Source organism: Lycorma delicatula, chromosome 4 (genome assembly GCF_047948215.1).
Source record: "Lycorma delicatula isolate Av1 chromosome 4, ASM4794821v1, whole genome shotgun sequence".
In the NCBI taxonomy this organism is placed as follows: Eukaryota; Metazoa; Arthropoda; class Insecta; order Hemiptera; family Fulgoridae; genus Lycorma; species Lycorma delicatula.
In genome coordinates, this window is record NC_134458.1 from 57,639,462 (window position 1) to 57,757,003 (window position 117,542).

Genomic DNA, 117,542 nt, shown 5'->3' on the forward strand with positions numbered 1-117,542 from the left:
AAATTGGGTATCAGAGGGTATATTGCAGTTGATGGATGAACGTAGAAAGTATAAAAATGATAGTGATGAAGAAGGTAAAAGGAACTATCGACAATTAAGAAATACTATAAATAGAAAGTGCAAATTAGCAAAAGAAGAGTGGATTAATGAAGATCACTGGTAACGTAGACGGAGCATACTGGAAAGTTTAGGAGAATTTTGTGATGCATAAATTAAAATCTAATAATGTGTTAAGTAAAGATGATACACAGATTTATAATACGAAAGAAAAGGTCGATAGGTAATGGGTGGAATATATTGAAGAATTATATGGTGGAAATGAATTAGAAAATGGTGTTATAGAGGAAGATGAGGAAGTCGAAGAGGATAAAAGGGGAGAAACAATACTGAAATCTAAATTTAAGAGAGCATTAATAGATTTGATTGGCAGAAAGGGTCCTAGGATAGACGGGATAATTGTAGAATTACTGCGCAGTGCAGGTGAGGAAGCGATTGACAGATTATACAAACTGGTGTGTAATATTTATGAAAATGAGGAAGTTCCATCAGACTTCAAAAAGAGTGTTGTAGTCGTGATACCAAAGAAAGCAGCAGCAGATAAATGTTAAGAATACAGAAAAATCAGCTTAACTACTCACGCATCAAAAATCTTAACTAGAATTAGTACAGAAGAATTGAGAAGAGAGTGGAAGAAGTGTTAGGAGAAGACCAATTTGGTTTCAGAAAAGGTATAGGGACAAGGGAAGCAATTTTAGCAATCAGATTAATAGTAGAAGGACAATTAAAGAAAAAGAAACCAACATACTTGGCACTTATAGATCTAGAAAAGGCATTCGATAACGTAGACTGGAATAAAATGTTCAGCATTTTAAAAAATTTAGGGTTCAAGTATAGTCATAGAAGAACAATTACTAACATTTACAGGAACCAAACTGCAACAGTAATAATCGAAGAACATAAGAAAGAAACCGTAATAAAAAAGAAAGTCCGACAAGGATGTTCCCTATCACCGTTACTTTTTAATCTTTAGGTAGAAATAGCAGTTAATGATATTAAAGAACAATTTAGATCCGAAGTAACAATGTAAGGTGAAAAGATAAAGGTGCTACGATTTACTGATGATATAGTAATTCTTGCTGAGAGTAAAAAAGATTTAGAAAAAATAATGAATGGTATGGATGAAGTCCTACGCAAAAACTACCGCATGAAAATAAACAAGAACAAAACGAAAGTAATGTAATAGAAATAATATAGATGGACCACTGAATATAAAAATAGGAAGAGGAAAGAATATGGAGGTAGAAGAATTTTGTTATTTGGGAAGTAGAATTAATAAAGGGGTATGAAGCAGGAGCGATATAAAATGCCGAATAGCACAATCGAAACGAGCTTTCAGTCAGAAATATAATTTGCTTACATCAAAATTTAATTTAAAAGTCAGGAAAACATTTTTGAAAGTATGTTTTGAGCTTAGCTTTACATGTAAGTGAAACTTGGACGATCGGAGTACCTGAGTAAAAAATATTAGAAGCTTTTGAAATGTGGTGCTGTAGGAGACTGTTAAAAATTAGAAAGGTGGATAAAGTGACAAATAAAGAGGTGTTGCGGCAAATTGGTGAAGAAAGAAGCATTTGGAAAAATATAGTTAAAAGAACAGACTTATAGGACACATATTAAGGCATCCTGGAATAGTCGCTTTGATACTGGAGCGACAGGTTGATGGGAAAAATTGTGCAGGAACTCAACGTTTGGAATAAGTAAAAGAAATTGTTAGGGATGTAGGATATAGGGGGTATACCGAAATGAAACGACTGGCACTAGATAGGGAATGTTGGATAGCTGCATCAAATCAGTCAAATGACTGAAGACAAAAAAAACTACGATGAAAAAAATAAAATGAACAGATTTTCTTTATTATACGGTAAAACAGTTTCTGGTATCCCATGCTTTAAGAAAAATTTCTAGTTTTAATAATAATTTTATTGTAATTTGATTTTGTCTTATATTTGAAACAGAAGTTTTTTTTAGAGTATCTGTCCATGTCAATTTATAAAAGAAAATCTTTATTCCGAAAAAAGGTTTATTAAATTATTACAAATAAATAAGAAAAAATTACAAAAATATAAAGTAAACACAATATAACGTGTATTATTAAACGTAAAATTATGTACAATTTCGAAAAAATCTTAAAAACAGGTTCTTTTTTCATGTCGGGATGACCTACATAGCGTAATTATCAATTTCCGGATTATTTTTCTCGGTTAATCGAAACTCTAATTATAACTAATTATAATGATTTATTTATAAATGATATATTAATGAGAGGAAATACGAAAATTAAAAAAAAATAAAATAAATAAAAACGCCTGTTTATAACATCATTATAATAAATCCTGTAATGACTTTTTCTTTACTCGCTTTAATGTTGATTGAAAGAAAGTACCAGTCAATTTTTTTAATAAAAACAATGCTCAAAGCCAGTGACTGTTAAATGACGGAGAAAACAGATTGTAACACTTTTAATGACCATATAATTTACTGCATAATCGATTTTAAAACCTCAATTAAAATTACGATTTCAATTTAATATAGAGTTAAAAATGAATTAATTATTATAAAATGTTATAAAACTGATTTACGCAAAATTAAAAAGTTTGTAATTAGCTGAGTCTATTTTAGTATTTAAAAAAAATATTTTTATTAAATTTAACAACTAGGTATAATAAAAATATTTTTTCCTTAGTTTATTTGTTTGATAACTAGTTTGAGTGAGTTATTCAGTACATTTATTTATTTATTTATTTATTTTTTTTTTTTTGGGGGCGAAAAACGCCTGTGCGTTATCATCGCCCGGAATTTTCTTTAGTAAAAAGGTAAAATAACACTGAAATAATAAACTAAAGAAGGTTTAAAACTAATATAAATTATACAGTAACAAATTTATTAAAACAAAAGTTAAATAGGTTATATTAGTTTCAAACTAATATCGCAGTCGGAGTCTTTAAAATATAAAATACAAAATAATAGAAAAAGGAAACTATATAAAACTTAACTAATTCCGATAGGGAGTGTAAAAGGCTACTCGGATAATAAAATTAAAGACACAGAACCAAAAAAATCAAAATTGAACGTAAAGGAAAAAAAATTATCAAAAACTCTTCTAGCATAAAATATATATGATAATAATAAATTTTTTGCAGTAATCTAGTACTATGCAAAAACAGAAACTTCCGGTGCAAAATTTCATTATCATTGTACAAGATACCAGGGATGTTTCTGGGTAGATTAAATTCACGACGCAACGCCGCATAACATATGCAGTCTATGAGAATGTGGTGCACAGTCATGCGGCAGTTGCATCGTGTGCATAGGGGTGCGTGTCCTCCTGACATTAGGTACTCGTGTGTGATCCTCGTATGTCCTATCCGTAATCGGCAGAGAACTACTTCTTCACGATGAGTTTTTCTGCAAGAGGAGTTCCATGGCAACACTGAATCTTTAATCTGTCGGAGTTTATTATCGTCAGTAGTCGCCCAGTCACTTTGCCACCTTGCTCTCAGTGATTGTTTTACACGATTAATAAAATCAAAGGTAGTAACTCGGGTGGTGAAAGGAGTTGAATACACGCTTCTTTGGCAGCATAATCTGCTTGTTCATTACCTGGAATCCCTACGTGGCTAGGGACCCACCAAAAACTTACTTTTGTGTTGCGACTACTCAACTCAGCAATTGCACTGTAAATTTCAATGACGACAGGATGTTTGGAATAAAAGTTTTCTAACGCCTGGAGAGCACAACACGAGTCGCTGCAAATAAGAATGTTTCTATATTTCGGGTTAATGATATTTAGAGCCTTATTTAGAGTAGTTCAGCGGTGAACACACTAGTAATACCGGGTAGGCCAAACATACAAGTTCTTTCATTGACAACAAAAGCACAACCAACGGTATCGTCTTGTTTCGATCCATCAGTGTATATCACTGCGTCTGGGTTCGTCTTGGTGAGAACACACTGAAACATTTGCAGGAAAACAGTAGGTGGTGTTGATTGTTTATTGTATGTCGTAAGGTCAAATGTAAAATTTACAAGGTTTATTCTCCACGGAGGATATGAACACGGACATGATGGAACGAACGACGGAGTGTCAACATTTATATGTTGCAGCAGACGTCGGGTACGGACACCTACAGGTGCAGTACAGCGTGGACGGTCCTCATACTTTCTTAAATTAGGATTTCTAAGAACTGGGTCAAAAGCCGGCTGATTTGGCTGTCCTTTGAGACGGGAAAAATAAGATAACAAACGCTGGTCTTGTCTATCCCAAAGTGATGGCTCGCCACAGTCTACAAGTAAGCTTGCGATAGGGTTTGATCTAAACGCACCTATGGCAAGCCGAAGAAGAGCATGATGTACACCATCCAGCATTTTAAGCACGGTTTGATGAGCTGAAGAGTAGGCGACACAACCTAGTAAAAAAGTAACATACATGACCGATCGGCTCCCCAATTGGTGTTACTAAGGACCCGCATTATATCTAAAAGTTTGGAACATTTTGTCCTTAATTCCTTTATATGTTTGACCCAAGTAAAACGGCTATCAAAAAGCAAACCTAGAAACTTGACGTAAGGAGAGATAGCAATAAGCTCTCTGTTCAGAAAAACTTGCGGAATAGAAGGTTTTCGTAGCCGAGAAAAGACTACACATTTCGTTTTGTCGGATGGAAATGTGAAACCAGTAGTCCTGGACCAAGCCTCAAGGCGAAATACAGTGTTCTGTAGTAGTCTCTCTGCAGTGGGCGTTGAACGGCTCGCAATGTAAATAAAAAAATCGTCAACAAATAGAGAACATGAGACAGGAGCCTGTACACAATTGGTAATACTGTTTATTGATACAGAAAATAAGGTGGCACTTATACACTACGTTGAGGTACTCCATTCTCCAAGATGACACTATCTGAAAGTGAATCGTCTACACGAACACGAAACGTTCGGTGATTTTAGAATCCCCGGATAAAAGCAAGCATATTACCCTTGATTCCCCATCTCTTGAGGGTGTTAAGAATACCACGTCGTCATGCTGTCTCGTACGCCTTTTTTATATCGAAGAAGATAGCAACGAGGTGCTGGCGGTTTAGGAAGGCGTTTTGTATGGCTGTTTCCATCGACACTAAATGGTCAATGGAAGATCATTCTTGTCGGAAACCACACTGTTCCGAAGATAGAAAGCCATGTTTCTCCAAGTACCATGTAAGCCCCTTCCGAAGATAGAAAGCTATGTTTCTCCAAGTACCATGTAAGCCTGCGGTACCTTATACTGGAAAAACAAACAACTAGGAGTGTCGGTCGGAAAAGCTGCTCTGCTTTAGGATTTCTAAAAACTTTGATTTTGAAAAAAAAATTATAATCTACATATCGTAAATGATAAATTTATAGTAACTAGCATTTATTATATATGTACATTTACATTAATATAATTGAAAGAAAGGTAACAGCTATTCCCGGTCCTGGGGTAATTTCCTTTCCGTTTCTCAAAATCATAGAGGAAATTCATATTAACGATAATAATAAATGTAATTTATCGTTTGAAAAAATATATATTTAACTGTTCGCAGTTAATTTAATCTTTTTTTCAACTTCGAAGTGTCATTCCTAAAATATATTTCCAGTCAATCCTTTCGTATAATACATATTACGAAGAATATATAGGATTCAATAACGATTTTTAACGTGTAACATGGATCAACAGGTAGTAGATAACATGGATCAGAGCACTCACTGCAGCCGTTTACTTATCCCGTGTGATTTGTAGTAGAATATAGGAAGACTCATTAGTTTTACTGTATAACCCAATAAAAGATGTACAATGCTACCTTAAAAATTCACATAACATCTTATTTGATCTTTTTCTAAGTTAATTGTAACAAAAAATATGAAAAAAAATAATAAAGGTGTAATGAATGGATAAATCTTATTCATATAAAAATCCGTTAAAATTTTAACAAAAAGAGGCAGATTATAAGAATGAAAATCGATACAGCTGACTCTTTTTTATAGAAATAACAATTATAGTAATAAAAAGAAAAAAAGTCAATGGTTTGTGGAAACTTATTATTGGCTAACCGCACAGACACTCCTGCGTCTCGCTTCGCTAACTATTTAGCAATACTTTTACCAGTAAATTACGAGCGATCGTATTCGCTAGAATTTTGTAATTTCTAACTGTAGAATTTAAAGTTAAGCGTTCTATAATATATTTGAATAAATAATCCTGATTCTAAGATACAGCGATCTTTTATATTATTATTAATTTTTGTTGTTTTTGTCCATGAAGGTGATGATATTAATTTGAAATTATAAACTTTTGTCACGAAAAACTGAACAAAACTGTATAATGAAACCTTTATAATAACTTCAAAACATTTTCGATCGTCTTTGTGGCCATCCTCAGTAACTTATGTTCTTTTTCTCACTGTGGTGTCATTTGAGATGTTCCTGCTGATTTTTTCTTTTTTTATAATTATGCGCACAAAAAGTGTTAATTGAATTGCGTTTTTGAACGTTTATGTATTTCATAATGTTCAAGTGTGTTAAGATGTGATCCTTTTTTTTTTTAAAAAAAGTAAAAGTATCTAAATAAACAAGCATGATTTGTATTCAAAACCACTTTTTTAAATAAATGTTGTATACGTTTCTACCTAATTAAAAAAAATATTGCCGAAAGTACCACCGGACGACGTGAGAATACACCGTCGGCTCAAAATATTTTAAAGTAAGCTTTTTTTTTTAAAAAAGATTTATTATAAAATTTAGTTCAGCTTGTTAATGCAAAAGTTTATAGTTTTAAATTATTTATTTACAAAAAAAAGTTTTAGCTCGTGTCCCCTTCTCCCAGGGACTTGCTGCTGATACGCTGAAAATCGCTTTACTTTGAGAATCACTGGTATATTATATACTTTAATAATTTAATGTCACTGAAACTATATATATATATTTTAGTTAATTTTATATTTAGGTGTTGTAAACGGCTCAAATTTTAATCAGAAGGCTTGTTTTGATTCCATTACTGCTGCTGTAGTAGCAAGGAAAGGTGGAAATGAAGACCAAAGGGTGCAGCACTAGTCAAAACGACGGTTTACAAACCAGAGAAAAAGAAATAACTAACGATGAAGGTAAGTATTAATCATAACTAGCGTTTTAGGTTTATAGTAAACCGTATTTTCGTATATATCGTATCTTATAACTTAGTTATATAAAGTCTATTTAAATTTCACAGTTTGTTAGAAAATATTTTAAAGCAACTTATCAAAGTACAATAGCATTAAATTGCTAAGTTCTTTCTAAACATTTAAATGAAAATAAACTTACCTACAAGTACTATAATTGTTTAAAAATATGAAATTTTTCAAGTTTTGTGTCATTCGAAAATCTTTTACTAAAAAACTACTCGGCAACCTTTTGATACAAATACTCAGACAGTGAGAGAGGAACTGAGAGAGAAAGTCGTTATCATCATTAAAAGACAAACTTAACTACTTATAAATTTCCAATTCGTTTTAGAAATAAGAAAAAATTCGATGGGCGTACTACACATAATAAATCAATTAAACCTAGTTGAAATATTGCCTTACTTGAATATTGTCTTTTTTTTAAATAATGAGATCATCTATTATTTAAAACGCAAAGAGTATACCTGAATTACCTGTGTAATCTGGGATCTGAATGTTGCGTGTGAGAGAACAGGATTTAAATAAGCGAAAATAAAACTTATCCTCTGCGATTTTTTTTAGATTTAAAAAATGTAAGATACGAGGAAACCAGATATATATGTGTGTATATATATATAAACCGGAATCCTATGTTTTTTTAACATAAACTAAATATTTATGAAATACTTTAGCTTATTTAAACCAATTTTCAATTATTTTTTTCAAAATAATATATTTTATATTATGTAACTTGAACTTTCTTTCGCTTGAATGAATCTTGTTAGTTCAACATATACGCAATGCACCTTTTCATGAGAAAACTGTATAATGTTAAACAATCAGACCGGTTATACCGTTAAATATTCTTAAATAGTTGATAAGTGTATAACAAAATACTTTAGAAAAAAAAGGTTAATAATAAAAATATTTAACATGTATTTTATTGTGGTCAAGGTACGATGCAATTCTACGGTCGAGTACTGTCGTTGATATTATAATTATCGTATTTTATATGTTTCATAAATGAACTTTCATAGCGATCTATTTTATTTATATTTTCTTTTAATTATAAATTACAAGTTACTAGTAAAAGAATAGTAAACTTAATGACTAAGGACTTAACAGTGTTCGGTTATAACTGATTTAAATGTTCTTTATTTCTTTTTAAATATTGTATTAGAACTTGATCGGTTATAATGAAGTAATTGTGAAGACGATTGCACCGCTGTATTTTCGAAATGGAAATCTCAGAGATTTATTACTTAAACGCCGGGGAGTTAAGCGAATATTCCAAAAATTGCAACCGATGAAAAAGAATTCAGAAACTATAAAATGAAATTTTTTACGCGGTAAAACATGGTATTCCCAATTAATTATTATAAAAATTATAATTTATAGTGCAATAGCTGTAGAACAGAAATTGTTGCACCGAAACTATTGTATACTCGACCGCTTAAGCAAATAAATAATTATAGAAATAATCTCAGTACGTGAGGTATAATTATTTAGATGATATTAATTAGGATTATTATTTCACTTGATATTCATATCAGAATCGTTTATATCAATATTTAATCGACACAAAAAATTTTTCACATAATTCATCATCACAATTTCGCAACGATCGATCTGTAATCAGAAAAAATTTAAATAATGAGATCTTCGATTTCATGTACCGATTCTTGGAAAACGTAAAGAGTGTACCTGAATTACCTGTATAATCTGGGATCTGAATGCTGCATGTGAGAGAACAGGATTTAAATAAACGAAAATAAAACATAACCTCAGAGATTTTTTTTTTAGATTTAACAAATTTAAGATAGGAGAAAAAATATTTGCCGGGGCTATTCAGCGAAAGCTGTAGCGTTTAAGTTATTATTATTTTTTTTTTAATTACTCAGTTAATTAAAAAAAAGTTGGCAGAGTCGTACTGTAGAGTTTCCAGTGTGAGGGTCATAAAAAGCAGAGTTGAAGGAGAGTTTGTTGCATTGTGCAGGTAGGGAGAAATAAAAAGAAAGGAAAAATTAAATAATATATTCTAATTGTGTATATGTGTGTGTGTGTGTGTGTGTGTGTGTGTGTGTGTGTGTGTGTGTGTGTGTGTGTGTGTACGCGCATGCGCATCAAGGCTAATCTTCTGAAAATTCTGTTTAGTTGAATATTAACATCAATTTTATCGACTTTTTGTGTATATCGTAAGTTTTGTAACTTTCCAACCAACCCGAGTTGTTTGCAATTGATAAATTAGTTAAATAAGTTAAATTAGTCTTAGGAATTTGCAAAGATTATCAGTCCAAGTCTTAAAAGTGTAGCCTACAGTGAAGTAAATTAATATCAGTGGTTCACCAGAAGTTTTCTTCACCATAATTCGACACTTTCGGTCGGTTCACGCACCACAAAGACAATTTTCTCTCTTTGTCTTCCGAATGAGAGCGACAGAACCCTCCTTTCTTCATAAATAGGATAATTCATAGCCATGTCTAAATGACTGGTCTGCAGATTATGATTTAATCTATTAGAGACTAATACATAGCAGATCGGCAGGTTTATTCGGCAAATCTAAGGCGGGCATCGATATTCCATTCTAACACAATAGTAAATTAACGACCATCTGAGTTACATTCTCACCATTAAACCTAGTATTTCCCTAATTTCGAGATTATTACATTTACTGTGTTGTTCCAGTTTATCAGTACCAATTATCTGAAAAAATTAACGATTTTTAGCATTAATATTTTCTTTTTTTAGAAAATGAACCTCTTCCGGCTATTTTTATTATCAAATTTTTTATAAAGGAATTTAGGTAGCTTAAACATAGCAATATTCGAGCGACTTACCCCATTCAGTCTCACGTTGGTTTTTTTTGGGCCTCTTAGATAACAAAACAGAATTCTCCAGTTCTTTCAACAACTTTTGTAATTAACCTACCATAAGTTCGGATCCATCTTACAATCAAGGCCAATAATGTACTTATTTAACGGGAGTTTGTCTTCCGAAAAAATATAATATCTAAGAGACGTGCCCAAACACACGAAAACCCAACCTTTATTAAGCTCAGTAAAACGGAAGTGAATGCGTGATACTCATTTTTTTACAGATTCCGATCATCAAAATATTTTGTACAATTAGGAGTTCCTATCTTCGTCCGATCTAAATCCTCCTTATCCATTTTAATTATAAATGATATTAGTTTTATAATGAATTCACATCGCTATTTTGTGTAGATTATTTTTCTTTAAATAAATACTTAAAAGTTACGAATCTTATTGTAGCCGTTCAAGATGATACAGTGAGATCATTTTATCATGAACATCATGATACTATACGCTATAATTCCATTATGGATTAATACAGAGATACTCGCATTTTTTTATTCATGGAATGTAGTTATGCATAACCGGTAATGTCTTACAGCAAGTGTTGGAAATGTCCACCATTTTCCTGAAGGCATATCTGAACCCTTCATACCACATTTTTTTTTGATACCCATTGTAGGACATCGGAACTAATGGATTCATCTCAAAAAATATGGTACAAAAGGTTTGGACATGCCTTCAGGAAAATGATGGACATTTCCAAGGCCTGCTGTAAGACATTACCAGTTGTGCATAACTGTATTTCATGAATCAAATCAAATGTGAGTGTCTCTGAATTACAGTCCACAATGGAATTATAATGTATAGTATCATATTGTGCACAATAAAATGATTGCACTTTATTAATAATAATAATCTTCTTGAGAGAATTGTTATTAATGGATGTTTTTACATGTTTCTAATAGTAACACGAGTGTGTTGTGCTATAGAAATAAGTTATTGAAAAGTATAAATATGTTCATGACATTCCTTTGTTTGGGTGAATCATATTTCATATTTTGGAGTTATATTTGACTTCCAATTGTTTAATCACCACAAAACAAAATGGTCAGCAGAGTAGGTTGTACCCTTCAACTTATATTATATATATTGTAGATGGTATAAAAATACAATCTTATTAGGCTACACTATTGCTCCTTGGTTACGCTCAGGTTTAAATATGCATCAATTATTTGGACTTTATATTCTTAATTTTATAAAAATTACATTGAAATGTTTAAAAAAAAACTCTTCAATAACTGTATTATGAAAAGTTTAATTTTTATTAATTTCAGATTAGCTAAATCGATTTACTTATTTTAGTTACGTTGAACCAAGATGAAGTGCCTATACTATGTTCCCTAGTCTATCTTAGACATGTGACATATGGAGATGGACAATGAAAACACTAATAAAGATTCAATTTAATATAATAATAGCTAGTCCTAGACCACTTCTCTTCTTTATGACAGAACTTCTAGGACCAACTATTCAGATAATTCCCCTGTGAATTATTTGTATGTACAATTTTACATGTACTTATACTGATGTCAGCTTATTTTTTAAACTCGAAAAAGCTTTAGTAATTTGATAATGGCTGTACTTTAACATGTTTATTGATTGGTGTAAATAATGTTTTGTGTTCCTTTAATTTCTTTAAGTAAGTTTTGTAATCATTTTACATGATTCGGAAACAACTAAATAATAAATTTATTTATTGCTATTTACAATAACTGGGCTGTATTATAAGCTGTTATGTGTTATATAAATAGGTCTTGAATTGTTCGTGTGACAGAATAATGTTAGTGTATTACCTTTTTGGTTAATTTAACCAATTTTTTTTTTATTTGAGTCTTGTTCAATCTGCATTTTTTTTATTAATGATGTATTTATGGAAAAGAAAAAAATTTTTACCTGCAAATAATAAAATTTGAAATGAAAGTTCATTTGTATCTGTGGATGTGTTTACAGTATAAAATATTAAAATTAAACTGTTACAGGTTTAATGTTTATTGAATTATATATTATCTATAAATAATTATTGAATTTCTAGCGGAGGATATTTTTGATGTGAAAGAAATTTATACTGTTTTACATGAAATTTATGTTAACTAAGAATGTTAATTAATATTAGAATATTGTTATTTAAGTAAACAAAAGTATAGATTCAATGCAATGATATTATGTAACTTGATAATTATTATTTAAAGTCATAATCATACTTTATATGTATGGGTATTTATGAGATAAAATAATTAATATTACAGGTCCTAGTAATTTACGGGCAATATCTTTAAAATATTATTATAAATCTCTTCATTACAAATTATAACATTATATTTACATATATAATTCAATAATTAAACAATACAATATTATACATATAATTACACAAATTACACAGACATACGTGCCCGCGCGCGCATTTGCGCACACACATTTGGTAGGATGCAACCTGTAATGAACATAGATGTAGCTATGGTATGACTCATTATTATCTGTTAAAAAAATGTATAACCTTTATTTTTACATTATATAAATGTGGCAGATATTTATACCTTAAAAATCGCATTTCAATCCAATTGTTATACTAAAATTGTATAAGCCATTGTTTTAATGTGCATCACTTGGGTTGTCCCTACACAAATTGGCAATGCTAGCTGTTTCATGCAGGAAGGAGAAACTTGGAGGATTAACTGAACCAAATGTATCTCACTGCTAACTGATCCTTTACATTGTCCCTGGCCACCATTCTGTAAAGGCTTCTAATTTACAACACATCCAGGCCCGGCAAATCACAGATGTAACAAATTACAGATTCATTCATTGCATGAACAAGGGATACAACTGCCTGAAGGCCCAGAAACAAGAAAGCTGTACTAGATATCTGGAATATCATAAGGATCAGTCAGTCAACTTAACTAATTATACAAAATACAGAGTCAATTGCTATTATTACAATATTTTTGCAAGTAGTTAGATCATTCTTTTATAACACAATGTGCGACAGCAGTAAGCTGCTTCAAACTAGTAAAAAAATTCTGTATCTTAAGATTAAAATCAAATTTATGGGACTTGACCATACTGAATTTTATTTTTTTGCCAGAAATTTAATTTCATTTAATTCCAGTATTTTTAACATTTATTCAGGTCTTTTAGAGTATATATTTATTAAATTGACAGTTCTTGAAAAATAATAATAATAATGTGAAAAGGCTTGTAAAAGGCCAACACAGTTAATTGTATGCATACTATGACTGGTCCTAAAATAAAGACGTTTCTTCTTTTCAAGGCTGGGAGTTAAATGCTTGGAAACATTCATCTTAATACATTGAAGTTTATTATGAACTACATAAGTAACTGTGACCATTTATTTTTAATTTAAAAACATTAATTTTCTGAGAAGACAAATTATTGTAATTTGATTATACCAGTGAAGTTATTATATTATTATTAATTATAAAATAACTGGTAAAGTGTTATATTATTGGTAAGCACATATACTGTGCAAAGTAACATTTAATATTGCGTTCTACAGGTATCTTTAACAGAAATAATGCCGTCATGTATAGACTCTTGCCTTTGAATCCATGTTTTTGCCAACTACCATATTAATCAAGATATGCTACAATACTTCGTAAAATTAAAAGCCTAGGGAAACTTTAAAATTTTGTTGAGTTCACTTCATGAAAGCAGTAAAATATTCATGACCAATAAAATTTTAAATAAATTAAAATTTTGTTTTCATTTTTGATTAATCAAAATTTTACTTTCTGTTCTCAATAAACCAGAAATTAATTCATGAGTGGAAATAATTTTCAGATGTTTATCAAACTTTCAGATTTTCTACGCTATACCAATTCTTAATTTTAAAGAAATTAAAATTAAAAATTCTTTACCAATTTTAATACTTTTAAAGTCTTTTCTCAAAACTTCATCCTATCATTCCTTACACTGGAGCTTTTGATTGCTACACATTTCCAGATTCTGCATAAAACATGAAAGAAAAATAGATAAGCAAAGATTCTCTTATAGACATATTCTACATAGTTGTGAAAAATGTCCTCCAAAAAAAAGTTACAGATTCTCAAAACATAATTAGCCTATAACTTGCCTCATTTCTTCAATTTAAAAAGTTTAAACCCCGTTTTGATGTCACTAGAACTCATAAATTTCAAGAATGCAAGAACAAAATTGATTTAATACTACCATGGAAATAAACTTCTAAATTTTTTGGTTAATATTTCTTCTTTTAATTCTTTACAGATAAATCATTTTTTCAGCAACCCAATAAATTTATGTTCAATTTAATATTTATAAACTACCAGAAAAATAATAATTAATCTTTAAAAATGTTATTATTCAAATTAAGATGTTAATGAAATTTTAATGAAGAATATTCATTTATTTTGTTAAAATATTTTCTTAACCTTAGTAAAGTTAATACCAGTGTAATCTTTATTCCCTCTATCAGAATAATGCCAAACCCCCTACTGTTTAGAGGTAGTATTAGTAATCCATTATTTCTCTACAAAAAGAGTGCATCAATTTGTTAATTTACACTATTTTTGTAAGATTATATTGTGCCTGTTACATATGTAAAGCGCTTAAGAACAACAGGCACCAATGTACTGATGTGTAAATCATATTGTGTATTTGGCTCATTGAAGAAGGCAACAGGAACCACTTTCAATTTCACTTTCCCTATTATGCCTGGTACCAGGTGCTGGTTATTCTTGAGAATAGCGACATCATTTTTGAGCTTATGTTTCATGTTAGGCCATCAGCAAACATTCATTGCCTATTAGACAGAAAATTGTATAAAAATTGTTTTTTTTTAATAAATTTTACTAAATAGAATATCTTATATTAACCCATTTTTAATAATAATATTCGCTGAAATAAAGTTATTGACAGTGATATTTTAGTAATTTTTAAAAATTTTTTGCTTTAATTGTCATAATCATTATTTTCTTGCTGCAGACATGTACCTTATAATAAAACAGAACATGTTTATTGCTACCATTTTATATCTATTAATTAATAAAAGCTGATAATTAATAACTATTTACACTGGTAGTTAATATAATAAGAAATACATACATACACATAATACAGCACATTTTTATTATTCTGAAATTTTACCCAGATATTCCTGGTTAAAGCACGTAGTATGGACAAATGCCAGGGCACTATGTGAGGTTTATACTTGTATTAAGAAAGTGTTCTAAAATTGAAGCTTTATAATAAATATTAAAGTCATATAATTGTTTTATAGAAACAATTACACAGCTATATATGGCAGCTACAATAAAATTTTAATTTTAAAAATAAAACAGAAAAATCATTACTTTTATCAAGAAATGTTCAAAATGAAATATATCTCATGATATACAAGAAAACAAGATCTTAAATCTTATTTAAATAAAACACACCAAACAGTTATCAAAATAAAACAAGCTCTCATATGATGTTCAGCAATGTAAGGATCCTGCCTGGGTCCTTGGTAGGACAGTAAACTGTACCAGCACTCAAACTGATGGTTCCATAAAATCTGAAACATCTTAGGGTTAGTGTTATGAAAATTAAAGGATGTGAAGTACGGATGAAATGGCTACAGCGGAAATCACATTTATCAAACCAGCTCTCACAAATCACTGATTTTACTTATTAATTTTTAAATGTTTTCACGATTCCCATAGATCACCAGAATTAGAAAAAAATTATTACTTTGCACTAAAGACTAATGATTATTGAATAATACTTAAAAAGAGAAACTAAACACAATAGTAGTGGGATAAAATAATTACATTTAATAAATATATTGCAAAATTTATTAAGTATGACTCATCACAGCCATCTGAGGTGAATACAAACAAATTTCTTTACAAATACATAATTATATAGTAAATAGCTAAAATAAAAAATTAAATTGAATACACCATAAAGCAAGCTAAACAAAATTATGACAGATGATAATAATTACAATTCAAATTAAATTAATGATTGGTAAAATCAAGTCTTTTGCAATAAGAACAATTCGGCAGAACTGATCACAAATCAGATTTATAATAATATCAATTGATGTATTATTTTGTATATTTGGCATTGTATAAAACTAAATAAATCGCTAAAAGCAAAATAAATGAGAGACAAGAAACTATGTGCACACACACACACACACACACACAAATACATGGTGTCAACATTCACTATTATTTTGCTGGAATATATTAGTAATTGTTTTTTTTTTTTTTGTAACTACATAGTTGTTTCTCTTTCTGATAAGCAGGAAAAGTGGTTAATATACAAATGAATTCTCTTATAGAAATTCTCTTCTTTAAAAAGCTATCTTCATAAAGAAAGAGCATTCTATGAAGACGCATAAACGAACTGTATGATAATTTTTATACAAATTATCCTTATAGTTCTTTTTCAGATGGAGTAACAGGAGGGGGAAATCACATTAACAAATCTGAAGCTCCTTATGGGAGAGGGTGATTCATATTGCATGTTGCCAGTAGAGAGAGTAGAGCTAAATTACTTTTGATATTTCAACAGGTACTTCACCACACCTGTTTGTTGAAACTTAATTTTTAAATCACACATCCAGAATGGATTTTATGAAAATTTTAAGGGACAGCATAATTTTGTTTGAAAAGAATTTATGTTATAAACTACAGAAAAAAATACTTTGCAGTCAATTGTTACTGAATTAATTTGATTATTTTGTTTGAATTAAAAAAAAAACTTTAAATGTATGAACCAAAGATTTTAGAAAATGTCTGAAATAAAATCTAGTAAAGCTTTTTTTGTGTAATTTATTTTTTAATAGTGTTTTATTATTTATTTAACTTGTTTATAAAAATTTTAAAACATAACTAACTACCAACAAGAGTGCTTCAATTCTTTATATTCAGATAGAAAAAAAATTAACAATTAAAACTACTTTTAAATTAATTAATGTCATATCAAAACTCACCATTAAAATTTATATAGAAGATAATAAAATTTGCAATTTCTTTAATAAAAAGTTTACAAATGCACCAAACATTGAAATACAAAGTTCAATGATCTAGTTCACCTCCTACTGTAATGATTAAAATCTAGATAAAATTGTGTTATTTGTTGTGTGAATGGTTCAGTTCAAATTAATTTTTAGTCTTAAGACAGAACATAATTTTTTCTTTAATAAAAAATATAGCAGTTTATACTAAGCTATATGTGCTTACCACTAAGAAGAAAAAACTGAATTACTATATATCACCAAAAATTAACTTTAACATAGAGCAACAACTATACACATCCAACATTTAAGCCTACTCAAGTTACTTTCTCCTGTATATATATATACTCACACTTGCATGCATGTGTTTGTTGTGTGTGTGTGTATGTATTATGAATAAAAGAAATAAGACTACAAGTTAAATAAAATTGCCAAACCATTAAAATTAGAATCTGAGTGATACATATGCACAGAAGAAAAATATTCAATTATGCGATAAAATAGTTGATTTATCTTTTGTTATACAGTAAGTTTGAAAAATCACTGTGCAGTATGCTTTAGAATTATCTGGTGCATTCTCTTCTTTTGGCATTAGGTTGGTTGCCCTGTGGGTTTACTGGGAATTGCTCAGTAATAAACCAAGACATCAGTTGTTGAGTTGTGATTGAACACGTTTTGTTATGTTTTGTGTTGTTTAGTTTACTGGAATCAATAGCCATGAGAAATGTAATGGTTCTTTTGGTAAAGAAATGCATTTGAACACATCTTTTGTGAAGTGACATGTATACCGATTTAGTGAAGCACAAGTTTTGTGAAATATTTCCAAACACTCCTGTCCCTCATCGTAATGCACTTTGAACTCTTATAGAAAAACAGGCTCTGTTGAAGATGCTGATTGAAGCAGAAGACCACCTAAACTAAATGATCAGAAGCTACTTGATATTTCGGATATTATGGCCGAAAGTCCATCAAAGTCTATGCATAAGTTAGCACAGCAGGAAGATACTGCTGTAAGATATTGCAACTGCACATAAAGCTGTAAGAAAAGACCTGAAACTTTTCCCCTACAAAGTAATGTGAGTTCAAGAATTGAAACCTACAACCTACAGATCTTACCAAAAGATTAAATCAACTTCAGTGCAGTAGTATAAATGATTTTACACATTTTAAAATACTTCTTACAACATTTATCAGTTTTTAAAAATCCAAATTCTATTTATTTTGCATTACTTTTGAAATGCTGTTAGGAAAGCTTTAGGAGCTGTTAGGACATTGACTGCTAAACTGTTTTGAGGCACAGTAGCCATTTGTAGCACAGACATTTGGTCTTATGCTTTAGGGCGACTGAAAGGGGTGGTGGCGGGAGAAATGCCGAACAAACCAATTACTTTTGAAAAAAAATTGACTAGAATTTCTAATTTCAGATGTTTAAATAAAAGAACTGTTTTATTCTAGTTATGATCTCATGTTTTACATGCCTCAAAGAAGTCCTTTTATCTGTAACAAATGAATGAATATTCATAATCAAATTTTTCAGTCCATATGAATCTCAAATGATCTCATATCAATCTCTAAATAATTGCAGGTATAGTGTTGATTTTCATTTCTGAGCTACAAGGACAACTATGTAAAAAGTATTTTAAATACAAATAAAATAACCACTTATATTGAAATATGAAATATTTACTTTGCATAAAATTACTAAATTTTAATAGTGTCGAAATTAAGTTCTTGAATTATTATAAGAAATTAACAAATACTTGTTTTATATTGTAATTAAAAAAGCATTAAATATTTAAAATTACATATTATTATAAAAATTACTTTAATATTTAAAATTACATTAATTATTTAAGGTTTAGCAGAAAATATATTTATGTGTAAAGTAACATGCTGAGTAAATCTAACAAAGTATAACTCATAATTTTACATATTTTAACATGAAAATGAAAAGAATGAAATGAAGTAGTTTTATTGTAATATAAACTTCAATGAAAAGTTTAGCCTTACAAATATATAACTGTATACAAATTAACATTTGAATACAGATTTTTATAGAACTGGCAATGTATGAAAAACTGAAATGAAATATTTCAAAGGGTAAATATTTTTTTCTGGAAATAGATTTAACTTAGGAATCATCAGGGAAGTATAATTAAAGTATTAAAATATGATCATTGTATACTTGAAACAGGTAATCATTGTTTTTGATACATATTAAGTAATCATTTTAAGAAATAGTCCTAGTCTGACAAACAATTAACATATTCTTTATTGCGGTCAGGTTCTAAAGATATACAATTTTTAAATAAACAACAATGAATTTTTATTGTTTGGTTATAATCGTTTCTCAGACGATTTTTATTAATATTCTTACATTCAAGACCTTATAGCTTATTTTTCATTAATATTCTACTTAATTCAGGATAAATATTCATACATTCTATAAATTTTACAGCTGCAGCAGTATTGACTTTTACCCACAGCACTACTCAAAGCGAACGGTATATGTTAGCAGAAAGCCTTCCAAAAGATAATGAAAAACAATATGAAAAAACCCAATATCCTCTTCGTGATGTACAAAGCTCAAAAAAAGTCAGTTATGGTCAGTGTATGTATCTATGTATACAAATATATTTTTTACTCATCTTTTTTTATATAAAAAAACATGTACTGTGTGCACATAAAAAGAAAGTTGTTTTTTATTATAATTTAACTAATTACGCCATTATAAGTGGACGAGTCCAGGGAAATACAATGATAGAATCAAATAATAAGCTGAGAGAAAAGTTACAAGGTTCTACTACACCTGCAAAGGCAAAGGGAATAATAAAAGTAAGAATAAATGTCCTTTCTAGAGATGTGAATATTCCTTCGGGAATATTCACAGGAAGGAATTTATTTATTTGGAATATTCCCAGAAATATTAGGAATTTTTTTAGGTAAGTTTTTTGGAAGTTGGTCAGCTGCAACCACCTGAAAAAGAACCTGATCAATTGCATCCCTTACAGGAAATTTTACCTGGTCACCTTTCATAACTTCCATGATCGATGCACTACACACAATTTGACAACTCTTATTAACGATTAACTAAATGAGGAATAAATCCCGCAAAATATATAAATACAAGAAGCAGGTGGGGTGGGGTATCGAACCGTTCTTATTATTAGCAGTAACGCGAACGCAATTAACAGGTTTGAAAAAAGGATTTCAGGTATCGGCGGACAGAATTGACCAAGCCTGATTTTTTTTAGTCTAGACACGCATTGATGTCCAGTTCAATAAATTTACTTAGCCACGTACAAGTAAGTATGTCTTTCATTTATGAATTCAGGTTCTACAACCCGCACATAAAAAATACGCCCTGACTATCTAGACAAATGAACGAAAAATAATTGACAAAGAAGAGTGAAAATGGATTTACATTAAAAATAGGGTAGGATTATTGTTTTGAGCCATTCATGCAACAATAGTAACTGATCGACGTACCATCCTGTTAAGTATTCATGTCAGTAAGTATTATTTTCCGAAGCCTGCACCTGTCAGTGTCAACCCCAACCCCTTGTATTATGTACTAGTTAAACGCACTGGTAATGAATGCGATAACCGTGTATCCACACGTTCAGTCATTCATTCATTATTTTATTTTATACATTTTCGTCAATAAATTGAGCTGTCCCCAAAAAGAAACAGCATCTGCAAGATCACAACGATCACCACTTCCAGTATCCCATATTTTCGTTAATTAAAGTCAATGTTGAACTCAGTCTAGCATGTACTATCCTAGATCAGGTCAACCAACCCGCAGTCGACTAGTTACAGTGTACACTCGATCTAATTCAAAATCTCTAATTACACTCGATCTAATTACAGTGGAATGCCCCATTGGATCGTATTGTATTTTATTTTAAATATTTAATGCCCTGAGGTAGATAATCCCCAAGTCCGGAACACAACATCTACGTTCCGCGACCAGGGCGGCAACAGCTGTACTCACGTACATTACATATAGCTGGCTAACGGGGTCCCGAGTGTTGTTCTCGGATACTTTCATTTTCGGCCGATTTTCATCTGCAGGCCGAATCAGAGGACTGGATTTCGCGGCCACCTGCAGGTACGAAACTTTTAACGATTATGGACATCGATTGATACCACCTTTAGAGCTGGCGATGTGGCGGCCACGGTCGAAGTTATTTGCAGGTATAACGGAAGCCTTTCGTTGTCCACATGCCCCCCGCGATGGCAAGCATGTAGTTAAGGTCCCCATGTTTTTCGCGGCATGGGAGCCGGGAGCCCTGAAAACCTCGGTGTGTAGGGGCCTGGAGTCAGTGCAGAGACTGCGCATCTGCTCTCTGCCAAGACATATGTCGGTTCCACCGGAGTACCGGAACGGACCTCCGGGGTGGTAGCCCTGGAGTGGGGGTGTACCCCGGCGACTAGCCTTACTACAGAAGGGATCGTTCTTCAATGCAAGTTGAACAACCAAACGTGGCAGAGGGTTCACGGAAACACCCTCGTCTAGAACCGGCCGTTTCGCCTTAGGCGAAACGCCGAAAGAGTGCAGAATCACGAAGAATAGAAGTTGAGGCTAGAAAAAGCTTGCAGAAAGCTTTTTTCAAGAGCAACATTCCAAAACCGAAATATTTACTTCACTAAGGAAGAAGGTAATTTCTCGAAGGTGAGTCCTTTCCTCATCGCTCGAGAAATAAATAAATGTGCTGGAGGCCCTGTTAAGGAAATTAGAAAAACTTTCACGGGACTTCATGTAGAGACTGTAAATGATATACAGTCTCAGAAGATCCTAGGGCTGAAAAAATAGGAGATTTGGCTGTTCGTATTGATCCCCATGGCACACTCAACACCTCAAGAGGTGTTGTGGTCTGTCGGGATCTTTTAAATTGTTCGGAGCAAGAGATTGTAGAGGAACTGGCAGCACAAGGAGTAATAGAGTGTCGCCGATTGAACATGAGAAGGAATGGCGAAGTCTTTCCCTCAGCATCTCATGTTCTCACATTTAACCGGCCTACTTTGCCGGAAAAAGTAAGAGCGGGAATACATCGGTTGGACGTGCGGGCATTTGTCCCACAGCCAATGAGATGCTTCAAATGCCAACGTTTTGGCCACACCGCTCTCAGATGTGAGAGACCACAAATATGCGTGTGCGGCGATTAGTTGCATGACGGAGAGCCATGCAAAGAACCTCCTACGTGCATCAATTGTAAAGGAACGCATTCTTGTAGATCCAGGAACTGTCCTGTCTACAAAGACGAGGTAGCTGTGCAGGAAGTAAAAACCCTGCAAAAGGTCAGCTACTTCGAAACAAAGAAAATTGTTAACGCCCGCAATCCTAGAGCAACAACTTGGCTGCGGCTGCCGTTCCTGTTCCTACTCCAGTTGCTGTCGATGAAAGTCAACTCATCAGTAAACTTGCTCCGAATTTGGCTAACATGATTGAAAGAATTATTGATAATAAAATGAAACCTTTCAATAGTAAAGATTCTATAAAGCCAAAGATAGTAGTACAGCCACCCGAAGATAAATCAGTTAAAATGAAAGTTGCTCCTGTTGAGAAGAAAACGGACGCCAAAGTAGAATCCCAAGTCCGTCTTAGTGAGATACTTATTGATAAGCAGAAAGTAATAGCTACAGAATCTGTTATGGAGGCTCCCAAGCCTCCTGCAACTGAGGTGGCCTCTAAGCCCCAGAGGCCACAAAAAATCACACAGGGGGGGGTGAGTGTCCCCCATTCCACAGGCGGTGACCGGTGCTACCTCCGTGTCGGGGGGCGGCCAGGTTGCCGCCTCTCAATCGGCGCCTGAAACCGGCGCCGATCCATGTCCGTCGTCATCGGCGGCTTCTCTTGTCTCCGATTCGGAGACTGGAAGCTATACGGGCGACGACGTTCTCCGCGAACACGATGCTGTTCGCAATATGGAGTAAAAAAAGAAAAAAAAGGATGGCCGAAAGGAAAACCTAGGCTATAATATAATTTAAAATCAGCGAGTCGATAGTACAATGGAACATCAATTGATTTTTTTCAAACATCCATGAGCTCCAACGCTTGTTACATGATGTAAACCCGATTTGTATATGTCTGCAAGAAACGCATTTCAGCCGAAATGTAAAAATTTTAAATTAAAAGGATATGATAAATTTCGGCGAGATCAACCGTCAAATATTAGTGTTAGAGGTGGAGTAGCCATACTAACATCGACCAGAGCTACCGCCGAAGCTGTTGATCTAAATACAAACCTGCAAGCGGTCGCCATTAGAATGAAGCGTCCGCTTCAGGTCACTGTTTGCAGCATATACTTGCCGAATTTTGATTGGAATAAGGATGACATAGCAAGATTAATTTCTGAGCTCCCCGCACCTGTTTTCCTGGTCGGTGACTTTAATGCTCATAATTCTCTCTGGGGATCGGATCGAGTAGATCCCCGGAATTTGAAAAGTTCCTAATGAATTCTGAACTTATGCTTTTAAACGATGGGTCAGGAACCTTTTTCAATGCCAGAGATGGATCGACGTCCTGTATAGATCTTGCACTGATAAGCGGATCGTTAGCAACGAGGTACAGCTTCCATGTTTTAGACGATTTGCATGGAAGCGATCATTTCCCGGTGCAAATTGTAACTGATGTTACAAGAAAAATATATCCCATCTCTAAAAGATGGTTGTTTGAAAAGGCAGATTGGATGAGCTTCACAGCTAGAACGATACTCCCTGAAACAATTGGAGTTATCGGGGACGATGTCGACGCTATAACAAATGCGATACTTGAGTCGGCATCGAGATTCATTCCCAAAACATCTGGGAAACTTACGAAACGACCCGTTCTATGGTGGAACGAAGAAATAAGTGAAGCTATTAAAAGAAATAAAGAGCGTATAACGCCTTCAAGAAACGTCCTACCCTACAAAATCTTATTGCCTTTAAAAAATACAGGGCGTATGCAAAACGTCTCATGATTGACTCGAAGAAACGATCCTGGCAGCAATACGTGACATCCATCGACAGAACCACTACTGCATCAGATGTTTGGAGGAAAGTGAAGGCGATTTGTGGGCGTAAAAATTTGCGCCCAAAACTAGCCTTCAAGATGAAGATGGAATTAAGGACACTCCAAACGAAATCGCAGAGCTATTGTCCAATCACTTCGAGAAGGCCAGCAAAACGGCCAACTACGAGGAAGGTTTTCGGACCAAAAAAGAAGAACTCGAAGGTCTACTAAATTTTAGAACTGAGTATAATTACTCATATAATGTACCATTTAAAATGGTAGAATTCGTGAAAGCGTTGGAAAAAGCAGGCAACACAGCTGCTGGTCCGGATGAAATCCATTATAATATGATCAGGTAGCTGAATACCACTGCAAAACGCAGATTATTAGAATTGTATAATCAAATATGGCGGGATGGAATGTACCCGCAGCAGTGGAAAAAAGCTCATGTTGTTCCAGTACCAAAGAAAAATAAAAATTTAACAGTTCCCAATAGCTACCGTGCAATCTCCTTGACGTGCGCTATGGGAAAAATATTCGAAAAAATGATTAATAATCGACTCGTTTGGGTTCTGGAAAAAGAATACCTGATATCACCATATCAAGCAGGTTTTCGGCAATACCATTCTACCACTGATCAAATTATCAACTTAGAGAACGTTATATATAACAGCTTTATTACAAGGAAACATTGTGTCGGAGTCTTTTTTGATCTTCAGAAGGCTTTCGATATGACCTGGCGTCATGGTATAATGCTCCAGATACACGAATGGGGCATTCGTGGCAAACTGCCAATCTTGTTGAGCAACTATAAGAATGACCGTACTTTCCAAGTACGTGTCAACAACGAATATTCATCTATAAAAATCTTGGAAAATGGCATATCACAAGGTTCGCCGTTGAGCGGTACCTTGTTTATGATCGCCATTAATAAACTGATATCAGCCATTCCAATAGAAATCAGCAAAAGCGTCTATGTTGATGATTTGGCAATTGTGTATGCCAGCAACAAGACTGCTATAGTGAAATAGAAATTGCAACAAGCGATCAACGCTCTAAATGAAGTTGCGAGGAATAATGGATTCCAATTTTCACCAAAAAAACGTGCTGTGTACACTTCTGTAGGAAAAGAATTCCTCATCAAAGTCCTACGTTGACAATCGGCAATGATCCAGTACAATATAAAGACAACGTGAGATTTTTAGGACTAGTATTGGATAAATCCCTTACATGGGGATTACACATACAGGACTTGAGTGTTAGATGCAAAAAAGCCCTAAACATTATCAAATGTTTATCGAATGTTAATTGGGGCTCAGATAAAGAGATACTGTTGAGACTGTATAAGACATTGGTTCAATCGAAACTAGACTACGGATGTATTGTGCATTCATCCGCTAGGAAGTCGCATTTAAGAAAGTTAGACGTAATTCATAATAGCGGAATTAGATATGCGACAGGAGCTTTCCGCACAAGTCCGGCGACAACTCTAATGTCCGAAGCCGGAATAATGCCACTACATTATAGAAGAGAGATCCTTTTGTTAAGATATGCAGCAAACGTATGGGCTTTTCCTGCACATATAAATAAACTTTTCATGAATCATCCAATGGCTGCAGTATATGAACGTCGTGCTACCTATTCCAGACCAGCCGGAATTAGGTACCACGAATTAAGAAGAAAATACGAAATTTCTATTCCAGATACAATAGCAATTTCCACAATAGAAATACCGCCATGGCTTTTGCCAGCGGTAAATACAAGGTTGGATCTCTCTCAGGGAGAAATAAAAAAGAAGCCAGCAGTGATCATCCAACAGGAATTTTTGGCAACCGTCAGTAGTTACGAAGAACATATTAGAATTTATACTGACGGTTCTAAAACCGAACATGGTGTTGGATGCTACATATATGTAAATGGAGAAGCCCATTGTTGGAAACTGCCAGATATGGCCAGTGTTTATACGGCAGAACTTACTGTCAGGATACAGTATCATCATAACAATCAGGATACTGATATTGGGTATTGGAATATCTTGAAGTAGTTCCTTCACAATCTTTAATTACATTTTAAGCTAAATAATTAAAATAATTACTTAAGAATAAAGAGAAATTTAATATTACAGTCGAGAATCTGGGCCCACATAGCAACAAGTAATATTGTTAGTAAATAATCAATTTAACATCAACTTTGTAATAAAATTAGATAGTATTTCAAGCACAATTGATCTCTTTGATAAATTATACACTTTCTACCTATTACATAAAAAATACTTTACTATTATAATGTAAAAAAGAAGTATTCCAATTTCTTGGGTTAAAAGAAATCAAGGTGAATGTCAGTATGGAAGGAGTATCAGTGTATGATCTTCATAATACATATTCCTTCATTCATTTTGCATTAGATATAATAAAACATGATATGTCTGATCAGATGGACTAAAGTAATTGCATACAATTACCTTATGCATGTTTTATTATTGTAATGTAATTCCATCATACTACTGTATTTCACCATTCTTAATCTCTTTTGCAGTAAGAGCACAATCCAATTGATAATGTAGTATTTTATTTTATATATAAAACAGTGAACAAAAATTAACTCTATATATAGCACTGAAAGAATAAACAATAAACATATCTATCAAGAAAAAGTAATGTTTGTTGTACTTAAATGTAAAAAATACAAATATGTTAAAAACAAAAATCCTATTATTGAATTTAAGAGTTTATCTTCTGTTAATGAACAAAGAAATTTAATTTTTGCAGATATTGAAATAATAATAAGGATTTGTAGGAAGTAAACTAGTGGTGCATTACCTTATTTTAGGTAGGGTAACAATAGTTTGAAATTCTATTGAATACTCTGACTCCTGAATAAATATTAATAAATGTTTGTATGATAAACATGTATTAATGTTTATGAACATTATTATAAATGGTATAATATAGTTTGTGGATTAGATGTACATAAATGAACATTACTGCTTAGTACTGTATAATAATGTGTGGTCAAATTTGAGGATAAATATGCTGCAAAAGGCTCATCTGATTCTCATGAAGTACACATCAAAATTTAGTTTGTTGATGTTCTGTATTTGTTGATCACTTAAAACGTGTTTAGACGCTTAAATTGAGAGAAAACAAATCTATAAAAGAGCAAATTTTTAAAGCTCTGACTTCAAATGTTTTAAATTGATTGATTATATCTTGCAAAATCCATAACCAGATTGTTTCAAATAATGAACTATTATTCAACATAACACCGATCTCAAATAATTTTTTACATTTTTAATAAAGTCCTCTTTTTTCTTCTTTTTAGCCTTAAAGTTATGATAAGTGCTGTAGGCTTTCTTTATTACATTTTTTTTAAATATATTATAACATGATATAGATAGCAGTAAAACAGTCAACAATAACTCTTTCCCACAGTGTCAAAACATAATAACAGTGACAAAGCACGAAAAGTGTGTGCCTAAATTTCTTTAAAAACATACTTACAAAATGATTTACTTTCTAAACACATGGATCTGTATTACCAAAGATCTTGTTGGAGTTATTATTCAAATAGCATTGTTTTTAATTGTACTACCTCTTCAAGGTCAGGGAAATTTACTGCCTGTATCACCAGTTACGAAGGATTTTCACAAGAATTTCAAAAAGATCTTCTGGAATTACATGTCCATGTATTTTGAAAGTGAGTAATTTTAATTTTATTTTTATAATTTATGAACTTGAAGATTAGTAAGTGACAAAATGAAGTTCAGGAACTTTTTTGTGGTCGGCTAATTGCATATCAGTACAGTAAATATATAATTTATTACAATTTTATAAACATTAAGTAAAATAATTTTTAAATATTACATCATTAAAAGCTTTACTACAAAAATCAAGGATTGTGTATCAATATACTACATTATTCAAACAGATAAAACAGACGTAAAAGTAACATTGATAGACAATAAAATATTTTTTTAATGATTCTCTAAGAGTGATACCATCTCTTGAATTGCTTTTTTGCATACATTACAGATATAATTTTTCTATCACCTTCCGCTTTAAATAAATTATGTTTAAAAAAAAATTAAGGGAAAATATAGTTAACAAAATAGCTATACCTTTCAAACCATCATATATGTTCCAGCTATGTTTTTATAATTTATTTTTTCAAGAATGTCTTTCATCACATCGTATGTCTTTTTCAAATTAATATCATAAGCGATTGGTATCAAAGGATATTTGTTACTGCTGTATAGTAGAACCACTTTTAAACTGTAGTTGGACGAATCTATAAAAAGGCCCCAGTCCTCAAGTATATGAACTTGTCCTAACTGTAACATTGGCTTATCAATATTTGTGCAATAAACCAAATTATTTTCATCAATAAAGTACTGAGAAAGTTCTTTTTGTTGGCTTCAAAAGCCTGAAATTATTGTATTTTTTTGAAGTAAATTCCAACCTTGCAGTTTTGATCCTAACAGTTCAGCTTGATTTTTTTATAAATTTAAATCCTTAACCAAGTCATTTAATTCACCTTGTGATATAAGATGTGGTTTATTGGAAGATAATTCAAAATCAAAATCATTGTTGTCTTCTTCAGTACTGCCTGATTCTTCATTGCTGCTTTCAAAACATACATTCACAGGTGGCTCAGGAACTGGAATAATTTCACTGTGAGGACAGGCCTGATTGCAGATTGCAATGAAGGATATTTTACAGTATGTTTAGATTTTTTAGAAATTCCAGACACACTTGTTAAACAAAAATAACAATCGGTTACATGATCCTTTGGTTCACACCAAACCATAGATACACCAAATGATAAAGCCTTCCGTGTACCTTTGAGCCATCCTCTTAAATATACAGGGCAATTAGTCCATACGCTATGAGAAGTCCACATTTATTCTGATCACCAATTTTACATTGAAAATACAAATGATATGATTTATTATTAAAGGTGTAATGTTTTTTCTATTTGGTTTTACACTAAATTCACCACATACATAACAGAAGGCAAAATCATCATCATTTACACAATTTTGAGGTATTATGACACTGCACTGTTAACAAACTTAAGACACTAATAAGACTGAACAAAATTAATTCATTCCTAAATCCAGTGCTTAATACAAACAACACAGCTGTGTTTTCAGCTACATGTTTTGACCTGCACAGACATGATTAATCTTGTCCATGAAGGCTCACTCTTCAGTATTAGATATGATGTCATAATATGTGACTATGTGACTATGATTTAATTCTTTGTCTAGTATTGTTTATTTGTAACTTACAAATTATGTAAACAAAGTTAAACAAAAAAAAAAAAATGAGATAACAAAGTACAATATAGGAGCTTAAAATGTTAATTATACATTGAAAAATGAAGAAACCTTTAATTAAAATTTAAAAAATTTTCAAAAATTGTGGATGATAGAAAGATTCTGAGTTTATATCCATTTTCATCATCAAAAAACAGATTAAAATCATGTATCGCATGTTAGGAAACAAAAATTATATTTATCAGTGTAATCAATGAAATAAACCCAATACTTTACTGGTATTTCAGGTGGAACTAAGAACAATGTTTCTTTTACAACTGAATACTTCCAAAACATTCCTGGCACACCTTTACCTGAAAGTCATAATTTGGATGATATACATGATGTAACAATTCCAATTAGTGACGATAGAGATGGCAATGAAATTGAAGACAAAGAAACAGAAGATTCTACTGGTGGTATATCAACTTACAACTTAGAAGAAGCATCCAAGGTCACAATAGATTAGTTTATTTCACTCTTAAAAATTATCTTAAATTTTACATTTTTTATCCTCCACATGTAATTTTCAATGTGCTAAATCACCAATTAAAGTAAATAATATCTACTACTGGATATAATATACCTATTATAACACTCTTACAATAATTCCATTATTCTTCTTTTTTTTTTATAATCACTTAAAGCTTTATGATTACTTGGTAATGTGTGTGTGTGTGTTGTTTGGACTTTGTGTGTGTATGGAAACAAGTATTTTTAAGCCGTAACCTTTATTAGGTAACCAGATTTCAAGGTATATTTCTGAATGAATGAACACACAATGACTAGAACTTAAAGCCTTAATAAATTAATTTGAGAAGAATATTAGATAAAAAAAAAGGTTGAACTGCAACAAAAAAATGGTATTGTCCTTTAAATTTTTTTGTAAATTTTCTTTCTCCACTCATCACAAAAGTTCATGTTGTAAAGTCAAATCTAGTTAAAGGTATATCACTTAAAGGAATATTTTGCTTATTGTTATAAAAATCATATCACCAAACAACTATCATAAAAATTATATAGAGAAATGCTGTTTTAGAATATTCCACAGAAGAAAATTCTGTTTATGGAACTATTTGTATCAAATTCTTTTTATTTTTTACCTACAGTAAAGAATTAAGGAATTCAGACATTGCTATTTTTATTAATGTTCTCAGTAAAATTGCCTTTGTGTGTGAAAGAAATAGATATAATACAGTAAAGTATAGCAATGGAACTAAATATAAGAGGTAATGTAGGGAATGATGTACAGAGTTACTATTGTGACTGACTAGAAGTATTTATAATTTCAAAACATAAAAATTAACCACTTTTGGTAAATAAGATCATAGGTAAAGTATATCAACAGGTTTAAAAGTTTCACATTTGTGAAGCTAAAAAAAATTTAATTAAATAAAATATGAATTAAAAAACTGAAACCAAACTATCATTAAAAAGTAGTTTGAATATGAAATCAATCAAACTGAATTTGACTCTACAACAAACATGCTTTAAAAAAATATTTCTTAAGTGATGAGAAACCAAAATAGTTTCCCTTGCTATGATAAGTATTTATTTAACTCAACATATACTTCAGGTCAATGTTTCATAGAACTACTGATCCCGATCTTAGAACCAATAAGAAAACTGTAACTTTATTTTTTTTAAATCTTATTGATCAAGAACATAGCATAACTTTCAATAAAGGGAAGGCCGGGACTCTAATTCTAGAAAAGAGATTTAGTAAAAGTTTTACGTAAATTTGGTCAGTTTGTTAAAAAAAGTCTACAGTTCTATATAGAACAAGCTCAATAAAACTAAACTAAAAAACACTTACAGAAATAGTATCACCTCAAATGATAGTTGACACTGTTATAATTTTGGCAGGTTGTAGGAACAAGTGCTGAGTTTCTATAACATTGGCATGAAAGGATAAAAATCATTGACACTACTTGTAAATTTGATACTGCTTGGTAATTCAATACATTAAATTTAGTTGTACTGAATGTTTCTGAACTAGCAAACTGCCTATATAAACCAAAGATTCAGTCCATTAATTGTACATACGTATTGTATGTAATTAAATATTATTATTGTATTTATTATTCATAAAATGGCCATAAAAGAAACAGGTTATTTCAGTAACCTTCAAATAAGGATATTTTTAACACATTGACTGTGATGAGAAAAATATCTATCCATCCAAGAATGCTAAGGCAAAAATTGCTGAGATGGAAAATAATCCTAATTTTTCTTCAGCTTTCTGTTTCTATTACTGAAATAGTAGCATAAAAATTATTTTTTTTATTTTTTTTTGTGGTAGGTATACTGAGAGATAAAGTTACCTCTTTTAGTACTAGAAAAGACAACACCTGAAATATTTATGCTCACCAAAATTAGAGTATAAAAACTATTTTATCTTTATGCTACAATAAACATATTAAAGTAAGACATAGAAAAAAAAATTATTTAAAATGTTTTTGAATATTTGTTTGCATCATCTTAGACTAAGCAGTAATTTCTATTTTTTCCTTGTGAAAAATCAGCAGTAACCTAACTTCCATTATTACATAAGTTTAGTTAATTAAATTAATCTCGATGAATTTTATTGGGCTATTATTAATTTATTAAAATAACTGTAAAACTCACTGTATAAATTAAATATAACATTAATTCACATGATAAATATGACTACTGACATTTTTCTTGTGACAAGAACTAAATTTAACAACTAAAAGATTCTAAAAATTTGTGTATGTCAAAACTCCTATTTAGAAGAAGATAAAGAATCTGTGCAATTAACACGAAAATGAATAAAGTTGACCACCAGTTGTAGAAATGCATTTATTTAGATGCAAGAGGAAAAACAAGGAGAAAAATATTTTTTGAATTTTCTTTCCATAAGTTTTTTTTGTAACATCTTTGCAAGTGTTAAACCCATTTCCAAAAACTACAATGCTTTTTTTGTAAATAAATATTTAAAACCTTAATGCACATTTATAACACAGAAATACATTCTGATAGTTACACTTTAAGGTTTAAGATAGTTACTTTTAAAGTGAAATAAATTCATCTCTCCCTTGTACTTTTAAGTTTTGTAATCAAGAAATGAACTTATCAATTGTTTGTCTCAGAAATAACACTTTAGATTCATCATGGTAAACTTGTTAAATTATTTCACTTTGAATAATTTTATATATTTCCTTGTAAAGTTTTATTAAAGAATAGCAATAAGTGTTTGCTTTTGTAATAAATAGTGTTTAAAGCTTATCGAATGAAAAAATAATTGTTAAGTAATGTTATAATTGTTATACAGGCACCCGATTCAGAAACATTATTTTTTCGTGATGGTGAAAGAAGAATAGATCTGATTCTGGTTTATGAAGAAGAAGATATTGAAGAAGTCGGTGTATTATCTGAACAAGAAACAATCCAGCAAGAAGCAAGAAAGCAGTTTCATATGAGCCTAGAAAAAGAAGGACTTGAATTAGAACTGGAAGGAAAACATGTACGTTGAAGTAACTTTTCATTAAATCCTTTTTACTATAAAATTAACAGTTGATATAAAACATATTCAATAAAACTAAATACAAAACACTACTGGTGATACTGCACAATTATAAAATTAGTAATATTGTAAATACAACATTAGACACTATGTAGAAAAATAGAATAAATTTTTGCAAATCACCTCAAAGATATAGGACATATACAAAGACATTAGCATGATCGTTTTATATATAGTATATAAAAATCATATCAACACACTTGAACAGTATGAGATACAAACACACTAAATTTGACAAAAATAAAAAATTAAATGAACAAACAAGCATAGATAGAATATATTACTTCATTACATAAAGGGGTTTTGCCACCAGTTTAAGACCGGTGCCATTAATAATCGTGCCTCTTGTAAATTCACTGAAAAAAGTTGCTTGAGAAAAATTATCACTAAAATAATATAATATGAAAGCAAGTCATTCATAATTTTTAATATTTTAGAATAAATAAATAAATATAGAGTGTTACAAGATTATAACATTAAACAGATCTAAACTTTTCATCCTGAACCACACCACTAAAGCAGATTACTAATATTCAATTAAATATTATATGTGGTCGAGTATGAAAATAAATAATATACTTCCAAAATGGATAGTTAAATCTTCAAAAACAGTACATAAAATTTAGCATGTTATACTTTTTAGTGCAGTGAAAATTTTCTTAGATCCTTTTTTGGAGGCTAGTTTTTAATTCAAGTAAAAAAAAATTTTCTTGTAAGTGTTCTAATTCCAAAGGCCTTACATCAGTCAAATATAACTCACAAAATTCATAGTCAGACCATTTCAGAGATTATATACTGTTATAAGTGAGAAAAACCTTCATTCATCCCTAAATGAGTGTGGGAATATGAAATAACTACTATCACATGCAAAAGTTGTGTTTTTTTAATAATTACATAACTATTGTTGTTTACCCAAGTGAAGAGTAAGTAGCCTGTAATTTTCTCACTGAAGTGAAACTGAGGAAGATGATTTCTTTAAAACTTTTTCCTGGTAAACAGTCTCAATTAGAGCAAACTCTGAAGATATATTTTTACAGAACTTTATCTATGCTAAACAGTGATTTTTCAATCATAATTCATAATGTAGGTAAATTAGAGGAGATACAGATTTACAAGTAATTCGTAATATACTTCATATGTGTGGAATATGTATGAAATAAATATATTTGTAGATTAATAGTTACACATAACCTAATCTTATGTGCAATGTATTCTAATTCACTTCATATTTTCTTCACACTTTTAATTATTTTTATAATGTTTCCTTTAAAAAATATTGTACTTTTCTCACTTTTTCAGTCATCTTTTGATCAGAAGACATATTTTCTAAAAATACATGTTCCGTGGCAAGTAATGACACGCATGGCTGAGGCAGTTAATCTTAAACTGCCTACCAAGGTAATATTAATCTAATATTTTTATATTTATAAAACCAGAATTTTTATTTTCGAAGACAATATCTTTGAATGATATAGCTACAATTTTTTTAGGCAACATGTTATGAGATATAAGTTACTCCCAAAAATGATGTAGCCATATCTATCACATACCAGACATGCTTGAATAAGTTAAGAAGAGTACAGCAAACTTCCACTACCTTCTTTACTGAGCCAGATGTACTGTTGTCCATCAGCACATCAAATCAAATTTTAATACAGATAATATTCAGTCCAAGGGATACCTTCATTCTCTTCACTGCAGAACTAAGGTGTACAGCGAGCATCATTACTTTCAAAGCAAGTAACTCCGACAAATGATTTTTGTACCTGAAGTGCTGCACACATATCAAAACCATAATAAAGACATATACATAAGTAGTGTAAACCAACAAAGAATGCAAATATTTTTTTTGTGAAACAATTTTATACATCCCCAATCAGTAAGAGAGTGGAAAACAAATAAATACAACTAACAGTTTTCTGCTAAATTTTAATATGTATAATGCAAATAATTATATACTTTCAAATGAAACAAAAATATTAATAAATAAATTAGCTACAGAAATAAATTAAAAACAGGCAAAATACTGTTGTAGATTTTAACTACAATTTTCTGATTTTTGAATTCTGAACATTAGGTATGTAAAATGCATGCATTTAAAGCATGATATTTTATGTGTTTTAAAAAATACTTAGGATAAAATAGAACAAAAAGCAACACCTATTCTGGTTCATTTTAAAATACTTTTATCAGTTAATTAAATAGTGATGATAAAAGTAGAATGATACACTCCCTGTTCTAAACAAAGAGTTTAGTTTGTTGGTCCTGATGCAAATAGGAATCGCAGGTTTACATATATACAGTCATGAGAAAAAGATGTATGTATTAGAAAATATAAGTTATGAGACTTCTTTGAGGTCATAGACTCCCTCTATGAATCATGAGACCTTGCCATTGGTGAGGGAGCTTGAGTGCTCAGTGATACAGAGTAGCTAGACCGAAGGTGCAACATATTGGAGAGGTATCTGTTGAGAGCCAGACTAAGGAATGATTGAAAGAGGGCTGAAAGAGGGCAGCAGCTCTTTCAGCAGTTGTTAAGGGCGTAGGTCAGGACGACTTAAATGGCCATATTAATATCACTCTGTTCTCTGAGTACTGCGCAACTGAAAGCAATGGAAAACTACAGCTGCTTTTTTTCCAAGAAAATGTAGCTCTCTGCATTTTCATATAGCAATGATGAAGACGCCTTCCTTGGTAAAATATTCCGGAAGTAAACTAGTCCCCCGTTCAGATCTCTGGGTGGGGACTACTAAGGAAGGGGTCACCAGAAAATTAAAAAATAACATTCTACGAGTCGGAGCGTGGAATGTTAGAAGCCTAGAAAAGGTTGGTAGGTTAGAAAATTTAAAGAGGGAAATGGATAGGATAAATGTAGATGTAGTAGGAATTAGCAAGGTTCAGTGGGAAGAAGAAAACGACTTTTGGTCAGGTGATTTTAGAATAATTAACTCAGCTTCAAATAATGAGCATGCAGGAGTAGGTTTTGCAATGAACAAGAAGATAGGGAAGAGAGTAGAGTATTTTTAAATGCATAGCGATAGAATCATTGTAATAAGGATAAAATCGAAACCTAAACCGACAACGATTTTTAACGTCTATATGCCTACAAGCGCTCTTGATGATGATGAGGTAGAGTGTGTATACGAAGAAATTGACAAAGCAATTAAATACATAAAAGGAGATGAAAATTTAATAGTAGTTGGAAATTGGAATGCAAGCATTGGAAATTGCCTTTTCCAAAGGAAGGAAATATTGTGGGTGAATACGGGCTAGGCAAAAGGAATGAAAGAGGGGACTAACTTATAGAGTTTTGCAAGAAGTATAATTTAGTAATTACCAACACCCAGTTTAAAAATCATAATAGAAGAATATACACATGGAAAAAGCGAGATGATACTGCAAGATTTTAGATAGATTAAATCATGGTTAAGCAAAGATTTAGAAATCAACTCATCGACTGCAAAACTTACCCTGGAGCAGATATTGATAGCGACCATAATTTAGTGATAATGAATTGTAGATTGGGGTATAAAAACCTGAAGTAAAGGTGTCAGATGAATTGGTGGAATTTAGAGAAGCTTGATGAAGAGGAGGTAAAGAAGATTTTTGAGGAGGACATCGCAAGAGGTCTGAGTAAAAAAGATAAAGTAAAAAATGTAAAAGCAGAATGGGAGAATGTTAAAAAGGAAATTCTTAAATCAGTAGAAGCAAACTTAGGTGGAACAAAGAGAACTGGTAGATAACCTTGGATCTCAGACGATATATTGCAGCTGATGGATGAACGTAGAAAATATAAGAATGCTAGTGATGAAGAAAGTAAAAGGAACTATAGACAATTAAGAAATACTATAAACAGGAAGTACAAACTAGCAAAAGAAGAGTGAATTAAAGAAAAGTGTTCAGAAGTAGAAAGAGAAATGAACATTGGTAAAATAGACGGAGCATACAGGAAAGTTAAGGAAAATTTTTTGGTACATAAATTAAAATCTAATGTGTTAAACAAAGATGGTACACTGATTTATAAAATGAAAGGCAAAATCGATAGGTGGGTGGAATATATTAAAGAGTTATATGGAGGAAATGAATTAGAAAATGGTGTTATAGAGGAAGAAGAGGAAGTCGAAGAGGATGAAAGGGGAGAAGCAATACTGAGATCTGAATTTAAGAGAGCATTAAAAGATTTGAATGGCAGAAATGCTCCTGGAATAGATTGAATACCTGTAGAATTACTGCGCAGTGCAAGTGAGGAAGTGATTGATAGATTATACAAACTGGTGTGTAATATTTATGAAAATGAGGAAGTTCCATCAGACTAGTCCATCAGACTTTGTAGTCGTGATACCAAAGAAAGCAGGAGCAGCTAAATGTGAAGAATACAGAACAATTAGCTTAACTAGCCATGCATCAAAAATCTTAACTAGAATTCTGTACAGAAGAATTGACAGGAGAGTGGAAGAAGTGTTAGGAGAAGACCAATTTGGTTTCAGAAAAGGTATAGTGACAAGGGAGCAATTTTAGCAATCAGATTAATAGTAGAAGGACAATTAAAGAAAAAGAAACCAACATACTTGGCACTTATAGATCTAGAAAAGGCATTCGATAGCGTAGACTGGAATAAAATGTTCAGCATTTAAAAAAAATTAGGGTTCAAATACAGAGATAGAAGAACAATTGCTAACATTTACAGGAACCAAACAGCAACAGTAATAATTAAAGAACATAAGAAAGAAGCTGTAATAAGAAAGGGAGTCCGACAAGGATGTTCCCTATCACCGTTACTTTTTAATCTTTACATAGAATTAGCAGTTAATGATATTACAGAACAATTTAGATCCAGAGTAACAATGCATGGTGAAAAGATAAAGATACTATGATTTGCTGATGATATAGTAATTGTAGCCAAGAGTAAAAAGGATTTAGAAGAAACAATGAACGGCATGGATGAAGTACTACGCAAGAACTACTACATGAAAATAAACAAGAACAAAACGAAATTAATGAAATGTAGTATAAATAATGAAGATGGACCACTGAATGTGAAAATAGAAAGAGAAAAGATTTTGGAGGTAGAAGAATTTTGTTATTTGGGAAGTAGAATTACTAAAGATGGATGAAGCAGGAGTGATATAAAATGCCAAATAGCACAAGCGAAACGAGCTTTCAGTCAGAAATATAATTTATTTACATAAAAAATTAATTTAAAGTCAGGAAAAGATTTTTGAATGTATATGTTTGAAGCGTCGCTTTATATGGATGTGAAACTTGGACGATCGGAGTACCTGAGAAGAAAAGATTAGAAGCTTTGGAAATGCAGTGCTGTAGGAGAATGTTAAAAATCAGATGGGTGGATAAAGTGACAAATGAAGAGGTCTTCCGGCATATTGGTGAAGAAAGAAGCATTTGGAAAAATATAGTTAAAAGAAGAGTTATAGGCCACATATTAAGGCATCCTGGAATAGTCGCTTTAATATTAAAGGGTCAGGTAGAAGGAAAAAATTGTGCAGGTAGGCAATGTTTGGAATGTAAAACAAATTGTTAGGGATGTAGGATGTAGGGGGTATACCGAAATGAAAAGACTAGCACAAATAGGGAATCTCAGAGAGCTGCATCAAACCAGTCAAATGACTGAAGACAAAAAAAAAGTTATGAGAGAAATGAAAGCTAGTAGTTGTAGAGTGTTTGAGAAACAAGAGGAGTACTATATCTATCAAGAAAAATAAGCTCTCAGGATGTTTGCATATGTGTATGTTGGTGTACACATTGACAACTCTAGGCAAAGGTTATGAAACATGTACTGGTATAAGTGTTCATATTTAAGATACAGTAGATTAATTCATTCCTTTATTACCAGACCGGGAATATCAATGTACTTCTCATTAAAGGTCAGAAACTAAACGCTAATATTTTTCACACTCGCGTTAAATAAACTCGCATTGATGAGCGGGATCAAATAAGATTAAAATATACCTCTTTTGTTTTATTTTTATAAATAGATTTTTAAATATTAATTATTTAATTCTCAAATTAATGAAAAATTTTCTTCCAAAGGATATTTCACAGATAATTAGCAGCATGCTTTCACTGGAATTCTGCTAATTAGTTCTGAAAGTTCTTGAAAAAATAGTTCAATTAATTTGATAATCTGAAAGCAAGCCATTTAACATTTGTTAATTTTAATGTGGAATCACATGTTTTTTAACTAATTTACAAATGATTTTGCTAAGGTTCATTTATATTTACTTTTTTTTATACTTCATTGTTTCCAATAGATTATGCACAATAAAACTGTTAGGCATTAAACAGAATGGCCAAATCATTGGACATTGTTTATTAAACAGAATTTTTAATAAAATCTTTAGTTTCAGCAATTATATAATTTTTTTATCACTTTATGAAAATCATAATGTATAAAACATCTCTAGAGAATATTGATGTTACATTCTGGAATGTGTTCAAGTAAATCATTTTAAAATAAATCTACTGTTTAACTGATGTGTACTCTTATTACACTATCAAACATACCACAAATTACTCATACTTGACTATTAATATGATTGTAATTCAATGTCATATTCATGTTTGATATCTTTAAAATAGAAACAGTGATTAATAATATTACATTCTTAAATTTTTGTATATATTCTGTTACAGAGATTTTTGCCTGTTTCTGTGAAAGCATGGGTAAGTAAATATCTACTAGTATGTAACTTAAAGGTAACAAGACCGGTTCAGTAAATCCTTTCTTAATGTTGAAATTCAATGATATTGATATTTTTATCTATTTTAACAGTTACGCAGTTTAGATATTTTGTATTAGAGGTTATGTATGAGTTATAGATTAAATTATTAAAATAATCAATTACAGAGAAATTTATCTTAATAATTATACCAATAGTTAGCAAATTTCTTATACCTTAACAGCCATGATTCAATATGAATTTGTTTAAACACAGTTAGATTTAAATTTTAAAAAAATGGAAGATTTTACGTTCATTAAATACCCTGCCATACATTACCAGGTTATGTAAGGCAGGTTATGTCATGAGTACATTACTTACGTCATAAGGCCAGGTTATGTCATGAGTACATTTGGCATATGATCATCTTTTTGAGTAAAGATTGAACTTTCAGCTACATGAAACTGATTGTGTAATTCAAGCTGTAAAATTTTGCATTGTAATCTGTTTGAAAATGAAGAATAATTTCTATTTAATAATAACAACAGTAATAATTTTTTTATGTGGAGAAAGGTGGACATACATTTATGCCTGCAGTGTCAGGCTCCCACTGGTTTTATCCAGTGGTCTGGATAAGTCTGCTGCCATCAGTCTGCTGATGGTGGTCTTATCCAGCCACCATCAGCAGACTACCGACTAAGACCACCCCTCCTTCTACCAGAATTCAACCCAGAACCATTTTACACATTATTTCAGGCTAAGTCCTCCTATCCTAGCCGGATAAGGCCACTACCTAATTTTCACCTGGTTCAGGACTATCCAGGTTACCTTTCTTGGTCCTGAGAATACTCCCGATGAATCAGGCCATACTCTCTCAGATGCTCAGGTTACAGAGCATCATTGCAACCATGTTATGAGGCCTCAGTTCTCTGAGATCTGCCTCTAGTGTCCCTCGACCTGTGGCCATCGAGCACATTTGAAAATGGTCATTCTTGATTGCTCAGGAGATAACAAAATGTGTTGGTCGTCTAGTCAAGGAAATACGTATAACTTTTAACGGTTTACACATTGAAACTGTGAATAACAGTCAAACACAAAAAGATCAAGCATTAAAGAAGATCAACGAGTACCCTGTGCTTGTCCAACCTGATAGTAACCTAATTCATTGGAAGGACTAGTCGTTTGCTTTATCTTTGTAATTGTAAAGAAAGATTAGTACAAAAACTGTCAAGTCAAGGCGTGACACAATACCAAAAGTTAACCATGAGAAATGGCAAAGTTCTTCCTTCTGCTTAACATGTTTTAACATTCAACAGTCCTTCTTTGCCCGAGAAAATATGTGCTGGCATACATCGTCTAGATGTCTGAGCATTCATACCGCAACCTATGTGACGTTTTAAGTGCCAGCGTTTCGGTGAGATGTGAAAGGCAAGAAATTTGCATATGTGGCGTGGAAAATTATGAAGGTGATCTGTGCAAAGATCCTCCAATTTATATTAACTGCAAAGGGCATCACAATTGCCGTTCAAGAAACTGTCCAGTTTACAAAATGGAAATCAAAAACAAAATAGAAATGGAAATCAGGAGGTTAAAACACTGCAAAAAGTAAGTTATCCTGAAGCAAGGAAAATTGTCAGCAGTCGAACACCTCAACCGACAAAGAGTTATGCAGAAGCAGCTGCTGCCCCTTCTTCACCAAAAATTAATGTGGAACAATTGCTTTCTACTCTTACATCAAGCCTTGCTGCTATGATTGAAAGAATCATAGATACTAGGATGAAATCTTCTAAGCAAAACGAAGCAGTAAAACCTGCTAAGATGCAGCCACCATTGGACATTGTACATAAGGATGTTAAGGAGACATCCAAATAGGCCAAAAACTGATCAGTCCTTCAACCAGTCATAAAATGAAGGAAGGTGTGGCAAGGGTGCAGAAGTCTGAGCTTGGTGTGATGCAGATCCAAGTTATCATAGAGAAGGCCCTGGATACAGAGATTGTACAACATGCAGCTATGAAGCCTTGAAAAACCCAGAAGACCCTATGAAAAAATCAAGTACTTCAGCTGCTCCAAAAATGTCATTGGGGAGGGCATCAAGTTTGGATTCTAATGCAATGCTGACCACTCTATCTGGATCAGTATCACCTGATGCCGGCTGCAGAACCTCCCCGAATCAAAGATGGAAGAAGATACTATCTTTGAGACCTCATACACCTTGTCGTTAAAGGTGGAAGCCATCAGGAGGCCTCCATCTCCTGACTGCCTCCACTGTCAAGTAAATCTGCGCAATAAACAAATGAGATATTTTTAAATAAATATTTCCTAAGTTTCGAATATTTTATTTTCAAGAATGTTTTAAATTATTGTTAGTTCATATTATCAGGCTGAGAAAGTTATTGTCATTTTTTTGAGTGGAGAAGGGCTAATGATAGAAACAGTTGATGACTATAACTAGAGCTGGATTTACATTTTTGCGCCAATGGGCCCAGACAAAATTGCCACCCCTACATCCCCCCTATATCCCCCCACCTATCCCCTCTCACACTCTCGGCTATCCTCTCCTGGATCCTATTTCTAACCAACACTTTTCCAACTATCCTACTAAATCACCTTTATAAATCATAAAAGTTTGCAATTATTTTCTTTCAAAATTTTAAAACAACATAGACAAGTTATATATCGATACATCCTACTATATACTCGTACCTACTACGTTATCTTTTTATACTTTACTACAGTAATTATAATGGTGAAAATCGACCTTTCAAAACATGGTGTAAAGGTATCAAAAGATAACAACAATTTTCAAATATAATATAGAGGTTTTATTACCTAAAAAGCTAACTTACATACGTGAAATTTCTAACAAGTGAAACTATAGTTTACCAAAATTTCTTAAAAGTCCTTTTAAGAACACTCAACAAAAAATGAAGTTTCTTCAATGTCAGTTGCATAAATTTGCAAAGAAGACACTGCTGTGGTGATTTCCTTGGCATTCAAGCTGCATATATTTGTTAAGAAGGAGAATCTGCTGAGAAACTCAATATAGACAGTGATTCTGTAGCAGGATATTATTCCAACCTCTGTTCGATAGCCATTGTACAAGCCCCTTGTATAAGCAGCATCTGTATAAATCACCTTGCAAAAGATAACTGAAAAATTTAATTTTCTTGTCAATCTCAATAAGGGAACTCCCTCCACGAGTTTTAATCAGTACAGAGTAGTTCCTAATATACCTAAAAACTCTCCAACTACCAAGAAAGTAATTCACCTTTAAAGTGGTGTCAAGAAAAGATTCTCAGGGCATTGTAACACCTATAGTATCCTGTTGTATTGCTACAGACGATATAAAAAATGCAATAGTCTGATTGGAAAGGTTAATCTTCCTGTATTACAGTAACTTGAAAAGAGCTGAACCCTTCTCTCTTAGCTTTGAGCTAGCAGCAAACAATTATCCTTAATCTTAGTAACACCTTTTAGTAACCTTTCTATATCAGAACCTTGACTAGGGTCTTCAAACCATGCCAAAGATAGTGCATTCCTACTAGCTTTGACAAAATGTATGTTAACCATGCTACTGCCCATGATAGGTTTCCTATTTTCATTACTTTCCTTAATCACCCCTGATCTCTTCAACTGCTCAGGGGTTTCATCATTGTCATTTATCAGATTCTTTCTCTGTGAAACATCACTGCTGTAAAAATCAGCAGTTAGAGAAACTTTCTTCTCACTTGATACAGGAACTACCTTACTCTCGCTTTGCTTTCATATTAGCATCTTTAACTTTCTTGTCAACTTTTTTGGTTCACCTAAATAAGTCATTATTACTAAACGAAGCTGGACCCAACTTAACTTGAGGACATAGGGAATTCATATTTTCTATCAATAAGATATTTTCATTCTTTAACTGGTAATGATGAGTTGCGCACCTGCATTAACATTTGACTAATTTGTTTCTGTAAATTAGAGATGAGGTCAAACAACTTGAGAACCAAATTGTCACACATACAGTTAGCCCTAATAATAACATTGTCTTTTCAGCTTCAATATGCTACCTTCAGAAACTCCATTCATATTATTTCTGGTATTGGATGTGAATTATCAGCATCAGCAATTGGTGCATGATCACCATTTGGTATCCTAGAACAGTCATCACAAAAACATTTACTCATATCATTAACAACTAGAAACTTAAAATTTTCATCTATAATATCCACGCATCACAAATGAAACAAAGCTGGTACATGGACCATTGCATGGCAAATGCTTTTGCTTTCCAAAAAATTCTTTCACCTCTTTTTTAGGCTTGCCATTAGACAATGCCATTTTGTTGATAAAATGAAAACTAAACCTAACTTAAAAACTTTGAGTGCTATCAGGGGACATATTTGTTCAAAAAGAAAAAAGAAATACGTATAGAAATTAAATTCAACCTTTGGCCTTAGATGAATGAGAAAGGAACAGCTTCCCTAACCTGCATTAGACCAGAAAGGTTTTGACCTCATGACTTAAATACTGTGACCAGATGTTAATAACAGAAAAACAATGGCACAGAGGAAATTATTAAAAAAATAATAATAAAGGGATGAACAGGTCAAACCTTACGAAATGTTTCTTTTAGCCGTACTACAAAAAAAATCCAACAGGCTACTCCCTCATACAAAATTCAGCACGTTTCTAGAGCCCAGACTGTATCGGGCGGATGGAGGAGATGCGGGCTGAATGGACCAAAGTCTCCTCAAAGAAAGAGTCGCGGGTTGCACTGGAGTTTCGGAAGATGGTCGACTTCTTTTAAAGTGAGTCTAGCTTAATGGTTGCGGGTCTGGCATTAAAATGCGAAAGACTCCATGGCACCAACCTTGCCCTGGACTCAGTCGTTTCGCGGCTGTCAGGGAAGGTCGACCAGGTTGTGAAGGGAGTTCGGGGTTTCAAACCGGTAACGGGTGAGGCTCTGAGCGAACTCCAGAAATCTATTAAACAGGTGGAAGAGAAGGTTAGGAAGCTTGTCTCTTTCGCCTCAGTTGCTCCCGCGCCTGTACCTAAGCGGGTTGGTCCACCGCCGCCAGTTCACGCGTCGGTGGCCAAAATTAAGCGGGCCACAGTCAAGGTGCTCCCGCTTAAACCTGGTCCGGGGGCTTCATCGTATCGATAGAGCTAACCCTTAAAAAGTTTCTGGACCCGAGGAGAGAAAGGATCCAAGTATTCTGGGTCACAAAAAAGAGGGATCATGGCGTGATCTTGAAAGTAGTTAGTGAGCGGCAGGCGAAGCAGCTGCTGGAGGCGGACGTTTTGAAGAAGAACGGGCTGAAGGCTCAGTTGCTGGCCTAGCGGAGGCTTTAGATATTGGTATATGATATCCCAAGGGTGACAGGGGTAGAGGAGCCCGAAATGATCAGGGCCGTGCACGGTCAAAATCCTATTTTGGATATGGCCGTCGTGGACTTTCTTACGGAAACCAGGGTGGTTTGGGGAAGAAGGAAGCCCCAAAACGTCATTAGTTTTTAGAGACCTCTCCTAACATCCGGCAGGTCTTGGCGGTCGGTGGACGTCTGTTTTTCGGGTGGACCTCATGTAGGGTTGTCGACTGTAGAGAAGTCGCCCGATGCTTTAAGTGTCAGGGTTTTGGTCACACCTCTCTCCGCTGGAGAGCGCAGTCGTAGATGTGTAATCACTGTGCTCTTTTGGAGCATAGGGCAGCCAATTGCCCTGCCAAGTATGCGCCTGCCAAGTACCTTGGTGAAAGGCAGCGATGCTGAACACCGGGTCGGGGGTAGGCAGTGTAGGGCGTATGAGATTGCTCGGGCAAGAGCTGTAAAGAATACAGCTTATGGCGAAGCCTGAATTGGGGGAAGTCTTTGAGGCCGGATTCCACCATGTTGAATGCTTGCGCCTGGAGCAGTTAAACCTGCATCATTCCCGGGCGGCCACCAGTGAAGCCATGAGGTTCCTTGAGGAGTAAAACCTCGAAGTCCTCTTGGTTCAGGAGCCATACGCGGTCGGGGATAGGGTGGTCGGTTTCCACGGGGTGAATATTATTCATTCTCGTGCGGGACGGCCGCTCTCCGCGGTCGTGGTTGGCTCAGATTCGTTGGATGTCTTCTGGATGCCCCATTAGTCTGATGAGCAATTCACCGTCGTGCAAATCACAAGGGGTACGCTCGATGTCGTACTAGTGTCGGGAAACTTCCAGCTTGAATGGAGAATCGATGATTTGCTGGCGACGTTGGGCAAGACTCTGTACGGTCTCCCGGGCACCAGAGTGCTGGTTGCTCTGGACGCTAATACCAAGCCTCCCGCTTGGGGTTCACCACTCACTGGCCCCAGAGGCGCTGGTCTCGAACAAAACGTTGAAGCGAGGAACCTCTACTTGATTAACGACGCAGAACAACCGCAACGAGACAGTTCTCTTGCGAACTGGAGAAAAGTTACATTGACGTAACTTTGGTGACGGGAGACCTACTACGAAGTACAAGTAGTTGTCTGGCCCGAGGCCAGTGTGAGCAATCATAGGCGTATGACCTATGAAGTCGTTTACGGAGGCGGTCTAAGAGCTCTAGATTCGGATCGCAATAACCTAAGGGGCCTGGATCAGGACAGGCTGCGACGCGAGTGCGCAGCTGCCTTGCAGGGGTTGTAATGGCGCACGGAGCACAGGGAGGAGGTGGAATTGATGGCTGAACAATTCAGCCGGGCCATCAAGACTGGCTGTTATAGGGTCCTATGGCAGCCTCGGCCATCGGACTTAGTTGGTGGCCAGTCCACTGATCAGAGAGTGCTTGGAGCCGTCATGACCGTTGCTTCCGGAGAGCCGTCTGTTAAACGCAGGGCAAGAGCACTGAAGATGCCATACTAAAGGTGATGGATGTAGCTTCCTCTAGTCCATGTAAATATGTGTTAGGGCTTTTTCTGGACATATTCGGGGCATTTAACAACTAATGGTGGCCCTCTGCCCTGTTTCAGATGCAGAAGCGTAAGTGTACACGAAATGAACTAGAAGTGCTCTCAAGTTATTTCAGCCATCGGACCGTTTCCCTGAGTGATGGCGTTCTCGGAGGTTCGTAATACCTTAACTAAAGGATACCCTCAGGCAGTGTTCTGAGTCCCCTTCTTTGGATCATAGAATACGATTCGATGTAGCGTTTAAGGTTGCCATGTGATTGTCGTGTCATCGCTTATGCTGACGACGCGCTGCTATTCATTGAAGGGGATTCGCGTAACGAGGTAGAATTCCGAGCTGCTCGTGCTTGTGAGACACTCCGACTGTGGAGTCTCCAACATAAGACGATTTTCAGCCCAGAAAACCACCATGATGTTGCTTAAGGGCCGACTGGCTGCTTCTCGACGAATCCGGGATCGGATGGCTGATCTCCCCATTCGGTCGTTCCGACTCAAAAACACCTGGGTGTTATCCTTGATGAGAATTTTTGGTTCAAGGAACATCTACAGCATGTAGCAAAAAAGGCCGTTGCTGCATTTTATGGAATTCGTAGAGTCATTCATCCCGATTGGGGGTTGAATTATCGTATCATGCGTATCCTTTACAAAGGTGTCAGCAAAGCTGTTATGCTGTATGCTGCGCCTGTCTGGGCTCACCGCATGGCTTTTAGGTATTTTCCGGACATTGTGCTGCGGGCCCAGCGACTCCTCTTGGCTGGCTGTTATAGGCAGTCACAGAACAGTCTCGCGGGAGGCAGTCTGTATTATAGTCGGAGTCAAACCAATAGATATCTTGGCTAATGAGCGAAGGAACGCTACATTTCCAAGGTAAATGATCTATTGACGTCAGAACGAAAGCAGGAGATTGAAGACCGGGGCCTTGCGTCTTGGCAGGTAAGGTGGGATGAATCCCCACAGGTCGCTACACGCGTGGTATATTTTCTATAGTGTCTAATTTAGGTGCGATTAGATGGGTCTCCCCCAATCGGTATATCACACAGTTTCTCTCCGGGCATGGTGCCTTTCGGGCGAGTTTGGCTAGGTTTCGTTTGGTGGATTCGAGTCAATGTCCGGATTGCGGGACTGATGATATAGTGGACCACATCCTCTACGTCTGTCCCCGATACGTTGAACGTTCACGAGCTGTTAGGGAACTTGAGAGAATACATTCCTTACTGGATCTCCGTACCAACATGATGATCCGCGAGGAATGGTCTATAATGGCTGGTTTTCTTCGCGCCCTTTCGATGTGTAGGTCTGCAGAGGGAGTTTGATTGAGGTTATCGGTCGTGGTAGGATCCCGGGTAGCTAGGGTTCCGGCTTAGGTATTGGATTTGTTGGAGGTAGGCGCATTGGCATCGTGCCACGGTTATATTGGTATTGTTTGTGGTTCGATTTGGGGCTCCCGCTGGTGGGGGTGGCTGCACTGCCGGGTTATGGTAGCCCGTGCGACCGCGGGCGTGGCTTCCCTCCGCCGGTGACGGTCCTGATCGTGACTTGGTAATGCCATGCGAGACACCATGATGGGACCGGGTGGTGGTGCGGGGTTTGTCCCCGGCTCCTGCGCGGACCGAAATGAGGTTGCGTTCCCCTTGTTAGGGGACCTAAACTGGTCGATTTATTTGGGTGTAGGTCTGAATTTCTACGTTGCGTAAAACACAATTTTGACCGGTATGAGTGTAGCACTGATTTAACTTTTAACTCGTTCGTTTTCTGAAGCATTCACAGTCACGAACGGTGTTGTCAAATATATACTAGTCGTGGGGTTCGCGCTTCTGCGGTTTCGGTTAGTTAGTTTGAGAGAATTATGTTAGGCTGAATGTGAAGATGTCCGTTTGAGGCCTACGTGAAGGCGAAATTTGATATGTATTTACCGATGCAAATTTCGGCTGAGGCATTTACATCGGTGGCATCCTGACCGAGGTCTGGCTGATGTCTGTGAGATGTAATCAGTTAGAGGGTCTAAAGACGACCTCCGGTAAAGCCCCTCAGGGCTCGGAACGGAGGGGGTGGTGTGGCGACCGGTAACGTCACAAGGCGGGTGTCTTCCCCCTACGGGGTTGAGATGTTAAACGCAGGCGAAAACCCGGGAAGAAGTGGTGGTTCTCTGAACTTAGCGTGATGTGCAAGAGATAGGTCCACTAGGAGAGGATACCAGCGTCGCCCCCTAACGGTGATTATCGTTGATGACATGCGCGCTGAGGGTCTGCAGATATACCGGCGCGCTCGGTATGAGTATGTTCATGTCATCAAGGAAGCCAAACTCAAGTTATTGAGAGACTACATGCGCGAGTTGCAGCGCAACCCCTGGCAGTTCGCAAAATCATGTTACCGGCCAAAGCCATTGCACGTGCTGTCCAGTATTCGATGCGGGTTTGGTGGTCGTGACCACACTTTAACATCTGTGGCGACTTACCAAGCGTTCTTGGATACTCTGTTTCCAGATGTTCCGGAGGGTGAAGCAGAAGTCGGCGTCGGGGCGGGTGATATACCATTCCCTGGCATGCGGGCTGTGGATCCCATAGATATAGACCGAGTGGTTTCTCAAATGGCACTGAAACAGGTACCGGGGATTGACCAACTTGACCCGGATATATTTTACCATCTCGAGATGCCTAAGCTGAGGCTGCTTCCCGACTTTTTGGAAAGTGGGTTTGGTGACGGTGCTCTTAAAATCAGGTAAGGATCCGAGAGAGGTCTGCAGTTATCAGCCCATCAGTCTCTTGCCGGTAATCGGCAAGTTGCTTGAAAGGCTGGTTGTGGAACGACTCTGGAAAATCATTGAGGTGAACTGTTTTCTAAATCGAGGCCAGTATGGCTTCACGAAAGGGGTTGGCACTGAAGATTGCATCTTAAATGCTCTTGCCGAGGTGGAAAGCGCCGACTGTAAATATGTTTCGGCAATTTTTATAGGCATAGAGGCAGCATTTTCTTCATTGTGTTGGAGTTCTGTCCTCTATGAGTTGGAACACCTTAATGTTCCCGTAGCCCTGCAGGCCATGGTACGTGACTAGTTATCTAACTGCACGGCTCTGTTTAAGGATGCGCACCTAGTTGTGGTAAAATCCGTTACCAGGGGAAGCCCGCAGGGTTCCGTTCTCGGTCTCCTGCTGTGGAACCTGGTATTCGACGGATTTCTGGGATTGAAATTTCCAGAAGGAGTCACGACCCAGGTTTCGCCGATGACTGTCTCCTTTTAGTTCGTGGTAATTCACGACCACAGCTAGAATACTGAGCGTAGGTGGTCTTGTCAACCGCAGAGGGCTGGGTGGACATTCAAAATTTTAAAATTTCTGTGCCCAAGACGAAGTTTATGCTTCTCAAGGGTGCAGACAAATTATCGTACAGTTGTAACCACCATATTAAATATAAAGGCTGTATAATCAGCCGAGTTAGAGTTCATAAGTACCTAGGTGTTTTGTTTGATGAAAAGTTGCTGTTTAATACCATATTAGGCAAGTAGCGGTGAACGCCGTCTCAGTGATGCACAAACTTAGGAGAATTGCTCGTAAAGACTATGGATTGTCGGGCCATCAAATGTAAATGCTGGTAAATGTAGGTGTCTTCGAAAGCATGACCTCTTACGCGGCGCCCGTTTGGGCGTATAGATTGGATATGAATAAAGCACTTCTTCAAAATTTAAGAAGTGCCCAGCACACAGCCTTAATTGTATGCATTGGTATTTTTAAAACAACCTCCTACGAGGCTACCACCATATTGGGAAAGGCTCTTTCAATCGATTTAGTGGTGAAAGTTCGAGATTGCGAAGAGGCCGGGAGGCCGAGGTATTTGGTATGCGGTTTGAAGCCAGGCCAGTACCGGAGCGGAGCGGTGATCACAATGCACCAGATCTAAATTTTGTTCAGTGCCAATCTCCCACCTGCGGAAGAGGCTGCAGAGCCTCGCGATGGAAGCATGGCAGCTGGAATTGGAGACCACAACTAAGGGAAGATTCTTGCATAAGTTTACAGTATCTGGGGGTATGGTATGCCTCAAGCTCGTTTTTAAGGGCAACAGGTGCCCAGGTTGCCCTTGCTAACTTGAACCAATATCTGTTTCAGTTCTGCCTGGCAGCTGATGAGCTGTGCGTCTGCGGGGAGGTCCAATCAAATGAACTCCTGATATTTGACTGCTCTGCTCTTGGGGAGGTCAGAGACCAGGCCACCCTGGAACTTAGAGGTTAAGGGGAAAATTGGCCACTCACAAGTGGTGAATCAATATGCTGAGAGCCACATTGTCAGACCATGTGGGAGTTCCTAGATGCGGTTGCTTTGTTCAACCGGCATCCGTAGTTTACTTAATGGAAATACTCTTACCGCATTCCCGTGGGAAGCTAACCCTGAGTATGGCTGACCACCAGCCAATTATAATGGTTCCAAGTGCTATAAAATGGTGGACAGGTACTTACTGGCATTCAGCAACCTAGGCATGGCAGCAAATTGCTGCCTACTAGACAAAATAAATTTTATTATGGATATCATATATATTTCTAGTAGTTGATGGAGTGCACCTACCCATTTTAGCAAATATATGACAAGTGAGCGGTTGAGACACGTAACCCGGTGGTGTATGGCACCACGCTTGGTCCGCTCACACTGTTAGGTAAGTTCTAGAAGCAATGTTAGGATACTGGTCGCTAAACTGTTTGAGGCTCAGTTGCCATTTGTGACACAGACATTCAGTCTTATGCTTCAGGGTGATTGAATGGGGTGGTGGCGAAGAAATGCCAAGCAAATCATTGGTTTGGACTCCCCTAAAAAATTTCATGTAGTGAGCAGGAAATAATTTTTTTCTTTTTTGAGCAGAAATAGAACAATTTTCACTAACAGAAATGCTTTTCAACTTATCATCAATATTATTTTGTGTTTAAAAAAACATTGCAACAGCATTATCTGCAATCAGAATAAAGTAAAGCTGTTAAGATCAAAGTTCAGTCATGGCTCATTTTCTAGCAATTAATCCCAATTTAATTAAACAAGTAATTCATGAAAGTAATCAGTGTCTTCTGGTAATTTATGTTAAAAACACTTTTATTTTTATGACTATGATAATAATTATTTGAAATGTGATGTATTCTGTTTCAACTGTACTAGTTAGTAACTGTTATTGCTAATTACTCAAGTGGTTATTACATAGTTCATGATTTTTTTTTGTTTTATGTTTTTTTTTTTTCATATACTGGTAAATAAATATGTATTTGTTAGATAAGGCAACAGAAAAAGATTGTAACCTAATATTATAACATTGACATTACATTATAATAATGATGATAAATAAAGAAGAAATATAAAGTATACTTATTTCTTAATAATAAATTATGAATTGTCAGTAACAATGACTAATAAATAATTGGGTTTTTTCAAAATTAGGATGGACCCATTGTCAAAGAGAAGCAGCAAGACCCAGAAAAAGTTACTTTCCCTCTACAGAGGATTTTTGAACTTGATCCAAATGTAATCCCTAAAGAACCTTCATTTTTAGAAGCCACCCACAGTGACACTCATGATGATCAGTAAGTTTATTTAATTTATTTGTTTAATGATAGTGTGTTCAAAGATTGTTATTATTTCCTCTAAGAAGATAATCAATGATTTACTAATCCAATCCAATATACTCATATTTTTATTGCCTGAATGCAACATCTCAATCCTAAGTACTCTAATATAAGAAATTTTAATACTCAAATTAGATATCTTTTTTCCTGTATATCTTAATGAAATTTAATGTGTGTCAAAAGTGTAAAACATGTTAACAGAAAAAATTTACTGAAAAATATAAAAATACAAACAAATAACAGCTAATATCCATGTTTTGAAGTTTTACTTTAAGTTTTAGTTTAGGTTTTTCTTTATCCAGATCTTCATAATGAGGCACTTAAACTACATCATTTTTGTTTTTTATTTACATTTTTAGATCAAATTATTTACGTGTATTCATCTAAATTATTACACATGAATTTTTTTTATTAATTTAAAATTACAATCGCTAATTATTACAGTATTATTTGTGAAATCAAGTTCGCAAAATTGTTAGAAGTTGCTATTTCACAGATTCCTTTACAATTAATGAATTTGCTGTTTTAATATTAATATTTATCATGGGTAATGTCATAAGCTACATCATAAATAAACACCATTTTGGAATCCATCTGTATTCTGATAAATAGATTAAATCAAAGAAAAGGAGACTAGATGTCTGCCCGAACACTACAACTATAAAGTTTTCTTTATAATGCCTTTGAACTGAGCTTATAAACTCAGTTCTATATTTTTAAATAGATGCAGTCTGAAACCAGATGATATATGACTCCAAAGATAGAGTTCCTTTTCTATCGAACCTCTTTGTATTTCAGGAATACATGCTTAGCAGTTTAATTAGATTTTTGGAGTAAGGTTTCTCCATGGAATCAGAAATTTTAAAATTCTTCCTATTCAGTTAAGAAGTTTAACAACTTTCTTAAGATTGCTTCATCAGTCCCAGTACAAGGTCTTTACTAGGTTACTTGATGAGAACTAATAAATCTTTGATAAAAGTTCAGTTTTCCTATGTTTCTTTATTTCTTTGGAAACTTGGCTTTATGATTGTTCTGGCTATTTATAATAACTCCATAGATAGGTTTTTGTATCAATATGGGAGTTTTGCTCTTTTCTTAACAAGAAAATAAGCCTCTCAATTTTATCTCCTGAGTGTCCATGTACCCAGCAATTGTTTACATTATAGAGAAGTGAGAGATCCAGCAATAATCACATCAAAAGAAAACTGAGTGTCTTCAAGTGAAAATAATTAAAATACTTGATAAGAGTGCACTTTACATAAATATTTTATTAACAAATATATGATAAATTAGTTAAAAATTATATGAAAAAAATTAATTGAGCTAATTATCTCAAGTGATGCCTAGGTGTCTGAAATAGTGTGTTTATCCATACATTGAAACACAAGCAGGCATGCATTAGTACTGCAAATATCTCAGTCTGAAAGACAGCAGTATATCTTCTGATACTGGAATTTATACTAATGTTGAACAACCTACAATATATTATATCATTATTAATATCTGAGTAAAATAGTAGAAGGCTTCTTGCACAAATTCTCACAATTTTCTCGTTAACTGGAGTTGTGACTTTTAAGAAAGTTAAAAATGAAATATTCTATATCACATGGGTAGATTTCATTTATAGATTAAGGTTATTCAATTGAGTTACTGTAATTTATGTGGAGTTATTATCATCATTAATATCATCCTTTTTCCACAGCCTGGAGAGAATATTCTATAGGCTAATATTCTTGCCTCAGCTAAAATGCAAATGTAAGTACAGTTAGACATAAGAACTTCAAAAGTGACTGTTGGTGTACTTTTAAAAGCTTTAAAGATAATAAAACACTTTTGTATGTCTGCTAATCTCTCTCTGGCTACCACTTGTTCTGCCATTAAATAACTATTTCATAAATTAGATGACTTATTGTTTACTGTATGAGATGACTATTGACTTGTAAAACTATAGACTTATCAGAGACTTAAGACTCCAAGATTTATCAACAGAATATTATGCACCAAAAACAGTCATTTCACCTTGAGAATACACTTTTCTAGATGAAAATTCCAGGTCGGCCTTCTATATATAGTAACTCCTAGATACTCTTCTGTATCAGACTTAATTCTTGGTGGTATTATGAAAACCACTAGCTTTCCTTTTCAGAGTGTAGGGTAATAAGATAATCTCAATTTGTGGATGTCCTTCCTAACTGACTGAAAATGAATTCCAAAAATTTCTTTATGGCTTCCGGTGCTGTATTAGCGACTATACATTTAATCAAAACAACAGATCTTTTGCATAAATTCATATACTAGTCCAATCTGTTTAGAAAACAAGTCATATACATAACATTTCTACATTAGTCTCCATACTACTCCCATTTCCACTGTTCTCCTCTGCTGAAATTTATACTACGGTACAATCTGATTAGTTTCACCAACCCCACCCTTTTAAAGAGTAAACACCACCCTTCAACATCTTAACACCAGACACTTGAGCTGATTTTGATTTCGAGCTACAATTGTGATTTTTTTTATAAGATTTAGGAATCCGTTTCAATAATGTTAATGACCCATATTCCTTCATATTAAATCATATAATTACTTGCTGTTAAAAATATCAAATAGTTTTAATTGAGTTGTTATTCCATTACTTACATTCATAAGTTGTAATTCTGGTTTTACTATAAACTCCCAGTTTTAGTTTACAACATCTATTTATTATTTATTTATATACAAAGAAAAGTGGTGAAGTCATTTTATTCATGAAGTATAAGTAAAAGTTGTACAGAAGGTAATAAAGAATTGATATTCATTTGATTTCAGATTTATAATAAAGGAAAGGGAATCAAACTATACATCAGCTCAGCGTAGTCAGATAGTCTGGCAGATTCTATTAAGAACAAAATATGACAATGATACAAAAGTATGTATAACAAAATCAGTTAAGTAGTTGTAAATTTTATCTCAAAATAATTATTATTTATAATTTTGATAATCAGGCCTTTAAAAATTATAATAAAATTATATGTATATAGGTTGGTACAGAGGGTTAGTAGTTGCTTATTAGACAAAAGGTTGTTAGCTCAAGAGCAGGGCAGACCAATTACATTTTAATGCTATTCAGCCACCAATGTTGTCTCCTGTTTATCACTACAGTATGTTATTAGATTCTAATTAATAACATGTTCTGGTCATATTTCTACATGTAGATGAAAATTAAAAAATTGAGGTGGAAAAAATATGTATATATGACGTAATAAATTAAAAATGTGTACAAAAATTCTGAGACTAAAGTAGCTTGATGCTTCTATCAACACAACATTAACAAGATGACAAAGTAATTAGATCATATAACAAAATACTTTCTCGAAGAAGTAATTACAAAGAAAAGCATGAATCTGCAGCATCAAATTTATTTATTTTGGTACACTTTTACCCTCATTTAAGGGTGTATACATATTTCACAATATTAGTTTGCTTAACCTTTTGTTTGATCCTTATAATTCGTTAATGGATAAATCAAATAATTTAATGTTGTTGAATTTTGAACTTAATGGAATTTTTTTTTAGAGATGTTTGGAGTCTGATATGTTCAGATGTATTTATAATTAATTTGTTGCTATTGTTTTTTACTGAAAGTATGTAATGGTTCTATCTAAACCTCTGAAATTACACGCCAAACCAAATTTACAAGTAAAACATTTTGAATAGCTTTTTTCATTTTTATTTCGGCCACACTTGTAACCATCTTCACTTTTCAGTTATTGAAAATATTTCATTTACAAAAGTGGTTTGGTGTGTCTTTTCAAAAGTTTATAGTTTTAAATAATTTTCATCATTATCTGTCAGGCAAAACAGCAAAACTCTTCTACACTATACCCGGATTTCATTGATGACCTGCATGCAGTAAAATCTTTTATTGATTGTTAAAAATTTTTGTGGTTTTCAAACCTTCTTAATAATATTTCATTGCACATAATTTTTTGTTTATTTAATACTCAATTATTGTTGAGTTCAATTTTAATTTATACTTGTTGAACAATTATTTACAATTCCATTGTTTAAAGTAAAGGAAATATTTATTGTTGCCAATAAATTTATAAGAAGAATATACTGATGATTTTTGCCGAGACATTCTTCGTTTTCATAAAAATATAATTTTTAATTTTTCATGTGATTGATAACAGTAATGATTGTTTTCTTGAGTATCACTTTTGTGTGTGGACAACTCAAATCACTCTGAATTACCAACAGATGACATGATTAGTCTTAAGCTTTCACACTTGGCTCTGTTTACTACATACAATAAAGGTCATCAAAAAACGTAATTTTTTTAGCATTTCAATAGTGCTGCAATATTTTTAATTAATCTCAAGACAGAAAAAAGCTCTAAAAGATTTTTTACCATGTATTTTGTTCCCAAACATACTATTTTAATATCTATTTTTCTTTCTGATCTGCTGCAAAATCAAATATTGAACTGTAGTTTTCTCTATTAATGGATTATCAGGAAAAAATATCTGTATATTTTTTCTCCTAATAAAACTAGTATAACAAATTTATTTAGATCTGATTAATTCATATGGTATTTATTCTGTATGTGGTAGTCTCTTCATGATTTTTTTTCTTCATTAGAGGAGGGGAAATCTCTGACAAATACAACCTGCCTGTACAGATTGTAATGCTGGATTGCACCAACTAAAATCCCTCCCGCTCTCACAACATGATGCCAGACCTGTAAATATTGGCATAATTCAGCATCCTGAGTGTACTTTGGCTCTCTGGCCAGATGTAACATCACGATACATCCTCTAGGGGTCCTCCAGGTATCTTTAGCAGCACCTACAGTATCTCAACAAGCAGAAGCACCTACTGACTAGCTCTGCAAGCCTGTCCTATCCCTGTACTTCCTCTTTTGTCTTCCTTTTGGTTAGTGTCACTACTTTCTTCACTGCCCACCAATTCTTCTTTCTTTCCAGCATTTCAGGAACAATGTTATCAACAGATATTCCACCCATCTGTAAGCAGCCCTTTCTGAACTACATCCAACAGTCACAATTAAAAATCATGTGCTCTGCCATATCATACTGCCCATAGTAAATGGGTGCATCCAACAAGTGCTTCCCCTTGTTAGATAGGAGTTAAACACTTCCATTATCTTAAAAACTGGATCATTTCAAAATTCAACTCTCCTATTTCCTTCTAAGCTAAGGGCTTATGTTAAGTAATAACTGGTAAGTCCACCTGCATGTCACTGCATCCCCTACTGCTTTTGCCATCTTTCCATCAGGCGTACATCTGTATCAGCTGATTGGGTTCCCTTTCAACTGTCATAGCTTCAATGTCATAAGCTCAGTTGGAGAGATGCCTGCCATAAAAAATGAAACCACTTTTGCAGCAACTGTTCTGTTGCAGCTGGCTACCCTCAAGGCAGTCTGATGTTACACCTTCTTCGTTATTATTAATGCCTTTTTGAAATTTAAGGCCCTCTTCCATATTGACAATCTATAAAATAATGTGAACCATGCCATACTCATCAACATCTTTCTCTTTGACAAACATGGACCACCAACATTTGCTACTAGCCAACTTAAAACTGCAACCATCTCCTTGTTCTTTCTGTTACTTTAGTAATATGGCATTAAAAGCTGCATCTCCTATCAAGCCAGATACCCAGGTATTTAACCTCTTTAAAGGACAATGACCTGGGCCTTCTCTTCCATCATCTCTAGGCCATTCCGTCCAAGCCATCCATCCATTCACCAGCTGTATAGAGGAGTTCCTTGGACCATGACATCCTCCTCACGCCTTCCAACTACAACTAAGGCAAGGTCATCACAGTAGGCTGCATCCCTTCTGGCAGAGTAAGCATAAGCAGATTGTCATAGACTATGTTCCACAACTTAGGTCCTATGATGATCATAGGAATTTCTACGTCATCGTCGGTTGAAGAGCCCACAATCCATCTATCACTAACGTATGCCTGGGTTATCCTATAGAGGTACAGGCTAATGTCTTGACTGGCTAGTTCATGGAAGATAACCTCCCACAGTAGGCTACTGAACATGTTCTTCATATGCAAGAATACTACCATGGGAATCCTTTGCCGACCCTTGAACCAACAGCAACTTCATCAACTATCCGGATAATGTTTGTTACTGTATTCACAGAAGATCACCCAGTCCTGATGCCACATTGGTTTTCATTTAAATCTTCCCAGTTAGCTACCTCCTTGCTTAATTGAGTCACTGTCAGTCTCTCAAACAAAACAGTTGCTATCAGTCTCAAATTCAGCAGGCATATGATGACACCAGTTCATCTGTACGTCCTACTCTCTTGAGCATTACCAGGTGGGCGCTTTTCCTTCTCATGGGAATATGCTCATACTCTAACATGAAATAAATGAATCTAGCATTTCCCAGGGATCAACCTCAACAACTGCCTTAATTACTTCTGCGAGTAGCTTGTCAGGACCAGGATTCTTCTTACCTTTCATCCTAATGCATGCTCTTAATAATTCCTCCAAAGTAAATAGGGGAATATCTTCCACCACTATCTCACCCCTACAGCATTGTCCTCCATCTGTGAATAGGAGAGAGTTGTCCAACAGAAAGCACAGGAAAGTTGTTGTCAAACTTCTTGGTGACAATCCTGAATCCACTGCTCCAAACATCTCATTCAGTATTTCACCTAGCTCCTTCCACCTCCATTTCTTTGCCTCCCAGACAATCCTGGCAGCCTTAAGCTGGTCCTTCAACCTGCGCTTGGCTTCTTCATCCCCCTGATGGTTTACCCTTTGAAGGCACCTCCTAGCCCTTAGGCAAGCTGTTCTGCATTTGGCAACTTCCTGGTTCCACCAATACATTCTCTCATGAGAGAGAGAGTGAATTAACACTTCCTTTGGGAAGGCTTTCTTTGTCATTTCTGTCAGGTCTTCAGGAAACACATGCATCAGCTGCCTCACAACTTATCTCCACAAACTTCACCAATAGCATCAAGTAATTCTGGGCTGAAGGTGAAAGTGCTAAAGAACTTCTTATATTCAGAAACACAATTGCACTGTGGTCGCTTAGTGTCTCCTCCTTTTTGAGAACCCTCCAACCTTTCACCTTATCGGTTTAAAGATGACTACATGATCTAGACAGATCCCTCATGATCTAGTGCAGATTAATTACTTAAAGAGCCCTGCAATGAATAAAAATTAAATTAAGATTAATATATGTTCTTCTGACTGAGTCTCCACACAAACATTTTAAAAATATAGTATATTTATAAGAAGGTTTAATAAAGATACAAAAACCTTACAAACACATAAAAGTGTGTGTGTGTGTGTGCGCGCACCCACACATGCACGCACACATTATCCATATGATTATATTTATGTAAGCATCTCCCTACTAGTTGATGATTCCACAAAACCTGGAACATAAAACCTGGAAATTGAAGGATGTAAATTATTATAAAATTCTGATGGCCAAAGCCACATTTAATAAACTGGATCCCAAAGATCACTGAAGTTAAATAATATTGGTCACTGTGTGTTAATGGCATTTAGCAGTCACTAATGACTTCACCATTTAATACCACAGTTCATATTCTAAGGGTTAATTCATTCAGTATCAATTTGCACCAGCATCCATTGTTTATGAGTTATATTTTTGGGTTGCCAAACCCAGATATGATATTAATTAAATTACATACAACTAATGGGAAACCAGAAATAGTGGAGAAGAAGAGGCAAATAATTAAAAATAATGAGCTCAGATTTTTTCTTGGTATGTGTATGTATATTTTGATATGCAGGCAAAATTTTTAATTTATTTACAGTAAATCATTAATACTGATCATTTATATTCTAAGATTAACAATGATCATTAAATCTTTCTGAATTTTAGGAAATAATGATGTTTAAAATATAATGTTTCAGTAAATTTGTTTAATTTCTTTAGTAGTATTTAATAAATCCTCATGTTTTAACAATTAGAAAATAAAATACCAATTAGAAAAAATTATTATGGTAAATCAGTTTTAAAGATAATGAGATATTTTACTTTGGATTTATAACTCTGTATCAGTATGAATCTATATCTATATGTAAAAATATAATTTTAAGTAATGAATGATCCCATCTTATAAGGAAGTTATATTAACCTTTAAATAATGTAAAAGAATATAAAATTGATAATGCATTCAAAAACTCATACAAGAAACTTTAATTTGATCAAATGTTTGTTAAGTCTTTTTCTATGCTTGGTTAATACATTTGCTCACAAAAATAACAAGAAAAGTTAAAAACTGCTTTAAACAGAGCTTCACACTTGTGTTCATTATTCTAGTTATAATTGAAATTATATAATAATTTTATTCAAAAAATAATAAAAAATCCTGTATGCAAATTTCTTGCAAAATATATTTCTTTGCAAATATATTCCAACACACATTTAAAAAAAAAAATTACATAATGAATATTTTTTATTTAAAGTCAGGAATGTATCTTTTAGGTTGGCATAAGAAGATTATTAAATAGTGGAACATACATTTGTGCATTTCCATTACATGAAGGCAATTATAATAAAGATAACAAAAATGAAGTTTATGACCGACGGGTAAGTTACCCATCACATATTCATGTACTTAATTCTTTAACAAATTTTCAAATGAAAACCATTTGTATATAAGTATTTATTTTCATAAAACAAATCATAAAAATGTCAACTAGTCAACTACTGTGCCAAAAATTAACAGAACCAATGAACTGCTATGCAGCACATGTATGGTACCATTAGTTCAGTCATGGTACTGTTTTAACAGCTACATTTTTAGGAATGTACAGAAAATAATTTGAAATTAAAGTTTTTGTAATATCATACTAAACAAATTGTATAATAAACATTTTTTTTATAAACTTACTTGAAAATGTTTTATTGTATGATTTGATTTGGTGTGTTGTTGGAAAATTGAAATCTCTTATTAATATCACTGTCGACAAACAGACAAGACATAGTAAATAGAGATAGTAAGTCTATTTTTACAGCAAATTCACAAAAATAAGCAATAAGTTCATAGACATAAATTTTATTGAGAGATAGATATTTTATTATCACTTAAAACTTTCTGAAATTTCACATGCAAATGTGCCAGTTCTCTTTCTAAAGGAGTATAGCTTTAGGAAAAATAAATATTCTGAAAAATGCAGTTACTACAAGGGCTACTGGAAATTAACTTTCATCAGTATTGCGCGGAATGGAGGTAGTGATTCTATATGTTTACAGTTGAATAGCCCAGTTAAGTGTGGTTCTAGTAGTGTTATTGGAAATTTTGCTTATTTGTTTGTTCCTGTAAAACTCTTGATTGAAATGGCTGCTGTCATAGAAAATCCTGCTGACTGTGAAGTGCGTGCTGTCATCAGTTCCTTCATGCAAAAACTTGTCAGCTGCTGAAATTCATTATGAACTTTCTGCAATTTATGGATGGAATATCATGAGTGATAGTGCACTAAGACAATGGTGCTGTATAATCAGATAAGGTCAAACAAATGTTCACGACAATGAAAGAAGTGGTTGATCCTCATTGTTACAGATGAACTTGTTGCAAGTGTAAATGTGAAAATATGAGAAAATCATTAATTCATTATAACAGAATAATCCAAAGTTTTCCTCACATATCGTGAACAGTACTGTATAAAATCATAACCAATTAGTTAGGCTTTCACAAATTTTGTCCTCACTGGGTACCTAAGCTTCTTTCTGATGAACACACAAAAAAGGGGATGGGGTCAACAGTATGCTTCCTTCACAGTTACCATAACAGGAAGGATGAATTCCTTGACTAAATCTTAACAGGCAGTGAGACATGGGTTAAATTTATTAATATGGAAACAAAAGCTCAATCAATGTAGTGGGGACACATCAGTTCTCCTCAAAAACTCTTAAAGATCCACCCAACACTTTTCCAAAAAAAAGCTGATGGCATCGGTTTTTTGGGACTGTAAATGTTTGATCTTGGTAGATTTTATGGAAAGAGGCATGACAATTAATGCTAAAACTTACTGTAAGACATTGAAGAAATTGAGAAGGGCCATATAAAATAAACAATGAGGCACACTGAGTTCAGGCATCATTTTTTTTTGTGACAAACTTGTTCGCATTTTCCAGTAAACACTCAACGCCAAATCGACAATTTCAAATGGGAGTTGTTTAACCATCCTCTATACAGCCCTGATTTGCCTCCCTGTGATTATCACCTTTCCCTGAAAATAAAGAGGTGGTTAGCAATGCAGCATTTTGAAAATGACGAGGAGTTGAAAAACGGCATTACTATCTGGCTTAATTCACAGGCGGCACAGTTTTATGATGAAGGTGTTCAAAAACTTGTTTACAACTAATTAAAGTTGGAATCTGAGTTAGTTTAAGTTAGAGGAGGGTACTTTTAGCCACCTGATATATACATATATATATATATATATATATATATATATATATATATATATAAACTCCAAACATACCAAGACAGACTCAGACACTATACAGACTTGAAAAACACCAAGAAAGAATGCAGATGGATCAGAGAAATAAGAGAGGATCTGAAGGAAATTGACCTTAAACCAGAAAACACCACAGATAAGATAAAATTAAACAAGAAAAAAAAAAAAAAAAAACACTCGTTTCACACTCACAACTCAAACATAATCAACACTAGAGAAGGCACAAAAATCGGAATGTATTTAAAAATACTGGGAGGACCACAGAACCCAAACAGTCCCATCAAAGAGACTGGGATAATGGACTGTTTAAAGTGATCCTATGCGGTCATAAAAGACAATTTGTGCGCGCGTGCGTGTTTGTTTGTGTGAGAGCGCGGACGCGCGGATGTATACTACTTTTTTTGTTAATAAAAAATATGTCTGATTAAAATATACATTTTTTATTGTCATTTTCAAGAAAATGTCAAGATTATTTTCACTTCATTAAACCAATATAATTTCTGATTTTCAATACAAAAACACTGACTTTGAGTAGTTCAAATTTTTCCACCTGCTTGAAGAAGTATGAATTTAATTAAATTAGCTTACCAACCTTAAATCAACAGTGCTATCTACAAGACAATAAGAGTATGAAATGAGTTGAGATTTTTAATTCGTTAATTGAATAGTTTTGAACAGATCTGCAAATTAAACTGCCTTATATTCCATCATCAACAAAGATAAGTTTAATTAGTAGAAAGTAAGTTGATTAATTCAGAGCTCTTTTGAGCTCTAAAATCTTAAAGTTTTACTGCTGAACAATTCTGACTCAACTCGCACAAAAATGTAATCATAACAGTTTTTTGCCTTTTTATTCCAGCTTTTGTACCAGGAATGGGCACGACCTGGCAGATGGTACAAGAAACAACCATTATGGCTAGTAAGAAGATATTTTGGTGATAAGATAGCTTTATATTTTGCATGGTTGGGCTTCTACACTGAGATGTTAATACCACCATCAATAGTTGGTCTTCTCTGTTTCCTCTATGGTCTTTTTTCAATGAATTCAAAAGATAACTTGCCAAGGTATTTATAATGTACTATCAGACCCAGTAATGCTTTACTATTGCTAGATTTGAGTATATGTATAGATTTGAACACAATTGAAAGTTTGATAAAACAGTAACAAAATGAACATTACAGAACTTCACAAAATTTAACCTTTCCCTTTTACCCTTTCTATTTTTCCCCATTTCCCCCGTTCCTTTTCCCCTTTTCATTTTTACCATGTTCCCTTTCCCATTTCCATTTTTCCTTTTCTCCCTTCTCTTTCCCATCTTTCTTTCCCTTATTTTCCCTTTTCACTTCCTCTTTTCCCCTCCCCCTTTCTTTTTTCTCCTTTCCCTTTTCCTGTTTTTCCTTTTTCCCATTTTCCCTTTTATCTTTTTTGATTTTTCCCTTTCTCCCTTTTCTCTGCGTGTAAATCGGTCCAGTAGTTTTTTAGTCTATAGCAGACACACATAATGGAAACACTGAAATGGAATCGTAAAATATTTAGTATAGCGTATATTGCTTTTATGTCCAACAGATAGCGCTGTTTTTAAAAAAAAAGCATGTTTTTACCTGTCACAGGTGTGACATCTTAGGTATATAATAGTAGGTATATAAAAACACATGTGTATTCGAATGCAACATTGAGTCAAAATTTCAAAGTGATCAATCAGTAAAGAACTTTTGGAGATCTAAGATTTTGAACAAACAAACATTTACATTTTTATTCATATAGATACTTGTATACAGAACTAAATTTTTATCATAAATCATATTTAAAAGCAAAATGAAGCTCAAAAATTCTAATTATTAAATATACATTTAATTGTATAAAAAATACATTTTTTTGAGAAGTTTCCAATCAACAGATTCTAAAAATAATAAATAAAGAATTCTTATATATACTTTAAAAGCACAAATTACTATTCTGGTTTAGTACCAACTTTTTTTGTGAAACAGAGCAACAGTTGAGTTCAGTACCTGCAATTCCATGAAAAAACTGTTACTGAACAGTTTAAATGTAAAATATGTTTTGTATATATATATATATATATATATATACATTTATATTTAATAGATCAATAAGTACAGAATAATTGAAATAGAATGACTTACCTTATTTCATTACACAAACAGAAGCCGCTTTCACAAACTTGATTCGCATCATCAGCTGCATACAATTATATATATTACCAAAAACAATCATAAACTTGCAATCCATGATAACATACCACTTATTTGCTTATAATTTTATGCTAAAAATATTTTTAAACCAATTAAATTTGATTAAAAATCTTTAAATTAAATTTAACTTATGCTTTAAAATCTTATATAAAAAATGTTTAAAACTTCAGTTTAAATCTTTTTTTTTTTTAATTATAATCAAAACAAAAGATAAAAAACATAAAAGATTGTTTAGAGAGATAGAGAGAGAGAGAGAGAGAGTAAAAGTGACAGTGAGAATGTGTGAAATAATGATTTATAAAACACTGATCTTTTACCATTCATATATACAAGTTCATAATTAATTAATTCAGTTGTAACATACACTTTTATTTAAAATATAATTTACATGTAAATCAATATTTCACCATGGTTTTCTTTGATCAGTCCAGGCAAATGCTGGGGCAGTTCCTTTTTTATCTATGGAAAAGCACAGTCTCCATTCCTGATGTGAACTATGCATTCTTATATACCAGTCATTAGAATACTTCTTTATTTAATCAATAGTAATCAATTATTTAAATGACTCTGGCCTACTTCTGCCTTTCAGTGAAACTTTATGTATTTAAGAATAAAATATTGATGAATATTGCACTGATGCAATACTGCTTACTGCTTAATGCACTGATGAGAATAAAATTGATTCATGGTTAACATTTTAAATAAATAATTAAATGTTTAATTCTGATCAGTGTATAACAATACATTTTATACATCATGTCAGGAAAAATGATAACTATGTTACTCTATGAATGAAAAATAGAAACTGCCCCAATATTTGCCTGAATAGATCAAGAGAAGGTCCTCTCAATCCTGTTTAGTATTATCACTGTTAAAATCTTTGATGCCTGGGAAACCAAGGTAAGTAAATGAAACTCATCAGGTAGGTAAATGAAACTCATCACATCCTGTTGCGTTTGTTTTCTTTGGAATAGGAACTAATACACATTTCTGGAAATTTGCTGACATCTCCTCATGTCTCATATACTACATTAATGATATTATATAGTAAAATTTTTCAACTACTCTCCTGATTCTCTGATGAAGTTTTATAGATGTTAATCAAATCTAGAGGCTTTTCCATGAATGACTGAAACTGCTCTATTGAATTCACTTTTAAGATGTGTTCTCCCTTTAATGCTTCCTCTACTTCATTTTCTTCCTGCAGACTATACTGTTTCAGTTCTTCCTCTTTATACAAATAGCTAATGTATTCTTTCTATCTCTTCAAGACTTTTTTTAGAATTCTTTGCGTTTAATGAAAATTCTTCTGCCTTACCTTTGGAAAAAAAAGACTTTAATTATTTTGTGTGCTTCATCAGCTTTTCCAGCGTTCAGCAATCTCTCGACCTCTCTTTGTACTTGTTTTTCAAATATATCTATTTTGCAGCTTTGCATGCTCTATTACTTTTATTCCTGATCAGTTTGTACTGCCTTGACTCCTCCTATGTTTACTGGTTCTTATATCTTCTCCTTTCCTCAATCAAGTCCACAATCTCTTCAGTTATTCATTCCTTCCTAGGAGAGCAGTCTTATTTCTGTAATAGCTCATCTGCTGCTTTCTTTATTTTCTGTTTTATCATCTTTCATCTGGTACTTATGTTTAGTTCTACAGCATTCTTTGGTATGTTATTTGTTGAATCCTTATATTTTTCTTTAACCTTTTTGTCATATTTTAACTTTTTTATCTGCCACTTTTTGTTTGTTTTTTAATGCAAAAGATCAAGACAACATTTAATTAATACTATATTGTGATTATTGTCTAGATCTGCTCCAGGCTAGCGTTTACTATCATGAACTTAATTTTTGAATCATTGTTTGACTAGTATGAAATTTGTTTAGAAACTACCAATGTTGCCTGCATTTTCCATGTATATTTTCTTCATCTGTGGTGATTGAACCTTGTATTTGTTGTTATCAATTCATGTTTAGTACAAAATTTAATTTATCACTCTCTCCTATTATTCCTCATTCCTAAGCTGTATTTTCCTAACACTTCATCCTCTGTTCCATCTTTTCCAACCACAGCATTCCAATCCCCCTTTATAATAGATTTACATTTCCATTCATCCACTTTAAAAGCTCTTCTATGCTGTTATAACCCTTTCTATTTCCTCATCCATATGCCTAGACATCTGCGTATAAACCTGGACTAATATTGTATGAAGTCATTTTGATTGTTGTACTGTTAACTTTCTCTAACACCAGTCTTTCATTATACTGCATATTTTCCTTTAGATTGAGTCCTAGCTTTTTATTTAATATTATTCCCACTCCTTGGCCATTCCACTTTAGAAAACTTTCACTTTAGAAATTTCTGGCTCCAGGGGGAAGAGAGTGTCTTAAATTTCACCTGCTCGTGCACTCTTGAGGCTGATGGCACTTTGTGAAAGAGATCTCCTTTTTCTGTGAGATCTGAGTCCCTCAATTTATTAGCCATTTGTATGTACTAGTCTGTAGCCAATACAACCATTGCCCCTCTCTACTATTAGAAGGTGAAAGTCAGGTTTCCCCTTCTTTAAATCTAGTACAATAATGACATTTCCTGAATTCACTGGTACTTTTAGGGAGGCCAAATTAATTACTTAAAATATAAACACATTAAATAATGTTAAGGAAAATACATGAAGATACTAAAGAACTACAAAATAAATCACAATTCAAAAGGCATTAATGAAAATTATTTGAGCAGATATATATGTACACATTGAACAGAGATGTAGAAAAGTCAGAATTTTTAACAATTTTTAATAGTATTATTTAAAACTTCATCTACAGAGTAATATTGTTTCTGTAAAATAAAATCTTTTAATTGTATTTTAAACAAATCTATGGGAAAATTTTTTTAAATGGTTTAGTAATTTATTAAAAATGGGAACAGAAACATAACGCTTTTTTTGTAAACCAAAGTATTGTGTCAAGTTTCATGAAAACACTTCTGTTTCTAGTTCAACAGGGCAGATATTGTTATTTTTTAAGAACAAGTTGTATTTTTTTTTTATAGTTTCAATTTTAACAAAATATTACAGGCATTTTAAAAATGTTGCCTCAAGCCTAGAGAGAATCTTTATAAAATAATTAACTGTAAAAAGGGGTAAATCATGTAAACATGGTTCAATTTATAAAATACAAATGATATTGTCGACAGAAGTTTCTAAAATTAAAACACATTTTTATTTAATCAATAAAACGGATCAGTATCTTTTACAATTTCTGATAATATAATTTTTTGTTTCTTACTAATTACTAAATGGACACATTAAATGATCATAGAGAAATATTACATAATGCATGTTTGTTGAAATTATAAATATTTTACATCCAGTTTTCAGAATTGCATAAATTATGTACTTTTTTGTCTTTTAACAGCAAGGAAATATGCGATATGAATATAGCAGGTAACATTACTCTTTGTCCACTCTGTGATAAAGTGTGTACATACCAAAAACTTGGCGAATCATGTGTGTTTGCTAAGATAACTTATCTCTTTGATAATCCTGCAACTGTTTTCTTCGCAATATTCATGTCTTTCTGGGGTAAGTGTATCTTATATCTGTCCATTTATAAATTTAAATATAGAGCTAAACAGCTTAAGTTTAATGCATGAATGTACTGTTACATCAACTCCAATATGGTGTATTATCACACACACACACACATACACACACACACACACTTTTTTTAAATAAAAGTAAGTTATTTTAACATCTTTTCATCTTTAAACAAGGGCAGGGTATCAATTGAGCTACACATTTTGTTCAGTTTGGCATACCTGTTTTCTCTTTCATTCCAAAACTGGTTTTTCTTACTTACAGTTTTATAACAATTTGTGTAATGGGAATTAGTCACTGAATTATATGTAGTTTGATTCAGTAACTAGTTATAAGCCCAAAGCTTCTTATCATGATGAAGGGGCTTCTTCCCTGTGGTCTCTTGGCTTATCACTTTAGATTAAAACGAACAAGTTCAAAGAAAATGTTGGAAGATTAGTTCTCAAATACTCTTTTTTCACTAGCAGTTTTCCTAGATCAGTATACAGTGATGAGAGGCTAGGCAGAAAGACAAAACATGGAATCAGATACAAGTAAGTAGAAGTAATGTCAATTCAGAGTAAAAGATTGTGCACATTTAAGAAAAAATAAAAACAATGAACGAGTAGTTAATTGTCTTACACAAGAAGTTACATTAAATTTCATAAAATATTCCTCTAAACCACAACATGCAATCATTGGTAAGTTTAATGATGAAAATTTAAGTTTAATTCTTCTATTATTATCTAATGTTATTGTTGTTTTTTCAGCGACAATGTTTTTGGAATTGTGGAAAAGGAAACAAGCTGTTATTGCTTGGGAGTGGGATTTACAAAATGTTGAGGAGGATGAAGAACCTCGACCAGAATTTGAAGCTTCCGTGAAAACTTACCGTACAAATCCAGTTACCCAAGAAAAAGAACCTTATGTTCCAACATGGAATAAGGCTCTTCGTATGTTTGCTACAGGATCTATGGTCTTCTTCATGGTATATTATATGCAGTTTTTATTATTTCTCTACTTTAGTGCAGTGTTGCAGAGTATGCGATGCCGACATTAACTATAAAAACCAGTGCATTTAAAGGGGTTTAAGGCTCCTTAAGCAGATCATAAAAAAGTGTTCTCTGAAAGACTGCCAAAATGTTGAAAATAAAAAGGAAAATGATCAATGAAAAAATTGATACAGTGTAAACAGAATGGGAATGTAATTAAAGAAATATTCTGTCACACTGAACCCAAAATTGTATTACAATTATAAACTTCATGAAACAGTGATGTAGGTTGACCAAGTAGAAAACTATTAACTGTATCTGAAAGCTAAAAAGTAGATTTCTATTTGAGAAATCAAGTTTTCACTGAAACTCAAGTTGAATATCAAGTTGAAAACTGAAATAACTAAACCTGAAAAACTAGAACAATTTTTTATCTTTGGCTGACAATGAAAAATTGAAGGAACAGGTTTTTTACCCCTCCATGAAGAAAGAAAAAATTTTAGTTGAGTATAATTAAAATTCTATAATAAATCACTCTGAAATTAGCACCTTTTTCAGTGGAGTTTCCGCTGTCATTAAAGCCACCTGTCTAAAAAAATGATGAAATCCCTTTGTTACGTATTCAAAAAATATTTTTTAAATGTATTGTGTTTGATGATAAATATGTTGTTTTGTGAAATTTAGTGCATTTTTTAATTTTGAACTGTCCAAGGATGTTGAGCTTAAGCTTAACACAAAAACTCTTCAGAACTTTCTCTTACTCATCCTGAAATATCTAGCAAGTTATTTTTACCATTTTTTTTTACTACCTTTTCCTCAATTACACATTTTCATCAATTCTGGCCCAATTGTTTATCTGGTTGATTCAATAAATTAACCCAAAAAATAAAAAAATAAACTTTGAGTTGATACAATTTATAATATCAATAACTCAATAAAATTGAGTTATTGATATATTGATTACCAAATATGTTTAGACCTTTACCAAAATGGTAATGTTTCCATATCTCATCTGGAGGGTCTGGTTTCAAACCCTGATCAAGCATGACATTTTTCACATACTTAAAATCTCCATACTTCATTCCCACCAGGTTAGGTTGACATCAGAAATGACATCCATAAATCCCACACACCTAAAACTGGGAAAAATAGCCATAAAAAGACAAAATACATAAATATAGCAAAACATTTCATAACTGGAATAATGGAGATGGTAAATGTTCTGGATATTAAAAAAAGGGAATTTTTCACTTAATAATTATTGAAATTAACCGCTCATGAAAACTTTGTTGTTTTTCTAGAAATCAAAAAAGTGTAAAAATTATAAAGCCCAGTAGATCTATTAAATTGTGTATTTTTTATACAATAAAGTATGTTTTGTTTGCATTACAGAAGTTTTCATGCTTACTAGAACATAAAAGAAGATTTTTTCCCCACTGGGTTGGTCTAGTGGTGAATGCGTCATCCCAAATCAGCTGATTTGGAAGTCGAGAGTTCCAGCATTCAAGTGCTAGTAAAGTCAGTTATTTTTACATGGATTTGAATACTAGATCGTGGATACCAGTGTTCTTTGGTGGTTGGGTTTCAATTAACCACACATATCAGGAATGGTTAAACTGAGACTGTACAAGATTACACTCATACATACCATCCTCATTCATCCTCTGAAGTATTATCTGAATGGTAATTACTGGAGGCTAAACAGGAAAAAGAAAGAACATAAAAGAAAATTAAAATATTTAAAAAATTCAACTTATTATTCTTTCCATTTTTTGGTTTTAGTGGTTACAAGAAATCCAGATATAAAAGTTTCTAAGATGTGAAAGGTTTTACTATATGTTAATGGTTTAGTAACAAAAAGGATAAACTTAGAACAATATTTTCTATTCTTTTCACAGATATTTATAGTACTGAGTGCTGTCCTAGGGACTATAATTTATCGAATATCTGTAGTTACTGTTATATATGAAGGAGGGAATGTATTTGTTAAACGCCATGCAAAGATATTCACATCTATAACTGCAGCTCTGATAAACTTGGTTATTATAATGATACTTACAAAGGTATGTATATAAATAAAACAAGCACACTGGTGTGTGTATACACACACCAGTTAGTTATATTATGAGTAAATCTGGATCTTCTAATCCTCTCCAATAGCCCAATACTAACAAAACCATTAAATAAAATCAGATAATTTCAGTTTGTTCAAAAAGGACTTCACAACTTTAAAAGCAAATATAAATTTATTGAGATAACTTCCAATTCGGTTGAGGTCTCATTTCAATAGATGTTTACATGTTTATTGTTTGAAATAGATGATTTCATAGAATCGCATCAATTTTGTCACCTAAAATTCACTTTGGTTCGATATGACTTCCATTTGTAGTGTGACATACATCCCACCTGAAGTCGATTTCATTCCAAACTAGCCAGCAAATTGGGCATTATCTGTGCAGCTGCGGTATTAATTCAAAGTCTTAACTCAAAAAGATCAGAAGGCAAAGGTGGTTCATAAACCAGATCTTTAATGAAACCAATTAGGTGGCAATGCAATTTGACTTTCACAACCAATCCACCAATCTGGGAACTGAGTAACAAGAAAATCTCGGACTTCTAAGTGATAATGAGATGGTGCCCCATCGTGCTGATAGTAATGGGATTCATGTTGGTCATCGTCTAACTGAGGAATTAAAAAATTCTGAAGCATGTCCAGATAAACGATACCATATACGGTTCCTCCTGGAAGAAGAATGAGCTGTATAGTCTTTGTTTGCCTAGGGCACGAAAAGCATTGACTTTAGGGGTATCATGAATATCTTGCAAAGTTTCATGATGGTTTTCCTACCCCATATTCGGCAGTTATGGGTGTTCACTTTGCCACTGATGTGAAAAGTTGGCTCATCACTAAAAATTACATTGTCCAAAAATGTATCATTGCCTGCAATACTATCCATCGTTTTCACACAAAACTGCATCCGAACAAATTTGTTATCATCTGTAAATTGTTGAACCATGGTTAGTTTGTATGGCTTCAAGTGCAATCATTTATGTAATTTGCATCACACTGTCATTTGTGGAATGCCAGGCTCATTTGATGCATGTCGAGCTGATTTCTTTGTACTATGTACAAAGGTTTCTCTGAGTTGTTCCACAGCAGCTTCAAGGATGCATGTTTTCCTGATGTTTAAATTAATTTTTGATGTAAGTAAATTATATTTCTGACTGAAACCTCATTTCACCTGAAACAAGCTAACGAAAATGCTACTCACATTTTACATCACCTCGGCTTCATCCATCTCTAGTAATTCTACTCCCCAAATAACAACATTCTTCTACCTACATAGTCTTTTCTTATCCTATTTTTAATTCAGTGGTTCATCTACTTTATTACTACGACATTTCATTACTTTTGTTTTGTTCTTGTTTATTTTCATGTAGTAGTTCAGGAGACTTCATCCAGAACATTCCTTGTATCTTCTAAATCATTTTTAAAATGTGTGTGTGTGTGTGTGTGTGTGTATGTGTGTGTATGTGTGTGTGTGTGTGTGTGTGTGTGTGTGTGTGTGTATATGTGTGTGTGTGTGTGTGTGTGTGCGTGTGTTTGTTTGTGTGTGTGTGCGCGCGCGCGTGTGTGTGTGTGCGCGCGTGTGTGTGTGTGTGTAAACAAGTAATTGTTTTGACAACAATCCTATATTGTGATGATTTATTAAAAAAGTATAATGATTTAGTGAAATTGTATTGGAACACCATTTTAATTTTTATGATTTTGTTTACAGGTTTACCATCATTTGGCCCTCTGGCTTACATCCAAAGAGAATCCACGTACACAAGTTGAATATGAAGATAGTTACACTTTCAAAATCTTCCTTTTTGAGTTTATGAACTTCTATTCATCACTTATTTATATTGCTTTCTTCAAGGTTAGGTGACATCATTTTTTGTGAGTGTTTGGATCACTAAAATAATTATGTTTAAATAAATTCTTTATTTAGAACATAATTATATGTTATACATATCACATCAGAAATAATTGTTGTGATATACCATGGATGTGAAAAAGAAATAGCTCCAGTACTTGCCTGGGAAGACCAAGGGTAGCCATGGAAATATTATAATCAGGCAGCATCACAAAATAACAAATTAATGAATAAAAGTTAGAAGTGTTTATAATTATTTCTATTAAAACCTAAAAATAATCAAATGAATTTATAATTATTCAACAAGATAAAAATTAAAAATAAATAAAATGTTTAAGGAATAGGAACACAATAGCAGTTCTGAAGTCAAGTGAATAATATTTGAAAATGTATTAATTACATGTTAAATGAATGTACAGAAAATTCAGGTTTATCTAAAAGTAGGCATTATTAAAACCAGTTTTATCAAAGAAATACATTTTTATAAAAGGAAATCTTTTAATTTACTTCCTAATGAAATCAAATAAAGATTTTTCCAATGATTAATTCATTTATTACGTAAAAGATCTTAATCTGAATTAAAATGAAGATCTAATATAAATGTGGATAATTTATTTATTAAAAATGCTAACAGAAAATCACTAAGAGATACTTTCTCTTAGACTGAAATATGATTACACTATATAATACAAAAAATGTTCTGCTGCCTTGTTTGACAAAACTAAATATCATTATTTTTTATATTTCTTTTTTAGCAAAGGATATATTTCTTTTTTAGCACATTCATTAATGTAATGAAAATGTTGTATTTTTAAATTGTTTGATCATTATTCTATGTGATTCTTATTTACCAGGTCCAAAAATAATCTGACAGCCTGTGTAATTCATGGTCACACTAGTAATGTACACACTGTATTATTGTCTGCAAGTTATCGCGTTGTATTGTCTTTGATTACGTGTGGGTTATTAGTTTATAAAATGAATAAGAAAATCGATGTTGCCGCCGACTGTGAAATACGTGGAGTCATACGTTTTTTAAACCATCAAAACGTTAAGCCGGCTGAAATTCATAGGCAGTTGGTTTCTGTGTATGGTGATAATGTAATGAATGAAAGAAACGTCCAAAAATAGTGTGAAAGGTTTAGAAGTAACAGAATTAATGTGCATGATGAAGAACATTCGGGGAGGCCCTCGATAAACACCGAGGACTTGTTGAAACGCGTCAATGATGAAATCAGTAAAGATCGTCGCTCAACGATTTCCGACCTGGCCCTTCTATTTCCTGATGTTTCAAGATTTGTTATCGGTTGCATTGTTCAAGATCATTTAGTCTTCAGAAAGTTTGTGCACGTTGGGTGCCGCATGGAACGTCACAAAAAAATCCGAATGGGATCTGATTTGGAATTTTTGGTGTGCTACGCAGAAAAAGGTAATGAGTTCCTTAATTCAATTGTTACCAGTGATGAAACATAGATTTCGTATTACACGCCAGAGAGAAAACTGCAGTCAAGTGAGCGGCATCATCCTCAATCACCAACCAGACCAACAAAGGTCAAGCCACAGCCATTTGGACGGAAACTGATGGACGCCACAGTCTTTTGGGACCATTTTGGCATACTGCTAATCGATTTCATGCCACGTGGAACGACTATAAACGCAGAAGCCTACTGCGAAACTCTACGTAAGTCACAGCGCGCCATTCAAAATCGGCGGCGGGGGCGGCTGACCGACGGCGTCGTCATGCTGCACGATAATGCGCGTTCACATGTTGCGGGTCCGACACGTGATTTACTGAGAACATTTGGATAGGAAATTTACGATCACCACTCACATAATATAGTGGCTAAATGGACTCGCGGCAGAATACGACTAGAGTATATTGTTGCTGGTGTATCGCTATGATAAATGTCTTAATTCATGTGGCGATTATACAGAGAAGTATAAGGTATGTAGTGTATGAGAAATAAAAAATATTTATAAAGTTTTCAAAATAAATCTTTTTACAATGAAACAGCCTTTACTTTAGAGATAACCTCTCGTATTTTTATTATGCCTTTTTGTAAATCAAGAAAGAAAAATAGACAAAATAAATAGCTGCTCTATATATAAAATATAAATCATAACAATTATTATTTTATAATAGTTACTGTTTCTTCCTTTATTTTCTGAGGAAAATGAACTCCATCTAAAGAGAAATAAGCATGCACACTGAATGTACATGTGGAGATTTTTTGGCGATATTTTTTTTTATATTTATTTTCTAATAAATACACATTTAAAATTGTTATAAAGTAAAAACCTGATATCTATATAAAGAAAGTTAAATTGGATTTTATGTTTCTGTATAAAAATATTCAAACAAAGATTTCTGTTTGGTACAGATGATAATAATAGTGAAAAAGTTTTTAATTATATTAAAATTTTACTTTACTCATTGTTTATTAATTTTACCTATTTAATTCAGTTATTTTTTTACTGTTTTCTTTTTAACATTTCATATTTGCCTTAGAAACATAACAGATGATATGTATATTTTGAGTCCAGTTTCTTGATAAAGATGTACATTTGGCCCATTTTCGTCACAAATATGTACGTTTGACCTTCTTTCAGCATGGCTAGGTTCTAAATCTTTCTGGAATACTGTTTATTTCTAAAAAAGATTTTAGAAGTTGTGTGACATCCTTTGCCTGCATAATTTTGATATGTTTTCACTTTTTAATATACCATTCACTGTTAATAATTAACCAGAGCCTTCAAATTTAAACAATGACTAAAAATGTTTTTCAAGATATTTAACTGATTGCTGGATATGAAATGCGACACATACATGTACTGTAATTAAAATAGTAAATAAAACGATATCACCTATATCAGGGTACAAAATAATGGGATTAAGTAGTTAATCTTTACACACTTTAAAATATTTCAATTAAGAACCACAAATCTGTGGCTCTCAGTGTAGTAGAGTGTATAGCATACACTATTTTAAATTAAAATAAATAGAGATTGCAACTATAAACAATGAAGTACAACAGTACCTGACTGGTCCTGGGTAAGGCAGTTGACTGCATCTCTTACTGGTGATGGTTTCATAACCTGGAATGTCTCAGGGATTAGCATCCTGAAAACAACAAAAGGGTAAGAAGAAAATAAATTGCCATTAACCAAAGCCACATTCAATAAACCAGTTCGTGTACATTACCAGAATTAAAAACTGCTGGGTATACTGTTGGTATTTATTAGTGGCTAATAACAGCAGTCTTGCCATTCACTCAGAACTAAGTACGTTTTGTACAGAATCAGAATAGATTTTAACTTTAGAAATATTAAACGATTATTAGATTCTCAGAAAAGATTTATGTTCACTTTAAACTTGAAAGACCAGAGCAAAGGTAACTCAGTGTTATTATCTGTAACTTTATGACCTGTTCCAGACAGAACTATTTGTGGAGTAGCACCCAAAAAACAAAAGGATGTGAAATAAAAATAAATTGCAGCAGCTAAGTCGAGTTTAATATAGTGTTTACTAAAATATGTTTCAGAACGCACTTGGAAAAAAATAGACTAACATCTACTACTATGGTTTTAAGAATTAACATTGTTTAAAACCATTCGTAAATCAGCTGATAGAATAAGATCTACACTTTTATAAAATAATCATGATTCAATTTATAGAACAAAACCTCAGGACAAGGTCACTAGGATCAGGATAATAGTATAATCCTGAAAAGACGCCTGAAAATACATTTCCATACATCTAGAAAGTGGGTTGTGATTATTTAAAAAAAATCATCAACATATTTTTTTTTATATGCACCCTGGATGTAATTCTAATATGATACATGATACTGAAACTCATAAATTTACAAATATAACAGCACATCTATGTAATTTCAGAAGGTTAATTTACAGAAGTAAATAAAATGTATTATGTTTAGGGAAGATTCTTCAGTTATCCTGGTGACTCAGATGCTCGTAGCAGTGAATTTCTCCGGCTCAAAACAGATGTGTGTGATCCAGCTGGCTGTTTATCTGAACTTTGCATTCAACTTGCTATAATAATGATTGGAAAACAATGTTTTAACAATCTACTTGAACTTGCATACCCGTCAGTACAAAAACTATTCTTAACAGTATCATTAATAGGTGATAAATAATTTAAAATGTTTTATAGATAATTTTTTTGACATTCCTTAAAACTTTATCCATAAATATACAAACGTGCATAATAAACACAGTGACTTGAATATTTAAACTGAACAGTTTCAATTGTGTAATGTGCTACAAGGAAAAACAGAACCTTTGAATGAAGGAGATAGAGAAGCACTCCATGGTAGTGCAGAGACAGTGTTTGATTTTCACCTTGCAGATCCAAATCAAAATCCAAGAACACATATAACTTTTATACTCTAGACACACAAAAAACTATTGCTGTTAGAATGTCTGAAATACTCAAAAAACATTAAAAAAATGCAATAAATGTACAAATCTAATTCAAATATAAAAAACTTTCAACCATATTTTAGATACATATCTTTCTAACTTGCTAGCAATAACATCAGCTGATGCCAGAATAAGAATTAAGAGCATTCATTAGTCACTGAAAGTAACTACCGCAAAGACTTTTAAAGTGTGATGACATTTGTTTTTAAACATAATATTAAATAGATTTTTTCAGTGCATTAATAGTTTTACATCATTTTCACCATATGTGGACAAAAACTTATAAAAAATGATAAAGTATTGCAAAATTTATTAAAATAAATTTCCTCTTATTTTTATTTTTTGTTATTCTTTCTGTCAATTCTTTTTTTTCTCTTCTTTCACTTGTGCTAACAAAAATTCCTACCTGTTTTCCACTGATCAAAATTTCTAGGAACTTGCTCCTAATTGAATATCAATTCTTAAATATGTTTACTAATTTGTAGGACCCCAATCATACTGTTTACTATAACATATCCATTGCCACTGAACAAGAGTCTGCATAAACAAACTTTTGCAGAACAATATGAATTACGTCTGCTATAAAAAAAATAATTAATTAAAAAAAAAACGTACTATAAAAAAGCTAAAATGACAAATTACAATACACAGAGGAATTAATTGTATTAAATTCATATATTCTGCAAATAAAAGTTAGCTAACAATTCTCTTTAAAAAAAAATTAATATAGCTTTTTTAAAATCTCATTGTACAGACCTTACAGTTTTATACTTATCAGCAGCCAACAAAATGATATTTCATTCTAGTGTTGATAACGTTCAGAATATACTGTTGTTGCACTTAATTAATGTATATTAAAATAAGAATATGCTATAAATAGTCATGATTCAGTGTCTCTGGCTTCAACCCTAGAACAATAATACATTTTTTCAGGAACTTATTATTAATATATTTAAAATTTAAGCTTAGTGAGTAATATTATGTCTATTTATTCCTAGTAACTTTCTTAGTGATTAAATTTCAAACATTTGATTGAGTTAAACTTTTTATGTAAAATTCTGGCTTCATATATATTCATATTTCTGCAAAATAGCTATCAGAACACTATTCTTAAGTCAAATGAATTTTTAAAAATAGTGTAGATGGAATTATGAGTATGAAAAAATATGTAATTCAACAACATAACATCTGAAAAATTAGCACTGCTGAAGCCATTGTAATTTCTCCTTTTGGAAAGAAATTTCTTCATTATTTTAATAAATGATTATATCTAAAGAGGAACAAGTAGATAATTCATACAGTGATAGTATTATCTTTGGATATAAGGCTACATGGGCAGTAGTTTCTTTTATGGAACTTTTAAATTATTTTTAACTGTCAAACAATTTTTTTTTTTACTGTGAATAATTGTTTATTTAGGATCAGCAAGAATATTTCCTTTAATATTTTGAGTACACCTCTTTTCCAGTTGACATTTTTGTGTTAGCTTACCTTTGACATAATGACATCTTCTAATTCCATTATACATGAATGTAAATAACTTGCTCTAATGCAATGAATTCAAAAACTTTGCTGGAAAATTTTGTAGAACTCAAAGATTTCTTCTTCCTCAGATTCATTTTGAGGTTCAATTTCATATTTATCCTTATCATGTGAAAAATCTTCCTGTATCATATAGGTACCTTCAATGAATGTTTCTATATTAGATTTTATTTGTCAATAGGGCCTAATAATACCTTACAGTCCAGGTAGCCCCCACTGATCTATTTACTCTTAGCTGTTACCATCTAGTCCCAACTAATCTCTTTTATCCATCCAAATGATTTCAGAATACGTAGCATTTGGATATTCAGATTCTTAAAATGATTTCAGTTTAAATGTTCAGAAATGAGATAACAAAGTACAAGTTTAAATTTAGAGGGGTATCAGTATAATAATCTCATTGTATTTTGATGAGTGAAGAGTTGTGCATTAATGCATATCAGTGAACTAACTGCTTTTAAGTTTCACTGGATACGATTTAAATTAAAAGTTTCAGTTTAAAAATAATTTTAAATTACTTCATCAATTCAATGAAACCATTTCTTTCTTTAATGCAGAGCATTTTATAACTGGATACGATATCGAACACAGAGAAGTAGAACAAAAGATATTACCAGGCAATACACAAGATGGGAAGAAGATTACCAGTTACAAGATCCTGGTCGACTGGCCCTGTTTGAAGAATACCTTGAAATGGGTAAATCATCTAATAACATAAATCTTTTATGACTGGTTAGAGAATAAATCCAAATTAGCAATACCTAAAAAATAATTATAATCAATATTTTTCTCATAATATTGCAAAACTCCACTGCTGCACATGACAGCTGATGTTAGTGTTATTTTGACATCAAATTCAAAGGTCATTAGCTGATATATAATTAAGAGTATTCATTTAAAAGGAAAACTGAACTCAATTTTGCTGACTTCAACAATTAGAGAAAATCATATTAAAACATGATTTCTTGCAGTATTGTATATTTGTCTTCACTTAACACTAATTATATTTCTAGATGCTTTCCTGGAGTGCTCCAGTATAATAAAGGAACTTTCAGATTGTAAATAATGAAGTTCTTCAAGGTTTTATGTCAAAGAATTATACAACATCCAAATGATAACTAGATGTTTTGTTCATATTTATTTATAAACAAAATTAAGTTAAAGGACTGCATATATGCAAAAGAAAAGAATGCAATTTAAATCATTAAAATTTTTCAAAATTTAAATTATATTTTCAAAATTTATTATATTTTGTTGGTGATGATTGTATCTTTTGGTTACCTAAAAATGCACAGTGCCTATAAATTGAGTAAACTTAGTTAAAGGACTGCATATAGGCAAAAGAAAAGAATGCAATTTAAATCATTAAAATTTTTCAAAATTTAAATTATATTTTCAAAATTTATTATATTTTGTTGGTGATGATTGTATCTTTTGATTACCTAAAAATGCACAGTGCCTATAAACTGAGTAAACTTGTACCGTTATTATTTCCTGCTTTCCTTTTGGCAATGTGAAGAGTGTTTCATTTGACACCAACCTAACATCTGTTTTTTTTTTTCTATCTGATCGACTAGGTAAGAATATACTTTCAAAGATATCAGGTGATGTTCTAAATACTAAAAGATAAGAATTTTACAAAATTAATCACACAACAGACATCATCTCATACTTATAAATCAAAAGAAGTCTAATATTATTAAACAAAAATATACCTAATTAAATTTATTTTTTAATTCACTAAGAATTAAGTGGAAAAAAAACAGTCTAATATAAATTTCAGAGTGAGGTACAAATCCCCGATTATTTAAAGCACAAAAGATGCCTGATAACATGACAGTATATTTACACTAATATATATAGGATCTATTATTAAAAAAAACTGGTTAATAGGGAAAATAAATGAATAAATGAAAAAATTTATTCAATGTGTAAAATAGAGAAGAGATTTTTGTTTATAATTGTTACGTGTATATAAAGTAATTGTAACCTTTGTAATTAGTGCATCAATTACACAAATATATTACATTAAAAAACTAAAATAATAGTTAAAAATCCATTATAAATTACATTATTAATATCTTTTTCCAGTTATTCAGTATGGATTTGTGACACTATTTGTAGCTGCATTCCCACTTGCTCCATTATTTGCTTTGTTAAACAATATTTGCGAAATCAGGCTTGATGGCTATAAATACGTTGCTCAGTCAAGGAGACCACTGGCTGAAAGAGTTGTAGATATTGGTGCCTGGTATGGTGTTCTTCAAGCAGTCACATACTGTGCTGTTGTTTCAAATGTAAGTATTTTAAAATGTAAAAACAAAAAGAATTTATAAAAAATTTAACATATCATTTATATTAAAATAATTAAATAATATATATATATATATATATATATTGGATGAATGAATTAATAATAATTTGTAAATTACACATGATTGGTTGAAAAAACTGAAAGTAGGAACACGCCAGCTACTTTCTATCGTCAAGGTTCAGCAAGAGAAGTAGACATTTCCAAGTGAACTGATGACTGTAATAAATTAGTTTTTGTTTTACGGTCTAAATATAGTGGCAGGACTGGTATATTAAATTTATAGATTCCATTTTTATCCCTCTATGTAGTCATTATTCAATAAGTACATCATAATCTTTTAGTGAAAGTTTTTTTTTTATTTATTTAATGGCACAGCCACTGTAACCATTAGCCATATCAGGCTATATTATATTCTGAGATACTTCCATTTATCTCATTCATTACATTATTATAGTAATCTTGGTGTAGCTTAAACTGATTTGGTTTTATTCATGCAGAAGTTTATTTCTAAGACAAAGAAATCAAAAATGTAAGTCATTAAAATAGAAGTAACTAATTAGAAATCTAATCCACAGATTGTTCCACACTCATGCCACCAACCACATAGAAAAACCCAACACTATTAAATATCGACATCTACAAATGGTTATAACTTCACATTCACTGACATATTCCTACACAGCATAAAATAAAGTAAAAACATAGATGAAGACAACAAAAACTGCTTCAAATTAATATACAAAAACAGAGGTTCAGAGAAAATAGCTCATAAATGAAAAATATCTGGTATGGTATAGCCTTCAGAACAATAAACTAAACAAAACAAATTACTAAATAAATACATTGCTCTTAGAATATATAAAGTGAACTAATCTGACTATACAACATTTTAAATTGGCCAAACAGGACACACATTCAAGCAAAGATAAAATTAACACTTGGAAGCCCTACATAGCAACACAGTTAGTCAACATCTACTAACCATATCATAGACATAAATCACAAATTCATCAACACTGACAGCAACCTTGATATTCTACACATACATTAGAAGGGACCAGATCTTAACACAATTTATCTATTTGCCAAATTAAAAAAAAATTTCAGCAGTTGCATCAATTTATACCAAGGTGAGAACAGCAGCAACAGTCATTGAAAATTGCAAAGACAACTGAAAACATTTTGAAGTATATTATAAATAGTAAAATTAGGTTAAGGTTGTTGTCCCCGAGGTTTATTTTTTAAATACATTGCAGGGACATACCTCGGCTAAGAAATAGTTATATCTAGAGTCATATTAGGGCTAAGTAGCCTTGTAAAAATCTCATGCAATAAACAAACTACATGATGTAATAAATAGATTAAATTACAATAAATAAAGAACAAAATATGCAAACATTAGATAAATGAATAAAAAATACTAATGTTTACAACACTAATTTTTAAATGTTGTACATTTAAAATGTAAAATGCCCTTAAAAACAAGATTTTCAGAAGACCATAGTTCAGTTAGTAGCTGAGACTGGGATTTTATATCATCACCTGTATAAGAGTAGGAACCACGGATGTAATATTTATATTTATATAAAACCCAATTTTAAAAGTAATTTTACATCGCTGATTTTGGCCATTATTATTTTTTAAATGAAGATGCAAAATACATGGTTAAATATAATTATATATTCTTCATAGAAAGTGTTTTAAATTCTTTTGAATAACTGGGATTGAAAACACAAAATTAGTATTTTTGATTGATTTATGAAATTAAAAACATGATTTTTCATTAGTGAATGATAAGTAATGGTGGGATAACTACTTATTTCCACTGGTGGAAAGTTATTGTCGTACTGATATTATCAACAACCTGGGTTAAAACATAACCCTTGTAATTTTCTTCAATAACCATTATTCACTTATTGTCACTTACCTTGATCAAACTTACTGTGGGTAAAACATACTACAAGAATCTGCCACAAAATAAAATAAGACTCATTGGTTCAGTCCCTCTCACTCTTAATTCTTTCTCTCCCCCTCAGTTTGTCTCATTCTACTGCAGTGTAAAAAAATCAATCACATTTTAATTTTATATAGAATTTTAAATAAAAATTCAGTATGTTTTTTCCAAAAGAAGGATGAAGTTATATAATGTTGCTAGAGCCCCAAAAGTGTTTAACCTTATTGTTAAAATTTCTGTTATTTGGAATTATCTGCTAACAACTGGCAGCACTGCTGTCTAAACTACTAAACCATTCATAGTAATTACATGTCTTTTTGAATTCATTGTATAGGCTCAACCAGGAGGTTCTGTTCATGCAGAGCTACTGTGAAAGTTATGCTATTTGAGTTGAACATGCACAACATAATTTGCTGTATTCCTTGACTAAAATTAGCTTAAAATGCAAATATTGTCGACTCTGATGTTAAACAAAGCTTTCTGTTTCAGATTACTCACATATTGGGTGATCCGTGTTTATAGTTTTTGTAGAATAAAAGAACTTAAAATAAACCATACACATTAATATTGTCGCGTGATCCGTGGCTCGATCAGGATATTGAGAGGTTGACAATTTAGAATGTTTATATAATTACAGTTTATTGGTTTAAAATGTTTATAATTACAACCAGACAAATTAATAACAATAACAATAACGATAAGAAAAATAAGTGACAATTAAAAAACACAATTATTAATATAGTAACCACAATAATAATCAGGATAATAGTAGTAAACGATAATAATATTACATGTCAATAGCAATAAATCAAAAAATTAATACATGACATAAAACATAACATAATCAAAACAGTGAGCATGACATAACAACAGAGCATAATACATAACTTAAACAAATAATAACAATTGTAATATTACACATCAAATGTCAGTAGTAAATAATAAATACAGGTTGCACACAGGACAGAGTTCAAAAAAAAAATAATCGTTCAGAATTTATTCCAGGTAGATAAATGGAAAACTAGAATTCAGACCCATTAACAAAGACACCGCTAGTCTTAACCCTTTTTAACCATTAGTCTTGTATTAACAAACAATCATATAGTGTTCACTTGCAAATACCTTTGCTATCTACTAACAGTTTATTGCATAATTTCTTTCACTTATACACCCCCTCTATGAATCATGAGACCTTGCCGTTGGTGAGGGGGCTTGAGTGCTCAGGGATACAGAGTAGCTGGACCGAAGGTGCAACCATATCGGAGAGGTATCTGTTGAGAGCCAGACTAAGGAATGATTCCTGAAAGAGGGCAGCAGCTCTTTCAGTAGTTGTTAGGGGCGTGAGTCACAATGACTTAAACGGCCATATCAACATCACTCAGTCCTCTGAGTACTGCGCAGCTGAAAGCAATGGAAAACTACAGCTGTTTTTTTTCCAAGAAAATGTGGCTCTCTGCATTTTCACACAACAATAATGGAGGCGCCTTCCTTGGTAAAATATTCCGAAGGTAAAATAGTCCCCCTGTTCGGATCTCCAGGTGGGGACTACTAAGGAAGGGGTCACCAGAAAACTAAAAAATAACATTCTACGAGTCGGAACGTGGAATGTTAAAAGCTTGAAAAAGGTTGGTAGGCTAGAAAATTTAAAAAGGGAAATGGGTAGGATGAAGGTGGATATAGTAGGAATTAGTTCGGTTCGGTGGGAAGAGGAAGGCGACTTTTGGACAGGTAATTTTAGAGTAATTAACTCAGCGTCAAATAATGGGCAGGCAGGAGTAGGTTTCGTGATGAACAAGAAGATAGGGAGGAGAGTGGAGTATTTTAAGACGCATAGCGATAGAATCATTGTAATAAGGATAAAATCAAAACCTAAATCGACAACGATTGTTAACGTCTATATGCCTACAAGCGCCCATGATGATGATGAGGTAGATTGTGTATACGAAGAGATTGATGAGGCAATTAAACACGTAAAAGGAGATGAAAATTTAATAATAGTTGGAGATTGGAATGCAAGCATTGGAAAAGGCAAAGAAGGAAATATAGTGGGTGAATACGGGCTGGGCAAAAGGAATGAAAGAGGGGACCGACTTATAGAGTTTTGCACGAAGTATAATTTAGTAATTGCCAACACCCAATTTATAAATCATAATAGAAGAATATACACTGGGAAAAAGCCAGGCGATACTGCAAGGTATCAGATAGATTATATCATGGTTAAGCAAAGATTTAGAAATCAACTCATTGACTGTAAAACTTACCCTGGAGCAGACATTGATAGCGACCATAATTTGTTGGTAATGAAATGTAGATTGGGGTTTAAAAACCTGAAGAAAAGGTGTCAGATGAATCGGTGGAATTTAGAGAAGCTTGAGGAAGAGGAGGTAAAGAAGATTTTTGAGGAGGACTACGCAAGAGGTCTGAGTAAAAAAGATAAGGTAGAAAATGTAGAAGAAGAATGGGAGAATGTTAAAAAGGAAATTCTTAAATCAGCAGAAGCAATCTTAGGCGGAATAAAGAGAACTTGTAGAAAACCTTGGGTTTCAGACGATATATTGCAGCTGATGGATGAACGTAGAAAATATAAGAATGCTAGTGATGAAGTAAGTAAAAGGAACTATCGGCAATTAAGAAATGCTATAAACAGGAAGTGCAAACTGGCGAAAGAAGAGTGGATTAAAGAAAAGTGTTCAGAAGTGGAAAGAGAAATGAACATTGGTAAAATAGACGGAGCATACAGGAAAGTTAAGGAAAGTTTTGGAGTACATAAATTAAAATCTAACAATGTGTTAAACAAAGATGGTACACCGATATATAATATGAAAGGCAAGGTCGATAGGTGGGTGGAATATATTGAAGAGTTATACGGAGGAAATGAATTAGAAAATGGTGTTATAGAGGAAGAAGAGGAAGTTGAGGAGGATGAAATGGGAGAAACAATACTGAGATCTGAATTTAAGAGAGCATTAAAAGATTTAAATGGCAGAAAGGCTCCTGGAATAGACGGAATACCTGTAGAATTACTGCGCAGTGCAGGTGAGGAAGCGATTGATAGCACAAACTAGTGTGTAATATTTACGAAAAAGGGGAATTTCCGTCAGACTTCAAAAAAAGTGTTATAGTAATGATACCAAAGAAAGCAGGGGCAGATAAATGTGAAGAATACAGAACAATTAGTTTAACTAGTCATGCATCAAAAATCTTAACTAGAATTCTATGCAGAAGAATTGAGAGGAGGGTGGAGGAAGTGTTAGGAGAAGACCAATTTGGTTTCAGGAAAAGTATAGGGACAATGGAAGCAATTTTACGCCTCAGATTATTAGTAGAAGGAAGATTAAAGAAAAACAAACCAACATACTTGGTGTTTATAGACCTAGAAAAGGCATTCGATAACGTAGACTGGAATAAAATGTTCAGCATTTAAAAAAAATTAGGGTTCAAATACAGAGATAGAAGAACAATTGCTAACATGTACAGGAACCAAACAGCAACAGTAACAATTGAAGAACATAAGAAAGAAGCCGTAATAAGAAAGGGAGTTCGACAAGGATGTTCCCTATCTCCGTTACTTTTTAATCTTTACATGGAACTAGCAGTTAATGATGTTAAAGAACAATTTAGATTCGGAGTAACAGTACAAGGTGAAAAGATAAAGATGCTACGATTTGCTGATGATATAGTAATTCTAGCAGAGAGTAAAAAGGATTTAGAAGAAACAATGAACGGCATAGATGAAGTCCTACGCAAGAACTATCGCATGAAAATAAACAAGAACAAAACAAAAGTAATGAAATGTAGTAGAAATAACAAAGATGGACCACTGAATGTGAAAATAGGAGGAGAAAAGATTATGGAGGTAGAAGAATTTTGTTATTTGGGAGGTAGAATTACTAAAGATGGACGAAGCAGGAGCGATATAAAATGCCGAATAGCACAAGCTAAATGAGCCTTCAGTAAGAAATATAATTTGTTTACATCAAAAATTAATTTAAATGTCAGGAAAAGATTTTTGAAAGTGTATGTTTGGATTGTCGCTTTATATGGAAGTGAAACTTGGACGATCGGAGTATCTGAGAAGAAAAGATTAGAAGCTTTTGAAATGTGGTGCTATAGGAGAATGTTAAAAATCAGATGGGTGGATAAAGTGACAAATGAAGAGGTATTGCGGCAAATAGATGAAGAAAGAAGCATTTGGAAAAATATAGTTAAAAGAAGAGACAGACTTATAGGCCACATACTAAGGCATACTGGAAGAGTCGCTTTAATATTGGAAGGACAGGTAGAAGGGAAAAATTGTGTAGGCCGGCCACGTTTGGAATATGTAAAACAAATTGTTAGGGATGGAGGATGTAGGGGGTATACTGAAATGAAACGACTAGCACTAGATCGGGAATCTTGGAGAGATGCATCAAACCAGTCAAATGACTGAAGACAAAAAAAAAAATACACTTATAGTTTTACTGTAACTCACCGATAGTATTTCTTGTTTACCGGAATTACTCTTTGGGTCATCTTACTCATATCGAACTGGATTCAAGACTCCTTACTAGACTGATGTCTCGCAGACTCACACCCGTGACTCTCCCCGCTGGACCATCGTCGTTACGTCTCGCTGGACTGGTTCGCAGAACTCCGCCGAACCCACACGACACACAACTCGCAGTCTCTCCTCGCAGAACCGCCCTTGGGGGAGAGATATTGTAACGGCTCGCAGACTGGTTCTAATAGAACTCTTTTTTAGCCGGTCTTACTGGTTTATTTATACTGCTAGCCTCTTTACCTGACGGACCGGACCCAAGTCGAAGCGTGAGAACAGTCGACCGAGGCTTTTGTTCGGATGAATTCTAAACCTGGTCTCTTCTCACGGTATAACAGGTGTTCATTGTGTGTTAGCGGGCAGTATAACGAAAGACGATTGTCAAACGGACCTATTCTTCACAAAAAGGGTTCCCTTTTTTGTCCCTTTCTGGATTCCTTCAATTATTATAGTTCTATTACTTTCATAATAATCGGTAGGATTCCGTTACTCAGGCCCGCTATACCGGTCTTCTTACAATATGCATAAAAATTATCTTTATTTCAAGAATGAGGTTGCAGAAAAATTAAACAATAATACTGTTTAATTTGATAATACACTTAGCCTAAATAATAAAAGTTACTTTAAGAAAATCAGTATATATCAGTGATTCCCAAACTGTGTGTCGCGGCTTCTTCACAGGGGCACCGCGAAAAATTGTAAAAGCTTCATAATTAATTGAACCAAAACATTTATAATTATTCATTTAATATTAATAAAGTAAGAAAATAATGAAGATACTTTTACTTAGGGTAGGGCGCCATGGAAAAATTTTAATTGAAAAAGGGCGCCGCGACTCGGAATAAAGCTTGGGAACCACTGGTATATATAATTACACATTAATTATTTTATATAAATAAAATAAATTAAAATTCAACCTTACCAACAATTCGTCCGCGTTTTTCGAGTACATTTGGTCATCACCATCATCAGGAAAAGTTTTCTTTCAATTTAAAAGTATTAAAATTAAAATTAACATAAGTAGATAGAAAAGTTATAAAATATTATCAGATAACTGCGATTTTCCTACATAACGGACGTAATTACTTTTACACTATGACGACCGGTTGTTATGATTTTAATATTTTATAACTTTTCTATCTGCTTATGTTAATTTTAATACTTTTAAATTGAAAGAAATCTTTCGCTGATGATGGGTGAATGACCGAATGTTCTCGAAGATCGTAGACAAATTGTTGGTAAGGTTGAATTTTAATTTATTTTATTTATATACAAATAATCGCATATACCAACGGTGACATGCTTGAAAAATTAAACTTACACGTTAATTGTTTTAAATAATTATACGACAGTAACAATATTAGTAATCTCTTTTTGAAAAATCTGAAATTTTTCCAAGGAAATATTTCTAATTATGGCTATAACATGATTTTTATTCATAAAACATAGTTACTTCAGATATGCCACACTTTATCAAGTGTAATTAGGTAGGGTCGTACTACGAATCAGATTTATAAAGTAAAATTCACAAATAATTTACTTTTCAGGCTTTCGTAATCGCATACACCAGTGATTATATACCTCGAATGGTGTATACGGTTGTTTATTCCAAAAACCACGATCTTACAGGTTACATTGATTATTCTTTATCAGGTATGTAACATTCAGATATTAAAAAATTTATATGTATTAAGTTAGCAGAGTGAAGGCTGTTTGAACCTTATTAGTGATACCATCAATTGTACAAATTGTGTAGAGCACTGGCAAACATTTTAAGTCAACAATTATGATCCATTCCTTTCCTCGTCTGAAGCACACACACCAAATAATAGTTGATTTTTACTGCAGAGTATTCAGGATAATGTGCATACAGTACAACAATGTTGATATACAGCAACAAACATATGTAATAATAAGAAAATGAAACTTGTAGTGAGTTTTTAAAGATTTACATTTAAGAAATTCCTATTTTATTTATCTCTACAGTAACAATTAACTATAAGCAGACAGACTTTAAAAGAAATTTAGACACTTATAATTATGAGATGGAAATGGAATAGTAGGTTTGTGGAGGTTCATAGGCCAACATTATTTGGAACATTAGAACAACATTAAATATAAAACATATGTTGTCGATCGTTGTTAAAAGTTATCGGTTATCAAAGATTTTAAAATTTGTTTTTTTTTTTTTTTAATAACTTTTAAATGAAACATCATATAAAAATTAAATTCAGGACAACGATAAATCTCGATTTTTAGGAACACTTTACAACCTTTTTACACCCAATATTAAGGCCGTCAACCGCTAAAATTTACTGCGCAAGCGCTATTGAGCACAGATTGTTTTTAAAGATTGAAGAATTTTTTTGAAACTGTCTATTGAGATGCACCTTTGGTCCCGTAAGTTGCGGATCGATAAATGGGATGTAGCTAAAAAATCACTACAATAAGTTCATCGCGGCGAAATGCTAATAAAACATTTTATGAAAGAATATTTTGTGATTATATATAATCTAAAAAATAATATCAGATAAAATGTGGTATCAGTAAAATGTGTTTCTGTTATTGTTAAATGTTATTGTCACAAAAATGACAATACGAACGTATCGAGGGTCTAGTAGGCAGAGCCCCTTGACCGACTAGTATTTAATAAGTTTGAATGTTATTTAAATAATACGGTAAAATTGGATAGTACAAAATGTTAATAGAAATGTAAAATAAACATCTACTGTAAAATAGTTTTTTTTTCTATCATGGTAATAAATACGCGTATTTAAGAAGTTAATGAAAGTATTTTTGACAATCTTACATATAACTGTTACAATCTAATGAAATTGAATTGAAAGTTATTGGAGGCAATCATTTTCAGAGGTAACAAGAAATATATGATTACTCTTAAGAGCTTGAAATACTTTTAATTAGAAAATTTAAGTTCTTCTATATAAAATTTAAAGAAGTTGAAAAAAACACACTGTTCACTCCAGCATTATCCCTTTAACTTTATCTGAATTGTATCATTGAATTAAAAGATATTTAAGAAATCTGAAAAAACACAAGCAAAATAGTTAGCATAGGTTTATGCCAACAGTTATCTTACTCCCTTATATCAATATGACAACAATGCATACAGATTCAGAAATTTCTTACCCATCAGAAGCAATTTTTATGCGGTAGGTAAACTATTTCTGACAAAGATTGATTAGTCAAACACAGTCAGTTAGTTATACTCCGCAATTAGTTTTGTAATATTGAATTCCATATGATCATGTACCCATCATGCATAAGACAAAAGTATCAAAAAGCGTCTGCTTTTTTTTTTAGAAGTGGCTGCACTAATGACAACACGTTGAACAATACGACTGAACCAATTTTTTTCCAAAACCTCTCCGACATCTTGATGTTTATTGATTTGGATCCTTTATTTATTTATTAATTTATAAACTTTTTTGAAAACATTAAAATTTCATCTTATTTAAAGCCCAATTGAACACTTTTCACAATTTTAGTCGTTTTTTAAATTATTTTTATTCATTTACTTGTATAGTCCTCATAACATTACCATTATTGAATCTTACATAGTGTTGCAAACTGAAACAGGATGTAAAATTCAATAATGGTAATGTTATGAGGACCATACAAGTAAACGAATAAGTCGTTTTAAAAACTACTAAACTCATGGAAACTGATCAATATGGAGAGTAAATAAGACGAAATTTAAATCTTATTGGAAAATTGTATCTATACATATAAAAAGATTATACCAATTCTGTCTGTAACAGTTTTACGGCCGCAATACTAATCATACATTAAACAAACTTTATAGGAGCCATATCCTCAAATTCAGGATCGTTTTAAAACAAAAATTGAAAAGTTAGAGTTAAAAAAGGTCAAAAAATGCCCATTTTTCACCATTTCGCAACATCGATATATATATATATATTAAATTATCTCCTATATGTTTGTCATCGCCTAGCGGTCGCATTACTCAACATCTAAAATCCAAATTTTAAAGGGTCAATATTCATGGCTACGAGATGTATACAAGTCGAAATAAGTTTTAATTAATTTGATTATATTCATAGCTAAAAAAATAAAAATAATCTACGCTTAGAAATTAACTAAATAAACTGCACATTAATTGACAACGGACTGCTTCTAGCGGAAGCCGTGTGCAGCCGCCCGGCGCAACTATTCAAAACAAGCAAGGACAAATTTATCATCAGATGGGATCTTTGTTGTATACGAGTGGTGACAATTCGAATTTTTTACAGATTTACTTTATTGGAGACCGCGAATTACAAGCCTTAAGAAGATGTTATGTCATACCTGGACTCAATATAGAAATAGTAATCCGCTTGCAATCTTCTAACATCGATGATGTTCTTCACGAACATCATCGATCAGTTCGTTCATTCAAATTGGCTTTGGAACAAATAACATCTAATTCTTTCAAAACAGTTATTCGGTCAGATAAGTCACCTACTGGGAAACACGAAAGAAGCTTCAATGCCCCAACAGCAATGGAATTGCGATAGTAACAATTGGAAATGAATGTACGTCTCTGGACGTATACATTGGATATTGTTCTACATCGACGAGACAGAACTTTACAGCGAATTTCAGAAACGCATAGATCACAGCCTTCAATACCCATTCATTTTTTTGAATGGGTCTGACGTAGAAAGTGAACGACTATTATACATCAAACTGAAAATCAAAAACGTTTGCGATGTAAAGATTACATTCGCCATCAAGACGCGATACGATCAGATGTTTCAGTTCAAGGTGTAGGTAAAAAGGTGTATTTACCATCATCATTTACAGGCAGTCCGCGACACATGAACGAGTATACGCAGGATGCCACGACTTATGTTCGAAAGCACGGCCGTCCAGATCTATTTATTACCTTTATATGCAACCCAAAATGGCCAAAAATCGAAATTCTTTTGAAAGGTAACGAGCAAGCTTCCGATCGCCATGATGTTATCTCCAGGGTTTAAACAAAAGCTTTCAAAATTGATGGATGTTGTCATTCGCCATGGAATTTTTTTCGTATGTTATTTGTTGGATATACTCCGTAGAACGGCAGAAACGAAGTTTGCCTCATGCGCATATCCTAATTTGTCTAAAAGAAAAGGTTCATCTTAAAGATATTCATTTAATTATTTCAGCAGAGCTACTCGATAGCAACACGGATCCTAAATTATTTGATATATCAAAAAATATGGTCATGGACCTTGCGGTTAGCTAAATTCAAATTCACCGTGCATGAAGAATAACAGATGTAGCAAGCGCTTCCTGCGAATGTTTTTAAATTCAACAAAAACAGGAACAGATAGTTATCCGTTACCCGAATCAGCAATGTTTATCAAAATTGTAGACAATAAGTGGATCGTACCATATAATCCACTATTATCGAAGATGTTTAAGCTGATATCAACGTGGAATGTTACAACTCGGTAAGAGCAATCAAATATATTTGCAAATACGTGAACAAAGGTAGCGACATGGCTATTCTTCAAATACGTAATGAAAATCCGCATGATGAAGTGCTTCAATATCAGACAGGACGTTATATAAGTGTCAATGAAGCTTTTTGGCGTATTTTTGGATTTGCTATTTATGAAAGATATCCAGCGGTAACCCGTCTTAAGTCTTCACCTTGAAAACGGACAAAGAGTTTACTTTTCATCTGATAATATTCACCGCATTTCAGAAAAGTCGTCAGATACAACACTTACCGCTTTCTTTAAACTATGCCAGAGGGAGAGTTTCTCAAAAAAATCTATTATATTGCGAAGTACCTACATATTATACATGGGATAACTCAAGGAAAAACGTTTACGACGCCGTAGAGGAACACCGGTATCTGCAGCTCCAAACGTTTTTTCATCCAACATTATGTCACGTGTGTACACTGTACATCCGAGTCAATCAGTGTTTTCATTTGAGGATGCTTATTGATCGTATCCAAGGACTTAAAAAATTTGCCGACTTATTTTTCTGTAAACATAGGAGTCTGTTGCACATTTGAAGAGGCTTGCTTTAAACTGGGACGTTTAGAAAATGATGACCACTGGAAAGAGACAATGATTGACGCAATTCTTACAAAACACCTTCTCAGCTTCGATAGTTACTTGCTATTATATTAATATGTTGTGCACAAAGTGACCCACAGTCGGTTTGAAATCAGTTTAGGGAGGAGCTTCCAGAAAATCTTCTACTCGAAAAAAATTCTTAATCCAGACGCAGTTTTAGACAGCGAAATTTACAATCGTGAACTTATTTTATTGTAAAATGTTTGCATTAATACTGGCTCTAAAACATTATCCGAATTAGGACTTCAACCACCTCAACATGATGCTTTCAATGCGACTGAACTGGAATTTGACAAGGAAACAAATTACGATGAAAATGAACTAAGAAGATTTCTTTCAGAGAACAAGGAAAAACTAACAACCGAATAACTTTATGTTTTTAACGCTGTTGTTAATGCCACAAAAAATCATATAAATCTATGTTTATTTTGGATGCCCCTGGTGGAACTAGTAAAACTTTTCTTATCAATTTAATCTTGGCTAAAATAGGAATCAGGAAAGGAATCGCAATAGCTATTGCATCATCCGGAGTTGCTGTTACACTGCTGGAGGGAGGTCGGACAGGATATTCAACTTTAAAATTGCCACTTGATACTGACCACGTAGAAAAAGTTACATGCAATATTTCTAAATCATCAGGAAGAGCAAAATTATTGAAAGAATTCAGTCTCATCGTTTGGGATGAATGCACAATGTCTCATCGGAAAACTTTAGAAACACTTAACAAAACATTACAGGATTTTCAAAATAACACATCTCTTTTTGGAGAGAAAGTATTATTACTTGGAGGAGATTTCCGACAAACCCTTCCTGTTTTACCAAAATCAACAGCGGCCTATGAAATTGACACGTGTCTAAGGAGTTCATGTCTTTGGAGAGAGGTTATGGTACTATCGCTTACAAGTAACATGGAAGTTCATCTTTTAGACGACTGTGAGGCTAAACAGTTTGCCGATCAACTACTAAGAATGGGAAATGGAATTCATCCGTTTGATAATAATCCTATCACCTTTCCCGATAATTTTTGTGTTTGTGTACAATCATCAAATAAATTAATTGAAAAGTTTTCCCGAATTTCGTTGAAAACTACAAAAATCATCACTGGATTCGAGAAAGGGCAATCTTGGCACCTTACAATGGAAGTCGTTAACATTATAAATTCTAATATTATGAAACTCATTCCGGGACCATCAAAGATTTTTCTTTCTATAGATACTATAATGGAGTAAGATGAATCAGTTTTGTATCCAACAGAATTTTTGAATTCCATCATCAACGGAATGCCGCCACATAGGAACTACTGTTATGCTTTCGCGGAATCTGAAGTCACCGAAACTTTGCAATGGCACTCGACTATAAATCAAAAATTTACCAAGAAATGTTGCTTCTACGATAAGAAATATCGTAGAAGCAACATTTCTTTCTGGAAAAAATATAGAGTTGTTTTCGTACCAAGGATTCCAATAATTTTAACCGATCTTCCATTTCAATTCAAACGTTTGCAATTCCCTTTAAGAATATCATACGCAATGACCATCAACAAATCACAAGGACAATCCCTAAACACTGTTGGAAAATAGTTGTTTTGGTCACGGTTAATTATGTATGGCGTGCTCAAGAATTGGTTCACCAAGAAATTTATTCATTCAAGCTGAGAATCGCCTGACAAACAACATAGTTTATATACGACCTGATTGACTACGTGAGATAATAATCGTTTTATTTTTTTATACTTTAGTATATTTTAATGTATTGTAATATATTTTATTTGATTTTACTATATTGTATTTTACTTTATTTTTATTCGCCGACATTATCCAACATCCACGCGATGTTGCTAGTAACATGTATAAAAGTCAGAATCACTTTTAATTAATTTCATGGCTAATGGAGAGAATATCAATTAAAAAATCTTACAGAAATTGCGGTGTAAATTTTTCCTTCAATATGCAAATCATTTACTCCACAAAAAGATTACTGCGAAGCCGGCCCAGTCGACTTCAGCAACAAAAATATAACCCATTTCCTCTACGAAGGGCTAGCTGCTAGCGGCTACTAAATTAACAAAAAAATAAAGGACAAAGAGTTAATATTATTATCAAGAAAATCTCCATGTCTTCTTCAAGTAATCCGTTGAAATATTTCAGCGGAATACTTTTGGAAATCATCCAAAACTCCATCACATCAAGGTCTTGCCCATTTTTCATACCTTATACAGAAACTTTTACCTATACACGCAATTTCCGCAGGTTCACCTGCACTTTATTCCCCGGGTACGATTCCCAGCAGCTCCTGGCCATTTCACAAGCATAAAATATCACTAAAAGAGTAACAATTGGGTTTTGATGAAATTATGAAAAATGCAATTAAGCTGGATTTCATTTTAAACATCACTTCCAAAAATTTCTAAAAATAGAAGGAAAGATACCGAGCTGAGTATATTTAGTCACAAGGATTAAATTTGAAGATTACATAAAAGCTTGTTTATATAAATATATAATCATATATAATAATATCCAATTCTATTAAAAATGTATGCTGTATAGGAATAATTATTTGGTTATTAGATTTAATTAATGGATCCACTAAGATTGATTAAAGTTATTAATCCTTTTTAATTTGTAACTGCTTTTGTAGTATTCAATACATCTGATTATACTGAAGAGATGGGAATCGATAAAAAATATTTGGAACATGAAGAACCAAATACTTGTCAGTACCGTGGTTATCGCAACGGACCTGACCATCCTGACGATCCATATGGTTTATCTGCTCAGTACTGGCATGTCTTTGCTGCTCGACTTGCATTTGTAGTTGTTTTTGAGGTAAGTATTTATTAATGTTAGTGTTCTCATTGTTATAATTTTTGTTACAGATTAAAAAAATTAATTAAAAATTAAACGTTTAAAAATTCAAAACTTAGTCTTCAAGAATCTACTACACTCTAAATCTTAGACTTTAAAGAGAAATTTGTTAGTTAGCAGACGCATTACAATAAATAAATATATTTCACTTCAATCTTATTCATTCAGCCACTAATGTTCCTGATCGTTGAGTATGCGGCTCTGTAATCACATCATGTGTAACTTCAGTCATGAATTTTCAGTGATCTAATTGTTTTCTCAGTGTTGAAAGTTACATATAAAAAAGCTGCATTAAATAAAAGGAAGTAAGAATAGCTCAACAGTACAGCACGAAGGAAGCTCGTTACTGAAATAAAACGAATGAACTTTTTTCCTAATAGTAATTTTAGAAAATTCGACCAATTTTTTAATCGTTTTCATATGCATTCGATTTTTTTGGGGCTGACATGTTTACCATCAATTTTGTATTTCTTTATTGCATCAAAAATTTTTCTTTCCCTAACGCCTGTTTTACTGTTTGCAGACCCGAAAATCGAATTTTCGGGATTTGCGTTTGGAACTTTTTCAGTCTTTAGGCAATGGTATAGCGTATAGGTTCATTACTATGACGTATCCTTCAACAATTTCTACAATTTTTTTTTTTTATACTAGTGCATAAAATTTTCACTATTCATTTCATCATGATACTCGTGAACATCTGGATTCAAATACTCATAAACCACCGTTCAAAAACCCATTTTCACTTCCTACATACGTTACTATTAATTACAGCTGGGGTTTTCACTCCAATTGACAAACCCTTCATAAAAACCTTTTTTGCGCTCTTTAATTCTTTATCCACCCATACCTTTTCCCGTACATGTTCTGCATTACTTCAAGTTTCCTAGATAATAAATTATCTTACACTCTTCTCAAAATCTCTTAATTTCTCTTAAATATTCCCAACGCCATGAAACAATATTTTCGCGTCCAATCGATAGAAAATTATTTTTTTTGGGCGTGAAACGAAAATTCATTGATTTTAAAACACGATGTAATGAACTTCCATAAAAATTCGGCAGTTCAGAATCGGTATTCACGGTATTTAATATTTTGTTCAAGTTAGGAAGCTCGTTATTGAAATAAAACGAATGACCTTTTTTCCTGATAGTAGTTTTAGTAAAATCAACCGAAATTTTAATCGTTTTCACACGCTTTCAATTTTTTTTGGGGGCTGACATGCTTACCATCAATTTTGTATTTCTTTATCGCATCAAAAATCTTTCTTTCGCTAACGTCTGTTTTACTGTTTTCTTTCCAAGCAATATCTCTGACTGTAGATTCATTTATCTTGTTTTAAGATTATATATACTTTGCTGACTATTTTTTTCAGAGCTACTGAAGGGTTTTCCCGGCTTATGTTTCAGAACTGAGTCGCTCATTGTTAAAATCCGATTGGGTCAAAAACAGGGTAAATTAAAACTACTGAAAATAACTCTAAATAAAATTGTTATAAAAATGAAGTATAAAATTGTATCGTACTGTACACAGTAACACGATAACATAACGATTGAAATACTTTCTTTCACCGAACTGAATAATTTTGTGAAGCATTATATATGACGTTGTTGTTGTTAAACATCATAAAAAGACTCAAAAAAAATTTTAACTACTTATCATCGGCATGTCACAGTGCCAGACAAGTGGTAACTTACAGTACACTGTTACAAGCATAAATCAATAATTGCACTTGCACGTGGGAAGGACAGAATTACATTATTAGTCTAATCATTTAAACATTGCTAGTTTAAACACAATCCAAAGGCTGTTGGTTCAAATCCAGTTCAAGCTAATTAAAATTTGCAACGTAATGGATGTCTTCTTACCAAACTAGCTGAAATGAGACACAGATTACAATCTGCGTCATTACAATCTGCAGATTGTAATCTGTGTCTCATTTCTACTAATGGTGGAAATTTTCAAAAATGGTGGCTACATAGAAATATACCATGTATTTCAAAATAAATATCGGGGTTTTAAAGTTATGTAATATCTTTTAAATTTTACTTACATTGATAAATTATACGTGAAATAAAAGAGCAACTCTAACAGTTTTTCCTGCGAATGTTCAATATGAACACCATTCGTCACACGGCACAAATCCAGTTGATTGGAGAGTTCATCCCATACTTTAATTAGCAAGTCTGATTTAATTTATGCAGCAGCTGTTTCAATCCTGTGTCTTGAGTCGGGTAAGTCAGCTGATAACAGCGACATGCACACTTGATCCTTTATAAACCCCCGAAGAAAAAAACACAGGGTCAGATCAGGCGAATGTGGAGGCCATGGCAAACAAGCCCTGTCATCTGGTCCGCAGCAACCAATTGGGAAGAAATTCATTCAACCAGTCACATACAGCATTGTGCCAGTGAGGAGGCACACAATCTTGTTGTCAAATAAAGTTCTGTGATTCCTATTGCAGTAGAGGAAAGATTTCCTAGGACTACGTACAAAAGACTCTGTTACACATTCAACATTGTCTTCAGACACACTCAGTCGTCCTGTACGCTTCTGTTTACAAATACAACCAGTGGTTTCAAATTGTTTATACCATCTATGATGTTACTGTCACTAAAGGATCACAACAGAACTTCAAACGGAAGGCACACTGAACGGTAATTAATTACAGATTTAATTAAAACCCTGCAAACTGCAAAGCACTTTCTGTTAGGATTGCCATCTTTGCTGTTAGCGCTTTCAAGTGAAAGATACAGGAAACAGTTTAAGAGCTTGCACACAGCTAAAACTGTTTGAGGTGCTCTTTCACTTCATGAGTAATTAATAATTGTATCTGAAAGTTGAGAAATATTAAACAGCATTAAACCCCAATATTCATTTTGAAACACTATGCAGTAGGAATACAATGTCTTTTTTTTTTAAGTAATTGTTATTTTCTAATTGTATCGATTTCAACAAAATAAAGTAACTAATCATATTAAATTTTATTAATTTTATATTACACTGTTTTGAAAAAATACCATCTGTAAGGCATAATGCTATTTATTGTTAAAAAATGATAATTCTGTTAATTGATTATAATTTTGTTTATTAATTTATGTTAAAATTAGAGTCTGAGGCTATACAGTTAATCAGGCTCTACTTCTGCAATAATTCATAAAGAATAAAACTTAAAAAAAGATTCTACGTGGTATTCCTCACTGGTCAGTTTTGAAACCGTTACTGTTTATAATTTTTAATGATGAACTATCTCCAACTGGAGATAATATCTGTACTACAACTGTTGGGTAAATTACAACAAAAAATGAAACATAGCTCGTTTGCCAAAGTATTGGACTTTATTAAAAATAAAAAATGAAAAACAATTAGTATCGTAAATATAATTATTGGATAATATTTGCTATTATTTAGCAAATGCTCTTACAGTAATAAAGCTTATTAGAAATATTAGCAAAAAGAAATGAAACTATTACAAAATTCACAATGTACCTCAAAAAACAAAAAAAAAACATTATATCTAAAACAAAATAAACCCTTTGTAAGCAACATTACAAACTTTACATCCCCATTGGTTTTATTTTAGTCAGAAAAATAGCGGTAAAAAGCAGAAAGTAGGTAACTGTGGTAATATCTCAATAAATTAAGGGAGAAAATATTTTTCTGTCAAACTTCAAGATAATAGTAACACCATAGTCAACTAAACACAGGTCTCTTCTTAAGAAAACATAACCGTAAATTAAGGTAGAGAATATTTTCTTTTGTTAATACAGAACTGAATTGTCAGATGCGATGCAGCATATGATTCTAAGCTGAAAATTGTATTACTACAATAATTTAATACAATAATGTCTTTAATCTAATCAAACTGCACACATTTAACACTATAAACACCGACGTATCACTATTTTTGGAATTTTAAGTTTTATCCGTAACAAATTAATGCAAATACAGTGCTATTTAGTTATTTATTTGGTATTATTGGAAGAAGCCATTCTTCTTTCATGAAACATAATCTTAACTACGCTGTAGGACATTAAAAATTGTTTAGCACAAAATGCAGTGTTGCGCAAGCCTACTGATTTTGTACTTTACCTGTGTTAAACAGTCTATAGAATTAATGCAACAAACATGAATTATATTAATTTGGCTAAACCGACTTACGACAGAAATGTAACAACTCCATACAAAATGGGCACGTGAAAAACAATGATTCCATAAAGCATCTTCAATACAAAAACTAAAAAGAAACAATTAACGTTATTTCCTAGGCTAAGGCCTCCGAAATCACCACACTAAACGAGAGAAAGAAAACGAGAACGAGTCGCAGGCAGAACATTCGCACACAGTAGAAGTCTGACCTGCACTGCCGAAGAAGGGGAAGCAAACTAGGCCGTAGACAGAAGAGTGTGTGTGTTGACGACAACAGGTAGTGTGCGAGTGTTAGTGCGAGAAAGAAACAGCATAAACAGGAAGTTTGGGAATGATTAGAGAAACGTAGGGAATTCAGGAACGATAAACATAACAATGATTTTTTTTTATAAACAAGCAACCATTAAAAGAATTACGTATGACTAATAAGATAGTTTCTGAATACGAACAAGTTGAGGAATGACATCATCGCAGATAAAGATAATTAGACTTTTAGAAACTTTGACAACATTAAAATTGGAGAGAACAAAACAGTTATGACTAATTTGGCTAAATAGGGATTGTTTTTATGAATCATTATGACTACAGCAGACAAAATAGAAAATTACAGTGAACTTGACACTACGAGAAGACCTTGAGTTTAAATTTTATTAAAGCTACTAAATTTTATTAAAGCTATTTTATTAAAGCTACTTTACGCATTGGCGTAAACAACAACTTTTGCAAGAAATACTACTTCTACTGTCGACAGTATTCTATACTACCAAAAAAAAGAAGTAATACTGTTAAACTCACATAAAAAGAATAATAACAATGATTACTATATAATAAGAAAATAAATCCAAAATTTCTTACTTTCAGTAAAGTTGAATAAAATTGTGAACTCTTTGGAGGTGAAATTTTCAAGACATTTGATCGGTCCATTTTTAAGTTCGAGGACTCATACAGATTACATTGTTAAGAGGGTACATTTCAATAATCACCGGCTTAATGCTGTTATTAATATTGTAAATCTAGATATTTTAAAATCTGCTCATTTCACTCGCATTAATAGTCTGTTAATCTATGTTATTTTAGTATTGATTGAGATTTATCACATACATCTTTAGTGTTCTTGATGGTTCTACTGTGTCTATAATGCCTCATAGAATTTAATCTTGAAAATAAAAATAAGTGAAATAAAGGTATAATTTTGATAGTTGAAGTCATATTTAACAAACTGTTTTCAAATCATCAAAGTTAAATTACATCGATTGAAGTTTCCACTTGGCTATATATAACTGCCATACTGTTGAAATTTTAAACTCTGAATTTTTATAAAATATTGGATTATTGAACTGTTTAAAAGTCTATCACTCTGGTCCCTTATGCGCCGAGTGATTAGTGAGGTTATACTTCATTTTCAGTGTTTCTTGGCTGTCAGTTGAGTGTGTACCGCCGACAGTATCGAGGCTTGCTGTTGGAGGTGTATTCGGACTGCACAAATTGTAGACTATCATCTGTGTCTTTCTGCAGAGTGACGAGCAGAGATTTATTCAGTGCATACCTGCCTCATCGGGGCGAAAAGGGTGGCATCGACTGCTGGTCGTTAACCCCTGTAACAGGAAAAAGGCCGTGCCTTTTAGTCCTTCTGCGCTCTTGTCAGAGCGAGGGCAGTAATCTGTGTTTTTAGCTGCACGTCTAGTGCTTTGATCAACCGATCCAGTAGCGGCTAAAGGTACAAAGTGTGACAGGAGAACGTAAGGGTCTCCGGCTGCCCGTACTCGCTGCGGGTAGTTGTCACTTGTGGGCTTGCCCAAATTAGTACGGTAGGAGACAGCGAGAATCTCGTTGGTTATCAGGACTTAGGGAATCTTCGGCCATGTCGGAGTTCCAAGAAGTAAAGAAGTCCAGGCGGAAGAGGAAACCAGCGCCGGTACCGTCAACTAGCTACTCAGAGGACGAGGTAAGCGACGCGATGGATACAGGGGCACCCACCCAGGTGTGGTCCTCCCCTGTAGTTGAGGCTTTCAAAAATTCTAAGGGCAGACCTGGCAGTTCTGCCCTGTTGTTGAAAGTAGTCCAGGAGGACCTGGACTACTTGGTTGATTTTCTGACACTTCCCGGCGGAGTCAGTTCGGGGGCGAGGAAAACAATTCTCCCTCGACATGGCAAGTTGAGGGAAACTTTTAAGGCGGTTAGTGAGGGTTTCGAGGCCTTGGCCTCCAAGCCCCAAGAGGTCACGGCTCCCAAGGTGGTTGTTCAGGCCCCAGTGCAGCCCAGGCACTACGCTGAGGTCCTGAAAACCAAACGAGAGGCCAGCAAGGCTGTAAAGAAGCCGGAGGTTATTTTCGTGAATAAGGCAGAGGGCTCGAAGACCACGAGTCAAGACTTGAAGCGCGATTTCCGGGAAGCCCTTCGTGGTGACCGGAATCGGCTTAGGATTCGTGTTATAAGGGAGACCAGTAAAGGGTTAGTTGTTGTTGGGGATAATAAGGAGACGGTCCAAGTCATCAAGGACTCTCCAGCGGTGCAGAAGCTTGAGGTTAAGGTGGACCCCAAGCGGTTGAGGAAGCCCCGAGTCATTATATATGACATCGAGCGGAGTCTCTCTGATGAGGAAGTTCTGTCTCTCATTGGGGAGCAGAATACTGATTTGGATGAGGCCTCGTTCAAAGAGCAGTGATTGGGAAGCGTGATGCCTCTCGGTATCACGGAGTTTTCGAATTAGGTGCTGGTCTCCACCAGAAGTTTTTGTCCGAGGGTAGGGTCTTCGTTGATTTTGCCTCTTGTCGCGTCAAGGAATACCCTGACATGCAGAGGTGCTTCAAATGTTGTAGGTTTGGCCACAGGGCCAAGTTTTGTAAGAATGCGTCGTTCTGCGCGCATTATGGTGAAGAGGGCCACAAGCGTGACGATTGTCCGCAAAAGAAAGAGGCTCCGACTTGCGTTAACTGCAAGCGGTTACGCAAGAGTCATAGGCACTCTATCAACAGTAGGGAGTGTGGTAGTTATTTAAGAGCGGTTGAGGTCTACTTCAACTCGCTCGATGGTTAGGTCCGGTCAACTCAATGCCCAGGGTGCCTATGCGGTCCAAGTAGAGTTAGGTAACGTCGTTGAAAAGCGGAGCCTCGATGTTTTACTTCTACAACACCCGTACGTTGTCAAGGGTGACTGCCAAGTTTTTCAGGCTGGAATAAGTTCCATGTTGGCGAAATTAAATCCGCCGTGCTGTGCAGGAAGTCCATAGATAGTGTCTTTATACGGCAAGCCTCTGACACGCATTACGTCGTTGTTAAGCTGTGGATGGTTTTGACCTAGTTGTGGTTAGTTCGTACTTTCAGTACAAAGATCCCACTGACTTACACTTGGAAAGATGGGATAGAATTATCAGGCTGATAGCGGGTCGTCCTATTCTTATAGGAGTTGATGCGAACGCCAAATCGCTTCTTTGGCACAGTGGGATCACAGATGACGGTGAACTTCTAGAAGGCTTCATCGCGCAGCACCCTTTTGAAGTATTCAATGTCGCCGGCGAGTTGGCTATTTTCGCCGGCGCAGTGAGATTGCGGAGGACCTTCCTTGGTACCAACATTGATGTTACCATAGGTAAGGATATCCCTGGTAGGATTCTGAATTGGTCTGTAGTCTGTGGTCTGTAGAGAGTAGCTGGTTGGTGGACTCGGGACTTGACTGCGATAAAGCAGGCCGTGGGCCGACTCAGGAGAGCCGCACAGCGTGCGCGTGATCCTGACCGGCGCGAGGTCGTGATTGTGGAGTATCATCAGAAAAGGAACGAGTATTTTCATAGTATTAGGACTTCGAAGCGAGATTCCTGGCGCTCTTTTGTTCAAGAGCAGGGGAATAAAGACCCTTGGGGTGTTGTTTATCGAGTACTTGGTCACAAGCGGAAAAAGGACAATCTTCTGGCGGCTCTCTCGACCCAAGACGGCGTTGTAGTTGAGAAAGATCGTGTTCTATCTCTTCTGATGGACGATCTGCTCCCCGATGATACCGAGGTTGGTGAGACCTCGTATCATCGGACAGTTCGAGCGGTGGTTGTAGATTTTAACACAGACTCTGTGTCTTCGGAGATTACTGAGGTGGAAGTCCGCCAAGTAATCAGTAATAAATGTAGCCTTGCTAGGAACAAAGCCCCCGGATATGATGGTATTACGGCGGAGCTCCTTGTTCGCACCCTGCCTGTAATTCTTGGCCCATTGACTAGGGTGTTAAATAGGTGTTTATTCGCCGGGTATTTCCCAGCTTGCTGGAAGCGTGGTATTTTGAAACTGTTATTCAAAGGTGGCGACAAGCACGCCACCGTCAGTTCTTCTTACCGTCCTCTGACGCTCTTGCCAGATGTTGGAAAGGTTTTCGAGAAGGTATTTTACCTCCGCATTAATAGTAGGCTGACTTCAAATCACATGCTGATGGACGACCAGTATGGCTTTAGACCCGGCAAGAGTACAGAGGACGCGATTCTTAGGGTCCTGGATCTGGCTTCAGGCAGTGAGTGCAAATATGTGCTCGGTGTCTTCTTGGACGTATCCGGGGCATTTAATAACTTGTGGTGAGCCTCTGCCTTGTTTTAATTGCAGAAGCGTGGTTGCACGCGGGATGAAATGCAGGCTCTCTCGAGTTACTTCAGCGAAAAAACTGTGGTCCTTCGTGACGGCAGTTCGCAAGTAGGAAAGACCCTGTCAAAAGGATGTCCACAGGGTAGTGTATTAGGTCCACTCGTCTGGACCATTGAGTTCGACTCTCTCATGCGGCTACTTTTGCCCGGTGGCTGTCGCGTTGTGGCTTATGCCGACGATGGGCTGCTGCTGGTCGAGAGCGGTTCGCGTGCTGAGATTGAGCTTAGAGCGGCACAGGCATGTAGGGTTTTGCGGTTGTGGAGTCTTCAGCATAAGATGGTTTTCAGTGCTGAGAAAACCACTATGATGTTTTTGAAGGGCCGGCTAGCTGCAACTCGCCATCCGCGTGTTGTGATGGACGGTCGTTCAATTAGGTATGTCAATCTTCAGAAGTATCTGGGTGTTATCCTTGATGAGAGGCTTCTCTTCAAGGAGCACCTGCAGTATGTGGCGAAGAAGGCAGTTGATGCTTTCTCTCCGGACATGGTGCCTTTAGGGATAAATTGGCTAGGTTTAGGTTGGTTGATTCCGGCTTCACGGTGTCATCGACTGTAGGCTCGATGACACCGTGGACCATGTCCTATACATATGTCCCCGGTACGAAGCTGAGCGTACCAGAGTTACTAGGGAACTCAAGAGAGTAAACTCTGTTTTGGATCTACGAGTCAACTGGAGGACTCGTAGAGAGTGGACAATAGTTGCTGGCTTCCTTCGCTTCCTCGCCCTGAGCAGGACTGCCGAAGGGATTTAGTAGGTGATAGGAACCTGGGTGGCTAGGGACCGCCTGGGCAGTTGACTGGCCGAAGGTATGCGCTTAAGGCAGCGTGCCTCGGTTAGAATAATTGGTGTTATTTTGTTGGAATAAGGCTGTCGGCGGAGTTTAGGCCGCTGCCAACGGGAATGGTTATCCTTATCCCGGGGGGTGCGGTCGCGCTTCGAGGAGGGCATTTTGTGAGCTAACAACACTGTCGGCGGGGCGTCTCTGGATGCCGCTTCGGTGGTATGCAGCAGCGTTTCGACGGCGGTTTACGAAAGATGGTGAATGTCACGCGTGACTCCGCGATGGAGCTGTGTGGGAGTAGGCATTTATTCTCCTCTCCCGGGCAGACCGGAGCTGAGTCAGTTAGGAAACTCATTTCGAGTAATAAACGGGGTTCTTAAGGCAACTAGGTCTAAATTTCGCTATGTTAAAACTTTTAGTGGGAAAGTTTTGTTATAGTGGTTGTTTTGCTCGGATCTGAGGCATTCGATAAATTGGCTCAATAACAGTTAGTGCTAGGCGCGAGGTCTTCATTCCGCCGTTAGGCTTATAGCTTAGTTCCTGAGGCCGACGTGGTAGCTGCAGGTGTCCGTTGTCTTCTTTCTGATGGCATAAACTTAAAAACTACTATCGGGGTGAATTTTACCGATGTAGATGTCCCTCGGGGCATCTGCATCGCTGGCATCTCTGCGGGGCCTGAACTGAAAGCTGTGGTGTGCAATCAGTTTGAGGGCGAGAAGATGTCCTCCGTTAAAGCCACTACTGGCCAGGAACGGAGGGGGTGGTGTAGCGATCGGACACGCTACGAGGTGGGATCTTCTCCCCTCGGGGGGGAATCGAGATGTTTAAAAGTCTGAAAGAAATATCTTAAATAAGGGCATGAAAATATTTAGTTGAAATCGGTAAAAGATCCATTAACCACATAGTTAATGACCATAGACCAAACACAATGACATTAGACATAGACTAACTTAACTACATAATTGTGGTTTGGAAGAAATACCACTAAATATGGAAAAGCCAGACACCATGCACAATTTAATTTCAATATAATATTAAAATCAGCTTACCAATAGGTTAGTTAATTCCCTCAAATATTTTAGGCTATTCTGCCATCTTCAGGAAGATTGATCTTATAATAATTTAGAATAAAAATTAACAAAATAAAATTGTTAGAATCATAACAATTGATTGTCATAAGTTAAAAATTGTAAATTTGAAGTAAAATTATGTACGTCCGGTTACAAACCGGACATATGTTTTAACTTATGACAATCAACTGTTATGATTCTAACAATTTTATTTTTTAAATTTTATATATTTTTATTCTAAATTATTATAAGATCAATCTTCCTGAAGATGGCAGAATAGCCAAAATATTTGAGGGAATTAAGTAATCTATTGGTACGCTGATTTTAGTAATATATTTAAATTAAATTATATTTTACCAACAGTGCCATGTTTGCAAAACTTAACATGTACTATACACGTAGGATTATTTAGAAAGATCCTATCTATTAATTTGTCTTGACGAAATGAATAATATAGAATTTTTTTAACACTCAAAAGTCAAACTATATATAGAAGAAATTTTAAGAACTTTAAGATGACTTTTTCGGGCAAACTATTAACTGTCCTGTATTTAAATTTAAACTCAAAATTTAAATTAAATTAAATTCAAACTACTAAGTTCCAGGATTTATTACACTTCAATCAAGAAATAAGACCACCAAAAGCAGAAAAGTGCAAAGATGATATACTTAGAGATTAGAGAAAGTACCTTTACTCATATCTGAATCATTGGCTATGATTAAATAAAAAATTAAGTTAATTAAATATTATGTTTTAGTTTACAAGTCATCTAAACTGTTTCATTCTTTGTTAAAGTTTGTCAAACAGCTTTGCGATGAAACAAAACAACACAATCAAAAAAGTGAATTTCTGTTTCCTTATAAACATATGTCTCATAAATGTTTAAGTGAAATGAAACACAATGGTCAAATTACTAAGTGATTAATTATAATTATAACAGTGTATTAACACTGAAATAATGAAATAATTTCATTATTTCATAATGAAATATGAATAAGTATACAAATTACGTTATAACTTCAATTTTTGTAATCTGTATACGATCATTTATAAAAGATTTATGACTGATAATTGAATTATATTTTTTTCAGCATCTAGTGTTTGCACTCACTGGCATATTGGCATATACCATTCCAGATGTACCTAGTCAAGTTCGTAACCAAATTAAACATGAACGACTGTTAGCAAAGGAAATGAAATATCAACGTGGTATAAAAGGGGATGATATTGATGAACTGATTCGTAATCCAAGAATAAGTGAGTTTATTCGACGAAGCTCTTTGGACAGAAGATTTAGTAGAAATTCTAGTACTAGCACTAATATTAGGTAGCATTGTTTAGATCTTTCTTTGTTTTATGGCAGAAAAATCTTATTTTTTTGGTATATATTAGTAATTAGAGTACAATCAAACAAATATTAGGTAGCATTGTTTAGATCTTTCTTTGTTTTATGGCAGAAAAATCTTATTTTTTTGGTATATATTAGTAATTAGAGTACAATCAAACAAATATTAGGTAGCATTGTTTAGATCTTTCTTTGTTTTATGGCAGAAAAATCTTATTTTTTTGGTATATATTAGTAATTAGAGTACAATCAAACAATTCTACTTGTATTAAGTTACCAAGAAAGCAGTTAATTATATATAAATTAAAAAGGCATCAATATTATTTTAAAAACAAAAATGGGCAAACAATCATTTTTGGTTCTGTTGTTATGCATATGCAGATTTCCTGTTAAAAAAAAATGTAAATATAGTCAACTCTAGATTAATTAGAATTCAGTAATCCATTTAAAACTGCAAACACCAACTAAAACACTAATAAAATAAAAATTTATGAATTCTTTTGACATTATCCCTCTTCCATTTGACTGAAGTATTATTTGAATGTATTCTTACACACCTAAATATTCATATTCATTTCCACAGCCAGTAAATTAAAATATGTGTATAAACTATAACGTGTTATTATTTACTTATCAGAAATAGAATTTCAGACTGAACATAATTTATTTTGTTTTATTACTTACAGACTCTGGTATAATACATGAACAAGAGTTGGCTGTATTAATAATTTTTCATCAGTGTCAAAATAGTAAATTCAGAATAATGTACTCGTATATTTCTGACTGAAATAAACATTTTAAAATTTTATAAATGTACTATGTTTCTATAATCAGTAGAAAAATAAAAAAACTTTTAGTTGTGACCACTACGATTAAAAGAACTTGTCTGAAGTAATACAGGTGATCCATAGGATCAGCTGAATGACCAAAAGCAGTTGATTTAATCCATACAAATAAATAAGAGAAAATCATGCACTTATTACACTAGTAAATCTATAAACAGTAGTCTTACACAGCTGATTACTTAAAATAACCATGAAAGATAAAAAAAGTGACTTAATTTTATAATATAATTTACAGACACAAAATAATGAAAATGTAAAAAACTTGAAACAAATAAATGCTAGTCTATGATGTGGCCATAAGTATCAAACATTTAACAAATCTACAACAGAGTATAAAAGCAAAACTTTATATGCTGAATAGATTAAGTAGTTTGTGCATTTGATATCCTGACACCATTGAAATATCCAAGTATGACAAATGTCATTCCAGACAATAAAACACTTAAACTGCACATTCTGCTCACTTAGACAAGCATCATTTTGATGTGGTGGTCTTATTCTAAAATTCTGGCTAAAAGTACTTATTTTGTAACAGAATACTATTTTGTTAATAATATTTTTAATATTTACAAAATACTAGTTTGTAATTACGAAACATTATATCACTTCATTTATTTGTCAATTAGTTTTGTTTATTATTATTTCTTTATTCTTTTTTCATTTACTTTTTTACATATGTATATTTTTCCATGGATTTCGACTGATGAAGATTTTAATGATCAAAATGACCATCTAGATTTTAGATTTTAAGTAAACTTTTTATTCCACATTACTGGAGGACAACCAGGTTTTCCAGTTTATCACAATGTAATTGATTAAACATAAATGTGGCCATTCAGTTTTACTACAAAAGTTAATTTTTGTTTAACGAAAATCAAACATAAGTAATCAAATTTTAATAAAATTTTTAATTTATATTAAAAATTCACTTATATTTTTCTAATTTTTCAAAAAATCTTCATTGTTTCTGGTGGCATACTTTGGTACTTACTGCATTACACCACATTAAAAATTACTGTATTTTCATATTGGTTAACACTAGAAAAGGGATTATTGCTTTCAACCTGTGAAGGGATTGCCTGTGATCGGGTAGTTTATGATCTTGCCAAAGAACCAAAATATGAAATACCCTGACAGTTAATTTGTAATACGTTTTCATTATGTGTTGGATAGATATAAAAATGTACAAGTTGTTAAATAAATGGTGTATAGTACTATAAAATAAGATCATTTTCCTCACAGAAACAAACAAGAATTAGAAAAATAAAATAAAAGTACTAATATTGTAAATTCCTGTTGGTAGATGGTAGTAGTTTTCTTTTCCATTAATGTACAATTGTATAAATACCATAATAGTGTTATAAATAGACTAGGCATTCAATGTATATTTTTTATACAATAAAATAAAATACAAAAGTAGTGTTTAAAAAATAACTGATATAATGTAGTTGAGCTTTATTTCAAATTCAGTTTTTATATCATGCAGTGTTACAACAACGGTTGAATTCATGATTTTAAGAAGTCTACTCAGAGAAAAGTAACTCCATCTTTACGTAGATAACATCAATAAATGCTAGGTGGGCTGCATTTCTACATTTAGATGTACTTCTACTATATATCCTACCACCAAATCTGAAATTTTATTTTCTATCCTTTAAAAATTACAGAAGAATAGCAAAAGTTTTAAAAAATAATTTATTTCTGTTCTGAGACAGAAAAATAATTCAAACACTGTCATCTTTTTAATAACAAGGTAATAAGAATTTATCAAAGAAAATTATGTAAACGTGGAAATTTTTTCATAATTGGGAACAGAATATTGAGAAATGCGATAAACATTTTGTATTAGTTTTTTAGAGGAGACCTTTGGATGTAGAACAATCAGTAAACTGGTGTACAATCAAATATACAGTTCTACTTGTATACAGTATAAACAATCTTTTTTTCAAATAATGAAATAAAATTTATTTAATTTCAGTAACATTTATTCATATTGTTCTCAAATTTGTAGGATGTAGAATGGCTGAGCAATCATGGTATCTTTTCTTTCTTTTCAGCTGTATCTTTTCATATCAGATAATTGATATATGCCATTGTGGTTACTGGCAACTGTCATGTCACCACTGCATTATCATTCCATCTAACAACTGTGAAAAATTTGTTTTTTCAATGGTCAGTTAGGAAGCCTATTTTCTCTGACAGTGCCAGTCGCAAAACATCTTTTTTTATTCAGTAAATTAAAAATATCATATTTAGAAAAGAAATTATCAAAAAAAGTCCTATGCTCATTAAAGATGGTACAACATTTAACAAATCTAGTACTACTTGTGTTCAAAGACCATATTCAGATTTTCTTTGTCTACACCTCCGTAAGGAATAAATTGGTACAAATACTCATCTGAACTACATAAACACAAAAGCTTAAATCCAAATCTAATTGGTTTCCCTAGATAAATATTTTTACTGAATGCTTACTTAAATATGGCACCACTTCTTCAACAGATAAATTATGAGAAAAATCTGATGTGGACACCACATAACTTCCTTATATGCCTATTAAATTAGATACACATATTTTTTGCTGCACTTTATTTAAACTTATTTCATTTTAAAGTGAGATATGATCCTCCAGTTCTTTAATAAAGTGAACAGCTACACAATTGCTAAAATATTACTTTTTATTAACATCAAATATTTATATAATTATTAATTCAACGATCTTACCTAAAATATTATGATAGAGAACCATATTGCGTGTGAATAGTACACTGTGTCTTCATCACAAAATACTAACACGTAATATTCAATTATACTCAAGAAAAATGGCCCTAAAAATTTCCTTAGCATTTTATATTATTTTATATATTAGTTTTATTTCACGTCATTCAAGTAGATATTAGGTGTGAGAACATGTCGGATCCTTAACCATGCACACATCGGTTCAAATCTGACTTCATATACATATATATATATTTTTTTAATTTAAATATAATGAATTATTAATAATTATTAAACTCCGATTTTAAAAATTTTTGAATTAAAATGAAAAGTACATAAAATTTTATTTTACTAACAACTTCTGATTTTTTTCATGTTTTATTTTGTATTGTTGTTATTGAATTATTATTTATTGCTAATTTTTTTTTACAATCAGAGGTTAATAATTATTACTAAATCAATATATTTAAATTAAAAAAAAGTTAAAAAAATATAAGTATATGAAGATGAATTCGAACCGATGTGCCTTCCCGTTGTAAGACCAAATATTTCATTAATTAAAACTTTATTTGGCTGTAACTCTGGAACCAATGTAAATAAGTAGCGCTTATGATATATCATTGAAAGGCTCTCAATGAAGGCTTCTTACTGCAGTTAAGAAAAAGTCCAAAATCCAAATTTATTTAGAGGTCTGACTGTATACACATTTTTGGCACAGTCGATTACAATCAAAAGGGGATGTGCACAACTAGATTTTACAACAGTCCTAAATACAAAATTTCAACATTCTACGGCTAATCATTTTTGAGTAATCCGAGAAACATACATACATACCTACGAATGTACAGACATCACGCCAAAACTAGTCAAAATGAATTCAGGGACGGTCAAAATGGATATTCCGTTGAAATCTGAAAACCAAAATTTTTCGCGATTACAATACTTCCTTTATTTTGTACAAAGAAGTAAAAACACCAAATTGTAAATTCCGTTAGTTGACAAACATAGAAACCGAGCATTTTATAAAATGATGATGTCTATAAAAATAGTAAAATGACAGACAAAACAAAAAGTTATTCAGGGCAAATTAACCTGGACAAACGGTTTTCCAGATTCTGGCCATTTCCAAAGTAATACCTATTTCAGTCACAAATTCTAAACCAGGCATCATCTTTCATTGTAGAGTAAATTAATTTTTTCCTGCATCATTTCTATGGCAAACAAATAACTCTCATCATAAACTATTGAATTAGAAATTATGCTAAATAGCAAAGAACAAAGACTTGATTATTTTTTCTAAACTGAAAGCCAGAATGAAAACTGCCTTTTTAAGTATAATTTATCAGCAGGCGGAAAAGGAAGCTGGAAATCAACTTCTACATATGTGATCTGAATAAGTTACCAGAACAATACAAATCAAAGGAACGTGTAAACTTGACTTCTTGGAAGTCTAATTAAACTGGCTAATTATTGGTCAGGTTAATCTGATCTGCGCATATTAAAAAGCAGCAGCTTGTTAGAGTCAACATAATTTGTAACAGAGTAATATCATTTTGTGACAAGTATAAGTTTATTCACTTCATAACATTTATTTTCTTCAATTTAGTCCTATTTTACTATAATTATAGTTGGTTTTTCTGGGAATTTACAAGCAACTGAAAGATTCACAAACATCTAGCTCCATTCTGACAATATTATTACATATTGGGTAACTTATTTAATAGACTGTAATGTTTTTTGTTTTTTTGTACTACATGATTTAATTCTATTCATAAATTTAAAGTATGTAAATGAGAATCTGGCTGAGAAAATTTAGTTTATTACAAGAAATTCTTAATTAAAATTCACAAATAATATTTGTAAGTTTATTTATTTATCTTTTAATCATTACAATAATAAAATGATCTTAACAAAAAATAAAAAGCAATAGGCAAAAGAGGAGGGAGACCAAATACTTAGCAGAAGTGATTTTTCTTGTTTAATCAAATTTAACATTTTTCTAAGAATGAAAGGGTTAAAAAGTGAATATTACATACGAGTACATTCATCTTTCTCTTATTTCATTTTTTGAATAAATATAATTTAATTTTCTCCCTCTATGAATCATGAGACCTTGCCGATGGTGAGGAGGCTTGAATGCTCAGTGATACAGAGTAGCTGGACCGAAGGTGCAACCATATTGGAGAGGTATCTGTTGAGAGCCAGACTAAAGAATGATTCTTGAAAGAGAGTAGCAGCTCTTTCAGTAGTTGTTAAGGGCGAAGGTCAGGACGACTTAAACAGCCATATCAATCCTCTTGAGTACTGTGCAGCTGAATGCTGTAGTTTTCCATATAATAGTTGGAGATTGGAATGCAAGCACTGGAAAAGGCAAGGAAAGAAATATATTGGTGAATATGGGCTGGGAAAAAGGAATAAAAGAGGGGACCAACTTATAGAGTTTTGCACAAAGTATAATTTAGTAATTCCCAACACCCAGTTTAAAAATCATAATAGAAGAATATGCACATGGAAAAAGCCAGATGATACTGCAAGATATCAGATAGATTATACCATGGTTAAGCACAGATTTAGAAATCAACTCATCGACTCCAAAGCCTATCCTGGAGCAGACACTGATAGCAATCATAATTTAGTGATAATGAAATGTAGATTGGGATTTAAAAACCTGAAGAAAAGGTGTCAGATGAATCTGTGGAATTTAAAGAAGCTTGAGGAAGAGGAGGTAAAGATTTTTGAGAACAAGAGGTCTCAGTAAAAAATGTACAGAAAAAGAATAATATAATATAGTAATAAAAGAATAAGTAATATAGAAAAAGAATGGGAGAATGTTAAAAAGGAAATTCTTAAATCAGCAGAAGTGAACTTAGGCGGAACAAAGAGAACCGGTAGAAAACCTTGGATTTCGCGTTATATTGCAGCTGATGGATGAACGTAGAAAATATAAGAATGCTAGTGATGAAGAAAGTAAAAGGAACTATTGACAATTAAGAAATACTATAAACAGGAAGAGATAACTAGCGAAAGAAGAGTTTAAGAAAAGTGTTCAGAAGTGGAAAGCAAAATGAACATTGGTAAAATAGACGGACCATACAGGAAAGTTATGGAAAATTTTTGGGGTACATAAATAAAAATCTAATGTGTTACACAAAGGTAATTATAATACGAAATTGTATTTCGAATACGAATATGTACTAATTTATAATACGAAAGGCAAAGATGATAGGTAGGAGGAATATATTGAAGAGTTATAAAGAGGAAAAAGAATTAGAAAATGGTGTTATAGATGAAGAAGAGGAAGTCAAAGAGGATGAAAGGGAAGAAACAATACTGAGATCTGAATTTAAGAGCGCATTAAAAGATTTGAATGGCAGAAAGGCTCCTAGAATAGACGGAATACCTGTAGAATTACTGCGCAGTGCAGGTGAGAAAGCAATTGATAGATTATAAAAACTGCTATGTAATGTTTACAAAAAAAGGGGAAATTCCGTCAGATTTCAAAAAGAGTGTTATAATCATGATACCAAAGAAAGTAGGAGCAGCTAAATGTGAAGAATACAGAACAATTAGCTTACCTAGCCATGCATCAAAACTCTTAACTAGAATTCTGTTCAGAAGAATTGAGAGGAGAGTGGAAGAAGTGTTAGGAGAAGACCAATTTGGTTTCAGAAAAAGTATAGGGATAAGAGAAGCAATTTTAGGCCTCAGATTAATAGTAGAAGGAAGATTAAAGAAAAACAAACCAACATACTTGGCATTTATAGACCTAGAAAAGGCATTCGATAATGTAGATTGGAATAAAATGTTCAGCATTTAAAAAAAATTAGGGTTCAAATACAGAGATAGAAGAACAAATGCTAACATTTACAGGGACCAAACAGCCACATTAATAATTGAAGAACATAAGAAAGAAGCTGTAATAAGAAAGGGAGTCCGTCAAGGATGTTCCCTATCCCCATTACTTTTCAATCTTTACATAGAACTAGCAATTAATGATGTTAACGAACCATTTAGATCCAGATTTACAGTACAAGGTGAAAAGATAAAGATGCTATGATTTGGTGATGATATAGTAATTCTAGCTGGGAATAAAAATGATTTAGAAGAAACAATGAACGGCATGGATGAAGTCCTACGCAAGAAATACCGTATGAAAATAAACAAGAACAAAACGAAAGTAATGAAATGTAGTATTGTATGAACAGCAGGATGCATCACTAGGGCAGAACCCCAAGCAGTGCAAGTATACATCCTACACGGCAATCGCTTGGCTGTCATACAACACTACCACCATGCTCCAGAAGCCAGTCATCCTGGAGCAGAAGAGACCTGGTGGGTGATCCGCCAATACTACGATTGGCAGTGCCTACATAGGACGTTTGACAGTACATACGGGAGTGCCACACATGCGCCTGCTACAAATGTGAGCCAAACCCTCTACCAGACAATCAGCAACCCTGGAGGCCTACAGCTTGTTGGAAGCATGTGGCGGTTGACTTAATGGCTCCATAACCAGAAACGAAATAAGACAACAGGTTCCTAGTGGTGGTGACTGATCTGCCTTCCCGCTGGGTAGAGGTTAGGCCTGTTCCTCAAGCTGACATGGATACAGTCTTCAGCTTTTTGGAGGAAGAAGTGTTTTGCCGCTGGGGCTATCATGTGGTCGTCCTGAGAGACAATGGAGCTGCACTCACAAGCTGGAAGTGGAAGAAGTTATGCCGCCAATGACACACTGCACACTGGACTACACCTGTCCATGGGCAAATCCCACAGAGCGTCGTAATGAGGAGGTGAAGAAAACACTGAGAACAGCCCTTGAGCAGGATGTCCAACACCTGACGTGGGATAAGAATGTACCACAAGTGCTGTTTGCATTAAGAAATCAGGCCAAAGCGGCAATCAGCACACCACCAAGTGAACTGCTCATTGGGAGACAGTTAAAGAAACCTGGGGACTGAGATCACCCAAAAGCAGAGGAACCGCCTCAACACATTGAGGAAAGAGAGG

General features: G+C 33.4%; 1 protein-coding gene across 1 annotated transcript; it reads left to right on the forward strand.

Annotated features, from left to right (window-relative positions):
• The first annotated feature begins 7,092 nt into the window (after positions 1-7,092).
• LOC142322621 (anoctamin-4-like) lies at positions 7,093-109,072 on the forward strand. Its single transcript, XM_075361697.1, has 21 exons — positions 7,093-7,168; positions 19,524-19,670; positions 29,631-29,836; positions 32,678-32,869; positions 34,229-34,327; positions 35,449-35,466; positions 39,581-39,610; positions 51,911-52,053; positions 54,904-55,003; positions 60,582-60,686; positions 63,423-63,628; positions 68,186-68,352; positions 69,117-69,334; positions 71,237-71,401; positions 73,118-73,261; positions 77,197-77,366; positions 79,801-79,940; positions 81,335-81,540; positions 89,596-89,701; positions 96,784-96,971; positions 108,719-109,072. The coding sequence occupies exons 1-21, from the start codon at positions 7,093-7,095 to the stop codon at positions 108,956-108,958; spliced, it is 3,066 nt and encodes a 1,021-aa protein (XP_075217812.1). The 3' UTR covers positions 108,959-109,072.
• The last annotated feature ends 8,470 nt before the right edge of the window (positions 109,073-117,542 follow it).

What these genes read in the sequence shown, in the direction of transcription:
- LOC142322621 (XM_075361697.1), top strand. Translation starts at nt 7,093, where the DNA reads ATGAAGACCAAAGGGTGCAGCACTAGTCAAAACGACGGTTTACAAACC. An exon ending in TTTATATTGCTTTCTTCAAG is followed by an intron (nt 73,262 to 77,196) that starts GTTAGGTGACAT and finishes TATTATGTTTAG; the next exon opens with GGAAGATTCTTCAGTTATCC. An exon ending in ACTGTGCTGTTGTTTCAAAT is followed by an intron (nt 81,541 to 89,595) that starts GTAAGTATTTTA and finishes TTTACTTTTCAG; the next exon opens with GCTTTCGTAATCGCATACAC.